The sequence below is a fragment of the Microtus oregoni genome, unplaced genomic scaffold (assembly GCF_018167655.1).
Source record: "Microtus oregoni isolate MIOR12 unplaced genomic scaffold, Mior012 000213F_ref0000198, whole genome shotgun sequence".
NCBI lineage: Eukaryota > Metazoa > Chordata > Mammalia > Rodentia > Cricetidae > Microtus > Microtus oregoni.
The window spans coordinates 28,013-172,191 of NW_024544881.1; the positions used below are offsets into that span (position 1 = coordinate 28,013).

A 144,179-nucleotide genomic window follows, 5' to 3' on the forward strand; every position below is an offset into this window, starting at 1 on the left:
GCTCCTCACCCTTGTCTAGACTGCTGATTTCCTAGCAACACTCAGCAGTAAAGATTTGATGCAAGGGCAGCCTTCCTGCTGTCCGTGGATACTGGCAGAAGACACGGCTTTGCAGGCAGGCTAGCTCCATGTTCAAAGTGTCCATGCTCACTGTGAATGGGGCATCTATCCCAGGAAGACAGATGAGGAGGACTGATGAAGATGTGGACTGTCTCAGAGTCCCTGCAGCAGGGCTTTCCACTGTCCCCATTCCAGCCTGTGCTCACTGCAGAAAGGAACGCCCAGTGGCCAGATCTCAGCAATGGAGTCATCCCTCACCCAAGAATCTGGTGAGCAAGGCGATGCACAACCAGCCACTGCTGGGAAAAGCTTGGTGACAGAGTGGCTCTTTGGACCCTAGCCCATGAATGCTACCTTTTACCTTAGAACACCATTCTCCTTTCCAGATCCCAAAAGAACTGTTCCCAGTCTATCCTCACTACCATTCTGTGCAGCAGAAAGGGCCGCATTAAAAGACCCCACTTCACAGGAAAACCCAGAAGAAGCTAAGCACCTGCTCTGTTGCTTGGCCATGCTGGTCCCGGCTACCAAAGATGGCATGGAAGGGAGAGATGCCCACCCCATCTGAGCAGCTCCTCTGTAGGCTGATTGATACTGTGCTCACTCATCCCACTAACTGGTTGCCTAGTGGCTGACAAGGTGCCCCAACGCCCATGCAATCTTAGAATGCAGCCTAAAAATGCAGACTTCAGGGACCCTCTCCCGCGTTTCTCTCCAGAGTCAGGCTACAGCAGCATAGGGTGGCCTACAGTGTCTGGGATCTCTGGAATGCTTCTGGAAGCAGAGCTTTAAGGGCAGCTGGAAGCCATGTTTGGAGACTTGGGGAAGGTGTGGATATACAGCTAGGGGGGCTTTAAAGGTGTGATGGTGGTGGAGATTGGGAGGGCCACGCCTGTATGTTACCAACATGTGTTTACTTCTGTCTAAGGTACTTTTCATTACAAAGCATTGTATTTTGTTTTGTTTCTGTAGATGTTTTTGGGACAGGACCTCATGTAGCCTAGGACTTGTCTCAAAGTCCCTATGTGATGGAGGAAGGTCATTGGTTAAAAAATAAAGAAACTGCTTGGCCCTCATAGGTTAAAACATAGGTGGGAGGAGTAAACAGAACAGAATGCTGGGAGGAAGAGGAAGTGAGCTCAGAGGCCATGCTCCCCTTTCCCGGGCAGACGCAATGAAGCAAGCCGCCAGGTCAAACATGCTGAATCTTTCCCGGTAAGACTGGTGCTACACAGATTACTAAAAATGGGTTAGGCAAAATATGAGAATTAGCCCATAAGAGGGTAGAGCTAGTGGGCCAAGCAGTGTTTAAATGAATACAGATTGTGTGTTGTTATTTCAGGTTTAAAGCTAGCCAGGCGACTAGGAGCTGGGGCGGCAGGAACACAGCCCACAGCTCCAACAACACCTATGTTGCTGTGGCTGGTTTTGAACTCCTGATCCCCATCTCCAATGTTGGGATTACATGTGTGTACCACCACTCTTGGGTACATTTGTTGTTGGTCGTTTGGATTGTTTTTATTTTTGTTAGCCGAGAAATGAGTTTCACTTTAACCATCTCTCTCTCTCTCTCTCTCTCTCTCTCTCTCTCTCTCTCTCTCTCTCTCATGCATGCACACAAACACACAACACACACACATTTAAACTATGTTCTTATTTGCTTCCCCAGGACCCTCTTCCACGTTTCTCTCCCTCTGGATGATTCCCTTCCTCCCTCCAATCGTTTCTTTGCTGCCTTCATGGCATGCATTCTGTTACCTGGCACCCTCTTTTCTTCCTTCTTTCCTCCCCATCATAATCTCCTTTTGACTTTCCTGGAAGGATCCCTTTCAGGCTGTTTTACTAAGCAGACCCCTAGGGCTGGGGATGTGGCTCAGTTAGTGGAATACTTGCCTAGCATGCACAAAGCCCTGGGTTCGATCTTCAGCAGCACATTACCTGGGTCTGGTGGCACATGCCTAGCACTCAGGAGGTAGAGGCAGGAGGATCAACTGTTTCCTGAACAGGGGATTCGAGGCCAGCCTGGGTTCTATGAGGCCCTGTCTTCAAAAAGTAAGTGTAAAAGTGAAATCAAAGAATTCCCTTTGGGCCGGGCGATGGTGGCACACGCCTTTAATCCCAGCACTCGGGAGGCAGAGGCAGGCGGATCTCTGTGAGTTTGAGACCAGCCTGGTCTACAGAGCTAGTTCCAGGACAGGCTCCAAAGCCACAGAGAAACCCTGTCTCGAAAAACCAAAAAACAAACAAACAAACAAACAAAGAATTACCTTTGGGTTGAATTAAACCAAGACTGTCTAGGGGAGACTAGAAAACTCAGGGTTTAAAGGGAACCGAACCCTCTTAGACAACAAAGCACTGTGCTCTACACATTGTTGAGCCATGGAACAATTGCAAATGACCCATGCCAAATACTGCTACCTACCACCATGCCATGTCCTGCTCAGGAACTTACAAATGAACCCATCCACTTGAATTCTAAATGTCCTTGCCTGGCTTTCTGCAGGCACCCCTCTGAGCATCCTTCACCAGTCCTATATCCCATCCCCTCTGATGCTTGCTTACTCTGGTGCTGGTGACGAACTTGTACAAGGTGGGAAAAAGCTTTCCTACTGAGTCACATATCAATCACAAGCTCTGCTTTTTTTCTCTTGTTGATTTCATGTGTACGAGTGTTTTATCTGCATGCGTATCTGTGTATGATGTACATGCCTGGTGCCTACACAGGCCAGAAGAGGGCTTTGAGTCTCCTGGAACTGGAGTCGTAGATGCTTGTAACTTGCCATGTGGCTGCTAAGAATTGAACCCAGGTCCGTTGGAAGAGTAGCCAGTGCCATTACCCTCTGATGCGTCTCTCCATCCCCTCTGCTGCATTTTTTTAAAGGCCGACTCTTTTCTGCCTTCCTTACTATCAGCGCAGCTGCCTGCCCAGCATTTCTGATCCACAGTCAACATGCGGCCTCCCCTCTCTGCCCTTCCCCCTACAACTGCACAGCCACCGCTGCTGTGTCCCAGAGTCCAGGCACCTGGTAGCACTCACACAAAGGGAAGACTCCATCAGGAGTCCTTCCCACAGGAGCTCTGACACTAATTCCCTCTTCTGCTTGTTTATTGAATCTCTACCCTCCCATCGAGGCCAGCTTCATCCCTTCTTCCTCCATCGGCGGGCGTGCACAGCTGTCCGGGGCCCTGCAGGCCAGCTGAGAGCTATGTACTCACTGACATGGTTCCTGGCCAGCTTTGTCTCTGCAGTGGGACTGTGGGCTTCCTTCGGGCAGGGACCTCACTTCACATTTTCCCTCTTGCCCTCCAACGTCGAGACCAGGGAAGAATATGTCATAAATTATAGTCTTGCCTCAAGTTCTGTGTGGTTTTGAAGGCCCACACACCCAGAGCCGGATTGCTGCTATCCAATGACTGGCCATTCTGTGGGCACCTCATCTCTCTGGTGTGTTTCTCAGTACAGGATTTTCATGGACAGAAGTTTAAGTCTCCCCAAAAGAAACTAGGAAACACTATGCAATGGGGGCCATAAGTGGGTCTACCCAGGAGGCCTGATTTACGTGTAGGCTGATGACCTAAGGGACAGGGCGAAGCAAAATAACGAATACGGAATACTTAACTCTGACAGCCACCTCAAACGGCACGTCCTCGGTCATTCTAGCAGAACTTTCCTTTGGAACCCAAGGATTGTTTCCTATTGACTGGTCACCGCCAGCCAACAACGTCCTGAGCTCAGTGAGTATGGATGATCTCCTCTTTGTTCACAACGACTCATTCGAAAGCAGCAGCTGCTCTTCAGCTCTGAGTTCAAAAAGGTCCCGGGTTCCACAGATCCGGTGTGCACTGTGTCATGCAGTGCAGACATGTCATGCACTGCCTGCTCAATACTTGGAGGTGTGGCCCAACTTCCCCGCCATCTCTGGGTCTCTGTGCCCTGTAGGCAAGTGAAAGGTAGAGTCCAGAGTTCACCCAGATCAGGATCTCCCCCATTCTGCTCACTGCCAAATGGGCACACTGGGACACATGTTCATAGCGAAAGCTTTGTGTTCCTTCCCTAGGTGGAAAATGGCAAGTCAAAAATTTAAGTAGGGGTGTGGTGATGCACCTATAACCCCAGAACTTGGGAGGACACAGAAAGAGCTGGAGTTCGAGGCCAGCTTCAGCTGCATCAAAGTTTGCCTCGACTGCATAGCAACTTGAAGGCCAGTCTGGACTGGAGATCGTGTCTTAAGCAGAAAAACTTCCTAAAGCACGAATTTTGTGTTTGAATTGTTTTTTTTTTTCTTTAGTATGCTCTAACCCCAGGAGGAGAAACCTCTTAACAACACTGCATTTTGGGACTGGCTCAGTGAGCTAACTACCTGACATACAAGCATGACCTCAGTTCAGATCCTCAACACCTATATACATAAAACTGGGCACAGAAGTCCATTCCTGTAACTCCAGGACAGGGTTTGGCTGGCTGAGTGATCCTGAGGGTTGAAACACTGAGCTCCAAGTTCAGTGAGAGACCTTATTCCAAAACACAAGGCGGAAAGCAATAAAGGAAGCCATCTGATGTCAACTTCTGGCTTCCTCATGAATACACTCTGGGGACATACACACACACACACACACACACACACACAATCTAGAACAGTGTCTGTTGGCCTTTATTCCTTGTGTCCAATCTCTGATCAGGTGTCATTTTTAAGATGGACTATTAAGAAGCCCCAATTCTGCCCACTGGGTCTCATTTATCTGAAGGTGTTTTTATCTGCTGAGAGCCTCAGCTGATAAAGCAGGTATGAATTTGCCCTACAGAAATCTTGCTATTTTTTTTCTCATGAGATTGTGCCAGTGTTCAGCCAGTTGAACTCTTCCCAGTACTGCAGGTGCCAGGGCACCCCCAGGGCATTTTCACACAGGGTCATTAGAAGCTGCCCTGGAAAAGGTGTACAGGATCCTTTAATATTGGTCCTTTAAGAACAGACCTATTGATGTTACGTAGGCACCATGCAAGATCGCTGGCGCTCTTTCAGCTTTGAAGTCCATGGAGGAAAGAATCACTGTGTGAGATCATAAATTATCTCCAAGTGGCTTTGGACTTTCTATACCAACAGTTGGGGCAGTCAAGTCACCCAGTGTCCTCCACAGCCTTCACCTGATCCTTTCTCGGGACTAGGAGAGTTCTAAATGTGACCAGCTTCACAAGCTGCGTTCCTTCTGAAAGATCCAGATGTCATGGAGTAAGAAAAGAGGCCACAGAAGGATAAGCAGCATTTGAAACAGACAAGCTCTGGTGGGAGACCCGGCTGTGTCCCCAATCTGTCCCTTGCCCTTATTTGCATGTCACCATTGGACAAGTCACCTAACTTCTTCCAGACCTTTACCCCTCTGGATGCTGGTGTCAACTCTAATCCATGCGACCAGCTCCCAGTGTCCAGCGCATTGTTCTTCCACCTATGGTGGTTTGAAGAATGTCTCCCAAAGGCTCCTAGATTTGTATGCTTTTTCACCAGGGAGTGACACTATTTGAGAAGGCTTAGGAGATGTGACCTTGTTGGAGGAAGTGTATCACTGGGCAGGAAGGGTGTGGACTTTGAGGTTTCCAAAAGTTAAACCAGGCCCAATGTCTCTCTCTTCTTGATCCAAATATAGAACTAGCAGCTACTTTTTCAGCAACATGCCTGCCTGCCTGAGTGCACACCATGGTGAAAACGGACTAGATCTCTGAACTGTAAGCCAGCCCCAATTAAATGTTTTCCTTCATTAGAACTGTTGGAACTGGGCGGTGGTGGTGTGTGCCTTGAATCCCAGCACTCTGGAGGCAGAGACAGGTGGATCTCTGTGAGTTTGAGGCCAGCCTGATGTACAGAGCAAGTTCCAGGAAAAAAAAAAACAAAAAGAAACTTGCCGTCAGCTAAATGACTGGTCTTTGGTGGGGAATGACTTGTGATAAAACAGCAGAGTGAAAAAAATTTCATTCTATTTGAAAGGAGGGTTTAGAAAAAGGGTATGACTTTTAAAAGATACATTTCATTGAAAGAGAGTTGAAATCTACATACATATTCCTAAAATTACCCACTGGCTGTGATTGTGGCCAATCACATACCAAAATGCCCTGTACACTGAGTCTCCAGGAACAGCAGCTAATAGTCCACTTTTGGGTATTTGTGGTTAAAAAAAAATCCCAAGCAGTGGTAAATCTAATAAACTCTATTTGGGCATGGGAATGCATTTATATGTAATTCTTTCTTGGTAGGAGACTTACCTTTCTAATCATGCTCCCTTTAGGCTATTATTAAAATCAGTCTGCATTTCCCAAGCAGATGCCACTGACAGCCAGAGGATGGCAGTCTGCAGTGACAGGGTAAGGTCAACCTGGAATTAAGTGCTAGCAAATAGATTGACAATCAGTCGCGGAGTATGTGTATGGAGCTGTGTGCTCACAAATGTGAACACGCAAAAGTGCTCCGCTAGCAACAGCACACAAGAAACAAGGATTAAGGATAACAGCAAAGGGCAAAGTTCCCACAAGTGGGTTTTTCAGAGATCTGAGGACAAAATAATGTAATCCTTCGTGGGTCACAATGTATATACCCCCTTTGGGGTCATCTATTCTCAGCTGTTATCTGCAAGGACTGATATATGGAGATCTTATTTGTTCTATTGCTCTTGTGGATTTTTTCTTTAAAATTCTTTCTTTAATTAAGAAATACCAGCCGGGCAGTCGTGGCGCATGCCTTTAACAGCAGCACTAGGCAGGCAGAGGCAGACGAATCTCTGTGAGTTCGAGGCCAACCTGGTCTACAAGAGCTAGTTCCAGGACAGGCACCAAAGCTACAGAGAAACCCTGTCTCAAAACACACACACACACACACACACACACACACACACACACGTATGTGTATATATATATATGCATATATATGTATATATACACATGAATACACACACACACACACACCCCAAAAACCAGGGCTAGGTATGTAGTTCAGTTGCAGAACACTAGCTTAACATACACAAAGTTCTTGACTCCCTTCCCATCACTAGAAGACAGGACTGAGAGAGAGGGTGCAGGAGAGACACTAGTAATCAGAAATAGTGCTATGTATGCAGCTGGACTCTCATCTACTTGTGAGGCTGAGGCAGGAGGATCACGTGACCCCAGGTGCTGAGGGTCATCCTGAACAAAACAGCAAGGTCCAATTTTAAGAAGAGGAAATGTCAAAAGTGCATTGCACTGTGTATTTTAATTCTGCACATGGACATTCCTGCTGAAAAAAAAACGATTTCTGTAGGTTTTACTGATAAATGGTGAACTCTGAAATCTCTTCAAACACTGCTCCATAAACATTTAATTTTACACAAAAGCTGAGTTGGTGTATAACAATTCTTTAGCCATGAATAGGTTAGCTTCATGCCACAACCAGAATTTATTTATATATTTCCCCTAGTACTTTCAATCCTGTCTTGTGTGTTGGCTGTCAATGCTAAAGGCATGAGAAGCTTGAGAAAGCAGTAAAAATAAAAAGAGTACTTTATATTAGGAAATCACAAGTCCATTCCAGACCAAAACAGCTCCTTTGGCTCATCACCAAGCATTCCCAATAGCTTTGCTCAGTGTTGTCTCAAAGGGTAATAGCAAGACTGAATCTTAACACAAGTGGAACACACTTGAGTCCTAGCCCCAGAATCCCATGTGGCTCATTTTCCTAGTCAACCTTGGCTTCTTGAAAACCAACTGAGATGATTCTGAGCCATGCACATTAAAAATCCCAGTATGGGGCTGGAGAGATGGCTCAGAGGTTAAGAGCACTGGCTGCTCTTCCAGAGGTCCTGAGTTCAATTCCCAGCAATCACATGGTGGCTCACAACCATCTGTACTAAGATCTGGCGCCCTCCTCTGGCGTGCGGGCATACATGGAGGCAGAATGTTGTAGACATAAGAAATAAATAATTCTTAAAAAAAAAATCCCAGTATGGGCATCAGTGAGAAGTCATGTCCCTAGTGTAGAGTCCTAAACTTATAGACTCGTTCTCATGAGAATCCTCCACTATCAATATATTTAAAATAAGTAGGAGAATAACAGGTGACATTCTGATGTTGTGCTCCCAGCAAATGCTCAACCGTATTCGGTTTCCGGCCTGCTAGAGATGGACCCCACTGCTGCCTCACATATGCGAGGCAAACATCTCATCAGCTGAGACATGTCCTCAGACTCCTTCAACTAGTTTCCTAAGCACAAAGGGGGTTTTAGAAAAACTAAGTTAAAAATAGAGAAACTCAATTTATGAGGTTATCAACACAATGCAGTTACATTTTTTCTGCTAAGTTTTGAGTCATATTTTTTTGAGTATTTTTCTCGTTTCCAAGAGTAAGATGTATTTTTGTATTTGCCAAACAATGATCTCTCTCTCTCTCTGTCATTCCTCTAGTAGATATTGTTATTAACTTATTAAACCATTTCACTATGTAAATAAATACTTAACACCAAATCAGAAGTGGAATTGTGTGCGGCACCATCTAAACTTATTTTATTATTGGTTCTATTATCACAACTGACAGTTTATATTTCATGTAAACTTTTAGATTTCTAAATATCTAATTCAAGTTTAAAGGTGCAGATCAATTCTTTGCAGTTTTTACTTTTATCCAAATACTAGGCACTCACTCTTTTACAAGATAGCATACAATCAAAGTTATAAAACTTTTGTCCTTTTTTGCCTTGCAATCCCTTTCTGACATTCTCTACCATGTTTTTTTTTTCTTAAATGCAGTCAGTGAAGTGCTTGAAAGAAAATAACTCTATAAATAACTTGGTAACCCTCAACCCTTTCACATGCTGCTAACTTTGGAGAAGTCAGGTCCTCTCCTAAAGGCTTTTATTCTGCCTCATACTCCAAACTTGAAAGGTTTTCAAATACTCAACTTGCCTTTCTTCTCATTTTTTGCGGGGGTGATGGTGGTGAGGGTAAGCCTGCCAGCTGGTGAGAAGCCAAAAGTTGTCCAGTCAGACCTGAATGGAAAAATCTATGATTTGTTTATTTCATAGTTCAAGTTCAAAAGCAAGAGACAATTTAAATAATAAAAGGTTAACAGAGGAAAAATGTAAAGAAAGGAACAAATCAGTAAGCGTCCAGAGAAACTTTCACGAATATTTAATTTGGAAAATGTTATTGGTTTGGAGGACTTGACTGAAAGAAAACAGCTGGGCAGAGTTCAAGGTTTTAAATTAAAAACAATGTAACAAGGTCTACAGGGATAAATCTTTGAGCCATATTTCGGAGACCAGATTCACTTCTACCAAGTAAAAGTAATAGCAGTCTAAGCTAAAGAGGAAATTCCTCACAACTGAGGTGCTTACTATCAGCACAGTTTCCAAGTTCTCAGAAGGCAGCCCAGCGATTTACAGTCTACTTTTCCTCATATAAGTGGAGCTAGCTATATTTCCTGTGATTTGCTTTAAAAAAAAAAACACTTATCCACACCAGCCAGAATATGCCTATTTTATTAACATCATGCTTTAATAAATAACTGGCTACTTATACTAAAATTAAGCCTCTGTTTACAACAGCCCCCAATATTTCATTTTGACCATTCTGAAGAATTTGGTGTAAAAAGTTGAATGAAATGTAGACCCTGAGCTATCAAGTAATTATGTTTCAATATAAAAATAGAGCTTTCCTCTTATAACTGAAGACTGAACAATAACACAAAACAACCTGTCTATGGGCTTCTGGCATCTTCATGATTTAGAGAGCAGAAGAACCTCGCACAGTGGTAGTGTTTCTGAAGACTTTTGAGAAGTCATTTTGAAATGATCTGCTACTTTCTCCAGGTTTTCTGACTGGTCATTTGGATACAAGAAAAGGGCTTCCAAGGGGGCAAGGCAGTGGACAAGTCTTTGGCCTGGGACAAGTTAGGGCTTTTGCTAGTGCACCTATGTGGCTAAGGGCCACCTAGGAGATGAGGTCTTCTTAGCTCTATATACTCCCATTCCTCCCACAAAAAGATAGCATATAAAAATCTGGACACCCAGCTCTCCTCTCAGTGGGCTCCTTGGGCAGGATCGATAGCAGATGGCTGCAAATCAGTCTGGGTCCTTCATTGAACTGATCAAAAGTGAGTGGCGAGAAAGAAAAAATAATCCAATTAGATCACCTTACACTCTTTTCAAAACTGGAGTTTACAAAATGCAAACATATACACACAGACAAAAACTCTGCTTGAGTGTTGACAGCTATTCCCTGAGCCCAGGCTGTACCCCAGTTCTGGCTAGCTGCCAGACAGCTCCCTTTTATGGCACTCTTCCCAGAGTGGTCAGTGGGTCAGGAATCTGGATCCCTCCAACACGGGGTGGGGACAAATGAGATTGTTGGTCACCTGCTACTGCCATTGGGATAAAGGACTAGAGTGTCAGCATGGATACAGAAACTGGTACACGGTGGCTCCCTAAGCTGCCTGGTTTTTAATATATACCCCCCAAGTCCAAGAGTGTACATGGGATAAGTGGGGCACCCTGAGTGCCTTTCATCTTTCAAGGGCACCTACATCAATAATCTTTATTTTCCAGGATCGGGTACACTTTGGGTATGGGTGGATTCAAGAATTCAAGATTCCACTCAATCCAAATGGGTCTCTTCTAGCACCCAGTTCTGAGTGGGGTCTAACGGTCTTCTTAGACTGGTGTTTGAATGCAGTTTGACCAGTGGCTCGGAAGCCTGTTTGTGGCTCCACATTCTGTCCTAATTGAATACAAACAGAAAAAAGAAGCCTCCAAGTTGCCTCCACTTCTCCAGACAAGGCAGTTCAAATAAGAGGGATAAATGGAAATTTTATGGCTTGTTGGGCTTTTTCCTTTAATAAGATAACATGATAAATAAACCTGCTTCTGTACAGCTATTTAATATTTCAGAAATACGTACATGTTACATGCCAAGAAAGGAGCCTGGTTTTCTTGGGAGAAACAAGGTGAGATCATAATTCAAAAAGAAAAGCCCCACAAATAAAATGAGCGAAAAAAAAAACAAAACAAAAGAAGAGTGCTAAATCACAAATGCACAACTAACTACAGGTTCTGTACCTACACTGTTAGCCACATTGAACACGATTTCTGAAGGAGCAGAAACTGAATGAGAAAACAAAGTCAACACTGCTCAAACCAGTGGCCACATCGTAAAAACTGTACAGTTGCTGTCTGTCCATTCATTTAAAAAGCAAAGTCACTAGGATGGTAAAAAAAAAAAAAAGTGAGAACTGGTGCCTTTGAACTCTCTGATGATGAACACTTTTACTCAGGGTTTGACAATTATCTCCACTCTCTCTGCACAGCGAAGAACAAGAGGCAGAGGATAGTGAGGAGGTAGGGCTTTGCCTCAGCATGGGCGCCGGCACTGTCGGCCTTCTCATTGGCACTCTTCCCAGAATGGTCAGTGGCATTGTACTCAAACTCGGAAGGACACTGCTGATATTCGCAGCCACTTCCGCTTCCTTCTCCACTACTTTCATCACCTACATTGAAAAGAGAACAGAGATTTCAGGACATGTCATCTCATCAGGTCAGAAAAGAACAAACCCCACACGTCAAAATCACCAACACTTACTGATATCAAAGAAGTCCACGTCATTGCCGTTGTAAGCATTCTTCATCTTATTGGTCATAACCCGAAGGGCCATGATTTGACGAAGGATCAGCATGTCTTGTTTGGTGGTGTCGACCTGGACTTCAGGGTTGTTGCCCTGGTTGGCCAATCCATTTCCGGTCACTGCAAACAGGTACCTGAAAGTACAACATAATTCCATTGAAATGAGCAGTAAGTAAATGTAGGCGAGCAAAGATTTGCTGAATGTTAGCATCTCCACCCAGCATAGTGGAGTAGATGTTCTTCCATTTGCAATCAACTCGAATTGTTCCTTCTCCCTCTAGGGACTGTGTAGTTTCTGTACCTCTTTTGGCGCGATTGTTCTGGCAAAGAAAAACACCCTCTGAATGGGTGCTTATCTTAGTCACAGAGTATGCCAGGGTGGGATACATGGACTCATCAAAGAGAATGTGACCTTTTGAGAAGTGGTGCTTTGAGAAGGCCAGGACCCTGAGCCAAGGGCCACGGGCGCTGAATGTTTTTAACAGTCCTTAGCACCAGGGTAGAACTACTGCCAAGTCCAGTCCTTTGTAAGTATCTGGGTGCCTTTTAGAACACCCAAATGCCAAAGCCCATGCCTAAGGGCACCTAGAAACTTTCTGTAGCATCACTAGCCACAGTGAACTGCTTCACTTAGATCACAGTGAAGAAGCTGCTCTTTCCCTCGGGGGAGGCTGACCTGCTTTTGCCCTTGCCATTCCAGCAGTCATCCTCATTGCCATTCCCTGCCGCCATCCTCTCGTCATTGCAAACAGTGGTTGGGAGAGAGGACCAGAACTTCTTAGCCTGTTTCAGTTTTTCCTTGACATCAGTAACCTAAGGAAGAAAATAAAAAACGGCTCACCTATGTAGAAATGCAAAACTACAATGTATGATCCCAGCACTTGGTAGGCTGCAAATAACACTCATCCTTGCCTCTGTACACGACCCTGAAGTAAACTCATTGGCACTCTCTCTCTCTCTCTCTCTCTCTCTCTCTCTCTCTCTCACACACACACACACACACACACACACACACACACACACACACATATCATATATATATATATATATATATATATATATATATATACACACTTTCTCAACAAACAGTGGGGCTGGAGAGATGGCTCAGTAGTTACGAGCATTTGCTCTTCTTGGAGAGGACAAGGGTTTATTCTTAGTACACACTTGCTAGCTCACAGCTATCTATAACTTCAGTTTCAGACGATCTGATGCCCTTTTATGAACTGTACACTTAACCAGGAATCCAAGTGGTACACACACACACACACACACACACAGATGCAAGCAAAACGTCCATACACATGAAATAAAACAGCAATAAAAAAACGCAAGAAAATAATGTTGACCTAAATCCATCTTAAAATCTAAGCCAACCCCAACCTATTTATGGATGTGCCTTTTGATCATTTCTAGATTATATGCAACTCAGTGTTTCAAGTTCAGACCGAAGGAAAATACCAAGAAATAAACAGTCACTCAGAGGAATTAATAGTTCAAGTGTAAACTCTAAAGGAGATGCCTGGATCCTGGATCTACTGTCTACTTTACTTCCTCCTGTAACTGGCATCCCAGCCTGTAACACAGTCTTTCCACCCCAGGCTTTCCTGGTCTGAATCAAGCATCCAGCAAACAGGAAAACTTCACTGGCTTTATTCTTCTTTTCACATCAGTGTCCTGTCGGGCTTCCTGCTCTAGGTTCCCTCCGACTACAGCACTAGTACTCCCAGACTGCCATAGGGCATTGCCGTGTATCACCTGTTTATAGCCTAAATTTTTCTCCTATCCTACCATCATCAACTTCGACCTTACATAAACCTAGACCATGTCACTCTGCCCTCAACCCACTTCTCTTTAAAATCCTATATACTAAAAGGCACCATGGAAGGTTTTTTTTTAAAAAAAAAAATAAATTAAAACCCAACGAAGACAAACTGAACCAAAGTTGTTTTACTGCATGAAGAAATTTCCTTTGAAAAGGTGATTAGGAAAGAATAGCCAATGGCAAAGACGTCCTTTCTTCCTGAACAAGGACTTTGGCAGATACTTCTTTGCTTCCTTAAATACAAGGTGGATCGTATTTTGGGTATGGTGCTGATAATGTGAAGATGTTTGCAATTGGCATTATTTAGCTTATTGGTCAAAAAAATAAATCCACGCACAGAGTTAACAAGTTAAATGTTATCACATGAAATCAACTCAGGATTTTAGGTTGTTTACTTGTGAGATTACTTTGGCTCTTACTGAAGAGCTTAGACTGGCACTTCGCTCCCTTTGTTGAGGTCTCTGGAATCCGAGGCCCTTTCTTACTGCCCTGAGCTTCCCCTTGTGTATAACCTAGCGGCGGGTATAACAGATGCTCAGTAAATTCACAATGGCACTGGAGAGAAGTCTGGAGATGCAACTTGTCACAACACACTTCCTCAACTATATAGGACCTTTCCGAGACAGAAAACGAGGCACATTTACTGCCGTCCACATACAAGAAGATTAAAAAGTTAAACACCTAAAAGACTCACACATATATGCCTTCCAACTAAAAGTTCATTTTTTGAGCAAATGTTTGGAGTTTGTTACCATTGAACACACCCATTCCAGCTAAAGTACTCACCAGTCGGTCCAAACTAGTGCCAGCGGCTGTGGTTGGACGTTGTTCTGGATGATAAGGCCTGAATCGAGCGCTGAAGGCACTTTCAGAGATGGACCGAGAAATTCGGCCAGCCGGGAGAGACTTCGGAGACCCACAGCCTTGGAAAACCTACAGGGAAAGTGAGTTCGTATTAGGGATGTTAGAGGACAAGGCAGAGGGCGTGTCTCGCTGTCCTGCCCAGCGTCTCGCCTGCAATACTTTCTGAGACACTTGGACGCTGTTATCCTGCATGTTCATGATAGCATCCGAAATCTTCACATCGATAGGATCCATAACCGACTCAATGTTGAAGGGGCCCTCCAGCCTCTCTGCCACCATCAGCATAGCGTCTAGTAAGCGTTGGAGAAAGACAATACAGCATAGACAGAAAAATCATTAGTTCAGATTTGACCATCAGCCCGATCGTTTTATTGCCTTTGCTTTTTTTTCAGAGGGAAGAGGGGAAGGGAGAGGGGGAAGGAGATAATACACAGTTTTTTCCCCAGTTTTTTCTTATTTTCTAGCTATTTCTATAATTTCAAATTGTATCTACACATTACGTCTCAGCAGCTCGCTAAAGTATGAAGGAGCCAGATGAATGCTTTGTTCCGGGGCATGGAAATTCAGTCGGGAATCGCCCATCTTTTGGCTAACTCACTCTTCCGTATGTCAGCCAGCACCCAGCTGACAGTCTGGCTAGGGACAGAGGAACATGCCTGTTCTCCCAGACACTTCCCTGGCATCTTTTCCTTTCAGGTTCCATTGACGAGAGTTGAAATCGTAAATCAGTTACAATCCTGGCATACCGATTCTTTTCTTTCACTTCCTTTAAAGAGACATTGCAGATCCTCGCTTGCACAGCTGCATAATAGAAATGAAAGCGTTCTGGGAATCCGAATGTCTTCAAACGATGAAACTTTGAGGCGTGCCACTTTGGGGTTAGGATAACCCCATTTTCAAACGCGAGGGCCTCAGCTGATTTAGTAGTGATATGCATGTTTGGGGGGATACCAGTGAAATCACGAGACAAAACACAATGCCAAACATTGTCCATTTCACCGATATCTGGAAGTCACTTGTAGACTTTTGAGGACCCTGTCATTTCCTAGCAAGTGCTGGATTCCTTAAAGAAAGCAAGCTGTTATTTGTTTCCCATATATGCTTTTGGGGATTATGATTTGGTATCTTTGCCTGATAACTTGTACAAAATTAGAAGAACTGGGCTGGAGAGATGGCTCAGCGGTTAAGAGCATTGCCTGCTCTTCCAAAGGTCCTGAGTTCAATTCCCAGCAACCACATGGTGGCTCACAACCATCTGTAATGAGGTCTGGTGCCCTCTCCTGGCTTGCAGGGATACACACAGACAGAACATTGTATACATAATAAATAAACAAAGTTAATATTTCTAAAAAAAAAAACAAAATTAGAAGAACTTTTGGAAATGAACCCCCCCCCCAAACGGGGGAAAAGGGGATGGGTTAATTATTGACACATAGTAAACTTTTGAAAAACTATTTTTTTATTGCTGTGTGTATGCGTATGTGCATTTGTGTCTGTCTGTCTGTGGGCATGTGCTAGTGGGAGTGGGTGCCTGTGAAGCCACAGTTGGTTGATAGCCTGGAGTTGGTGTTACAAGTGATCGTGAGGCACCTGCCCTGGGTGATGGGAACCAACTGGAGGCATGATGCCAGCTCATAGCAGCTGGGTTTCAATAGTTAACCTTTAAATGGTGTTTTCTCCTTTACACTCCATAAGTTAGATCCCCACTGTCTACTCCTATAGGTACTTCAATGTCAAGAACGAAAAAAGAGTGTCCCTTTTCAGAAGGCCGGGTGTCTCTTTCAGCTGCTACCCCAGCTGAGCTGCTACCTAAGCTTTCTAGTGGGAAAAGGCTTTAAGCATCATCCTAAAAAGGAAATCAAAGTTGGTTATCAACTTTTCACTTTCAATCTAGAACAAGTACTACACACCACTTTAGAAAGTGTGAAGCTGCCAACCATGAACAGATTCCTGTGCAGTGTGATGCTTTAGAGTAATCGCAGTAAGTAAGCACCAATAAAATGATGTCTCTAACCTTTAAGTAAAGGCTGAAAGCATGAATATGCCATTGTACTAGAGGAGAAAGGGGGGAAAATGCTTTTGATGTGCTAGAGAAAGGCGACTTTTGCAAACAAGCGGAGCACAGTGTAAATGTGTTTGTCACTGTCAAAGCAGAGGGACCACCATATACAGAAGGCACATTCTTTCACAAGCCAAGAAATCGTGAGCACCAAATCAAAATATTATGAATAAATAACAAACTTTCCAACTGCAGAGGTTTCGAAGGGGGGCGGGATGGATTTTCTACCTATTTATTCCCCTAGTGGTGAGGAAAGGCAGGCCAAATCGATCCCTAATGTGTTTGTGAAAGCCTGAAAGGAAACATAAACCCCAATTCTTCTGGCTGTTTGGCGTCTTTGTAAACTCAGGGCCACTGGCCATACACAAGGGCCTGGGAATGGAGAGGGAACCCAGGCCTTTGTTGGGGCCGGTGCCATGGCGTTGCGTGTTGCATAGCTGAAGAATGTGACTGAGGATCTATTCTGCCTGTGGCTCACAGACCAAAGCCAAAGCTGTCTGGAACCCTGCAGGAAGTCAGGATTGGCTAGCCACCGCCCCTTCGACAGCCGCCACTAGTCCCCCAGAGAAATACCAAAGACGGCTGGTTTGGTATTTTATTTTCCTTGTGGTTGACGGAGGCCACAATTCTCATATGCTTGAGATATCATACTTGTTCCTGCCTCCGCCAGGAACTGGCTGGTGTCCCCGTCAGCAATTCCAATACTAAATTCCCATTGGCAGCAACATGTGACATTAACAGGGTTGGCTCTGAGTCAACTGAATGCTAAGAGAGACACAGCACGTGAAGAAGTTATGATTCTCTGAAAATCAGCTTCTTTTGGTGGTAGTGGAAAGGCAGACATTTTTTAAAGGTTGAGTTTCCAAAGGGGTTTCCCATATTTGGACCCAAAGTTAGACCAGTCCTGAGGAAGGCTGACAAGACTTGAGCACTTAGAACTTGTGGTGATAGGCAGATGCCGTTGCGGAAACACGGAGAAGCCAGCAACAAGGCTGATTTGGAAAATGCCTGCTCGTTTTGAGAACAGAGTCTCGAGTCTGGTCCAACCACAGGACCACCTCAACACACTGGTTTTAAGGGGCCCCTCCCAATTCACCCAGAAAAGCATCCCTTTCTTGGGAATCAGCAGGAGTGGGAGGAGACAAGTAAGGGTAATGGCGATGAGTCTGATCAAATATATTATATGCATGTATGAAAATATCATATGAAACCCATTATTATATATAATTAATGTATGCTCATAAAAAACAGTGTTGAAAAAGTATTCCGTTCTCACTAGGGAAAGTGATTACTTTTTCATTGTGTCTCCAATAAATAATCAGAAACCCACATCTTTAGCCTCCCAACCTGACTCAAGAGCTGAAGGCAGTTTCCCAACTTAACCCCAAGATGTGACTTTCAAAGGGATGAAACAAATCTTTGACTACTCAGTAACTGCACAGTCATTTACAAAGCAAAGAAAAATTCCAGAGAGAGAGAGAATATGAATATTTACAGCACAGGCATGTAATTGGGACTGAATTCTACAACCGTGGAGGAGATTAATTAAACCCTTGTGAAAAATCCATGAAAAAGAACAGGAGATTAACATGTCTATTACGTCTGGCCTTTTCTATCAGCTTCATTAGAAATAAAGGGTAGTGTCTCCATTAAAAATGATGCTGACATACAACTGCATATTACGTCACTCCAAGAGCATCATTTAAAATAGCTGCAGAAAAATCAATTCCAAAATCCGATCCATTTTCACTTGGGTTTAATTCCGTTTCTTCACAGATAGCACATGTAATTTTAAAAATACACTATAAGAAGCGCAGCAACAGTTGAAGGCTGAAGATTAATCAGGTCAGCCCGAGTATGGTTTTGATATACTGAGGATCTGGAGGGTCGCAGACAAGATGGGCAGGAATTTGGCCTTTGGTACAAGGCTGTGATTGGACCTTGGCAGTGGCTGCTGCTGGACAGGCTGCAATAACAGAACGTAAGGTGGAATTGTCCCTGCACTGCCCTCAGGGTGCCTGGGTAGAAAAGGAAGTAAAACTCACTGTCACCCAAAGCTTTTCGTATGGTATGCTTGCCTCAGAGAAAAGCCTATTATGTTCAAAAGCTAGGAAGCCCCACTGTCTTTCTTTAAGAACTAAGTTTAGCTACCTGTGAGACAGTACACCTGCAATTTCACCCATTCGGAGGCAGGGGCTAGGAGGGTGAGTTGGAGGCCAGTGTGGGCTACATGGTAAGAAAGAAGAAAAAACATCAACCAACCCAAAACCGCAATTTAAGAAGAAAAAGCAAATGAATCACAAACTCCTCAACTGGATATGGGGAGGGTATAATTGGGGTAGGGGAGGAAGAGGATGACCTTAGTGAGATAGGGCGATACCATAGTCTTTATTTCCATAGGCTATTTTTCATTTCTCCCCTGGTTTCATTCTGGGCACGCCACACCACTTGTGTTTATGTTTCCCCTTTCATGAGATTCTATTTTTCTGTATGTAAAAGATTTGTTTCCCAGGGTTCCCACAGCTTTGAGCTATCTAGGCCACAAGTATGCTTCAGAGTGTAATGTTTACATCTTTTTCTCCCAGTCTCTGTGTTTAAGAATTGGTGGGACCCAATTTATTGATGCACTTTCAACCAGACTTAATATGGCAATTCACTCTCGCTCAGTCTAAAATGTATCTTCTTACTCCAATTTCCTCTACTCCAAAAAAATTTAAACCTTCAACAAACTAAAGCAAAACTGAGCCAGCAAATTACATGCACGCTCCCATGATATGGAAGACTTAGCAAAAGCTTGCTTCCTCTAAAGACATTTCAGTGTGCAATTCTGCAAATGTGACTGGGGGGATGAGAATGAACTGGTACTCTTGAAGCATGTATGTACTGTTCCACCAATGCTGGCCTTTGTGACCTCAATAGCGGCCAGGGAGGTTTCAGGAATGGCGTGCACAATGGGCACTAATGTAGAAGGCTGCAGGCTCTTTAAATCAGGCTAATGTTTTTCCCCGAAATCATAACTGGCCTTCTCAGAACCTAGACGGTTTGCAGTGCTGTCTGGGTTCTAGTAATGGCTTCCTAATTGGCAGAAATCAACAGACTCAACATCCACTCTCATAAGAGGACTCTACCAGGGCTAAGTCCCTACAAAAACAAATCTTGTAATTTTCCACATCAGAGTTCTTCAGATCTGATGGTGAAATGGGCATCTGGTCAGTTTGCCAAAGATTTGGGTGACATGTAAAATATGTAAAAGACTATAGTGTTGGGGGGAGGTTGTGTGTAGGGGCAGGGGTTGTGCCAGAGGCTAACATCAGGATCCCTAAGAATGGTACTGTCACCTTAATTTTTATTTTTTGATAAAGGGTCTCTCACTGGCCTGGAGCACAGAACTTGTGCTAGGCTGATTGTCTCTACCTCCCAAGCCCTAGGATTACCAGTGCTCCACCACACCTAGCTTTTTTTCTGATTGTGGAGATCAAACATAGGCCCTTGTTCTAGCAAAACAAGCACTTTACCAACGGACCACCTGCCCAGCCCAAGAGAGAATCTTCAAAGCTCCTTTCATAGCTCTGTGAAGACTGTACATCAGATTGAACATGAACAGACCTAGGATGAGTGCTAAACCTGAGAATTTCACAGGAAATATCAAAAAGATACCTCCTGCTGCATTCAAAGCGGTGCATCTAACTGTCTTCTGCAATGCCACCAGTAGTTCAAGAGGACACTGACTGGCAGTGCTGATTTTACTACCTCCAAGTACTGAGCGCAGCACAGCCAGAACTCTGCCAAACATTTCCCATTAAAACGAAAGGAAAAATCTCAGAGCTGGCAATTACAACAGTCCTTGTGGCAAGAAGTAGAGTCATGGCTAGTAAAACAAATACATCAATGGCTCGCTCACCTATGAAATTGTTCCACTCAAAATTGAGGTCTCCTTGGTTGGCCAAACAGCCTCTCATGATGTTAGAGCAGTAGTTGTAACAGGGCTTCACAGACACCAGGCCCTGGCAGTGGGAACAGTAGATCATCTTCAGCAGCGCTTCCGTGCACTGGGCTGTGGGGTTCACCTAATGTGTGACAAGACACACAAAAAAAAAAGAAAGAAAGAAAGCCACAGTTGGGTTAAAGGAGACACAACTGACATTGGAGGATCATCCGGGAACTTCGGGATGAATTAAGAGTGTTCTCAATTAGGAGGCTGGACTCCCATGGAAGTGGATTAGAATAAGAATTGGACAAGTGGAAGACAGGTGCCAGAAAGCTGAGTTAGGGGTGGGGTGAGTGAGGTCAATGTAAGTTCTAGTCTTTCTTCGTTTAGCGCTGCTGATGGTAGACCTCAAGACCTTGCTGCAATCCCTGCTTTTCAGTACCAGACTGAGACATAGGTACAACTTGTATTCAAATACTGAGTCCAAGACTGCCCTTTGCACGTTAACCTCCAAGTATCTTTCCCAAGGATACTTCATATATACTTTGTTCAACATCGAAAAGCCATTCAGAAGGTGAAGATCATGCATTCTATAGGGCAAGATGAGTAACTTTAAACACTGCAGGGTTTCAAGTATGGAGTGCTCTTGTGACATATAATCAAAGTGATGAGGCTTCTGCTAAGTTATGAGAAAGTTATTAGATTTCAGTGGAGAAGTAAATGAAGATCATCTCAGGGACGTCAATGGAATGGTGCGCCTGTATTTTCTTAGGAGAAGGTGGAGGAATCTAGGACAGTAATGTGGCATAGGAGTGTGTGGATGTGGTCAGAATTTAGAAGGGCTGGACATTGAGCAGAAACCGGGAGACCCTATAGGAGTCAAACAGCAAAGATAAAATCACTACTCAAATCAGACTAGGCTAGCCACCCTCTAAGATAAACAGCATTTACTGTCATCTTTCTTGTTGGGTCGGATGAAACTGTTTAGGACCATGAAAGAGCCAATTCCATCCCATTCTTCATTTCCATCAATGGTAAGAAAGGATCCCAGCTAGGTGTCATATGCTGGCGGCTAACTCCAAGTTCCTGGCTTACTCTCTCTGCCCTCTTCTCTTTTGGAGCCTTTATCAGAGGATTGGTGCATTCTTCACTCTCATCAGCAACTAGTTCCTCAAGCATAGGCTTTTAGAAGCAGATACTACAGCAGGGAGCAAATACTGGGATGCAGGGTGGCTGGCAATGGATGTCACCTGCTCTGGTGTGTTGCTTTGGATATCACTTATCAACAGAGCCCTTAGGAACAGGAACAGGATGGTGCTGTCTATCTGGTGCATGTGGACACACACACACACACACACACACACACATACACACACACCCTTCTCTGGCTTATTCCCAACAGAATGCCAGCGTAAAAGGGGAAAAGCGTGCAACAACAAGATGGTAATTGTATACACTAAAGTCAACATTCTCTACAAAGAGTTAGGACTTTTCCACAGTTTTAACCATTCCCAAATGTTTTCCTAAGCATTAAATTAGTCTCTTTAACTGTGTATTAATGTACAGTAAGTTCTGGCTAACCAATATCCTTAAGGAATGGCCTCTCTGGATAACTAGATTTTCTGGATAGCTAAAATTTCATTCCTTTGGAGTCACATTGTTGGGACTTTGATACTCATTCACCTCTCGTTTTACAGATGAACAAGCAGCCTCAAAGAGGAAGGGAGCCCAAGTCACAGGACCAAAGAAGTCAGCACTGGAAGGAGCCTAGCCCAACACCAGCGGTGCTGCTCTCACATTGGAGAGATAAGCAAACTATAGGCAGAGATTAAACAACCTGCTGACAGCCACCTTGCTGCATTTGATTCCAGTACTGCACCTTATCAGACACCGTGTCCCTAGGATTTCCCAGATGTGTCACCGCTTCCTGTCATCCTAAACAGAAGATAGGCAATTCTATTCTTAGGCCATGCTGATTTTCTTCTTTGTTTTTAGTTCCAGTCCACATTAGAGAGGCCGCTAAATGGCCGGATCTTAGGAGATACACAGGTTATGTAAATGACTTATAAAAAACCCCACAATACAGCTAGATGTGTTAGAGCACGCCTCAAATCACAGACGTAGGACACGGAGGCAGAAGGACAGCAAGTAAGTCAGCCCGGAAAAAAGGGTGAGGTCCTGCTAATGAGAGAGGAGGAATGAAAGAAGGCGGAGAGGAGAGAGAGGCAGGTGGAGGGGAAGGAAAGGAGAATTCCAGAAGAGTACTTGGTATGTTGAACATTATTCTTCAGAGCTAGCGGTGTCCTGGTGGAGTAAGTGTAGAAAGCTAAACTGTCAATGTGGATACTCAGCATTTAACATGTGTCTGGGATCATGACGTTAGTTTGCTGTATTAGAATATGAAACCTGCTCTACAGAAAACAAAGGAAAATCCCAAGGTAGAACAGACCTTTGGGAAGTAAACAAAATATTCAGGTAAAGATACAGTGCATAAAGTCATATTTTGTATTAGGATTAAAGCTGTGTGCCACCACAGCCAGCCCTGGGACCTTTTTGAAAAGATAAAATCCAATCCACTTACATTGTATTCTCTGGTGACCATCGGAGTCAACTGCTGCCTTCAATCTCTCTACAACTTACATACTGAAGTAGATTTACTTTAGAAGTTCCAAAACATGTAGCAGCTCATGCCACATGGGGAATAATTAAAAGAGCAATATACTCCAAGGTCTTTAATCTCCAGTTATGTATTTATCCTCTATGGTACAGCATACCACTTAAAATGTTCAATCCAATGGTCATTTTGGTGCATATGTCTTGACTAAGAGCTGTTGTCTTTCTTTTATTCAGTTGGGTCTGCTGAATCCAGATGTTAATCACTCCCAGAATACTTAGTGCTGAGATAAGAATGGGGCGGAGCTTTATGATTGTATTTCAAAAAAGGTCACAAGTGCCGGGTGGTCGTGGCGCCTTTAATCCCAGCACTCGGGAGGCAGAGGCAGATGGATCTCTGTGAGTTCGAGACCAGCCTGGTCTATAAGAGCTAGTTCCAGGACAGGCTCCCAAACCACAGAGAAACCCTGTCTCGAAAAACCAAAAAAAAAAAAAGTCACAAGTTTTAGACTTATCTTAGGAATATAGTTATTTCTCAAAAGTTTATGAAGACTGAAGAGGAAAACTATATGTACCCTCCCTTTCCACCCCACCTTTGAACAAAAAGAATGATTTAAAGCACTCAGAGAGAACACACTTATTTAGCTTTTGCAGTTTTGCGTGTGTGTGTAAAATAGAGTGAGTGCTTGTCCGGGTCTGAACAATGAGTTTGACTAGTGGAAAATGGTTGAAGAGGCATTGAAGGAAGAGTTTGTGTGAGAGAGAAAGAGAATGAGAACGAATGTAGTATGTGTGCACATGCAATCACACATGTGGAAGCCAGAAATCAACCTTGACTTCTTCAGGAACTACCCACCTCATTTATTGATGTTATTGTATTGTTAAGATACCAGGCTCCCACCGGCCTGCAGTTCACTAACTGGCTAGGCTGGCAGGCCATCAATCTCCAGGAATGCATATGTCTCCCTATCCCCAGAGCTGGGGTTCTAAGCCTATATTGCCACATCTTGTTATATATATATAAATAATAAGTTATTTATTTATTTATTTATTTATTTTGGTTTGGTTTTTCGAGACAGGGTTTCTCTGTATTTTTGGACCCTGTCTTGAACTAGCTCTTGTAGATCAGGCTGGTCTCGAACTCACAGAGATCCGCCTGTCTCTGCCTCCCAAGTGCTGGGATTAAAGGCGTGCGCCACCATCTCCCGGCTATACCTTGCATTTTTAATTTGGGTTTATCAAACTCAGATCATCAGGCTTATAAGACTAGGATAAGCACATATTAAGTGATTTATCTCTCTAGCTAAAGAGGGTCTTGAAATCTAGATTGAAGAAAAAAATATTTTGTTTCATGACCAATTTAACCACACATGACTTTTGCTGGGTTTTATTGATTCATAGGATTCATTTATGGAATACTTAAGGTATGCCAGGTTCTTATTTAAGGGCCTTACGACATGTAGTAACTCATTTAACCCTCAAAACAATTGTGTGAGGCAAGCACTAATAGCTGATCTCAGAGGTGAAGTAGAAGGGGGCCAAGAAATATTCAGGGATTCACGCAAGGTCTTCAGGTCAGAGCTGAAAGCTGAGCTTTGGACCCAGGTAGTCTGGTTTTAGAGCACACGTAGGTAACTTCGTTGATGTCTAATGTTCTTTTCAGTGATGAAGATCAAATCTAGGTCTCACACGTGCCAGGAAAGTGCTATGCCCCAGGTGCTTTAGTGAATATCTATCTACATGGCTTCTTTGGAATCATAGCCTATAGGAAACTAGAGGGCAACACAGGGGCTCCTAGACCTCACACACTATCTGCACACTCAGTAAACACACTGCAGGGCTCGATACTTTCTAACTATAAGGTGCAGTATTTCATGTTTACTGGCGAAATGAATCAGGTTTTACATAGGAGGGCAATTTAGGACACGACTACATGGAGCAATGCATACTAGATACTTGGAGGAGAGGACATATTGTTTAATGAAATAATAATGCCTTACTGAGTGCCAGCACCATGCCTTAAAACTGTTCAGTTGCTAGAGGGAGGAGAAAGGAGATATAATTACAGGGTATTACTCACCAGCCCTGCTCACAAAGAGTTCAAAGGCTCAAGAAAACACCAATGGACATGGTCAAGAGGACTTCCCTTGACTGGGAGGTGCAGCTGAGTGATAGAACACTTGCCTAGCACGCACAGGCTCTGGGTTTCATCCCTAGTACCACAGAAGCCCCTCCTTTAACCAAACAAATTGGGCAAACAACTCACATTTCACCCAAGTTCTGAAATTTTCAAAGAACTGCAGCTAAATGCAGCAGAGATAATGAATTCCTAGAGAAATGAACAGACAGGCCTTAGAGAAGGTAGAAGGGGCTGACATTATTTATGGAGGGGTGAGAACATGTGTCCACTTTCGCTTCTGGACTGAATATTTCTGTATTAACTCAAACACCAAAATCAATTTGAACAATTGACCCATAATCCCAATACACGAATATCCAATTTCTAAGACTCTTAAAATCCTTCACAACTGACCAATGATTTTCTTCAGTATTAGGCAACTGTAGAAAACACCTCAGAATTTACCATAGTAAGGGTCACTGGGGAAGACATTGAATTACTTTTTAACTTCTTTTCAAAGTACCCATTGTGGAGAGCAGACCCTGCCCTTCACCTGGGCAGCAGGAAAGAGACAACCCTGTCGGCGGAGGTGTGGGCGAGTTAGCCCTGACGTGAGCATGGAAGAGCTGTCCCCATTACTCATCCATCAGTGGCGGCATAGACAAGAGATGCCCCCTCCACTCCACGCACCAATACCAGAGGCAGTTGGGAGAACTGGCCCTGAGGTCCCAAAGAGCAGGAGAGCTGTCCCTGCTCCTCAGCTGCTGCTGCTGCTGCTGCAGTTAGGAGAGCGGCCCCTACACCTTACTGACCCTGAAGATGTAGGTGTGATGGCCCACCCGAACATTCACCCCATCTGTGATGAGCTCCAAAGTGGGGTAGCTGGCCCTGTAGATTCTGGGCTGTAGGAGGTCCATGACACAGGGTAGTAACAGAGTCTCAGTGAGGGCCCAACAACGTCAATGGTGTACCAGAGACCAGTGAGTCTTTGCAATGAACGCCTACATGTAAAAATGAATGACTCACTCTGTCATGCTGCAGCTTTTGTGAGATTTTCCCTTTCTCCCTTCCCCCCTTTTTTCTCTTAAATTTTATTTTGTTTTATTCTGGGCGGGGGTAGGGAGTTAGGTGGGATCAGGAGGCATGATGTGAGGAAAAAAGTATCCATTCTAAAGTGGGTGTGTAGCTTGGGGGTAGTGACGTCCTGGGTTCCATCTTTAGAGCTGAAAAGGAAGGGGAAGAGATGGAAGAAGAGGAAAAGGAGGAGGAAGGGGAGGGAGGAAACAGCAGTAATCCCCCTCCTCTCAGCCTTCCCGAGTATATACATGCATTATGACATCTGTATGCCATATCTGCTATAAAAAGCCTTTATAGAAAAGTCCCCTTGGAAAGCCTATTTTTTAAAGCCTTTCTACCAAATAACCCGCATTTTCCAAGCACCACATTAAAACCTCCAGTGAGCAGTCTGCAAAAAGAAAAATGCTAGAATGGAGCTCTTCCCACGGCCTGGATTTCATTTCAGAAATCCAGAGCGGGCCTTCAGCCACATTACACAGCAATGGCAGTCAGCGGGCTGCCCTCAAGTTAGAAACACATTGCCTTGTAGCTTATTCCAGCTCTGAGCATGCATTTGTTGCTGCGCTTCGCTTCCCAACTTGCCTGCTTTTTTTTCTTCTTCACACAGCCACACACCAAACAAACAGAAAAGGTCTAGCTTTTCATCTGTTGCCTGGTAACATAAGCACCCGATAAAAACAACAGGAAATATTTCACCAAATTCTGGTAAGAGAAGGAGCTAGGGAGCCCACACTTGCCGTGGAATGTGATGAGTTTGGTCAGCAGTTTCCTAAGTCCTTCTCAATTCAGTACACATACCAAGAAGGTGCGACTTTCTCTCACTACTGATCGGATAAGGAGATTTTGAAAGCATAATGTATAATCAACTCAAATTCACTCAAGAATATTTGTGGGCACATTGTAGATAACATAGAGGCTATACAAATATGTGAAGTTGTGCCTTATTCTTGAAATCACTGGACTACTATGCTTCATATATGAAAATATGATTATTTTAACTCCCTTAAAGACTCTACATTTTTTGTTCTTTTTCTACTTTGCTCTATTTCCTTTTAGGCATTTTGTGTGGTACTATCACCTAATGCTAATTTTCATACAAGCACATCGAGCAGACATCCCACTAGTCTCTCCTTTATCCCTCCTTTCCCTCCCAGTCTCCTTCTGTCCCTCTAGATGCTTTTCTCTTCTACTTTTATATTGCAGTTTTATGTCAGAGTATCTATATAAACTCTAGAAATCACAAAGCAAATATACAGCATTTGTCCTTCAGAAGCTGGCTTGATGAAGGGTGTTTGTGATCTCCACTCATTCACCCTCCGGGCATACACCTTTATCCCGACCCCACCATATCTTCAGTCTCACCAAGCCCTTTGCAATTTTATCCTTTATGTCTAAGTAAAAAGATACTACGAGGGTAGAATGAAAGTTTATACTCGGTTTCTTAAAAGCTTATTTACACTTATAATGATGTAGGGAAAACAAGGAAATGTCTAATACCCAGAATCGTTAAGAGGCTAGAAGTAAAGAGGGATCCACAGAAATGGCTTAAAAGGCAGGAGTGTCCTTCAGAGACCTCGATGGTAAGACACTATTGTCTAATTATAGCCCCTGTAGTTTGGGGTGCGGGTGTAGACACAGTCCTATTATGCCAGTGTTAATTGAAACCATGAGAATGTATCTCTTTGGCAGAAGAGCTATTAATTTTCATGGTGCATGTAACCACTTGTGCATTTCTTAAGCACCACAATAGACTCCACCCTTCTAGGCAAAACTACTGCTACAAGCAGGTAACTAACAAAAATGCATCATGAGCCATGTAGCGGCAGGCTATTCGTGAACCGTCTGTTTCTAATGAAGAGGGAGGGTATCTCTGCAGTTGGGATCTTAAGGCTCCAAGGAGTATGCTGAGACTGCTGGGTCCAGCGAATATGAAATGAAGCAAGGAACAAGGAACGAGTCCTTCACTCAAGCAGCGCTCTTCTCTGGGAGGAATGAAAGCTTGCTGATACTGACGGCCCTCTCAATGGCTTTGTGGTAATCAAATCACTGTTCATCTTGGAGGTGCAAAAGAGAGCTGGAAAAACAAGGTATCTACCCACGAGAAAGTGAGACTACCTCTGAGTTAAGCAAGAATTCAGGGAGCAGCCCCAAGGGCCAGGATGCTTCTGCAGCTTGCCTTTAAAGATTTCTTTGTAGCCAGTGGTTTGGATCACCTCAGTTGGCAAAGAGCTTCCCTACTCTGAAAGGCTTTTTCTCAGGTTAGAGGACATTGATTTTATGAAGTACCATAAAACTACATGTTAAATTGTTCTCCTTCCAAGGAGAACAATATATAAACTGGTAGAGAACCAAATTATGAGTTAATCATATCAATTTTCTGCTTACTCGGTTTAAAATATACATTTTTTAACAGTTAGGTCATTTACTACATTCCCCATAGAGCAAACGTTTAAATTCCACTTAACTGGAAGCTACACTTCAAACATTAATCCAGTAAATATTTTCCCAAGTCTGCAACAATACCTGGCATACTGCTACACAGAGACATCCCATGAGATAGATCTGATACAATTCTAATTTTGCCTTCTTTTGATTGAATACATATGTGTTTTACTATTGTTATTCAAATACTACAAACCAACTTAGTTGAAGGTTGTGGTTTTAAAATCAGTCCTTAAGTCGGGAAATTATTCAATAATGAAGCCAAAATAATCCATTTATGTATTTGTTTATTTTCCAGTTACAAGCATAACATTTAATGTAGCTTGATGATATTTTTTAAATAATATTTATTTATTTATTTATTATGTACACAATATTCTGTCTGTGTGTATATCTGCAGGCCAGAAGAGGGCACCAGACCTCATTACAGATGGTTATGAGCCACCATGTGGTTGCTGGGAATTGAACTCAGGACCTTTGGAAGAGCAGGCAATGCTCTTAACCACTTGAGCCATCTCTCCAGCCCCCTTGATGATATTTTTTAACCAACTGGCAAATAATTTTGCCTTGTGTAAATTACAGGATATATCTTGTATTCACTATATACGCATTAAACTATAAACGTTTAGGAAGTCATAAGTAAAAAAATGAATAAAGAAGAGAGCTCAATTCTGAAACAACAACAAAAAACCTTAAGAAGTTACGTTAAAAAGTAGCTTTTCTTCTTGCCCAACTAACAGTAGTACCCATATTTGGTTAATGTAAAGAAAGTTTTTTTTTCAAACAATTGCTTAGGGCGGTATGTACACTCTTATTTTTCTCTGGACAATGTACACATAGCACACAGGTCCACATGTATATACAGGCATTTACAGCACGCATTAACTCCTTCCTGCCCATTCATCTCAGGATGAACATGAAGAATTGCTAAAAGTGGGCAAATGTTGTCAGGTGAACTTTTATGCCAATGGCATGGGCCTCGAAGACTTGTGAACGGTGGACTACTTCCAGACTGAGACCTAAGTATTTCCAAGATTAAAAATGATTTCTGCAGTTGACAGAAGTACAGCATTGAGATTAGTTTTCTAACTACCTTAGATCCATATGCCCCACCAAATATTTGCCACAGACAATGAAGGAATCAGAAGAAGAAGGAGATGGTGGGCAAAAGTATACTGCAAAGAAATTCCTAACAATTTACAGCCTTGACAGGAGAGAATCAGTTAATTGAATACAATACATATTATTTCCTAAGTCCCAAAAATCAGCATCTATTTTCTGTAACATCCTATTTTTAGATTCATGTGCTTCCCTCTGGTAAACACTGGCTTCCTCTCAACTAAGGTGGCAGGTACATTCTGTGCACTTGGTTGCTCATTAACAGTTAGTGGTCCCTGTTGCCTGGTTATGTTTATTAATACGCATCTGTTGGTTTAGACAGTAAGTGCCTTGGTTTGGATAATAAATGACCTGGTCATCCTAACTCTAAGATGAACTCTGTGATCGTTGATCTGCTGGCTGTTTTCATGTTGACCTTTTGTCTAATCATGAAAACAACTAAATGACAAAAGCAAAAGCCACTATCTGTGCACACAGACAGTGTGTACAGTGTTAACAGTGGCTCACAAATTGGCCACCCACTTGGGAGCCAAAGGAAAAGAGCAGTCTGACCAAGATAACTTTGCTCCAGTATAGATGCTTCTTCCCTGGTATTAAGTCATAAAAGATGTCTGAAGTTAGCTTTCTATTGCTGTAATAGACATGACTAAAAGCAACCTAGGAAAAGTTTGCCTTACATACCCTGGGTCACAGTCCACACTGGGGAAGCCATGGAAGAGTATTACGTACTGGCTTGCTCTCCTGTCCACAGCTTGCTCAGTCTGCTTTCTTACACCATCAGGACCACCTGCCCAAGAGTAGCAGGATCATCCACAGTGAGCTGGGTCCTCGCACATCAGTCATAAAGCTCAGAACACTCAATACCTTCTGCAGTCCCAAATTCCAAAATGCTTCAAGTAAGCCTAGTGGTACAAGATCCTTCACAAGTGTTCTGGAGCTTAAGGTCCACAGCTCAGCAGAAGGAAGAGCACTGGCTACACATCTGCATGGCCCTGGGCTTCTGTTCCCGGAGCTACAGAAACTAAAAACTTGCAAATCTCACTGAAGAGTGAACCATTCCCAATTTAAAATCTTGCTCTGAATTCTACTGCAGGAAATCTAGGAGAGCAAAGCTTCTCTATGGCAGCTAAAGCACATAACTCAGTCTTAAACCAATATAAAAGTCCCCTTTGCTTCGCCTCACGGAGGCTCATGAAGACCCTTCTAAGGTGTCTCCATGGAATACAATCTGAAAAATCCTGGTCTATGTCAACTCATTTAATTTACGAGAGGTTCATTTTTACCAGGTATTAGAACAGTATTGTCTGTACTGGTAATTCTCGAACCAAAGTCATGATCATCATGACCTGAATAGTGCACAGCAATTGTCATGAAAGCTCTGAGCACACTTTATAATAAGGACAAATGCCCATGGATACTAATGATTTCCTAATTGCAACTAGTGGGCTCAAACATGCTCATCCAAAATAACTAGGTGTGGAGCCTGAGGTGGGGAGGATTCTTTTGCACAAAGAGAAAGAACTAAAAACAGATGGGGAATGAGTTGTTAAAATTATTTTTAAAATTAAGACTTTGGAGTCAATGTGCATCCCACTTAAGAATGGCTACCAAGGAAACTAGAAAATAACAATGATATATAAAGATATTCATCCTAGCCTGGTGGTGGTGGTGCATGCCTTTAATCCGAGCACTTGGGAGAAAGAGGTAGGTGGAACTCTGTGAGTTCAAGGTCAGCCCAGTCTACAAAGTGAGTTCCAGGATAGCCAAGGTTACACAGAGAAACCCTGTCTCAAGAAACAAAAAATAAATAACAAACAAAAAGAAATCTAGCCCTAGCACTGGTGAGTTAAGTCTAAAGAGTGTGGACAAAATGTGGGAGGTGAGAAACCAAGAAAAGATTGTTAGTAAGCCAACCGAACCCCAATGACTTGTTTTTTAATCTTTCTGCAACCTCCTTTTGACACCAAACAAACCAAAAAAAAATCAAAACCCAAAATACACACAGAGAACTTACCACAGAGACTTTGCTCACTACATCCCTTGCAACTGCTAAGCCTTGAGCAAAAGTCCGGGCTGCAACAAAGGCGCGTGTAACCTGGAGCTTCAGTTTCCGAGGGACATCTCCAAAGGGTTTCAGCTGCTCTGTGTATTTGCTCACGCATTCCAGGTACTCATCTGTAAAATGGTACTGAGAGTTCACCAGGCGAAACATGCGCTCCAGAAGGCGAGCCCAGAAGTCATTGAGCATGTCTCCCAGGTTCACGTTTCCCGCCACATAGTAGCGCTTCAACTCTACGAAGAGATCTTTAAATAGTTCTGAATTTTGCATGTATAAGTGGCCATATGTCTTCACAAACATATCATTCAGGGATTTCTCTGCATTTTCAAGTAGTTCTTTGAAGAATTCTAAAAAGAAAAGCCAAAAAAGGGAGGGAGAAAACATTTAGAAAGGCTGTTTTCTAGTAATTAAATAGCTGAGTGAGGTGAATTTGAAAACTGGAAAATAACTGTGACATTCAGCTGGAAAGCATGTCTGTAGGAAAGTGCACCGCTTCTGAGGGGTCTGCATCTCAAATCTTTGTCATGAAAGGAAGCCTATATCACAACATCATTCTTTCTCATAGAGAACGAGAAGGAAAATTTAAAACAGCAGTTTCTCAGTAATCAGTATAACATTCTGAAATCCCTCAACAAAAACGGCAGGCTGGATATGACAACGGCGTGTAATGCCAGCACTTGGGAGGCAGGAGGATCAGGAGTTCAAGGCCAATCTCAGCTACCCAGTGAAGTTGAGGCTAGACACAAGACTGTCTTAACAAACAAATGAGCAAGGAAGTAAGCCAGAAAAGAGTAGCAGCAGCAATATACATTCAGGTATGGGGTCACAGCCATCATTTGCAGCAACTTTCTTGAGAGCTGCAATTCTTGTCTCCATCCGGGCCCCACCCATCCATGACATTATTCTTGTTCCTCAGGATCGTGGTCAGATCCTAACTGCTGAAGAAGACCTGCCTAGGCCAAGACACATAGCAATCATCCTCCATAATCGTTAATGAAACCAATTATAATATAAGAGTTGGCTAAGGGAAGCAGCCAAGGGTGGTGTAAACCAGAGTTCCCACTGATCAGAGGCTGAGTTAATTGGAACTTAGAGCGCCTATCCAGCAACTGCTTGTAGAGTCTGCTTTCCGGGAAGCTCCTGCTGTCTGAACGTCAGAGAGGAGGCGGTAACCGAGCATTTGTGAACAGGTTTATTTCTGTAATTCCCCATTTGGAAGCTTCAGTGTACATGCGGTGAGGCTCAAGCAGCCGAAACTCCCTGAGTTCACAATTGGCCACAGCTCAGGAGTAGAACTCAGCACTATAATATGCTACGAGCCTCAAGCAGTGTGAACGGTGGGGAAAGCCTAAGACTCCTACTTTGAGGTTTACATGCCATGGTTGAGAAAATAAAAGCCTCCGACGTCCCGTTTACAAAACAGGCCATTCTCTTGCACCCCACATGGCCAATGCTGGCACAAAGTCATGCTCAATATACACAGGCGCTACTAATAATACACGGAGTGACGCTATCGTCGCTCCTAGAATTGATGCCAGCAACCATTTAGAACATCTTTTAACAGACTGGCTTATGTCTTGCCTAATGATGTCGAACATAATCCATCTGGGGGGAACAGAAATGAAGGTCAAGCTGTTGGGAGGTCCGCTGAGAAGGCCTATAGCCTTATAAAACTTGGAGCTGTTTATCCAAAGGGAAATGCTTAACAGCTCTACCTCCCAAGGTTGTGAAACGTCCCAGACATCCACGAGACTGGAAGCAACTACTGGGTGGAAACTAAGGGATGAAACACCATCAGCCATGGGAAGAGAGTTTACACTACCTGGAAGGCGGAATGCTGGAAGCATCGCACACAGCTGAAACTTAGGAATTGGGGCCTCTTCCCTCCTTCCTCCCAAGCACTTTAGCTGCAGACTATTCAATTTCCCAGAGGCCTGGTGGGTGTAAGAACTGAGCTTGGGGACTATAAACACTTCTCAGCTCTAAAATTCAATTATTCCAGTGTAGAAAGTACTGGCTTAACATGGGAAAAACCTGAGTGGAAAGCCAAAGTTGTCCTATCAAAGTATTATTCTATGTAAATATCCTGCCTTTTAAAAGAGGACATCATGTGCTTCTGGAATTTCTATCGCCAGTCACTTGTCTTCCATCAAATAAACATCCAAAGTTCTTGAAAAGGGTCAAAGGAACTCTGGTTGTGCTATTAAATACCATTAGTTCCTTCTATATAAACAATCAACTGGCTATTGATGAATGAGCTAGAATGGATTCTAGAAGGAACCCACGACCTTGAGAGAGTAGAAGCTCTTTCTATTCAATCCATTTGTTCGGTGCCATAAATCAGCCCCGCGCGTTTACATTATGAGGAAGCTGTCTTTTATACATAAGCACTAATTCCTCCTTCACTATAAACGCTGCATCTCACAGCCTTAGTGTGACATGCCAACACTAAGTTATCACAGCAACTAAATTCCTCAGAAGCCTCTTTTTAAAGTGCTACAGCCCAACCTCTTCTAACTGTTAGGCAAACTGAAGGAGTCATCCATCCGGTCTCTCGCTGCGAGCAAGTATGTAATGAAGAACAGCTAAGTCGGGCGTCTACAAATGGAGGGAAAAGGAGAAACAAAAAAATTCTTCCTGACGATGGGACCTGTTGGCTTGGGACTGTCTACTCCAGCCTCTTCAGTAGTCTGAAAGCCACAGCAGACACTTTCCTCTGCCATGGCATGTCACTCCTGGAGAGCACCTGAAAGAGCATGGGGGCACTAAAAGGTCACATACTCAACTCCTGTTTCGCGGCGGATAGTAAATTACTAAGCTGCCCCTAAGTTAGCAAGCCAGTTGCCAGCTGCAGTCCTCCTTTGGGGCTGTTAGCATATCAAAGAGTGCTAGGGGGCACTGCCAAAGGATCAGTCTTCCCTTTCCAAGGTTAATTTTATTAATGACCTCTCCTAGGGAGAAAATAGAGTGTTTATTCTCTCACGGACCATGAGTTTAGCTAAGTTGCCAGGGACTCAAACTCAGTACCATATACTTAGTACTTCTGCTGGCATCATCCACTGTCCCGCAGCTAGCCAGCTGAACTGAGCACTCTCAGATTACTTTGCATCCAATGGGCCCCCAGAGACGGCTCTGGGCCCACATAAACAAGTAAGCTAGGAAGCTAGAGCAGCCACAACAATCATCTCCATGCTATATTTTGCGTGCAACACTTAACAGGATATTATGTGATATTCATGATCTCATATCAAGAAAAATCATGGCACCAAACCATTTAATTAGTGGTTCTAATTGCATGCATGTTTGTGTGTTCTGTGTTGACACACAAAAAAAGGATGAAGTAAACACAGTGGTGATGGAGGAATATTGATGATCAAAGATGACTGTTTTCAATGTTTCAATTTTTGCTCCCTCAAAATTTTCAATGACGTAAAATTTTTGACTGACACATAACATTTCCACACATTCTTGAGGTAAGATTAATATTTTGATTCACAAATCCATTAGACAATGATCAACTTGGGAGATTAACATATCTGTCACGTTAAACTCCTGTCAATCCTTTTTGCAAGTGTATTCAAATTACTCTCTTCTATTTTGAGATACATACTATGGTCAACCTACTTGGCAATAGCACAGCAGAGCTTTCTCCTCCTAAGCAACTATAATATTTAACCAAGGATTAACCTCTTCCCATTTCTCCTCCCTAATACCCCTCACCAGTCCCTGAATCTACTCTCAACTTCGGTGGGTTTTTTTTTCTTTCTTTTTTTTTTTTAAAGCCTCATGTAGTACTTCCACAATGTCACAAATGCTAGGATTTCATTCTTATGGTGGAATAGCATTCTGTGTGTGAACATCAAATTGTCTTCTTCCATTAGTCAGTTGATAGACAAGTGGGGTTCTGAGTCCTGGTCACTGTCAGCAGTGTGGGCAGTTGTGACTTTGCCAGACTGATCTCATTTCTTTTGCTTCTATGTGCAGCAGTAGAACATGGTAGATGATCTCCACTTCACAGTCAGCAGGCTACTCTTAGAATTCATAGTTCCACTCCATTCCATAGTCGCTATGCTGACCCTACAACAGTGTACAGGGCTTCTTCCTCCGTTGTCCTCAGGAGTATTTTATAATCAGAAAAAAATGGTATTCCTTCCCATGTACAGAAGAGTCTTACTTCTTTCACTCGGTTTCATCCGGAGGCCTCAATGCCCTACCTCTTTTTTTATCCCCCCAAATTGTCTAAGGTGAACAGTGTCAAAGAAAAACATCATTTAACAAAATCAGCATTCATTTTTTTTTCATCAAGATAAGTACTTCTTTTGCTGAACAGAATCTTTCTCGCCAGAGCAATTTGAAAATTAGGACAAGTATGTAGAAGACTCCAATTATCTGTAACTCCACAACTTGGAAGTACCAAAAGCTTATTGGATTCTTTGTCTTTTTTCACATGGCCACATGATTGACAGCCCAGTGCTTCCATACTACTGTCGTGTAACACTACGTACTTAACATTTCCTCTAGAATTAAAGCTTCTCCAGGAGGATCATTTTTAATAAGGTGGATATTTTATTTAATTTTTCTAAGATAAAAGATAGTATAATTACATCATTTTCCCTTTCCTTTTCCTCACTCCAAGCCCTCCCATATGTCCCTCCTTGCTCTCTTTCAAACTCATGGTCTCTTTTCTCATTAATTGTTGTTACATGCGTGCATGTGTGTGTATGTATGTGCACACACATGTACAGACATATCCCTAAATATAATATGCTTACTCTGTATAATGTTATTGTATGTGTATTTTCAAGGTAAATCATTTGGTATTGGATAAGCAATTGCTGTGCTCTTCCTTGGAGAAAACTTATTTCTCTCACATGAAACATTTTGGCTTACTTCCAAATTTCAGTAGTCTAATTAATACTGTAACACTGTAAATGTGCACATGTAAATAATACTATAATGTGCATATTAACATTCTACATTAATCTTGATACATATCTACCCTTCCTTAGGATACACACTTAGCAGTCAAAGGATGTGAACATATTTAAATCTTTTAACACGCTGCCAAATCAATCACCTGAAAGGTGTGCCAATGGAATATACTTGATATTTGAGACCTATTTATTTCTAAATTCACAGGGCTCCATCAATTCTCCCAAGGGAGGGGGGGTGACGAAGATGGGCTAGAGTAATGAGCAAGAATGGGCTAGAGCATGACAGCCTGGGAATTCTCTCTGTCAAGCAGATGGAGCCTTACCTGAACAGGTAGCCACCTCAAGGAGGGCTGCAAGGAGGAGCAGCCTTTCAAGTGCCCAGGTTCAGTACACAACAAAATAGTGAAGCCAAAGGTTTGTACTGGCCTCCAACTGCATCAGCAACTTCTGCCCACCAACTATAAAGTCTCAAACTAAGACTGCTCTGGATTCAGCGGAGACGCATACACACTTTAAATCCAATGAGATAATGAAAACCTCAGCAAACGCTTACGTTTCAGAGACTAATTCAAAGCGCTGAAGAAAAAAAAAAGCTGCTAATAATCATTCTCAGCAAGTTTCACAGGTAAATTTTTAAAGAAAAGTTAGGGCCTAGAGAGATGGCTCAACAGTTAAGAACACTTGTAGATCTTGCAGAGGAACAGCGTTCATTTCCCAGTGTCCACATGGTGGCTCACAGTTGTCTGTAACCTCAGGTCCAGAGACTCTAGTGACCTCTTTTTACCTTCATGGGCACCAGGCGTGCACACGATGCACATAATATGCAGTCAGACAAACATACGAACACATAAAATGAAAATAAACAAGCATATCCTTTTAATAAGGGGTTTCTAAAACTACACAGATTTTTAGTTTGTCACATGGATGTGAAAGAACACAGGATAAAATAGCAGTGCTTGCCAACAAAACTCAAAGGCAGTTAGTGTGATCTAGAACAATGCATTTTGAAATAGGCCAGAAGGCTTCATGTCTTTCTTTGTATTTGGTGGCCACTCTGCCTGTGAATTGGTGCCCACTACACTGTAGTGAAGGTTCAAACAGCCACAACTGTTTTAAAGTCTTAATGACTGAAATCTAAAGTGAAGACTTAAAAAAAAAATCTAGGGACTTGGAGAAATGGCTCAGCTATTCAAGGATACACTGCTCTCGCAGAGGATCCCAGTTCAGGTGCCAGCACCCACAGCAAGTGGCTCACAACAGCCTGTAACTCTACCTCCAGGGTATCTGAGGCCTTCATCTGGCCTCCCCAAGCACCTGCAGTCCTGCACATATAATCATGCATGAACACAGGCGGGTACGCTTAAATAAAAATAATAAAAACAAATTCTAAAACAGGCAGTGGTCATGTACCCCGTTAGTCATTCTGTGACTTCAAGACCATCCTGACCCACATAATGTGACCTTGTTTCCAAAAACAGAAGACAGTCTCAGTTTATATTACTATATACATTTCCGTAACATTCAAAATGTTTTAGGGTTTGTTCTAATCTAAAAATGAGCTCTTTATTAACATGGGCCAGCAACAAACTCCCCGCTCCAATAACAAATCCACGAAGTTCAAAAAAAAGAATAGTTAAGACCAGGGGGCTAAAAAAAAAATTCTCAAAATTTCAACTTAAGCCATGAAATTTCAATGGCAATGAAGCTGAGGTATTTTTGTCACCGAAGGCGAGTGGACAGTTTACTCTCACTGAGGCTCGTACTTTCATAGGCCTCTGAATTCAAATGCCTTCAACCACTGAAGGCTCCACATTGGTCTTCCTACCGGCCTAATGAAGTACTAGCTGTTATCAACTACAGAGATTAAAACACAGATTCAGCGAAGTCTGAAGAGTACTTCATATCATGCCTGTGTGCTATGGTAACGGGGGAGTGGGGGGGGGGGAGAGGGGGGAGGGGGCTTGTGATGTTAGCCACTCTAGCCTGCCCAGCCCAGGTGGATAGATAGAACAGACAATTATGTCTTTTATGTGCCTTTTAAGCTAATTCAGAAAATTTCAACTATTATTCAAGTTAACAAGCTGCAGGCTCAAGGGAGTGTTTTCAAAGACCTGGGGAAAGTAGCTGGGGGTTAAGAAACAACAGGGGGAAAGAGGGTCCCATACAGATGGGCTAATTAGCAACTTGTAAGACCTTCCACGAAAGCAGCTGGTCCAGGCACATGCTTAAAAGATTCGCAGAATTTTTAGAATTGAAAGGGTTTTGAGGGAGCATCTAGCTCAACCACTCATTTTATGGAGGGAAAAACTGAGACCCAGTTAATTGCTCCAGGTCACAGAGGGTCCTGTTGCAGAATCGGGCTAACAATTCTTTGTGCTCTGTCTCCCAACCGAAGTGTCTTAATTTCCGCCTAAAATGACAAAGTAAGAGAGTTTTCCCAAGAAATTCGTATCGGGTGTCATCTCTGGTTTTCTATAAGATTTCTCTGAGTGTGCAAAATCTCTAGCACACAGTGTGACTCAGGTAATTGTTGGGCCATCGTGTTTCTTCACAGGGATTGCGTCATTTTCATGCATGCAATTTTCATGATGCAATCCAGCAATGTATTTAACCCAGCAGCTTTGATCACTTTAATAGCCTATGTTTCTCTTAAAAACAATGGGCCTCACGAAGTGGCAGACATTTGGGGGACGAGTCTTTATGTTGTAGTTCCCCCAAACACGGATTATGCTCCCTTCTACTATTTCTATTCCCTTTGCCAAGCAATTCTTCCCAACAGCCACTGAACTATTTAGCATAGTCATGAGACTGCTTCACCTAATGAACAGTTTCGCTACTAAAAAATTCCCAAGACTGGCCAAGAGGGGGAGCAGCTAACCATGTCACTCCAGAGTTTTGGCTCTGGGACCATTTTAAGACAGAGTTGACAAAAAAAAAATCTTGCAGAAGATCTTGTCTTTGTTGGGTTGGGGGAGGAGAGAGGCGGGGAGGGGAGCAGAGAAAAAAATGTAAAAGACAAGATCTCCTGAGTAAATTGGGAGCATGGAGACCATGGGGGAGGGCTGAGGGGGTGGGGGGAAGAAGGGACAGGAACAGAAAAAAATGGAGAGCTCAATAAAATTCAAGTATAGAAAAAAAAGCTTGCAGAACAGAAAAAGTACAAAAGCCAGTCCTCATTTCCAGAGACACACATTTAAAGAACAGGCAGCCTGGCAACATTGCTCAGGGGGTATAAACTGAGTCTGATCCCCAAAACCCACAGTGGAAACAAAACTAAGTCCTGAAAGTTGTTGCCTGACTTTGACACACACCCTGTGGCATGAACATACCAGCTGTACACACGCATGATGATGATGATAAGAAGTAGCGATAGTAGTAATATAATTTTAATATTTTAAAAATAAACCCAGGAAACTGGTTGAAGTGCTATATGGAGATACTGTCAAATGAGGTCTTTCTTGTATTTATGCAGGTCTGAAAACATACACACACAACTTAGAATGTACAAATCAACTTATAAACTATGAGTCACTTGAGATATACGAACAACAGAAAATGAGAGGTGCAGAAGCAAAACAACCCCCCAATTAAAATATTCTTAGAGACAAGGAAACAGGAAAAAAGATTTGTTCTTCACATTTGATAAGTCTAAAAATGGCAAATCAGGTAATGAACCACACTCTCTTGCAACGGAGGCACAGTAACCAAAACCTGGGTCAGTGAAGCCATTTCATGCATCTACATAACACTTTGCTAAGACAGGAAGTTGCCAAGGCTCAAAATCATCTCTTGTGAGTATGCATTCTGAACTTGGACCTGGCCAGACCACCTCTTATTTCCCTCTCTCCTTCTGCTATTTCCTCACTATGTATCTCCAGGGGTTTGTGTGTAACTCTGCTATCTTCTTCGTTCCCTAGCCACCAATCTTGTTTCTTTGCCGAATTTCCTCTCTTCCCTTTCCATCAAAGACACAGGTTTGTCCTCTTTATCACAGTTCGGGCAGTTCTTTGATCAAAACAACCTTACCCTTGGACTTCTGAGAATTGAAATAACCCTAAAGCACTTTACTCAACACCCCTGGAACTATCAATCAAACATCCGATGCAGCGCCTACTAAAAGGATCGCTGGGCACCAGACAACTGATGTTTTGCTATGAAAAATGATTTCAGAAAACGTCAATAAAATGTGCAAAGTATTCCAGCTCTGGTCTGATCTCCAGACCAAACGGATTTCAGCGGTTCACAACAAATTTTAATTGGTACTCATTAACTTTATTGTCTTTGCCATATTTTAAATTAGAGTCAGAAAAAAATAAACGGAAGTTCTATAATCATGTTTAGTAGGTTTGGGAACTTATAAAGGTAAATTTTAATGTATTTATTGAATGTGAAGAAGAGCAATTGTTTATATGTTTTTTAAAAAAATCCAAGCATATGTTAACACTTACTCATAGCGGTTCTCTATATAACTTTCTTCAAAAGAAAGCCTGAACATTGTAATCATACTATGTAATATACTGCTATAAAACCATGGGGAAAGAGAAGGGGGAGAACATTAAACCAGCAGGCCCATAGGCAATGACTGTGGGCTCTATTCCTGAGAAAGATATGTATAACCAGAAATAGGACAATTCTCTTTGGAGAAGTCTGTACCAAGAGTTGGATATTTGTTATAGTCAACAACTTTCTCTGTAAGAAACCCAGACCTATGCTTTTGGGTGTGTCTTACATTTTTTTCTGAGCATCTCTCTCAACCTCAAGCTTAAGCATTTATTAAATGCCTTATTTCTTATCTTGGCCTCCAAGTGTACTGCATCTAAAAAAGAAAAAAAAAGGAATGAGGTAGTTTAGGGAAGGTGGGCTTGGGGATGGGGAATCTCCACTGCATCTTGCTCTCAACGGAAGCAGGACTTGTTTCCTTTGTAATTCTGCTATGAAAGTCCCATGTGGTGATTTGTAGAGCCATTCACATCTATGCCAGAGTCGAGAGATTGTCACTGTTTCTGGGCACGTAGTGCACACCTGTAGCCCTAGCACTAGGGAGGGAAAGCAAGATCACAAACCACAGGACTCTCAAAAAATTAGATAGACTTGGAGGGGATGGATAATGAGAATAGGAATGAGTCGCTGCTTTCAAAACAAAAGCAGTGATCCAGAGACAAGGAAGAGTCTAACACTGTACTTGCCAATAATATCTATTTTCACAAAGTATTAGCATGTGTCCTTTAACAGAAAAAGCTAGATATACCAGGGCTGGGTTAATCAGGAGGATATAAAGATACATATATTTATTCTCTCCCATCCAGAGAAATGAAATAGAATTAAAACCAAACGGTTTGGAGGTATAGGCCAGTGGTTGAGTACATGTATAGCGTGTGTGATGTGCTGGCTTCCTTCCCCAGCCACAGCATGCAAAAACAAGACCAAATACATCTTGCACACAGTGTACTTGAAACAGTGAATAGGATCAATGGTATACACTAAAAAAAAAAAAGAATCCAGACAGTATTTAAGTACAACTACATTACAAATAAAATGTGTCACAGTCTAGCCTGGACAGCTTACTAATACTTATTAAATTGGTCACAAAAAAAAAGTTTCAAATAATGACTCTCAAATGCCTGAAATACAACCTGTTCTATAGTTGAGAACTGTCTTATCAGCTCTATCAAATCTAATTTCGTCTAACTTTTCACCATGGTAACAAGCCCTTTGCAGGAATATTCAAAGACGTTTCACATCTAGAAAATTTGCCTTGTACTCCTTCACCACGCATAATGTCAAAAAAAAAGCTTGCTTCAAAGGTACCATGTAATTAGAATGGCCTTTAAAACGGGCACAAAGAAAGTTGTTTTGATTAAATCACGTCTACTTCACAACAATCCTGAGTGAGCAACATCACAGAAAGGAATCCTAGGGAGGCTGGGACCCCATATTCTAGTTTTGCATCTGTTATCTGTGGTGTGGCTTCAGGTAGGGCTTGAAATGCCTCTCATCTGCCTCCTTCCTTTCTATTAAAGTAACCACATTAGAGGGTTTAGAGTCCTGTGGTTTTTCCATTCAAAGACTATACCAGACCTCAGCTCTTAAGGAGCCTGGAGAAGCAGCCAAGCTTAGTAAAGAGCATAGAGCAGTGGCTACTTCCAGGTTATTGGCTGCATGGATGCTCAAGAGCTGAGCACCAATCCTGTCTATGTGCTATGGGGATTCGAAGAACTGTAGTTGGTAGTCCATTGGGAAATTTAATATGAAGTCCAACATCTGTAGAACCTCTCTACTGGATTCGGGGGTGGGGGGGGACAGTTCTGAGATGCCTGCTTTTTATTAGGAAGTCGTTTGTTCAGTGACTTGCGTCAACAACACTATGCAGTGTTCACCCAAAGAAAGGAAAGGAAAGGATTTAAATGAACCTCATCTGCAGGGAGCCGGACGGATTGCCATTACAAGATGGCGCCGGCATCCTGTCTTGTTGAAAATAAACAACTCCATATTTGGCTATGCCTTTGAGAGCTGCATGTCTCCCTGTCTCCCCGTCTCCCCCCCCCCTTCCCGCATGCATGGATGAGGATCCTTGAGCCTATCCCTATGCGGTCTGGTGTCAGCTGTTGATGGCAGCCAATCACAGGGCAACCCGTGTGCCAATTCCCTATTTAAGCAGCTGCCTCAGTGCCCTTCGTCCCTTCGCTTCATGCTGTCTCTCCCCTAAGCTCCCTGTCCCTTCGCTTCATGCTGTCTCTCCCCTTAGCTCCCTGCCCCTTCGCTTCCTACCCTTCCCTTCCTGCCCCTCGTTTCCTACCCCCTTTGTTTCCTGCTCTCCCCATCAATCAAGGACACTCCAGTAAAGCGTGTTCTGAGTAGAATCCTGGTGTGGTGGTTGTTCTTTCTCGCCGGTCGAGAAGTCTGCCACACTCATCTATTTTTAACTCCCATTGACCATATTTCCATCATGCCTAGTATACAGATGCCAGTGCAAGCTGCTTAGCTAACTTGCCCCTGGAAGCCTGCTTAAACCACACGGCCACCATCACATCTTAGGAGGAAACTGAAGCACCGAGAGAGAACAGAAGCCATCTGAGAAGCGCTCACACCCAACAGCTGTCACCTCTTACATGCAATTCAGAACACATACCATCAAACTTCTTGTAGCGGGACGCGAAGATGGCCTGCAAATGGTTGCACTGTTCACTGAGCACGCTCTGGAAATCATCTTTACTTTGCAGGCCGTACTTCTCTTCCATCTCTTGAGAACAGCAGGTGTAGCCATGGGGACAGATCTTCAAATGGTCGCCTGGAAGGCAGAAAGACAATCTGTGTCAGCACTAGCCAGCAGGTCCAAGAGAGAAAGGCTCGCTTTTGGTGTGCAATCCTCTTCACAGTCGCCAGGGAAGCCCTTTGTGAAAGCTCAACCATTGCACAGATCTAAAAGGACTCGTGGACATGAAAACTCTTTATTCTTGTATCCCAGTTTTGTTGTGGTTGTTTTGAAATAGAACTTTATTTTTTTTTTTTAAAAAAGCTCTCAGCCAGGTGTGGTGGTGTGCACCTTTTATCCCAGCACTCTGAGTTTGAAGCCAGCCTGCTCTACAAAGTGAGTTCCAGGACAGCCAGAACTACACAGAAATCCTGTCTCAAAAAACAAAAAAAATGCAAATAAATAAAACATCACACACCAAAATTAACCAGGCCTAACCACTTCACAACTTAATGAACTTATATAGAGTTAGAATTGGAATTTAAAATGGAAGTTGTGATGAGTCATAAAGCTACCATCACCCTCAAAACAAAAAAACAGAACTTTGTAAAACTTTGTAATTAAGATGGCTTAACCACAGAAGTCACTGTGGGGCCGTAAGAACAGCATCGATTGATAGTAACACAAAGCTCTTTCATAAATTCCTTATGATTCTGTGTGAAATACTTCATAATTCTTGTAAATAAGAGATTCTTTTAAAAGAATTTGGGAGTTTATATTTCAAGAGAAAGAGAGAATGGTTTATAAAGTGTGATAAGAACCCAATAGGTAAGTCCACATTGTAGTATAGGAAAGTAACATATAAATTTATAAAAGCATGAATTCTACTGAGGAAAAGCAGAGACCCATACACATTTCACAGGGTTGGTCATACAAAGAAAAACTATGGAGGTTCATATTGGATAATCTCTATGCTAAATCCTTTCTTTATAAGGGATCGCAGATAATACTCTATGTTGAGATTTTATATTGCCACCTGCTAGGTAGGTTATCAGACTATATCTACCTTCTGTGTGATGTAGTTACTTATTCCTCATCTTCCCACAGACCGGTGGTTTCCAATAAGTGTGATCTTTATGTGGTGATGTAGCCCAGAGTTAAAAGTGTCAGATGGCTCATGTATAGCGACCTAGGCCACAAAGTGTCTATGCTCTTAGAACTACAATCTGTCCACAGTTCAGAGGTAAGGTTTGGATGGGTTCTCCTATGACTCCTCCTCTTGGATCTTGGTCAGTCACAGAATGAAAATTCTGCTTTGAAGGAACCAATGCATCACCTCAAAATGACCAAGGAGGTTCAGAAAAAGCCCAAAAGTAAACCAGACCAGGTACTATGACTTGAGTCTCTCCAATATTTACTGGGTTGATAAAACTGTATACAAATTCACAAGATTTGATTTCACTGCTCTGCTATTGCTGTCCACATACGTAAGACAAAGCAGAATCTGAAAAGAATCAAAATCTCAGGGATCTGGGCCTAGTATACCTATTGTCCCAGCTACTGGAGGGGTAACATGGTGAGACTTCATCTCAAAATGCAATCTCAAGAATAAATCCGCTAGAGACATGGGAGCTTGACACTAGTGTGTTAAACAGACAGAGGGCCATGGGATGACAAATACATCTTCTACTGCTTGGCTTTTGTATACTTTCATAAAACAAGCCTTCCCCTAACACAGACACCAAAGGAGCATTAGGGCTAGGTGGGAGTGTTGAACATAAAATAGAGTTTGTATGTGAATTGCTTATCACTAGATTATTACTGCCTAGATACAAATAATTACATACATATATATATGTATATATATATATATATATATATATATATATATATATGAGAGAGAGAGAGAGTAATTATTTTTATCATGCACTCAGTATATATGCTGTTGGTTGTTTTTTACTCTTGGGGGGGGAGCTCACCACGAAGCTCCCAAATAAAAACATGGAGGCTTTTTATTTCTTATAAATGTCTGGCCTTTGCTTGGCTAGCCAGCCTATCTTATCTTAAATGAATCTATCTATCCTTTTGCCTCTGAGCGTTTCCCTTTCTCTTACTTCTGTAAACCTTACTTTCAGTTTTACTCCACAACTGGCTGGATGGCTGGACCCTCCCCTTGTTCTCTTGCTCTTCCTTTCTTCCCAGATTGCCCCTCCTATTGTACTCCCTGCCTCCCAGCCCCACCTATCCTTTCTCCTACCTCACTATCGGCCATTCAGCTCTTTTATTAGACCACCAGATGTTTTAGACAGGAGAAAAAAAAATCACAGCTTCACTGAATTAAACAAATACAGCATAAACAAAAGTAATGCACCTTAAAATAATTTCCTACAACATATAATCATTATTTGCAATTAAAAGGTACAGAGACTGTTACTAATGAAACTAAAATGTGTGAGGCATGAAAGGGCAATCTTCAAATAAACAATCATTTCTCCACCCACAAACTATTGTTTCCTTGGTGATTTCTGAAAGCCATGGACAATAGATAATTTTTTACTAACAGGGAAAAAAGATTTGAAGAAGATTAAAAAATAGTTTACAGCTGAAGTTATAAAAATAACTCAGCTCTCAGTGAAAGAAAAGCAGTTACAAAGGTTGCTAAGGTTCAGATTGACGAAACCCCTTTTGCCTGGGAAGAACAGTAGAGCTGGCTCTGGCGATGTGAGTGAGGGGAAGCTGGATCGCAGGACCTGAGAGCGGGAGAACTGGCCCTGCTCCTTGCTGCATTGGGTAAACCAACCAATGCAGTGCTGGAGAGTTTATTCTGGAGCTGAGGATGAGGGAAAGCTAGCGAGCTCACCAACCGGTTACCACCCAGGCCCAGAAACAGACCTACAAGTTGACCCATCCCAACATCCACCCAATCTATGAACTATTGGAGCATGTGAAGGGGACAAACCTGCAGATCCAAAACTGCAGATTCTCCATGACACAGGGCAACAAACAGGATATCCAAGAGGATTATCACTGAGAGCCCATTATCATTACTGGCGTTATAGCATAAATCAAAGGCCTCGAACCAGACCAATGACTTGTAGCAATGAACACGTCCAAGATGAATGGACTAAAGGGTAAACTGTGTGCTTCAATGGGCCACACTGTAGCTTCCATGACAAGATTCTTTTTGTTGCTGTTGTTGTTGCTTTGTTTTGGTTTTGTTTTGTTTCTTTGTTTTTCTTTTAAGCACAGTTTTGATGTATGTGTGCATGGTAGGAGGAGACAGGGAGATAAGTGGGATCGGAATGCATGATGTGAAATCCATAAAGAACCAATAAAAAATTTAAAAAAAAAACTTAAAAAGTCCCTCTTTTGGGGTTGTTGGTACCAGAACACATAATCAACAATGATAGGCAGTTTGTCTGCTGCTTTCAAGCTTTAGGGGTCCTCTAATAGTCTAAACACATAAAAGAGTACAAAGGCCCCAACTATATCATCTTACGGCACAGTACTCAGAAGGCAGACTCAGGCAGATCTCTAAGAGTTCAAAGTTAGCCTGGCATACATAGCATTCTCACCCCTTTACAAAGACTCCATTGGGCATGTATGAAATTCATATATTCAAGGCACACACACACACACACACACACACACAAAAATCTCAGGAGTTTGGAAAATCTATTCCACCTATTTTTTAAGACACGGGCACTGTGTGGCTCTGGATGATCTGGAAGCCATCTTATATAGAAAATACCTCAAACTCACAGAAATCCACCTATCTCTGCCTCCCAAGTATTGGGATTAAAGGTGCTTACATGCCTAGTTGTTAAACCTTAGGAAGCTCACACAGGGAAAATGGATTATCTGTTGATTTACTGAATACTGTCAAAATAGACCAAAATAAAAGACCCCTTTCTTCAACAGTATATATGTGTCTGAGGGTTTGTGCGTGTGCACGTGAACACAAACACACACATACACACCCCAGACACTCTATCCATCTCATGTCCACCAAACCTCCAAGAGGACCTTACTATGGTGTGCTTATACTTGATTATAGAGAGTACATTTATCTGAGACAATTTATAAAGACAATTAGTACACCTTCATATTGGATCTTTCCAGAAAGATGTGACCCGCTGGTGAGAAAACCTAGCCTGTGTTGTGTAAAGGATACCAACAGGCTAGAAACATGGCTAATGTGTTGATGACCAAAGCCGTCTTCCTCTGAGAGTCCTCACTCTCTACTCCTCTGAGCTATATAAAAGGTGCTCCTTGAAAATTTAATTTCACGTCTTGGACAAAAGAAATGTGTACTCTAACACACGCTTGTAAATTAAACTCCAAAGCACACTGAAGCTGCTGGGGATTAAGGGACATGAGCAGTTAATGCTGCTGAGAAGTAGAAGGAAGAAAAAGGCAACAACAGTCTTGGGCATTTGAATTATAACTGTGTTGCAGTAAGAATCTCTGAGCACCTAAGCAACAAGAATTTTTACCTTTCTTTATTTTGTGTCTTGGGGTGAGGGAGGCTTGGTAGCACCTTTACTCGCTGAGCCATCTTACAGGCCCTTATGTGTCTTATGAAATTGACTATTTCTTCTTTGTTAAACTTTTTAATGTATCGGAGTGGCTTGCCTGCACATATGCCTGTGTACCATGCATGTGACAGGTGCCTGCAGAGGACAAAACAAGGCATTAGATCCCACAGTACTGGAGTCGCACACAGTTGTGTGCTACCACGTAGGTGTTAGGCACAGAATGCCAGGTCGTCTGGAAGAGCATCATCACTGGTGACAATGAGTAAGAAGCCACCTTGGGCTGTCTCAGGCCCTCCTTTCCACCCTCTCCCCCCAGATAGCAACACAATAGAGTATCTTCATTTCCTTTGTGAGGAACTCTCTTCATAACTGAAGCAGTCAGTTTTTTTGAGAGCAGCCAGTGTAAACTCATTGCCTAACATTGACAGTTAAAATGAATCCACTTTATTCTTCAAATGCGCCACTCACTGCATCCCTTCCCCTTATTTTTTGAGCACCTAAATCTGAGTACATGCTCAGGGATTTGGCTCAGTGGTCGAGTGCTTACCTGGTATGTGTAAGGCTTTGAACCAAAATTAAAAAAGACAAAAAAAAAAGAAGAAAAAAGAAAGAGAAAACCTCTGGCTAATTACACTTTAATCAGCAAGGTAACTCATCTTGAAGGCAGATCATGTAGGGTGTTTGAATTAAGGTCTGATTGCATGTTTGCTGTATCTATTGAGATGCTTTTTTTTTAAGAACTCCTTTTTTAAACCCGGCCATCCTATACAGTTCTCATTTCAGAAAGGTATCACATTCCTTTAGGCTACCAGAGCTGAACACAGGGACAACAGAGCTGATTTGGGACAGGCAGCAGTCCCTGTGAGACAGAGCAGGAAACAAGCAATATAGATAAGGATCTCCAACTGTCCTTTGTCCTCCAGGATACCGCTTCATTTCTCCACCTCAATCTCCTGCCTCCCCAATTCTGGAGATATATACATATGTTTATATTCCTTTACTATATTCTGTCTGCTTTCCAGCCTGCCCTCACACTGCCAACTGTTTTTTTTTAACCACACCCCACTTATTTAAATGCATGTTTTATAAAACAGGGGCTGATATTGTATTTGTAGGGCTTATTCAGAGGTCCTTGTTCGTCATTTAAAAGACAGGCGAACCGAACACTTTACGATTTTCTCAGGAAGCACCTAATTTAAGCTGCTTTTTGTACAAGGTTCGACTGATGGAGGAAGGTCATTGGTTAAATAAAAAGAAACTGCTTGGCCCTCATTGGTTAGAAGATAGATGGGAGGAGTAAACAGAACAGAACTCTGGGAAGAGGAAGTGAGCTCAGACTCCACAGCTCTCCTCTCGGGAGCAGACGCCTCAGAGAGACGCCATGCTCCCAGCTCCCAGGAAGATGCACGTGATGAAGCTCCGACCCAGGATGGACATAGGCTAGAATCTTCCTGGTAAGCGCACCTAGGGGCGCTACACAGATGATTAGAAATGGGCTAAATTAATATGTAAGAATTAGCCTAGAAGAGGCTAGATAGAAATGGGCCAAGCAGTGATTAAATGAATACAGTTTGTGTGTTGTTATTTCGGGCATAAGCTAGCCAGGCAGCCGGGGTGCTGGGGACGCAGCCCCGCCGCCCTTATTACTACGAATGGCAGGGGTGCTGGGGACGCAGCCCCGCCGCCCTTATTACTACGAATGGCACCCGATGTGATGGACTAAACCCACGTAAAAAACCTGAGAAGGGGGGGCTGGAGAGATGGCTCAGTGGTTAAGAGCATCGCCTGCTTTTCCAAAGGTCCTGAGTTCAATTCCCAGCAACCACATGGTGGCTCACAACCATCTGTAATGAGGTCTAGTGCCCTCTTCTGGCCTGGAAACATACACGCAAACAGAATATTGTATACATAATAAATAAATATTTTAAAAAAAACTGAGAAGGCTTAAAAATAAGGGAGAGAGAGTATAACACAGATTTTTGCTGTTTGTTGGTGGTGTGCTGTAGAGAGATTTCCTGATTCGGCAACAGCAGCAGAAAAAACGCTGTGTCATTTTAAAGCGCAGCTTCATGGGGCTGTGCTGCCAGCGTGAACTCTGGCTTTAAAGCATTTGTGGCACTCTGCTTGCTAGAGGCAAGCAAGCGCTCTCATCTAAGAGAAGCTTCCTGACTCAGCTTTAGCTGCAAAACCCTGCAGTTCATTAAGAGGTCCTGCCACGAAACACTTAAATGGTGTTGACGAAAAGCTGAATGCAATGCTTTTCGGTTTTCAGCCATAACAGGAAAAAAGCTGCGCCGTTTAAAAATGCCAGCTTTCTGGGCTGTCCTGCCAGGGCAAGGTCTGACTCTTTTACGCAGGCGGTTCGTGCGGTTTGCAAGCACAGGCTGCTGAAGGTCGCTTGCTGGTAGGGACCTTGAAACGCCATAGAGTTGTGGCTATAAACATGGCTGCAGCCTGTATATCCGCCATGAGGCTGGAAAGCTAAGGAATGGGCTGGATCCAGCCGTCAAAGCCACGGCTTTAGTCCTACTGAGATTGCTTGGAAATTAAAGACTCATGTGGTCAGAAAAAGAGAGAGAGATACAGTAAAGAGAGTGTCAAAGACAAAGATAATTTTTAAATGATTTACAGCGTGTTAAAAATATATGCAGACTAAAAGTTGAAGTTCTTAAAGTAAAAAACAAAAAAAAGGAAGAGAGTTGTTGTGTGTGGTAGTACACACCTTTAATCCCAACACTTGGAAGGCAGAGGGAGATTGACCTCTGTGACTTCAAGGTGTGGTAGCACACGCCTTTAATCCCAGTGCCTAGAAGGCAGAGACAAACAGATCTCTGTGAGTTCAAGGTGTAGTAGTGTACACCTTTAATTCCGAATGCCTGGGAGGCAGAGACAGGCGGATCTCTGAGAGTTCAAAGACAGCCTGGTCTACAGAGTTACTTCAAGTCAAAGATACAGAGAACCTGTCTCAAAAAGCAAAGAGTTAAAAGTAAAAATAAACAAAATAGAGGTTAAAACAAAGCTGCACAAAGATGAAAAATACACAGAGAATTTTGATACTGTATGCAATTATGCTCTCTTTAAATTATTTAAATGCTGAGGAAGGAGCAACAGATGCTAAAAGATATTTATTTATAAATGCTGATGAACTAATCCAACATAGATATTTTGATGCCTTGACTTTGAAATTTGGATCTAAGGACATGATGCTTTGGAAAGGAGTTTCTTATTTTGTTTTCACAAAGGATGAGACCTTGTTCATTTCTTCTATTCCGATTTGGTATGATGGACCACGCCCTCCTGAAGGGTTGGGGTGAACACCTTCAGAAAATTGCTTCGCTCAACTGCCAACTGAGATGAAACTAGCACACAGGTTATACCATGAAAGACCTAATTAACGATGCCCCCATTCAGCAGGAAGTAGTTTGGATAGAAATAACTGCGCCCATATTCCCAAAAAATGTTTATAAATGTTCTTTTACATTTAAAGGGGGATATGATATAGGTATGAATAATTTGCATTAGTATAGATTTTGCTTTATTGATGGAGATTTACGGTCAATTTTGTTATATGTATATGTATTTCTTTTTTTAATTATTTATTTATTTATTATGTATACAATATTCTGTCTGTATATCTGAAGGCCAGAAGAGGGCGCCAGACCTCTTTACAGATGGTTGTGAGCCACCATGTGGTTGCTGGGAATTGACTCAGGACCTTTGGAAGAGCAGGCAATGCTCTTAACCACTGAGCCATCTCTCCAGCCCTGTATATGTATTTCTGATATTGATTAAGGTATTGTGATTGTGTAGTTCATTATTAAAATGTAATGTATAATTAGGAAATATAGGTTGTTGATGGATAATCATAAATAATAGTCAAGTTTGTAGTCATGTTAGTTAATATTTTCTAGATGTGCGTAGATATATTTTAGATAGGCATTCTTCATATTTTTCAAAGATTATAGAATATGGCATTTTAAATGTTTTAATAACTTAGGACTTTTCAGGACAATGAGACACTCTGCTCCTGGCAGCACCAATCTACTTCAAGAGGAAGATGGGCATCGAAGAGACACCTTATGGAGTTTGATAGCCATTTGGGCAAGAAACTGCTCTTGCCTGGACTATTGCATAAACTGGACACAGAGAACCTGCAGAGAGAGGACTACTGAACTTGCCTAATGTGAGATGATCTTTCGGGGTTCCTGATTCATTTTGAAAGAGTCTGCGAGACATTCTGCAGGACACAACAGATAGTGACTGAACTGACTTTGAATTTTCCTGCTTTATGGAAATGTCTGCTGGATACCATGGGCCTGAAGGCTGAAGATGGATGCCCCAACGGTACAGAGGAACTTTGGGTGACTGTCCAGGCAGCGAGATGTCTCTGTCATTTCTCGAGTTTTAAAAGTTGCTTTTTTCTTGTTTGTTTAGGTAGTATTGTATCTTTCTGGAGTCTTTGATGGAGTTAAGAATAGTTAGTTATAGTTTTCCTTAGTTATGATAAAGATTATTGTAACTTTTACTTGATAACTGTTTCGTTATATGTAATTTTGCTATGTTAAAGTTAAAGCCTTTTTTTTTTGTTTAAACCGAAAAAGGGGAAATGATGGAGGAAGGTCATTGGTTAAATAAAAAGAAACTGCTTGGCCCTCATTGGTTAGAAGATAGGTGGGAGGAGTAAACAGAACAGAACGCTGGGAGGAAGAGGAAGTGATCTCAGACTCCACAGCTCTCCTCTCCGGAGCAGATGCCTCAGAGAGAGGCCATGCTCCCAGCTCCCAGGCAGACACACGCGATGAAGCTCCGACCCAGGATGGACATAGGCTAGAATCTTCCCGGTAAGACCAGTGCTACAGTTTATTAGAAATGGGTTGATAGGGATATCAGAATTAGCCAGTAAGGGCTAGAGCTAAAGGGCCAAGCAGTGCTTAAAAGAATAGTTTCCGTGTAATTATTTTGGGTAAAGCTAGCCGTGGGGTCGGCCGGGTGCTGGGGACGCAGCCCTGCCGCTCCTATTACTACATTCGACTACTTTTTTTTTCTTTTGTGGACCAGTGGCACTCAATAGTGGGGGGAAACTCCCCCAACCCTGTCCTAGGAGGAGGCTTGAATGAGACTCAGTGAAGCGTGTTTTTAAAGTTTAAGTCTACGGCATTGAAAAAAAAAAATCTCTCAACAGCACCAAACTTTTCGAATGATAACCGCTCTATGTATTTCTCTTTGGTCTTAATATCAACGCAGTAGATTCCAAAGACAATCACAGTACGTTACTATGAAATCTTGCCGTGTGTTTTTTGGTCCTTTTTTTTTTTCAGTTGAAATTGATGGTTTAAAAAGAAGACACTGAACATTGGCAATCTCTTCGGCCTTGTAACAGCACTCTGCAGCGAACAGTTCAGAGAAATAGGTTTTTGTGCTTATCTGTCACCTACTCTCTTTACCAAAGACTGGCTCTGATGCACAAATGGGTGCAGCTAATGGTCACTTATTCTCAGATGCTCCTAACTCAGCTTCTCATGGAACTTGCTGTAAATGGTGGTTGGCTTCTCAAATGGAGGAGAAGCCATACTGGCCCACACCATGTGATTGGGAAGGCACAACATTCTCTCCACCTTGGCAAAGTGCCTGCCCAAACACACTCAGGAAAGAAGAGTCACTCATTGCATACTCCAGGGAAGGAACGCATGAGGGGTACAGGAAGAACGAAGTAGATAATGCGAAGTGTAAATGCTAAGTAAGAGGCAAGGAGCTTGCACCGGTTTCTCAAACATTTGCTGTTTCACATGGGATATGAAGAGGGGTCTTCACAAAGGAAATGAAAGCTATCTGTTTTGTTGCTGCTGGGGTGGGGAGCTGAAAGGGATCTTTCTTATATAGCCCAAGCGGGCCTCCACCTCACTGAGACACCAAGGATGACCTCGTTTAGGATGACCGTGAACTTCTAGGATGACCTTGAACTTCTAGTCCTTACGTTTCCATCTCTCACTGACTAAGATTACAGACAGGTACCCTCAAAACCAAATCAGCTGAAGCTCTAGCCATTGTTGTATTTGTGACAACTTGTACTAGGTGAAAAAGGAGGAATTTTTGACAGGAGGGTACACGTGGAGGAAAAAATTCATACCCAGTAGTTGACTAGTGTGTATATTTGACTGTGAAGATGGCAAGCAAATACAATCACTTAAGAGCCATCAAAAGAAAATCCAAGACAGGGAATTAGGCTATGTGGCCGTCCATAGATAAATAGATAAAGAAATAATGGGATAGAGATACTATGGAGCAAAATTACATGATTTATGGAGGGAAAAAAACAGACATGGAGATCATCACGTTAAATGAACTACAAACCAGAGCCAATCCCTTACACAGATACCTGGGTTCTGCAATAAGGACTATCAGGGGCAAAAGGGACTAACGAGAGGGGAGTTAAGAAAACTTGGTGGTAACCAATGCAAGCAAAGTACATGGTCTGTATATGTGAAGACATCATGATGAAATTCAATGATTTTTACGGCAATGTAAAAGGGTTTTAAGTTTTTTATTTTTAAGCAATAAAGCAAAGTCTTGGGCTGGATGTATAGCCCAGTATAGAACACCCATGAGCAAAAAAAAAAAATTCTTAAGGAAATATGATACACAACAATGTAAGATCCTGGATGGGATTCTGGACTGAGATTAGGAAAAAAATCTAAGAAAAAATAATCACAAATTGTATGTGGATATTCAAAGCAGCACCACTGGTAATTTCCAAATTTCCATCAACAGCGGAATGGGGTCAACAAAATATGGTATATCTGCATAAAAGAGTAATACCCAATCATAAGAATAAGTAAAATTCGGATATATTTTACAACCTGACTGAGGCTTAAAACACTGCTAAGTAAAAGAAGCCTGTGAAAAAGTCTTTGCTGTGTGATTCCACATGTAAGAAGTGTTTCCCATCAGCAAATCTGGAGACAGAAAGTGCACTAACAGCTACTTCAGAAGGAGCTGGGCTGAGCGGGAAGGAGACTCGATGGGTAAAGGGTGAGCAGTTTCTTCCTAGAGTGATTACAACTGCTTCTGGTGAAAGGGCTACACCTCTCAATATCTGAAAAGGCACTGGGCGCCCCACATATGTGAATGAAGTACAGGTTTGAACCGAGAGAAATGTATCAGTGGTGACTCTGAGTTGGGACAAGAGTACCACACCAAGCACAGGTATTAATAATAAGCTGTGTAAATATGGCATCTAAAAATCTTAAAAATAAGATAGCTAAAAAAATTTTAGATAAAAAATATCTAATAACAATTTAGCTATTCTGCTAAAATGAAAAGTTAAATTTTAAAAAAGTAAATGCTGGTTTTAAACGAGTAAAGGATACATGCATATGGCAGAGGGGGAACAAGAGGTACCATGATGACTTTCAACATGCTTTTAAACAAGACCAATACCTGGTGTAATTCTAATATTAGGAAGCTACATTAAGCTATTATTTGCTGGGGTAATTCCCCTAATCTCTCAATTGCTACCTTACCCCTTTTCTAATTTTTATTTGTTGTGAACATAAAACAATTCCTTGCTGTTGGTCTAAGGCATTGCCAAAACAGCTTCAGTTAACTTCCTAGATGGGAACTCACGTAGCTACAGAAGCAGGCTAAAATACAGGCTGCTATACAACTTCCGCCCTTCCAGGCCACCTAAGAGCCCCAGGAGGAACACACAATGGCCTGCTTCATGGAAACAAAGAAAGCAAATCTCAGAGGTTTTTAATAATCCCAGGGGGTAGGGGAGTGTATACATTAATCCATCCTCCGTGCTTCCAAAAAGGAGTGAAATTACTGCATATAATGTGCTACATGCTTCGAAAGCCTGAAGTCATTTGACCTAAACCTCAATAATAAAGCACATAAATTACAGTCATTATGCAGATGTATGATTTGCCATCACCTACCAATCAGTAGGAGAAACACAGCTAGTTAGCATTTTGCTAAAACCTTGCCAAAATACAGCTCTGGAAGGCTTAAGACTGCCAATTATTTTTAGGTCTACTAATCCTGCAAGGTACAGGAGAGAAGGCCAATGAGAAACACACACATTTCTACAATCAGCTTTATTATATTTCTCTAAGAATAACTTTTCTGTGTGCAGAGTTGGGAGAAATAGCGCTGTTTCTTTACAAGTCCGCCCTTCATTTTGGCGAGTTAACAACAGCTTTAAATTTTATTCCAGATAGAAACCAAACAATCTGTGTATTACTTCTTAAATGACAAGTTCATTAGGAACTTCAGATAGTATCTGAGGATCTTCAATCCCCATCTGAACTGCACCAAAGATTTACACAAAGTGACCTATGCCAAACCGGACTGAATGGCTTGCAATACACACGCACTGACCTACACTGGGTATTTTGCTGGCATTGTGTTACCTGAGCATCTAGACCACCCTTGTGCAGTTTTGTGTGTGTGTGTGTGTGTGTGTGTGTGTGTGCTTGCCTGTGCGCTCATGTATTATGTTTATTGTTCACTGGAATTCTTTTATGTCCACTTCGTATCTTGCCTCAGAAGCTCTGGAATCACAGACATGTGTTTATGCACCCAGCGTCAGTTGCTTGTACACCAAATGCTTTGCCCAGCTGAGTCAACCTCATCCATTTTGCATACTTACAACCACTACCTCTAGGATCCAATGGTAGGAACACGAACAGGAAAGAGTAACACTAGAGTTTCACCAAGGCTCCTCAACAATTCTCAGATTCCAAGAGATATATCATCAACAGTGTTACTAAAAGGATCAAGAAAGCGTGCTGGGATTCCTGAGGGATAACTAGGGACAGGTAAAGAAAAACCTTTCCTGACATTGATTCTCTGAGGCAGGTACACATACCTTGATGACTAAGAAGCTCACTCAAATCCTAATTTATGACTTGTACTGGACTCATTGAACAGACCGTCTGGAGAAATCCAATCCCAAATTCATCTATGATTTCAATACCATACAATGACCTGAAAGAGCCACATGTGATCTTGAAATACTGGGAGAAGCACACATGTAAAGGCTCTAAGGGTATTTGTTACAAGTGCCTATTAAAAAAAAAAATCAAGCTTCTCAACTTTTTCCACAGCTGTTCTTATGATTTTTTTCTTCTTGCCCTCCATCCCAATCGCCAAGGTTTTCTTCCGCAGAGGATGGGTGAAAGACAACACAAAAATGACATTTTGAAGACTCCTCACATTCCAAGGCCCAACCACAAACAGAAAGCCGCCTAAAGAGGAAACCCCCTTGGCTAGGACATTTTTCTTTGTTGCTCAATAGTGTATCTCAACTGTCATCTCTAAGCTATGAATCATGGCTACAGAAACACCAGAGACACGGGCTTAGCAATCATACCAGACCAAGGCCTTGGTAGGTCCATTTCTGACAGGTGATAGGACTAGTCGGAAAATGTCAAGGAGATTCCTGACATCAGGGAAGTCTGGTTATTAGCAACTTGGTCTTTCTTAGCAACCATATGGATCTCCTGTGCAATTACAGATGACCTCAGGGGAAAAAAAACATACCCTCATAAAAACGTGACAAATAAGCCTTTCCTCCCCACAGAAGGCTGACTATCACCCAATTCCTCTGAGGAAGACAGGATACCGTGTTCTAGGTTACTCCGTGTTGTCCAGAGCAACAGCTTTCAGGCTATGCCTAGCCTTGAGTTACTCCATTTTGTAAAGCAACAGCCGGGAACCCTGTTGCTCCACTTTAAGTATAATGGCCAAGGTAAGATGGCTCTACATCTTACTGATGTAAGTTAAGAACCACCACTTTGTCAGTGTACCATGTTAAGTAATTTACTAACGCAATGAACAAATCTGTGACTATTATCTAATTTTATCAGAAACACCAGAGACATGGGCTTGTCAACCACACCAGATATATAATGTACTAGTCCAATGACCTGAGACTATACGCATAGGAGCACTCCAAGACTATGATGTGGGCTACTAAGACTTGGGCACGGTGACCTGGCCATTTGTCCTGAACCTCCTCTAGGAAACTTGGCACAGAAGCACCTCCATTTCTGTCCTCAGGACACATGTAACTCCAGTACAGTTTCTTTCCCCATAATATGCAGCGCATTTAGAACTGAAGCTTGAAAGCCAGATGTGGTAGTACATACCTATATATAATACCAGTGTCCAGAAGACAGTTGACCAAGAATTTAAGCCAGTTTCAAGTACATGAAGTTAGATTCTAGATGGGGCTACATAGGATCCTGTTTCAGACAATTAACTATAACCAAATCAAAACAAAGCAAACTGTCATTGGAAACTGCCTGGTGCTTAGGTTTGCACCTGCTAGCTCTGTACACTCCAGAGACCTTACTTTGCATGCGTATCAGTTCTTGCCTCTACCTTCAATACAGCAACCGTTCTCACTTTCCCCTTTTCTGTAATACATATTTACAAAGGATATACTTTTATACCTAATTGTGTGATATACAATATGTGATTTGATTTATTCAGAGTGCCTATATCCATGAGTAGCAAGTTAAATTTGGAAATTAAGACTATTGAGTGGGGTAAAGTCAATGAATTGATAGTGGCTGTGTGCTTATTAGTCAATCAATGTTGACACTGTAGGCTATGCTATGTCCACCTTTTATTTGTAATGTAACTTGCCTACAATGCCCTCTCTGCTATAGAGTAATAATCCTTGGTTTTTGTTTTTGTTTTGTCCTGAGATCTTTAACACCTCAGTAAAAGGATACTTTAAGACAAATCCAAGGTATGTACCATTCAATTTATGTGCAAGGAGGTAATGGCAGGCACCAACCATCTTTCTCGGTTTTCTAAGTCCCAAGCAAACATGGTGCATTCCCTTAATCCCAGCGCTTGAGAGGCAGAGCAGGCCTAGTTCAGCTTGTTCTGCATAGTGTGTTCCAGGTCAGCCAGGGCTACACAGTGAGACCCCGTCTCAAGAAAATGAAAAGGAATAGATATAAAAGCAGATCTTGAATGCTAAACCAAGGTCTTAATGTGTTTACTTATTCATGACACGGAAAACTGAATTCACATCGGCTAGGAATGTAGTTTAGTGCCTTGAGTTCCACATCTAACATCATCATCATCATCATAATAATAATAATAAATTTTCTAACAAAACAGAAATTATAGAGAACAAAGACAAACATTCATTTACTATACATTCAAGTTCCTACAGATCCGTTCAGTTTCTGGCAATCTTCAGATACTCACATAACCAGCTCGAGGCCGCTCAGTCACTACAGCACCACAGAGCCAGTGCAGGCATATAGACAGTGCACTGGAAGTGGCCTAGCTCTCTTCACCACAGAACCATCAGAAAATAATGAAGGACTACGTGTTACCACTTCCACTTTGGGCAGGGATGGAGGGAGAAAGACTGGAACTGGAGTTGCTATAGAATGGTGGTGTCTGACACAGGGTCCAGAGGAGACAAAGGCGCTTGCGAACCCTGACCAACAGACACACTTGAAACCCACTGCTCACGAACTCAGACTATCAGTCCATTTTTTTTTACTTGAAACAACTGGCTCAATGTGTGCTGGTCGCAGTACTCTGAACTACCAACTTGGCTGTCATAAATTTTGTGGGTCATGTGCCAACTATTAATCCATATAAAGCAATTACGGTGATCATCATTTGGGCCCAAAAAACATTCCTACCACTACCCAGAATGTGGCTGGCCTTTTGTCAATTTAGGATGGGCCATGATCATGGAGGATGGGTGATTCCGTACTATAGCAAGTAAGAGATAAAAGGGAGAAAGAGAAATGGTTGAAATGCGCCAGGAAAGAGAAAAAGAAAAGGAAAGTACACAACCCAGTACTGCGCAATAACGGGTAAGTCACCTCCAACTGATGCAAATGGGGACCTGGCACCAAAGCCTTGGGTTCCATGGTAACTCCCACCAAGCACAGAGGTCTGTTTTTCCCCCTAGTTTCCATTACACAGAGCCTGCAGATGGCACACAGCATAACTACTGCAATTATTGAATATAATTATCATGAAGAGTCTTTGATGTGATATTAAAAATTATTAAAATGACCCTTCATAGAGAAGAAGGTCAATAAATACAGCCTCATTCGGAAAATTCAAGGACCGACTTTTGTACCCGGACCTTCTCCCAGAAAGAGTAAGGCATTTAATATACTTATTTTTGCTTGCTCTCCTTGAATATGCTTTGTCCTATGTTCAGATGAATAATGGTATGTCATTCAAGATGTATTTTGAGAGTATACTTAAAAGTACTTCAAAGGAAAATAAAAAATAAAGTGACCTCCTCTATGTAGTTCCTCTGATCCCATGGTAACCAAGAAGGAATAATTTTTAGAATCTGCCTGCAAGGATGAGAATAAATAACCAAACTAAACACTGGCCTTGTCTTAAAGCTAATACTTGTCAATGCTGTAATTATCTACTTGAATGTGCAAACACTGCAGTACAGTTTTACAAGAAGCACTAACCAGAAGTATAAAAGAACAGGAAAAACTATCCCATGTCACATTTTGAATCCATCTGACCCTGTGCTCAAATACTGAGTCCAAACAGCACAATCCTACAGTGTAAGCAGGGCTGCAGCAGCATGTAATTTACTATACCCAGTTTTCTCAGTCTCAGTGCCGGACAGTAAGGACCCTTTCAAAAGCTAAGGCCAACCTATCTATGCCCAGCAGTGTATTGATTTTTGCAACTTGATTGCTCAAAACAGAACGAGTTCAACTAGGCTATATAGAAAACATGTTTATGCTTTTGGTTTTAAATATACGACAATGAACATAACCCACCATAAATACCAATTGGCTGTTATGGTCTGAATATAGTTTTTGGTTGTCTCCCAGGGCGCATATGTTAGAGACATGCTTGCTACTGTGGCACGGTTGAGGTGAAACTTTAACAGGAGGCGCCTAGGAGAAGGTCACTTGGTAGACTCTAGGAAGATTATGAAAATCCAGCCTCTGACTTCCAGTGTGAGAAACTTCCTCCTCCACAGGCTACTCACTCTGAGGCACCATCTGCAAAAGGTCTTAGACAGAGCTGAGATCAGCACCATGCCTTGAATCTCCAGAACTCTAGAATTAATATAACTAGTTTCCTTTAGAAAGCCTGCCTGCCTCAGAGATTTCATCATAGCAATGAAAACCTGGTGAGCTGGTGGACTTTGACAACTACTCTACTGGGTTAATAGTACAGTCATGTAAACAGATGAACTTGGAAATGAACTTGGGGACAGCTCAGTATAAACTGCTTGCTGCACAGGTATATCCCCAAGGATATGTGTATTTAAAACCCTGGGGCTAGAAAGGTGGGGACAGTAAGATGCCTGAGGCTTTCTGGTCAGCTAGCTTTGCTCAATTATTGAGGTCTAGGTTCAATGAGAGCCTCTCAGTCCAGAGAAAATTATAAAGCAGAACATAATAGAGGAAGATACCTGACATTGATCTCTGGCCTCCACACATGTGTAAACACAAACAGGAGCACACACACACACACACACACACACACAGAGAGAGAGAGAGAGAGAGAGAGAGAGAGAGAGAGAGAGAGAGAGAGAGCTGTATACACATACAGAGGCTGGGCAGCACAAAATCTGAGCTTCCACTTAGCCGAATGATGGGTTTGTCAAATAAGACAAAGGGCAGAGTCCTATTATAAAATTTCATTGTTTCATTATTATGTTATAAATCTTAGTGATTCTATAATTTTTGGCTACAAATATAATAAATTATCTCAGGGTCTATGATGCCTGATTTTGGTTGTCAACTTGACTGACTTTATAATCTCCATGGAAACACTCGTGGGCTTGTCCATGAGGGTCTCCAGAAAGGTGAAAAGAGAAAAGAATGGTCCTGAATGCAGGTGGCACCATCCCAGGGGCTAAGGTGCCAGACTGAATAAAAACGAGAAAGCAGACTGAGGACCAGCACTTGCCTGGCTTTCTTTCTCAGCTTCTTAACTGTGGATGCAGTGTGGCCAGCATCCTTCATGCTCCTGCCGCTGCAATGCCTTCTCCTACATGATGGCTACTGCCAAACTGTTGGCCAAAATAATCTTTTCCTTAAGAGGCTTGTCAAGTATTCTTGCCACAACGATGAGAAATGTAACAACAACATCAAAAGCTCAGTGGTGGCGCACACCTTTGATCCCAGCACTTGGAAGGCAGAGGCAGGCGGATCTTTGAGTTCGAGGCCAGCATGGTCTACATAGAGATCTAGGACATCCAAGGCTATATAGAGACACTACCTACAGTTAGGGCTGTTATACAAAGAAACCCTGTCTTGAAAAGCAAGTCAACTCACATATCAGCTATTTCACAGTCTGACCTAATATATTAGAGAATAAACGTTGTGTCAATATCCAAGTATTTCTACATACTTTTCATGAATCCTAGCATATTCTTACTTGTAAATAAAACTAAAGAGAATAAAAAGATACTTCTGTTATCTTAAATATGCACATGATCTTTTAAAATTTGCCTGCAAAAAAAAAATGTATCTACTGCACTGCCCTGACAAATGATCAATTTCTTTCTAATAGCAATCATTTTGTTGAAAGAATACTTCATTCTATGAAGTAAAAAAGCAGGTCATTCAGAAATTCAGACTGTCTACTAAAGATAAATACGTCAAATAAAAACTAAAAATATAAATAAATAAAACACCCTGAGATGAAGGGCGCTTGTTCCTTATCACATCAAAGGAAAGGAGAACAAAGATGGAAATGACAGCTCTCCACACAATTGGGAAGCATATAAGCACCTTTTTTTTTTGATGATGATGCTGATGAGAGTTTACGTACCTCAGAGCATCTGTCAGCTTATTGCCTGATCACTTCCTTATACTCTTCTTTTTGCCTTGTCTGTCCAGGAGGTGTTCTTCTACTTATTACTACTGATTTTCCTTCCATTACCCTCTCCTGTTTGTGCCTAAGATTCATAGGCATATGCAAGGGCAGGTGGCCTCAGAAATACCATGGCCTTGATCCCAAGTTGTAGACAGAGACTGCCTTGTTTCCCAGCTGGCCAGACCCGAATAATCACACAGAAACTATATTAACTATAACACTGTTTGGTCAATGGCTTAGGTGTATTCCTAGCTAGCTCTTACACCTTAAATTAAACCATTTCTATTACTGTATGTATCATCATGAAGGTGTGGCCTACTGGTAAGGTTCCGGCATTTGTCTCCTTTGGCAGCTACATGGCATTTTCCTGACTCAGCCTACTCTCTCTAACTCTGTTCAGATTTCCCACCTGGCTTTACTCTGGCTTTACTCTGTTAAGCCATTGGCTGAAACAGCTTTATTCATTAACCAATAAAAACAACACATATACAGAAGGACATCCTACATCACCAAGTATTATATAGGGCTTGGGGCACCAAGTAACTGGATAAACAATCATGTGATTATGACAACAGCATTGCTAAACTCAACAATATAACAGGAGAAAAGTATAGTGCCCCGGGGACTCTACACCTGCTTCAGGATTCCCATGTGCACATAACCCACTCTACATACATTAACACATAATTAAAAATAAAAATATTCAAAAAAGAATCATGGAGTGGGGGTGCATATACAGGGCCTTGGATTTAAGGGTTCCCAAGTATATAGGTTTTGAGGGTGTACGCTGGAGAGAAAAAAAGGACTTTCAATGTATTCAAAAAGCAGAAGACAGGCCAAAGAGATGGTTCAGTAGCTAGAGGTATTTGCTGCCAAACCTGACTACTTGAGTTAGCTCTGAGACCCACATGGTAGAAAGAGAACATATGTCAACAAACTGTCCTTTGACCTCCACATGCGTACTCACATGCACATAGATACACACATGCATACACACAATAAATACATGTTAAAATTCTTTAAGAAAATGCAGGAATCAGTTATGATATTTTTAAATAAAAGCCATTTAAGATTAGGAATAAAAAAAACAACCCAGAAGGCCTAGCAGGTCAAACATAAAATCAACACTAGACAGGGGCAACTTCTATAGAGATTCCAAAGTTAACCTGAGTGTATGCATCTGTTTCTGTCTGTCTGTCTGTCTGTCTGTATCTATCTATCTATCTATCTATCTATCTATCTATCTATCTGCCACCCATCCCTCATCAAAGGGAAGAAGCCACTTAAAGGAAAGGAGATGGTCAAGAGACTGAATGACATCTTTGTCTGGTAAGGAGATTCAAATTCTCCAACCAGAACCCTGGTACTGGATCAAACAGTGGTAAACACGATGCTCCGCATGGCGTCACCCACCCAGGAGTTGATAAATCACTGGGACCAGATGGCATCCACCAGCCAGTTTTGAGGTAACTCAAGGGTGAAATTGTTTTGGCCAACAAATATAGACTGTCTTTACAAACAGCTACTGTGCCCGAAGAGACTGGTGCTTGTCAGTGTGATTCCTATTCATAAGAAGGGTTCCAGAAGGGACCCTGGGAAGTAGAAACCAGTGGGACTCATTTCCATATCAAGCAGGCTGGTGAACTTTACAAGAAAGTTGAAATCGCTGCACACTTGCAAAATGAAAGCTTAGTGGGGAAGCGGGAACCAGTATTTTAGCAGGGGGGACAACTCGTGCTCACTTAATAACCCTGAGCTATTGGAATGGGTGGAGCATGGAGAGTATACGGATTCAGGGCAGTTTGTGAAGAGCACTAAAAACACAATAGAAGGTGCTGGCACAGGCTGCTGATATTTCTCACTGAAGCTTCTTTAAAAAATACAGTTAAAAACAAGAGAAGGAAAATTTGGAGAAATTCAAGGAAACGACCAGTCTTTAAAGAAGCTAGAAAAGGCACACAGTAAGAAACTAAGACTCAATACAGGAAAATATTAAGATGAACCACTAAGTAATGTGCTCTTTGCATCCTTTCCTGCAATGTTTAAAGATACTCAAAAACAACCCAGGATTATAGCATCAATTCAGACTTGGGGACGAACCAACACACAAAGCAAGCCTTGGTCTCACCCCTCAAACACCCCTCCCCAGAGGAAATGGGGCAAAAGAAACAGTCAGCCTGTGAAATGTACGGTAGAGGACTGAAGCCACCCTCTGGGGCACAGCCTTTTCTTCTGCACACAAATACCCCAGTTGCATATTTAACCAACTCTGCCATCTGATTTCTAGACATTCAGTCCGGCCCTGGGTTTAAAAGGGACAAAGAGTGGACCCAAATCAATGACAGCAGAAGTGACAGCTGAAAAGGAAGGCAAAAGCAACAGCAGCAGAACAGTCTGGGGCCACTTAGCTTAGGGGCACATAGTTGCTCATACTTCAAAGAGCCCTAAGGCCATTACTGCATTATAACAGCATTTGTTAGCCGATTTTCATAATGATGACCTCAAGTCCTTTTTAACAGATTGTGTTTCTATCTTTTTAATAGGGTGGGAGAACAAATACTTTAGAAACATTTTAATGGAAAATGTTTAAGACATTTTGAAAGACAATTTGCTACATAAAAGGGTAATTTTCTGAAACAAAAAAAAACTTATGCAAAGCTTTTTTTTTCAGAGAGAGAAAAATAGCTTACTGGAGATAAACTCAGGGCCTGACACAAGCTACCTAGGTGCTATAGCACTGAGCCTATACCCTTAGCAAAAGTACAAAAGGTGGTTCTGGTTTGGGGGCTTGGGGGGTTGGTTTTGGCTTTTTTTTATTTTGATCTTTCGAGACAGGGTTTCTCTGTGTAACAGTCCTAGCTGTCCTGAAACTAGCTCTGTAGACCAAGTTGACCTCAAACTCATAGAGATCCAACTGCCTCTGCCTCCCGAGTGCTGGGATTAAAGGCTCGCACCACCACCGCCTGGCTTGATTTTAAAAAGAGGCTGAGACAGGGTCCCACCTGATCCTGACCCTCCTGGACCCACTTCTCCATGCTGCTAGGACACCACTTTTTTCAATGTCTTTGTTTCTTTTGAGTATGTGCATGCTCATGCTCACATGTTTGCATGTTCCAATATACACGTACACACAAGTCAGAGAACTCGCTGGCATTGGTTCTTCTTTCTTTCCAACACATGAGGTCTTAGGATTGAACTCAGGTAGGTTAGGCTTGGCAGCAAGTGCCCTTATTGTCTGAGCCATTTCATCACCCCTGTAAGGTAATGTTTTATTTATGTATTGCAATTATATGTTTATATTTGACTGTGCATGCACATATGCATGTGTGTGGGCACAAATGTCCTTGGATGTCAGAGGAAAAGTGGGAGGGGCTGGTTCTCTGCTTCTACCCTGTGGATCCTAGGAATCCAATTTGGGTCATAAGGCTTGGCGGCAAAGGCCTTTAACCACTGAACCATCCTGCCAAGACAATTTTAAAGCCACAAGTGTAAGATCAACACATGATAAAGTCCTAGACATGTTTGGAGAAAATGGTATGGGAGGAATTTGTAAGGAAAACTGGTTTGCTTGGTGTACATTCGTAATCTCTGAACAACTGTTTCAAGGGGAACATTCATGATCCTTCTTCCTGAGTGTAGTATCCTTGCCAGAGACACAACATTGAAGACAGTCTGGTAAAATAAGATTGTTACTCCTTCCTAGGTGCATCAAATGGTTTTACTGGTTCATATTGACAAAAGAGATATTAATCCCCAAAGATTTAGAAGAGGGCTAAGTGAATATGAAATTAAGGTTTCTCTCGACGGGTTCAAACTATTTCTTAAAACACACAATTTCCCATGTGGGTAGAGAAAAGTCTGCTGAACACATGTTACATCTGCTAAATGCACTTCTCTTGAGGCAACTTGGGCATGGGGAAATCGAGCAGAACCTACACACGCAGGAACACTGCGAGAAAACAGTGCTTCAGAGGACTGAGCCAGCCCCCAAACTACATGCCCACAGTCGCTGTGGAATGGACCAAGTGCTCCAGGGAACAAAATGGTAACCAGGTGACATTAAGGACTAAAGAGTAGTTTCTCAAAAAAAAAAAAACAAACAAAAAAAAAACTGCAGACATTATATTGGTCACATTCCTGTACACAGAAAAGCCCCCACAAAGTCAAGGAGAAAGTGATGCTGACACTGAATTTGGAGAAAGGGGACTCTAAATTCCACATGATGGAGGCAAGGACCTTCAACTTCAAGAATGTGGACAAGAAAAGGGGCAGGAAAGAAAACAGCGAGCCACTCTTTTACGTTCGGCAAATGTCACTATACGAACTGTCACATGCCCTGCCTGGAACCTCCATAAAACACAGACACGATACAAATGTTCTATAAGGGAATGAGTGAGTTACGACTAGTTTTATAGTTTTAAATTGCCTTGACATAAGCCCGAACTTGGGCATAACCCATCACTATTCCCAATCTCAGAAGGCATTTCATAAATGGATGGATGTGTGGTCATGCATTAGCGCTGATATTTGGAGACTGCTTCTGGAGAACAATGTCCTCTTAACATTCCCTACTTCTTAGCAGGATCAGACACTAAAAGCTCCAGAGTAATGCCTCGCTACAGGAGGGATGAAAAGCTTACAGCCCTGCCAGCCTTTCTGGAAGGAACAAACATCCTCTGTGAGCGCTGTCCTGAAAACAGCCTTCTGGGATGGCACACAGTCTTTATTTCACGAGAAGCCGCACAATGCTGACTTTTCAGTGAAAGCTTGTCAACTCCTTGTTCCCTCCGCCAGGGAAGAATGAGCACTGCTGTGGTCCTCGGCGCTTCCTGCCTCCTCCTCTCAAACTCCCACCACTCCACAGCTGCTCCTACCAGGGAAAATAGGTGAGTCAGATATGAGAGCCAGGCTAGCGGCAGAGGAGGGGGCAAACGGTGGTGGCAGCTGGAAACGCCTGCCTGTTTGAACTACACTACACTGAGGGGTAGGTTTTATTTTTTGCTTTGAAAGGCGTGTCTCCATTCTGTCTCTCCCTCCCCTAAATAGTCGACTTTTGTCAAATGAAAATGGGTGACTTTCCCTTTTCCTTCACTTACCTCTCAATATCGCCCTTCATGTCTTCTGTGAATGACTGCTCTCTGGGTTTCGAACCACTGAGACACAGATGGAGTCTAACACCTGAAGATGAACTTCCTTAAGAAGTTATAGAGGCAAGTGGAAGTAAACTTATCCAAAGTTGACAATGTAAGCATCTTCAGTCAGGATGAGCACACCTTGGTCCCGTGTCCTCCAACTTGGGAGCCACAACAGAGGGGATGGGATTCCTCTGGAACTGGAATTCCGGACAGTTGTGGTCTGCCACATGGGTATAGGAATCTAACCCACGTCCTCTGGAAGGGGAATCCAGTGATCTTAACCACTGAGGCAGCTCACCTGTCCAGCCTGCGTAACTTTTGATTAGCCCACATTAGCTAATACTAGACATTAGACTACTGCCGATCAAAAAGGGGAAGAGGAATGCGCTTTGGGTATGTTGCTTGCTTGCCACATCTGACATGGTTTCGAATTAAAATGTAACTCGCCATGTATCCATAGTCGATGTATAGTTCTTTGACTTTTAAGTTTGCTCACAAGGCTATCTATCACCAGGCTCAAAGCATTTCCATCGCCAACAATAGAAGCGCCAGCCTGCTAGCAATCATCTTCCCTCCATGCACCTGCCTTAGACACGTACTTGCCAATTTTCTGCCGCTGTGGGTCTGCTTAGCCTTTTTCTACATAGATCATTAAAAGGAACCATGCACACTGCAGTCACCCTGAAAGGACCTTCCCCCTCAAAGCATCGTGCTTGAAAAGTTCGTCCAAGCCACACCATGGATCAGCACTTTATTCCTTTTCGTAGCTACCTAATGTTCTGTTGCGAGGGTATATCATTTTGTTAAGACATTTATTGGGTGATATCTAAGTAGCCCATATTTACATTGGCCTAAGGCTGCTATGAACACATGTCTCTTCACAAAAGCCTTTCCTTTATTTCAAACATGTTTATGCTAACATGTTTATGCTATATATTATTTTCCTTTAGTCTGATGTAGGACAAAATGGTAGGAACTTCTTTGGAAGCCTGAAACCTTAAATTAAGAGTCTCCAAAGTCACAACAAGCACCTCACTACTGTGATAAGGCTACAATCTTCTCAGGCATCTTTCTGGGAGTGGGTTGCTGAAGGTACAAACCATCAATCTCTCTCTGTGAAAAACTGCTCTCCACAGACATCGTGGGCAAATGCCAGAAACTTGTCACCAACTGCTCTCCACAAGCTGACATTCCTACTACTCAAGGGACCATAGACAACAACATCATTTAAATCGGGAGCAAGGGCCAAAACACAAACCACTCCAAAACAAGGGTTTTAATCCCTCAAGTAAGAAAACATCCTTAATTTTAGTCACGACTTCCTGTTTTCAACACACACACACATCATTGTAAAAAGCAGAATGAACCGGTAAGAAGCAGGACCCCCCCACACACACGCCCTTGGCAACTTCCAGGTGAATTACATCTTTCAAAAACGGTAAAGGGAACACATAATCAGCTCTCGGGATCAGAACACAACAAATTATCCCCAAGCAATCTAGCCATGAATGCAGCTGAAAATCTAAGAATATCCAGGTTCCGAACACAGCTCAAAAATGGGCTTCCTGGTCACTAAGCAATTCAAGATAGTCTACGGCTATATCAAGACACTCTCAGGACACAGGGAGTGCAAACGTGATCAATCTATTTTAGGAGACTGGCATGGGAGGATTGAATGTCCTTCTCCAAAGATGGTGGGAGGCAGTAACTGGCCTTTCTGAGGAAAGCCATAGAACTTGCTGGTTTCTTTTCACCCTGAAAATCTTTTTATTCATTAATTCAGTTGCTGGGCAGAGCATTTCCCCTGATTACAGTGGTGGAATTTTAGCCCTATAGCCAAGGAAGGTTTTTTTTTTTCTTTTAACTTCCAAAATTTCTCTTTTACTTAGTCTTTTCATTTCTTTCAGCTGCCGTCTTGGTGGCTATGCCATGGTTTCCACCTAATTGTTCAAACTTTCAACTTTCAACAGCTTCGCCCTCTTACACCTTCATGCTTGCTCTCCTGCCTCTCCATGTGTTGTCCTCTCTCGGTCTCTAGAGCATCAACAAGAGTTTATTGTTCTACTAAAAAATGCCCAAGAGAAAACTGAGCATGCTTGAGGAGTTGAGTCTAGTACGTCTCTTTGTGCCAACCCATCCCTGGCTACCTCCATTTCCAACCCTTTCTTGCCAATCTTACCAAGCTGAAGCTGGAATTTAGATGATCTGCCCAAGCAGCAGCTAGATTTGAGATCTGGCTATCTTGACTGTCCCTGCCCAGAGCAGATCTTCTAACATCTCCAACATACTCAAAAATTTTAGATTTTCTTCAGATGCTGGATACACGCAAAAATACGGAAGAGTCTCGGGAACACTAATGTCTCAGGAATCTCCACCTCCCTTACACAAGCCAAACCTACAATCACTTTATTTCCCCTCCGCCCCCAAAAAGACTTTCAAAACCTCCGGACTGATGAGGGAAGGAGGAGAAAACACACAAGGAAACGGGCCTGTTAAAACTTGCGACTATGTATTGTTTCCATAATACTCGACTTTCCTAAACAGCTGCAGCTGTCTCACACTTCTCTGCAGAAAGGTGGAGCGACAGCCCATAGTAGTTGACAGGTTAGAGGGCAATGGGTTCAGAGCTGACAGACAGGGAAGATAATAAGCAAGCCCTCAGGAGCGGAACAGAAAGGGCGTTCCAGCAGCTGGAGAGTCATCTGCCTCCAAGCATGGACATGCTATCACAATGGCCATCTCAAGTCCTTATCACCTGGCCTCGTAGGTTTCAGAGGTCAAGAGGGCACCATGACGGCATAAATAAGGTATGTACTGGGATGATGGCTGAAAGTAAAAAACCATTCTAGATCACAGTGTCAAGGTTCAAGGCCAAATTCCAAGTGTTATTTTACGAAAGCATAAACGTATGTTTTTAATGGTTCAGGTCCATGGTTCTTAGCCTATGAATGGTAGAGATAGTTTCAAAATAATAATCAAAAGATGCTTAAGAAGTGGGTCCCCAGGATCAACTCCATAAAATTATATATATATATATATATATATATATATATATATATATATAATTCTTACCTGTTAAGATGAGGGCTGTTTTCCCATCAAAACAGATGTCCTATGGACTCTTTTTTTTTTTTTTTTTTTTTTTTTTTTTTTTTTTTTTGCTGTTTTTTTTTTTTTTTTTTTTTTATTTTAATTTATTTATTTATTAAGAATTTCTGCCTCGTCCCCACAACCGCTTCCCATTTCCCTCCCCCTCCCCCGATCAAGTCCCCCCCCCCCATCTGCTCGAAGAGCAATCAGGGTTCCCTGACCTGTGGGAAGCCCAAGGACTGCCCACCTCTATCCAGGTCTCCTAAGGTGAGCATTCAAACTGCCTAGGCTCCCACAAAGCCAGTACGTGCAGTAGGATCAAAAACCCTCTGCAATTGTTCTTGAGTTCTCAGTATTCCTCATTGTCCGCTATGTTCAGCTAGTCTGGATTTATCCCATGCTTTTTCAGACCTAGGCCAGCTGGCCTTGGTGAGATCCCAATAGAACATCCCCATTGTCTTAGTGTGTGGGTGCACCCCTCGTGGTCCTGAGTTCCTTGCTCGTGCTCCGTCTCCTTCTGCTCCTGATTTGGACCTTGAGATTTCTGTCCGGTGCTCCCGTGTGGGTCTCTGTCTCTGTCTCCTTTCATCGCCTGATGAAGGTTAATATTCCTGAGGATGCCTATGTGTTTGTCTTTGGATTCACCTTATTTAGCTTCTCTAGGAACATGAATTATAGGCTCAATGTCCTTTATTTATGGCTAGAAACCAAATATGAGTGAGTACATCCCATGTTCTTCTTTTTGGGTCTGGCTTACCTCACTCAGGATAGTGTTTTCTATTTCCATCCATTTGTATGCAAAATTCAAGAAGTCCTTGTTTTTTACTGCTGAGTAATACTCTAATATGTATATATTCCATACTTTCTTCATCCATTCTTCCGTTGAAGGGCATCTAGGTTGTTTCCAGGTTCTGGCTATTACAAACAATGCTGCCATGAACATAGTTGAGCATATACTTTTGTTGTATGATAGGGCCTCTCTTGGGTATATTCCCAAGAGTGGTATTGCTGGATCCAGGGGTAGGTTGATCCCGAATTTCCTGAGAAACCGAAACACTGCTTTCCAGAGTGGTTGCACAAGTTTGCATTCCCACCAGCAATGGGTGAGTGTACCCCTTTCTCCACAACCTCTCCAGCAAAGGCTCTCATTGGTGTTTTTGATTTTAGCCATTCTGACAGGTGTAAGGTGGTATCTTAAAGTTGTCTTGATTTGCATTTCCCTGATCGCTAAGGAAGTTGAGCATGACCTTAAGTGTCTTTTGGCCATTTGAAGTTCTTCTGTTGAGAATTCTCTGTTCAGATCAGTGCCCCATTTTATAATTGGGTTGATTAGCCTTTTACGGTCTAGTTTCTTGAGTTCTTTATATATTTTGGAGATCAAACCTTTGTCAGTTGCAGGGTTGGTGAAGATCTTCTCCCAGTCAGTGGGTTGTCTTTTTGTCTTAGTGACAGTGTCCTTTGCTTTACAGAAGCTTCTCAGCCTCAGGAAGTCCCATTTATTCAATGATGCCCTTAGTGTCTGTGCTTCTGGGGTTATACATAGGAAGTGGTCTCCTGTGCCCATGTGCTGTAGAGTACTTCCCACTTTATCTTCTATCAGGTTCAGTGTGTTCGGACTGATATTGAGGTCTTTAATCCATTTGGATTTGAGTTTTGTGCATGGTGATAGATATGGATCTATTTTCATTCTTCTACAGATTGACATCCAGTTTTGCCAGCACCATTTGTTGAAGATGCTCTCTTTTTTCCATTGTATACTTTTAGCTCCTTTATCGAAGATCAGGTGTTCATAGGTTTGTGGGTTAATGTCAGGGTCTTCTATTCGATTCCATTGGTCGACTTCTCTGTTTTTATGCCAATACCAAGCTGTTTTCAATACTGTAGCTCTGTAATAGAGTTTGAAGTCAGGGATGGTAATGCCTCCAGACAATCCTTTATTGTATAAGATTGTTTTGGCTATCCTGGGTTTTTTGTTTTTCCATATAAAGTTGATTATTGTCTTCTCCAGATCTGTGAAGAATTTTGATGGGATTTTGATGGGGATTGCATTGAATCTATAGATTGCTTTTGGTAGAATTGCCATTTTTACTATGTTGGTCCTCCCAATCCAAGAGCAGGGGAGGTCTTTCCATTTTCTGGTGTCTTCTTCAATTTCTTTCTTCAAAGACTTATAGTTCTTGTCAAGTAGATCTTTCACTTCCTTGGTCAGGGTTACCCCAAGGTATTTTATGCTATTTGTGGCTATCGTGAAAGGTGATGCTTCTCTGATTTCCCTCTCTGCTTCCTTATCCTTGGTGTATAGGAAGGCAACTGATTTTTTGGAGTTGATCTTGTATCCTGCCACGTTACTAAAGCTGTTTATCAGCTGTAGGAGTTCTTTGGTAGAATTTTTGGGGTCGCTTATGTACACTATCATATCATCTGCAAATAACGAAAGCTTAACTTCTTCCTTTCCAATACGAATCCCCTTGATCTCCTTATGTTGTCTTATTGCTATTGCTAGAATTTCAAGCACTATATTGAAGAGGTATGGCGAGAGTGGACATCCTTGTCGTGTTCCTGATTTTAGTGGGATGGCTTTGAGTTTTTCTCCGTTCAATTTAATGTTAGCTGTTGGCTTGCTGTAAATAGCTTTTATTATATTTAGGTAGGACCCTTGTATCCCTATTCTCTCCAAGACCTTTATCATAAAGGGGTGTTGAATTTTGTCGAATGCTTTTTCCGCATCTAGTGAAATGATCATATGGTTTTTTTCTTTCAGTTTATTTATATGGTGGATTACATTGATAGATTTGCGTATGTTGAACCAGCCCTGCATCTCTGGGATGAAGCCTACTTGATCATAATGGATAATTTTTCTTATGTGTTCTTGGATTCGGTTTGCCAGTATTTTATTGAAGATTTTTGCGTCGATGTTCATGAGTGAGATCGGTCTGTAATTCTCTTTCTTGGTTGGGTCTTTTTGTGGTTTTGGTATCAGGGTAACTGTAGCTTCATAAAAGGAATTTGGCAATGACTCTTCTGATTCTATATTGTGAAATACCTTAAGGAGTATAGGTATTAATTCTTCTTGGAAGTTGTGGTAGAATTCTGCATTGAAACCATCTGGTCCTGGGCTTTTTTTCGAAGGGAGATTTTTGATAACCATTTCTAATTCTTCGCGAGAAACCGGTCTATTTAGATCATTCACCTGGTCTTGGTTTAGCTTTGGTATATGATACTTATTTAAAAAAATGTCCATTTCTTTTGTATTTTCCAGTTTTGTGGCATACAGGCTTTTGTAGTAAGATCTAATGATTCTCTGAATTTCCTCTGTGTCTGTGGTTATGTCCCCCTTTTCATTTCTGATCTTATTTATTTGCGTGTTCTCTCTCTGTCGTTTAATTAGTTTGGATAGGGGTTTGTCGATCTTGTTGATTTTCTCCAAGAACCAGCTTTTTGTTTCATTGATTCTTTGGACTGTTTTCTGTGTTTCTATTTTGTTGATTTCAGCCCTCAGTTTTATTATTTCCAGTCTTCTACTTCTCCTGGGCACGTCTGCTTCTTTTTTTTCTAGAGCTTTCAGGTGTGTTTTTAAGTCCCCAATGTATGCATTCTCCGTTTTCTTTAAGTGGGCACTTAGTGCTATGAACTTTCCTCTTAGCACTGCTTTCATTGTGTCCCATAGGTTTGAGTATGTTGTCCCTTTATTTTCATTAAATTCAAGGAAGACTTTAATTTCTTTCTTGATTTCTTCCTTGACCCAGGCGTGGTTCAGTAGTTGACTGTTCAGTTTCCATGAGTTTGTCGGTTTTTTGGGGGCAGCGTGGTTGTTGCCTTCTAACTTTAATCCGTGATGATCTGATAAGACACAGGTGGACACTGAGATTTTTTTGTATCTGTGGAGGTTTCCTTTGTTTCCGAGTATGTGGTCAATTTTTGAGAAGGTTCCATGAGCAGCAGAGAAGAAGGTATATTCTTTCCTATTTGGGTGGAATGTTCTATAGATGTCTGTTAAGTCCATTTGCTTCATTACCTCCAATAATTCTCTTAATTCTCTATTAGGTTTCTGTCTGATTGACCTGTCCCTTGGAGAGAGAGGTGTGTTGAAGTCTCCTACTACTAGTGTGTGTGGTTTGATGTCTGTCTTGAGTTCTAGTAATATTTCTTTTACATAAGTAGGTGCTTTTATATTGGGGGCGTATATATTCAGGATTGAGACGTCCTCCTGAAGAATTGTTCCTGTTATGAGTATAAAGTGACCGTCTCGGTCTCTTCTGATTGATTTTAGTTTGAAGTCAGTTTTGTTAGAAATTAGTATGGCCACACCTGCTTTTTTCTTAGGACCATTTGCTTGAAACACCTTTTCCCAACCCTTTACTCTGAGTAGGTGCCTGTCTTTGTGGTTGAGATGTGTTTCTTGCAAACAGCAGAATGTTGGATCCTGTTTTCGTATCCAATCTTTTAGCCTGTGCCTTTTTATAGGTGAATTGAGCCCATTAATATTAAGTGATATTAATGACCAGTGGTTGTTTACTCCGGTTATTCTTATTGCTTTTGGTAGTAGAGATTGTGTGTCTCCTTTCTTTGAGATGTGCTCGTGAAGGGCCATTAGATGCCTGGGTTATTGTAGGCAGTGTTGGCAGTGGTGGATTCCTTGGGTTGCGATTTTCCTTCTATTACTTTCTGTAGGGCTGGATTTGTGGCTACGTATTGTTTAAATTTGTTCTTATCCTGGAATGTCTTGTTTTCTCCGTTGATAGTGAACGATAGCTTGGCTGGGTATAGTAGTTTGGGTTTGCATCCATGGTCTCTTAGCTTCTGCAGAACCTCTATCCAGGACCTTCTGGCTTTCATAGTTTCCATCGAGAAGTCAGGTGTAAGTCTGATCGGTTTACCTTTATAAGTTACTTGCCCTTTTTCTTTTGCAGCTCTTAATATTCTTTCTTTAACCTGTATATTTTGTGTTTTGATTATTATATGGCGAGGAGATGTTTTTCTTTGATCCAGTCTGTTTGGTGTTCTGTATGCTTCTTGAATATTTAAATGAATATCTTTCTTTAAGTTGGGAAAGTTTTCTTCCATAATTTTGTTGAAAATATTTTCTGAGCCTTTGAGCTGTGACTCTTCTCCTTCTTCTATTCCTATTATTCTTAGGTTTGGTTTTTTTATTGTGTCCCATAGTTCCTGAATGTTTTGTGTTGAGAATTTGTTGGCTTTGCTGTTTTCTTTGATCTGTTCGTTTATTTTCTCTATGGTGTCCTCAGCATCTGAGAGTCTTTCTTCTAGCTCTTGGATTCTATTGATTATGCTTGTTTCTGTAGACTCAGCTCGTTGGCCTAGATTTTCCATATCCAGCTGGTCCTCAGTTTGTATTTTCTTCTTTGCCTTCATTTCAGTTTTCAATTCTTGAACTGTTTCCATTACCTGTTTGATGGTTTTTTCTTGGTTTCCCAGGGTATCATGTACGTATTTACTCATTTCTTCAAACTTTTTGTTGTACTTCTCATCCATTTCTATAAGGGCATTTTTTACATGTTGTTTAAGGGACTCTATTATCTTCATAAAGTCGATTTTTTCCACTTCTTCTGTGTTAGGTTGTTCAAATACTTCTGTTGTAAGATCATTGGGTTCTGATGTTTTCATGTTGTTTTTCGGATTATTGGGTGAGTTCTTGCCTTGGCGCCTGCCCATCTCCTCCTATTGATCCTATCCAATGGATCCTTTAGAAACCGGATCAGGTTTCCCTGCTGGCCAAGGGCTCCGCTTACAAAATGCCCTCACTCTCTTTTGTGGTTCCTGCTGCAGGCCAAGAACCCTCTCACCCCTCCGAAGGATCTTCAGGACAGGACCAGGCTCCCCTTGTGCCAGTGACCTGGCCAACCAAAGGCCTACCTCTTTGATTCAATTGTAGTAGGGCGATCTGCTCTCCTTATTGCAGCCTGTCCCAGCTGCTTGGGTCTGGCCACCGCTCAGCCGCGTCTGGCGCCACCGCCGTGCTGCCGCCGCCGCTGCGCCGCGTCTGGCGCCGCCGCCGCTGCGCCGCGTCTGGCGCCGCCGCCGCTGCGCCGCGTCTGGCGCCGCCGCCGCTGCGCCGCGTCTGGCGCCGCCGCCGCTGCGCCGCGTCTGGCGCCGCCGCCGCTGCGCCGCGTCTGGCGCCGCCGCCGCTGCGCCGCGTCTGGCGCCGCCGCCGCTGCGCCGCGTCTGGCGCCGCCGCCGCTGCGCCTCTGTGCGTCTGGCGCCGCCGCCGCTGCGCCTCTGTGCGTCTGGCGCCGCCGCCGCTGCGCCTCTGTGCGTCTGGCGCCGCCGCCGCTGCGCCTCTGTGCGTCTGGCGCCGCCGCCGCTGCGCCTCTGTGCGTCTGGCGCCGCCGCCGCTGCGCCTCTGTGCGTCTGGCGCCGCCGCCGCTGCGCCTCTGTGCGTCTGGCGCCGCCGCCGCTGCGCCTCTGTGCGTCTGGCGCCGCCGCCGCTGCGCCTCTGTGCGTCTGGCGCCGCCGCCGCTGCGCCTCTGTGCGTCTGGCGCCGCCGCCGCTGCGCCTCTGTGCGTCTGGCGCCGCCGCCGCTGCGCCTCTGTGCGTCTGGCGCCGCCGCCGCTGCGCCTCTCTCCTATGGACTCTTTTAACCTCTACTATACTTTTATAAAGTCATGGATCTCACTATGTTGTTCAGGCTAACATATTTCCAGTCTGAAGGGAATTCTCCTGCCTCAGAATTTCCTGAGCAACTAGAACTACAGCCACCTTTCCTGATTTCCATCTAAAAGGTACCCTAGGTAATTTTTCTTTTAAAAGATTCTGATTCTCAGGAAACTAATTGCAATCGATGAAGGAAATGCAACTAACTCTAGTGAGTGCTCAGCCTACCACTGCCAGGGAAGTCGGGAAGATTAACAGAACCTGTTCACATTGCTATCCAGATATACACTTGGGGCTCCACATCCTCAAATACCAGGACATTCTTCAAGGACCAAGAAAATTCCAGCTCCCCAATCTGGACTTTAGAAGTGAAGGTATTTTCTAACTGAAATCTATGATCGTCAGTTCCTCTCTGTCAATGTCCCCGAAAACAGACTGTTCAAAGTGTAGTTACAAACTGCTACCCGCTAATCCAGCTAGCTAACTTGACAAGTCTGTCCTCCTGGTAAGTAAGCAAACATTCCTAGCTGCTGGTGCCCAAATATCTAAGTTTCCCTAGACTCAACCAGGGCTGGCCCGAGACTTCATCCTGCCCTGACTTAAAGCTTGCCCAGAGGGCCCTGCCACTCAAAGTTCCAGTTAATTATGCTGCCCTGGAAAAGAAGCTGACCCACCCTAGTGCCCTGGAACTAAAAATAACCCTTGCAGGCCTGCAGGCTAGCCAGGTTCAGGCAGCAAAAACATGCCTGGACCTTCTTAACCCTAAGTAGTCTTAGGCTGCACACTCTTGCCAAAGAACTCATTCTCCATCCTGAGTCTCTCATGCTCCGGGCAAAGGGTGGAACTTAAGGCTCTTTAAAGTCCTCGTGACCTCTCCTGCTTTATCTAGTAAAACACAAAAGAAGGCAAGTGATTTCTCTCCAGAAAGGAAACAACTGACTTTCCCAACCCAACCCTCCGTCTCCTTAGGTCTCAGAAAGTTGAAAAAGGACCTTGGGACACACTAGAATTAAATGACTGATTCAAGGTTATCCAGCACGGTCCAGGAATCAGACTTACAGCCCCCAGTCCACTGAGCCACATACTGTGATGGTAAACACATAAATCTGATTCCCGAATACCTATTCTGTACAACTGGGGTATTGTGGTGATCCCTAGGTAATCTTTGATCACTGCACTCAAAACCATAATTCACACTTTAGCCTATACTACTTCATTCGGTTTAAAAAACGAAGCACCAATGAAATAGAGTGCTTCTTTACTGCTTTGGGGCTCCCTAGGAAGAAACTCACAAAGAAAATATTCACTTTATCGTTTATAGGGATGTTCATGTTGGTAACATATCATGAGAACCCAACACCATTTTATTCTGGTTAATCTATCTACCATCTATTTACCTACCTACCCACCCATCCACCCACCTATCTACCCACCTACTTATCATCTAACATCTATTCATCTATCCATCCTTCCATCCACCCATCCCTCTGGTTATGCAGCACAAGCTGAGTATGTCTACCTGGACCAGCAGTAATTCAGATTGCAGAGCTTTCCAGATTTTGCAATATTTGTATACATGTCAGACATCTTGAGGATGAAACCCAAGTCTACACACAAACCCATTTATTTCATTTACGCCTGACAATACACATGCCTGGAAGCAATTTTATACAGTATTTTCGGTGAGCTTGCATTTTGACTGTGACCTAGCTGTCATGAGACCAGGTGTGGTGTCTTCCACTTGCGGCATCACGACAGAGCTCAAAAGGTTTCACACTTTAGAAGCTTTGAAAATTTCAGCGTAGGGAGACTCAATGTATATGACTTCTTTGCCCCTGATCTCTTAAGATGTATGCACCTGCTGAGTCAGGGAATCAACCAAAGTGATATCACCTTCTTCAAATAGGCTACGCTAAGTAATATAATGTTCTTGTAAGCTTTTCCCCCTAAGCACTTACGAAAAATATTTTTAAATATTTCATACCCTTAATGTGACCATAAATTATAGTTCAAGCCAGGACACACTACAAGAAGGGACTAGTAAGAGTGACATTGGCAGCCATGGCTATAGCTCAATAGGCATACCTACCATGCATGACATCCGGGGATCCATCCTCAGCACTAAAGTGTTGATGGAGGAAGGTCATTGGCCAATAAAGAAACTGCTTGGCCCTGTGGGTGGAGTAAACAGAACAAAATGCTGGGAGGAAGAGGAAGTGAGGTCAGAGTCTCAACATCTCTCCTCTCAGGAGCAGAAGCCTGAGAGAGACGCCATGCCCCGCTCCCGGGCAGACACACGGCATGAAGCTCCAACCCAGGATGGACTAGGCTAGAATCTTCCCGGTAAGACCGGTTCTCACAGATTATTAGAGATGGGTTGATCGGGATGTGAGAATTAGCCTGTAAGTGCTAGAGCTAAAGGGCCAAGCAGTGCTTAAAAGAATACAGTGTCTGTGTAATTATTTTGGGGCATAAGCTAGCCGAGCAGGCGGCCGGGGTGCTGGGAACGCAGCCCTGCCGCCCTTATTACTACAAAGTGTAGCACAGCTTACACTTGTAACATCAGAGAATTAGAAAAGTTCAAGGTCATCTTTAGCTACATAGTGAGTCTGAGGCCAGCCTGGAATACATGAGATTCTATGGAACAAAAGGGTAAAGCCCATTAAATTCCACACTATCTTCTCTTCAAACGAATCATCTAGAAGGGTGTTGAGAACTGGTTTGATTTCTTTTTCCTGGCAGCACATAGAAGTAATTGAATTTTGATTATTTGAATAGCACCATCAAGGCCCTTGGCAAAGGGTAACAAGGCTCCCTGACGAAGAAACTCTAAAGGCAGTGTGGAGCTCCACAGAGTGGCTCTCACTGTCCCACGTCTCCACACTCTGTATGGAAGTCGTTCTTTTCCTCTGCACTCAGATCTAAAGCCATGCATTCAACTTGTGAAATCCTTGTTGGGAGGCAATGCGGCACCATTGTAGAACATGTGCCAATCATGAACCGGGTCCTGGCTCAATCTCCAGCACTATTTCAAGAGAAGTCAATCAAACTGGTCTCGTCTCTACAGCTAAAAGCTTGATGGGTCAGTTTCACTTGGAGGAAAATACAAACAAAATTATTTCAATAGATGAGGGGGGCGCCTGACATTATTCTAATTTACTGTCATAGCCTCTTAACCTTGTTCCCATGTCTAAGTGTAGACACTACCTTAAAAAACAGAGTAATCCCAGCAGGTACCACAAATCAGAATCCTCACCATTCTATAAAACTCAGAAGTTAATTTCATCTTACATAAAATTAATAATGTTGTGTAAAGCCATTCCTTTCATCTCCTCACAGTGAGGCACACAAATTAATCCCTGTAAGTGCTGTGTGTTTGCTTGAAATCCTGTTGCTGCGTTCCTTCACAAAATCAAACGCCCTTTAAAAAATGAATATATCAGTTACATTTGCCTTCTCTGAGAAAGGTTATGACCTTTTTATACCCTGTGGGGCTTTTGACCCCAGTTCCTGTTTTCCTTATATTTTTGTTAAATTACAGTTCTCACAGAACCACTGTCACTTCAATGAGATAACTAGAACCTGTCTTAAATGATACTGAATTCATATTAGACAATGGGAGCTAAGCAGAGAAGTCGAACATAGCATTATGATGCATTTGAGAAAGAATGACATGAAAAGGATGTCAAAATATTTCTAAAATACGTCTCTGCACAGTGAATTATAATGCAACCATTCAACTCGTGGCACCATTCTCTTCCAAATGAACTGGAACTGCATTAAGAGCTGCAGAATTTGCACAGCCTGCTTTGCTGAATGAATCCTTATTCCTGCATAAAATACAATTGTTTAGGTGGTGATTCTTGAACAGCATGTCACCAGTTAAGGGTGCAGTACTAAGGATTTCACTATCCTAAGGGATTGGGGGGACACAAGAGTTTGAGAATTAGAATTGAAATAAATAATTTTACTCTGTAGAATGTTTCGTGACGTATAAGAGACTGAACTGAGGAATCTGGAGTCGAGCACCCCCAGAGCAGCTGTGACTAATATTACTATTCTGGAGCCACCATTCAAGAGGCAGATCAAAATAATTAACACTCAACCTGATAAAAAAGAGAGAGAGAGAAGGCTAAATTACTCCCATATGATTGCTTTTAAAATGAGAAAGTTATGTCAACTAGTTGATTACTTAGTTAAAAATGGAAGTTGACAAGGTAGACTGAATGGAGGCAGGAGGTCAGCTCTCTCAATTTGGTACATAGGGAAATAAAATTTCAAAGTCAAGCGTCTTCTTACCAAATGTTTTAAAACAAAAACAAGAGCTCCTTAAAGCCCACCCACAGTGCTCCAAAAATAAGGGGTTTGTTTTTTTGGATTTTTTGGGGGTCCTGAGAATAGAAGATATTCAATCTGAGGTTTTGTCCAACGTCAGAAGCAACAGTGGCAAAATCTGTCCCCCAAATTTCTGGTATAGTCAACAATCTGTTTTGTCTTTCGCTGTTCCAAACCCTGGCCAGAGGGAAAGGAGGTGGGTGCTCTTTTGCAAGAAGCCATTTATGGTTATTTTGAGAGAGGGTATCTTTTTTTTTTTTTTTTGGTTTTTCGAGACAGGGTTTCTCTGTGGCTTTGGAGAGAGGGTATCTTATCCGACAGGGGGAATCAAGTTTCTCGAGAAACAAGCCCCACAACAGAAGCAAGAGCACGGAACACAAGTTCCATTTCAGCTCATGGGCAGCGCAGCGAGGGACCCTGACAGCTCCTCCAGCCATGCTCTCCCAGTGGGACAGTTCCATCATCTGGACTTTTCAACCTGAATCACATTTCCGGGTTGCTACAGCAGCGCCTGAAATGGTCCAGTTGTAATGAGCCTTTTCTCTTTTTCTTTCTCCTTAGATGTTCTTCAGTCTCCAGAAACCACTTGCGGATTTAGCCGACTCCCCTTGCAAGGCTTTCATGACCACTAGCTGAATAACTATTTTTGAACTAATTCTATATTTGGGGGCACAAAAAAAAAATCCACAGACATGCTAACCAAAAGAGATGTTCTTTTAAGAACATAGCTCTTGGGACGGAGGTGTTTGAGCGCCAAGCAAAAAGGAAGTTTCAATTACTTTGTGAAGTGAAGCCGAATAATTATGAAAGATCCAAGCAAACTTTATTAGCTATGACAAGCAATACTTGATGCTTTTGTTTCGAGAGTGCTCTGGAACCTTTGCTAAAATATTTGAAAAATGCATTCGACTGTGGCTTCCCCCATTTGTTTGTTCAGTGGCTCTGCACATGTGCGGGCATCCGCACAAGTCAAATTTGTCTCTGAACAAATTCCCCTTCAGTAGGCTAGCTGAGCACAATTACAAAATAAAGCAAAGTCCTTCTTGTTCAAATATAAACATAATCAGAAACGAGACCAAAGTTTCAATCTGTTGCCTAATTAATTCTGACTTCTATGTTTAGGATCACTTCTCTCAGTTCTCTCAGGGTTTATCATGAGCAGCAGAATAAACACAATGGGGGAGGGGCAGCTACCTATTACAAAGAAGCAATTTGTTCTCATCTACTCCCCCACAAAACATCCTCTGCCACACGCATGCCACAGCACACACATACACACACTAAATAAATGTTGCTAAAAACAAATTGGTAAATATAATAAAACCTTAACCTTGGGTCATTATACCAGTTTCTGTATTTCTCATAAGGAAAAGCAATGAACTCACTCAACAAAAAAGTGGCACCCCAAGAGAGGCAATTTACTTTCTAAGATATTCTAATGGCACACTATAGGCCATCCCAGAGCTGAAGGTGATGGCATAGAAATGAGGGCTGGTGTATCTTTAAGAGCGCCTCCATTCCTTCAACACCTAACCTAAATACCATGCTATTCCACTCTGGTCCTGAGTTAGCAGCCTCGGGAGGCAGAAGCAGGAGGATCTTGTGAATGGGAGACCAGCTTGATCTACACAGTGAGTTCCAGGACTGTCAGAGCTAGACAGTGAAAGCCTGTATTATAAGAGGGAGGGAGGGAGGGAGGAGACAAAGAAGACAGAGACAGGAAAGGAGGAAAGAAAGAGAAGGAGAAAGTAAACAGAAACAAATGAGACTAAGTACGGTGTTCATCTGAAATCACAACACTCATGAGGAAAAGTCAGGAGAAGCAACAGTTCAAAGCAAGCCTTGGCCACCAACTTGGAGGCCAGTATGAGCTAAAAGAAACATGTTTGAAAATAACCATACACACACAATCTTTTTTTTCTTTTGTAAAGAGTCCCCAAGGATATAAACAACTTGTAACCATAACATGCTGGTAGATGTCTTCTAGAAAATTCACTCTTCTGACCAAACCTTTAAGTTCACAACTGGGCACTCGCTCTAGACTCATTTACATCCACTTATAACCAACAGCCCCCGAGCCAACCAACTTCAAGTTTACTCCCGTAGCCACAACTGCAGATTCAGTGAGGTCTTACTGGCTCTTACAGGCTCTTACATCTTCTGAAAACAATCATGGATGAACTGAGACCAAGGCATTAAGAAGAGTGTTCTCTCTCCCCTCCCCACCACCCCATCAGACAGGTTTGTTTTATTCAAAATACCAAAGCACAGTCCAAGACATTTTTTACTCCCTTACCATGTTTTGGAGAAAACAGCTATGTCCTCCTGATGGAGAAAGCACCATGATTTCTTAACCTTTCCTGAGGAAGCTTGCATGGTTTACTACACTAGTTGGAGACACTGTTTCCAAAGGCACATGCTTCATATGTCTCTGTAACATTCTACTTAAAAGGCTCTCTTTGAGAAACACAGATTCTATTTTCATGAAAATGGATTTTTATTAAAAGTTCTCAGACATTCAAGTACGTGTTACTTTTATTCCTAACAATCAGTTTGCCTTTTGCATCATGAAAAGTCACTAGTAAGGAGGCTTGCTGACATTGTATGTTTAGCATATGCATGGCTGGCGGGTTTATCCTTAGAATGTACACACACACACATGATTCAGTTAGTAATGTACTTGCCACACAAGTATGAGGACCTGAGTTCAGATCCCTAAAGCCCACATAAAAATCCAGGTGCAACTAAGCCTATAGCTTCAGAGCTAGAGAGGTGGAGACAGAAAAAACCCTGTGGCTTGCTGGCCAGCCAGCCTAGCTTACTCAGTGACCTCCAGATTCAGGGAGAGACCCTGTCTCGAAAGTTAAAGTGAAAAGCAATTGTCTCTGGATGCATGCAGATAAACACACACATACAGCAACACACAACCCACATGCACGTACGTACACAAATGTATGCACACTCTCACCGACAAATAAAATTTAATAAAGTAAATAAACACTAACAGATCAAATTTTCCTCTTTTTTTTCTTTTTCAAAAAGAAAAACTTGCCTCACAGGCTCTAAATGGAGCAGTTCACAGATGGAGCTAATGTGTTCAACTGCACGTGAGTGCACACATCTACAGAACACAGGTGGAGCAGTGCTCTTGGTGGGGGCAGTCAGCAAACTCCAAATAGAGGCACCTGTTCAAACTCCATCCCTCTTCCGATCACCTACCATCTGCTCATAAAAGGCTTCACCTGCTTTGATGGCTGACAGTCACACGAGATGACAAGTCTCCACTACCCACCCTGGGACCCAGAGGTTAAGCTAAACCGACGCTCAGAATTGCCAAACTGGAAGTTTAGAAAAAGCCCTTTGATAAGGTCTCTGGTACAAATTAGGAGCATTTTCGGCGCTTGCTTTAAAAGCAAGCAACATGGCTTATGAACCTCTGCCCTTCCTGCTAATCACGTCTTGAAAGTCCCTGGGATATTCTAGAGAGCAAGCTTTGAAAGTTCAAAGCAATTTTCAAAATTCTCTTCCTTAGTGTGTGGCTTTCAATAATGAATTGTTGGAAGACATTAAAGCTGAATCACCCTACAGATTGCACTTTTGAATTCTGGCTGATACCAGAATGATGTGAACATGTGCTGGACATCAAAATGCCCTGAAGTCCTTGAGTAGCTCCCTTAACACTTACTGACACTCACAACACTTCTCCAACAGGTACAAGTTAGGGCGGCCAGGGCCATCAGAGGGATTTGCACGGATTTCCTACCTAAGTAAGAGGTGTACAAAGCACTCGAGTAAAAGATTTCCTTATCAAAGGTTCGTCCTCAGATAAAGAACTTCTGAACCCAGACTGAAGGTGTGGCCCAGTGGTAAAGGACGTGCTTAGCATGCACACCACACAAAGAAGAAAATTAAAGAGCTGGAAAAAATATAAACATCCTCTCTGAGTTCTCTTCCCCGTAAGCCCTTTTTGTAAGACAGATAGCCAGGTAGTTCTCAAACGCACTACCAAAGAGAGAATGATTTTGACCTCATGCTACTTCCAGTGCTGGAGTTAGAGGCACATGCTGGGCATAAGCTGCTGGGCTTGGCTCCGAGTACTGTTTTCTACGGCATGAGCAGGGAATAGGAAACATGTTCCCGTGATAGAGATGGCTCAGTGGTTAGGAACACTGGCTGCTCTTCCAAAGGACCTGGGTTTGAGTCCCAGCACCCACTTGGTGGCTCACAATGATCCACACCTCCAGTTTCAAGGGACCTAACGCTCTCTCCTGACTCAGGGACCGTACATGCATGTGATACATATACGTAGATGTAAGCCAAACAAGCGAACACATAAAGTAGAGACCTACAGAGGATTTTTAAAAGAAAATAATAATGTTCCTTGAGCATTCTACTCCCTGCCACAGGCACTCTTAAAACTCAAAACATCACGTTGCTTTCTTCTACACAAGACATGCACGTTATAATTCTTCTGACCAGAAATAAACGGCAGGCAATAAAAGCCCCCATCTTGGTTAAGAATACAAAATGGGGTACGTCAGAAATTCACTCTGATGTTCTCTGTACTTTCTACTTTCTTTGCAAGGGTGGGGGTGAAGTGAGCAGAGTCCTCCTATGTAACCCTGGCTGGACTGCAAGTCACATGTTGACTCAAACTGTCTCCCTCCTCACATCTCTCCCAAGTGTTCAGAATACAGGCAGCAGCACCACACCTGAAGATTACCTATTTTCAAACAACCCCACAGCTCAATTCTTTTCTCTCTCATTCTCTCTCTCTCTCTCTCTCTCTCTCTCTCTCTCTCTCTCTCTCTCACACACACACACACACACACACACACTACACACATGCACACGCAGACTAAACTACCTCGCTAGTTCAGTTCCTAGTGATTGGTATGTACAAAGGGAGACTAATAGAACTTTTGCTAATCAGTGCATAAGTTCGCTTAGTCAATGATTATTACAGGTCTATAGGACAGGTGAGCATGGCACTCAGTGTTGGGGTGAACTCCAAAAGCATGTCCCTGAAGCAGTGAATAGGCTACACTTTTGTACCTAGGGAGCCTACAGGCAAAGGGTAGGCAAGCACCTGACCAAAAAAAAAAAAAAAAAGTGGGGATGGAAAAAAGAATAAGAGACTTCAGAAGAAAGGAAGGCATTCACTTCTAGGCTGTCCACAGTACCATTCTGGGGTCTCTAGAACAGAAATGAGTGTGCAGAGTTAACCCATCCCCGACCTCAGGCCTCTAGCTGGAGGAGCTATGAAGGGAATCGGCTAAATGGAGCTTATGGAGGGGATAGGCTCAACTGAAGGCAAGCTGAGGAGGGGAACAGGTGAAGAGGTCATGACGACTCACTCATACTGATGGGAAGCAACTGCGGAATAGGCTCTGGCACATCAGTGTGCCAAGGAAAAGCAGATGGGCGTGCCATGCCAGGTGGCTCACACGGCTAACACTAGTACTCAGGAGGCTGGGTACACTGTTGCGAACTTGAGGCCTGGAGAGTTCCAGAACAGCCTAGGCTATATTGAGCACTGTCTCAAATGATCAAAATCAGGATGAGAGGGAGAAAAAGGAGGAACTGCTCAAGAACATGGGTTTATTGGGGTGGAAAGACAAAAATATTCAAAATAGGTTGGAGGGATAGTTGTGCAATTCTGAATATACACAAAACCATTTACTTAAGTAAGAGGGAGTCCCGGTACGTGAGTTGTAGCTCGACCAAGCTGGAGAGTAGATCCCATTCTGTGGAACTTCCACACTTCAGCTTCAACTATTCAGCATCATGGGAAGGAATTTGAGAACCAAGATAAAACTCTCCTGGCAGCCGAAGGAATAAAGCAAGTCCTAGTCTTTATGTAAATGAACAATTTGTACACATAGGTACACATCCCACGGTGAAACTCAAGGGCTCCATGAAGGAAAGTTCTAGAGAAGGGCAACGAAAATAAAAGGAAGAGATCCCAGTAGACTAAAGATGGAAAGTAGGAGGTGGGGAAAGAAAAGAATACTGTGTTAAGTTATGAAAGAGTTGAACCAGGGTGAACCGAGAACTTATTTTGTCGTGGAAATCTTTAAAAGCTTCGAAGTGTTCAGCTGGGAGCAGGGCAGAGCCTCCAATTACAGAGTTGGAAGGAAAAAAGACCTAGGGAGCCAAACCCACTCTATGACCTTGGAAAAAGTTCAGTGACCCTGCTTGGGCTTCTACTTCCCAGTCACCAAACACAGTATGCTTCTACAGTATACTTCTCCATTATGCTCGAATCCTCTTCGATTAATCAAGTATGTAACCTTTCAAGAAACAGAAGCCCCTCGAAGAAGACTCATCAAATTCTACCTTGATTCCCAATACAAAAATCTATGGGGAAAAAAAAGGCATTGTGCTTTTTTATGTGACTGATCAGGTAACTGGCTAGTTCCTTCACACACAACTTACAAACTTTCCAAATATCCACAGGGGTCAAAGGTTTTGATGACCATTCTGGTGTACACTGACATTGGTGCAGCGTATTGTGAGGTTAGGTAGCTTTTGCTTCCTGCTTGGTCAGTGGGGATGAAAACAAACAGCATAAATACTTCCATGTGTGCACAAAGCATTCTCGAAGCTTCTGATCATTTCAGTCCTCAATTTGCAAATGTCATCTATCACACACGACAGAGGATCTCACAGGACTTGTACAATCACTGGAATTCAGCCAGCATTTGTGTATTAAGGGATTGCAGGAATTGACCGAGCGCCCCTGGTATGTGCATAGTAGTAGTCTAGGCTTTGTGATTTGTTAATATGTCCTCAGGGAAACAATTCTAATGGAAGCAATGCACAATCTAATTTCTCCAAGTAGCAAGAGGAACCCAGTAACAAGATGGAGAAAGGTATTTTTGTAAATTTACACAAAAGAATGCAATTTATGGAAAATGTAAAACTTTATTGTGATGGAAACAGGTTTTCAAAAGCAATCTATTCATGAGCATGGAATGAATACTTAAAAGGAAACCCTACTTACAGAGACAGAACTCTTTTAGGCCTCCCACTAAGCAACACCACTCAAAGGTGCCTCACATACACTCCCTTCCCCCAAAAAGAAAACTTACGACTCATTTCAATTGTGGCAATTTCCACTTGTTAATAATGTCAAACTGGAAAGACTTCAATCACAAAAAAGAAAAAAAAAGAAAAGAAAAGAGAAAAAAACAGCATAGTACACATAGGAATACCATGGCCTTTGGCCATTTAGTGAACCAGTTCTCAGGGTCTGTTCCTCTCAGAAGAACCAAGCCTCCCTCTTTCCAGTCACTGCAGAGCAGACCTGTTTTCTGTTCTTTCTTTCTTGCCTTGTTTGAAGAGTGAGAAACACTATCCCAGAGAAGCCAAGTAGTGACTGCGACTGTTGATGGTCACTAAGAACAAGCATTAGAGATTCAGTCTTCTTTCGCAACATCTGTGTCAATGGCCTTTAGAATATTTTATTAGTCCAGATAACTTGTATGATTCCCCAAGGTAGCTGTGGAATTACAAGGGCATACTAGATTATGCTGCAGGGCCTGCAGCAATACAAACGCAGTTAAGAAGGGAGGAAGATGGTAACTTGAAATCAGTCTGAGAGAAGCAGGCCCTGGCCCTCTCCAAACTGCCCAGCTCAGATTTGTGAGCTGTCCGATAGCCAAGTCTCCCCGGGTTTCTCCTAATCCTCAGTGGCCACTGAAGAGAGCCAAGATGAAACTTTCTTCTGAACAAAGAAAATTGAAAAGGGCCGAGTCTCAAAGTCACGGGCTCCTAGTTTGCCGCTGGCTCAAAGCCAAGAAGAGTCCGAATACTCAGACCAGAGGTCCTACGCAGTCGAAGGACAGTGAGTTGAGAAGCAGGCGGGGGGGGGGGGCACATGTGAAGATAAGCATAAGCCCCTCTTCTGAGCTACAGGATGATTCTCTCCTAGCCCATGGCATTTTACACCCCCAGACGGTTTCCAATTTATCTCTGTGACATGGCTGTCTGGGCATGTGTGTGCTCGTGTGTGCACACGTGTGACTTTAGCTGACATACACATTCCTACCTTCATGATGGAATCTGACACAAACACCCTTGCAGAAGCAGACATTCGTGTAGAAAGAAGATGCTCTTGGTGGTAAATGGCATTATGCGGGAAGCTCAGGGTTCTCCCAGCTGTAAAACACAACTGGGCTGTGCACTATGCTGGGTTACTGAAAGGCATTATGGGGGTGGCAGGAAAGCACTCTGAAAACAGACAACAAATCAGAGTGCCTGGATGCTTTACACAAACAGTTTACTGCCCCATCCAGTTGTGCCTGCACGCTTGCGCTATAGGAGCATCCGTTAGCCCCTTCCAGGGTTTCCTGTAAGTCCCATCTTCTCAAGAACCTTAGGGGAAGAAGGCTGGATATCCCTGTTTTGCTCTCTCCACCCCATGGAAGACTGGGAGGCAGCAGGCAGTTATTCGCAGCCAGGAGCCTGTAAATAAAGGCACAGATAACCCTGGGGCTGCTTTCCTTGGAGGCCCCCTATCTGAGTACATGGGGGGGCCCACTGTGGCTTTTGTTATTCCTTCATACTCACTCTCTCTAAGCGGCCCCTCCCATCCTAGTTTCTCTTGCTGTTTTCTATATTATTGTAAATAGCTACCTACCTCTATAGCCACTGGAGACGGGAGGCAACACAGAAAGAAGATGACACACTAACGGAACTAATCTGTGCCAGGGTCTCATCATCTGTGGGATAACCTCTGGAAGAACCAGAGAGAATTTCAAGGAGGTCAGAGGCCCTTGAGTTCAGAGCCTAGGCCTTCCCAATATCTGCTGTAAAGGCTAAGCAACCTTTTAAATACAATTTCATCTCCTGCCTCAGCACCAATATTCTTTGCCCAGCCCTTACGTGTACCCAACACCTCTTCCCATATGATTTCATCTCCTGTTACCATCCGAATTATGGTCTCATTACCATGCACTGTATTGCTCATTTCCCCTTGGCAGCATGGTTGGATGAAGAAGTTCAATTTTAAGAATAATTCTAGCTATTTCCTGTCTTCATTGCCCTATCATAAATACCATCTATCAATTGGAACTTCAAAAATATGTTATGATGCTAATGTTAATATTTAGTAACCAGCAATGAGAGTTTGTCATGGGCCCAGCATGCCGCCAAGCGCTATGTTTTCTATCTTCGCTCCTTTTAGTGTCACAGCACTGTGAGGTAGGCAGAACTATTTTCCCCTCCCCCACCACTACTGCACATGTGAATGCTGGAGTGGAGTCACCTGGAAACAGGTCCATAATCAGAGGGCGCGGTTAGGGGGCTATTCACTAATCATACACATTCGTCCACCAGTGCACTACCAGATGGCTTCCAGTCTACCCAGAGATGCTCAGCTACCACCATAAGCAATATGATACCATTTCCATTATCCCAGCCAGAATTCTATGCCTTCACTATCACTCCTAGACAGCTCTGGGATTTGCATTTCTACCTCTATGGTTTTGCTCACTGTGGATGTTTCATGGAATTGGAACTGGAGTCATACAAAATGTGGTTCTTGAACTTCCTCTCTGAACCCGTCACAGGGGAAGAGGAGCTCGTCCAAGATTGACACATCTCTAACACCTGTTCTTTCCCCAAGCCAAGAATCCTGTTACCAACAACTTCCCCTTGCAGTGTGAGATACATGTGGGACATGATTTCTTTCTTTCTTTCTTTCTTCCTTTTTTTTTGTTGTTGGCTGAAGGTGAGGCTTGGCAGGGTGTTGCTGGAGCCTTTGGGGAGTTCTTAGGATATGGTCTGGCCTGAGAAAGTCAGCAGTCTCTGGAGTCACAAAGACCTGGTTTCACCTCACCAGGAACGCAAAATGGTACAGTCACCATGGGAAAAAAAAAACTTTGGCACCAGTTTCCTCAAAAGGCTAAGCATCAAACTGCTATGTGCTCATTTATTCTTCTCCTAGAATATAACCTAGACACTGAAAATAAAGCAAAAACATGTAAACAAATACTAGAAGCATTAATCACAGCTGAGAAAAGGTAAAGACAATTGAAATGCCCATCAAATGGTAGATGTATCCAATCAAATTGTATTATGTCCATACAAATATAAATATATTTATATTTATATTTGTATAAATATAAATCAGCCATGAAAAGGAGAAAGACTAAAAGACGAAATGATGAGAATGAGTCTTCAAACGCAACAGTCATACATGAAACAATCAAAAGAGGAAAACTCAAAGCCATAAAAGCTGATCAGGGCCAGGACCTGAAGGGACTGAGGCGTGGTATGCAATGAGTCCCTGCCCTGACGGGGTTGTGAAATTTCACAACTCCATGAATACACCGAATCCACTATGGTTACCACCTGCCTCTGTAAGCTGGATACCAAGCTAATTTCAACTGGAAAAGAAATAGTTTAAAGTCCTGGATTCGAATCACATATTGATTCATCTTGTGAAAGTGATGGAGGAAAGTCTCTACTCCCATATGGGGAGAATAAAGTGGGAGGGGAAGAGGGGTAGACTGTGAGTGGTTTTACGAGGATTTGTGAGTTAGGTGAGGACCCATAAAAGTGTTAGCTCATAAGAAGTGGACAAGAAAGATCAAAAAGGGGGCTGGAGAGATGGCTCAGCGGTTAAGAGCATTGACTGTTCTTCCAGGGGACCTGGGTTCAATTCCCAGCACCCACATGGCAGCTCATAACTTTCTGTAACTCCAAGATCAGTCAAACATGCAGGCAAAACACCAATGCACCATAAAATAAAAATAAGTAAATTTGTTTTAAAAAGAGAGAGATTACAAAAAAAAAGATCAAAGGGGGGGGAGGGAATCACTTAACCAAGAATGATAACCAATACCCTTGGAATATAAACAGAATAATCAGCTACCTTAATTGTTTTTAAATTTCATTTTTTATGTATGGACGTTTTGCTTGTATGTTATCTGTGTACCATATGTACAACTAACTAACACCATGGAATCCGGAAGAGGACATCTGATTCCCAGTGACTGGCATTATGACAGTTGTGAACCACCATGTTGGTGGTAGGAATCAAACCTTAGACCTCTAAAAGAGGTAGCCAGTGCTCTTACCTGCTAAGCCATCTGTCTAAGGCCTCAAAAGGACTCTGACAGCCACTCCACACAGTAATGTTTCCACGAACATCAGTGGTACTAAGTGACTCCATAACCAAAAAATCTAGGCATCCGTGAAACCTAGACTGCTTGGAAGTAGAATTTAGGAGAATATTAAATTTTATTTTGAGCTCCTCCCCCTCTGTGTGAATGTGTGTCTTATGAATGAGGATATCTACATGTCTTGCATGTGTGTGCACATGGAGGCCTGGGGTGATGTTGAGAAACATCTTCTGTCACCCACATTACTGTAGAGACAGTCAAGCAAATACAGAGCTCACCCATCATGAAGTCATAGACCTTTTATTTTTCTTTTATTTATTTATTTATTTGGTTTGTCGTGACAAGGTTTCTCTGTAGCTTTGGAGCCTGCCCTGGAACTAGCTCTGTAGACCAGACTGGCCTCGAACTCACAGAGATCTGCCTGCCTCTGCCTCTGGAGTGCTGCTGGGATTGAAGGTATATGCCACCACTGTCTGACATAATGCCACAGACTTTTAATCCCAGCATTTGGGAGACAGAGGCAAGTGAATTTCTAAGTTCCAAGCCAACCTGATCCACATTGTGAGTTCCAGACCAGTCAGCTATATAGTGAGACCCAGTCTTAAAAAACAAAACAAAGTCAGGGCTTTCTAACATGGCTAATTCCACTAGCTAGCTTGCTCTAGGAATGCTGCCTCTCTTTTCCAAGGCTGGGATTACAGGCAGGCTGCCACACCCGCTCTGTATTTCTTTATGTTCTGGAGATCTGAACCTGGTTCTCACACCTGCATACCAAGAGCTTTAATCATCCAGCTACCTCTCCAGTCCCCTAACTGTTCTAGAAGTTCTTCAGAGGAACAGATTTGGAGTCCAAGATTCCACCAGAATCCTCTCAGTGCCATGAATCTCATCCCACTTCTCCACGGCAGGACACGGGAAGGTCTGATGTGGCTATGAATGAAATCAATACCCCTCCCACAGTAAGAGTTTAGGGCAGAATTTAAATAGGTGGAGTAGACCTAACAGAATGCTGGGAAGAAGGAAAATGAGGCAGATGCTATAGCTCTCCTCTCCAAGATGGGCACAGGTTAAAATCCTTCCCGGTAAACCACCACCTCGTCGTGGTGCTCCACACATTATTAGAAATGGGTTAATCAAGATATGAGAGTTAGCCAGTAAGAGGGTAGAGCTAATGGGCCAAGCAGTGTTTAAAAGAATACAGTTTCTGTGTAATTATTTCAGGTAAACCTAGCCGGGTGGCGGGACACAGCCTGCCGTTCCATCTACATGCTTCCTCCCTGCTTCCTAGCTACCATAAGGGAAATGGGTTTGTTCTTCTATGTGGCCTCAATACAAGCCCACAGGGATGGGCTCAATGACTTAGCTTGAAGCCAAAATATGAGCCGAAATATTTTTGTTTTCTTTCTTTAAGTTGATTTTCTCAGATATTCTGTCACTGCAACAGAAAGCTAACACATAAGACTAAGGCTGTATATCCCACTGAATCTTAAGAGGGAACAAAACCTTTCAAAGAATAGGAGACCCACTCTGGATACAGGCATCTTTGGTGAGGGGGGGTATACAGATACACACACATATCAGAGTATAGATGTGAAGAAAAAAACACTTCAAACAGAAAATAATCATGTAAAAACTTAAAACTGAAAATAAAAGGCTGGGGAGCTAGCTCAGCTGGTTAAGTGCTTAAGGACCTAAATCCAATCCCTCAAACCCACATGAACAAGTTGGGTGCTGGGTGCTTATAATCCCGGCATTTAAAAGACATAGGCAGGCAGATCCCTGGGGCTCTGTGGCCAGGGCTTCTGGCCTACATGTTGTGCTACAGGCTCTATGAGAAACCCTGTCTCTAAAAATAAAAGTCAATGGCTCCTGAGGTGGACCTCTGGTCTCCACATGCACACACACACACACACACACACACACACACACACACACGCATGCACACACACATACATACAAGGAGGTAGTGAGGGAGAGGGGAAGGAGAGAGAAACTGACACAGAGACAGAGAGAACATTATTTAGTTCCCTGCTTTCAGTTGCTGTTGGAGGACTTGTCTATACTATTTATACATGATGTGAATTTCGCATCTATTTTTGAAAATCAGTTATTCTCCAAGGTAGTGTTTTCCCTTGGAAAGTGGAAACACAAAGAAAGGGATAGAGACAACCGGATCCAGCCCTGCTAGCACTGGCCCATTCCAGCGCCCAGAAAGAAGACCTGCTTCCAATATGTTCCTCATTACTCAAGGAAGACAGTCCATTTGAGGGTTCAACTATGGAGCCAGCCCTAGTTAGACAGGCTCGGCGGTAGCCAATGCTCTGTCCACACCAGCAATTTTGAGGAAGCAATAGCTTTTAACAAGCCAACACTCCTTCCTCAATATAAAACAAGACATGCTCTCCCAGCTCACATGCTAACTGCCCTTTCGAGCAGCAGAAGAGAGGGCTAGGGAGTGGCAAGCAATTGGCTGTTGAGGAAAGAATCCCTGGCTAGCGTGCCCTAAATACCAGCACTTGGGAGTAGAACTCACAAATGAGGTTATACTAACAGCTCCTATCAGGAGAAAACGAACATATGGGATCTTAATTAAAGTTCATTATGCTATAACATTTATTTTGAAAATGTGAATTTGTTTCAAGGCAGTTGATATATTAGGGCATCATTTGAGTATAATGTGGATTTCACATTTACTTATGCACACAAGTTTGTCGACAAGAAACAGAGATGAATGGAGAAAAATGCAGCCAGCTGTCCAGAGTCACATCAGAAGACACCAACTGTACACAGCACACGTCCACTGGCCCTTGTGTTTGTTGGGTAGCATGAGCCACCTCCACGTGCAGTCCGTGATATTTTTCATCTAAGTTCAGACAACCCTCCTTCTACCACCTGACATTAACTCTGCCATGGCAACCCTTCCCCCACACTCCAAGCAAACCCTAGGCGGTTCTAGGGTCAAGGGCCAGTTATTACAGCAGCTATGTTCCTCTTCACCACTCGGCATGGAGAAACGTGGTTTCTGTCAGTCTCTTTATGAATGTCAGTAGCACTGCCTTTTAATGTTGCATTCTAACTCCAATTTTATAGAAATGCAAATTTAAAACACCATTCTGTACCTATTCAAATGACCAAAATCTAAGGCCATCACTGATGAGGTTACAAAGCAACAGGAATGCTCATCATGTGCATGAATGAAAAATGGCCCAGCCACCTGGGAACATGCTCTCTGGCTTTTGCTTGAAAAACTAAACATACTCTTCCCATCTAACCCAGGGATCATGCCCCTGGGCATTTATCCAAAGGAGATGAAAATCCACGGCCATGCAAAAACTCACATGAATGCTAACAGCAGTTTCAATCATAATTAAAGCATTTGGAAGCTACAAAAATGTCACTCAGGTGTTAGAAGGAAAAATATACGCTGTGGTACATCCAGAAAACAGAGGAGTACTCGGCACAAAATAGAAAAGAGCTATTGAACCATAGCAAGGCATTAAGGAACCATGAATGCGTATTTCAAAGAGAAAAGAAACCCATCTCAAAGGGCTGCAGACTACATATCATGTTACTCCATGATAGCAGACTACCATATGATAAGGTAACATACCATAATGGTCTGTGCATGTCAAATATTTGCCCCAAACCACAAAATGTATGCCGCCAAAAGGAAACTCTTATGTATGCCATGGGCTCTGACAATAATGCCGCATCAATTCAACTCCAGTGAATTACTGTACCAATCTGGGCAAGATGGTGATGAGGAAGGAGGCTGTGTACATACAGGAAGGAAGGCATAGGAGAACTCACTGTGCTTTCTATTCAAGTTTGCTTAGATCCTGTAACAGCTCTAAAAATATATTATTTTAAAATATTACTAGTGAGGTTAGTTAGATTGCTCAATGAGGCTGGCTGCTCTTGCAGAGGACCAGGGTTCGGAGTCCCAGCACCGACACGGTGACTCCCTCCCATCTGTAACTCCAGTTACAGGGGTTCTGACACCCCTCTTCTGACCTCCACAGGTAGTACAGATGCACATGGTGCAAGACATACATGCAGACAAAACACCCATACACACAATTAAAATCTAAGTGTGTGTGTGTGTGTGTGTGTGTCTGTGTGTGCAGTACTATAAGAAGGTTAGCAATCTTAAAGTCCAAAGGCCTTTAAAAATAAATAATTCATGCGTATCAATGTAACATGAAAATTCTCATCAGAGGCCTGATAATGAAGAGATAATGCACTTTAATGTTTTGATGAGCAAGACAATCAGCCATGCACAGGGTAAAAATGGAAAAGGCCTATCTAATTCTGACAATTTTGAGTCCTTTGTAAATAAGAGTTGTATGCTCCTTGTCTTGTCTTCGGGAAAGAATGGTGCTACTGTGTCTTCAGAAGTTAGTGAGTCTCAAGGATCTCAATCAAACAAGGCCATATACTTCAGCGGCACACAGGGGAGAGGCCATATACCCTGTTGTTAAAACCTGCAGTAAATTAGTCATTTCTTTTTTTTTAAGTGTTTTCTCCCCCCCCCCCCGCCCCCGAGGATCTCAAAGTTCAAACTTTAAAAGAGGAAAGAGACAGATGAGAGAAACTTTAGAGTTGCTATAAATGTCTCCATCTATGTTTGAAAGGTTACGCAAGGATGCACAATTACCTGAGTAGGAGTGAAAGTCCCGGCCAAAAGCAGACTCTAAGCATTGACAGTGGCTCATGGAAGGCTTCAAGGCCATGGGCACTACAACTGCAGGTACAACCAAGGAATCAGGAAAGGTCATGTACCCCTTATAAGGACTGCCACCAAAGACCCAAGAGTAAACAGACACTCTAAAGAGCTGCAAACAAACCAATTCTGGATCTAAAGCATTATTCGTCCCTACATGCTCCCAACAACTATCTTACTAGCCAGGAGGGAGCCCCCTCTCTGACAATAACCAAGAATAATATCTGTATTAACTGTCATGTTGGACTCGGCTGCAGACGGAGGCCCTCTTGGCATAGTGTCTAACTCTACCTAAAGCACTGCTTGGAAGGGGCCGCACTCTCCACCAGCGCAGTGGTAGAGTGTCTTGCATGTGGAGATCCATCCTATCTTCTTTCCTCACAGAAAGAAGTGAGGGACTGCGAGGCAAAGAGGCAAGGAAGGAAGACAGGTAGGAAGGCAGGCAGGCAGGCAGGCAGGCAGGCAGACGCTCTCCACGCTGCTTTACGAAACCGTTATAAGAGAGCTGATTAAAATCAAGAGTTTAAGGCCAGTGAAACAGTTCAATGGGTTACGTCACTTGCCGCCATGGCCAACAACCTACTTTTAATCCCAGGTATTGCAGTGTGAAAAAAAAAAACCAGACAGTTGGAAGCTGTCTTCCAGCTGAGTGTGCATGCACAAATACACAAAGTAAATAAGTGTTTAAAATGTAATTTTAAAAAAAAATCATAACCTTGAAATTCCGAGGCCTGATCTTCACCGATGGCAGGCATCCAGATACTTCTGATACAAGTTCAAAATAGCGGGACGCGTTCCACGACTAGCACACTGCTTAGAACACAGCTCACCACATGACCATACCAAATGTGTATATACTATTAGGCTAATGCTAAAATGAAAGGGCTTTTCCAAAATAGTGCTTTGACGGGGAACAGGGCTGTGATTGGGTCCAGCCATCAACTTCCTTGTGTAGTAGCTGTCCAATGTGAAGGCTCTGCTATGAGGGCCTTGGTCCACAGCAGCCACATCACTCCAGCCCACTTCCCTCTTTTTACTTCCAAACTCTAAGCTGTCTTTTAAGATGTTTCTACCAGGGACACAAACGAAGGAGGAAAATGCTTAAACAAAGAACATGGACTGGCTCGTGTGAATTAAAAGGAGGCTGGGTCCATTCTCGGTTAACTTTATCTGGAAAGTTAAGTGGGCACAGCCCATAGTCTCTTAATTTCAACACATAATGTCTTCGGGAGAATGAAAGGGATGGTGATTGTATTCCTTTTCAAAGAATAGCAAGAAAGCCCCTGATGAGCCTGCATAGCATGTGCTATGCGGTCCCTAATGAGATTAATGGAAACGAGGGGCAGGTGCATACTCTCAGAGACTAAAGAACAACCTGAGAGGTGGCTATTAAGTCAGAGATCTGTCTATTCAAAGGCTGGGTGCCTCCCTTGTTTTAAGGGCCTGCTCGATCACTAGCACTGCTCCTCAGGCACTAATAATAGTCCTAATTTGCTCGGATACACTTGAAGTAAAAGTACCTATTCTCCCCGGACAAAGGAGTTCCACTCCACCCCCAGTTTCTAGTCTGTTAAGTTTATGCTTTTCAAGGCAACGGCCAATTTTATACAGAATTAGATTGTAGGGAGGGGGGAAAAAGCCCACATGTTAATCCACCTGGTGTTTTTGGACTTCAAGCTAATTCTCACAGCCATTAGAGACCAGATTCTGTCTGTCTCCTCTAGTTGAGAGAGGCTGTAGCCAAGCACCTACCCCCCCCCAGGGTTAGATCCGGGAATCCCCTGCCATCTGACACACGGGGGCGGGCAGAAGTTGGAATCTCTGCTAGAGGAGGAACGGCTGCACTAGTCACGAGCAGGTGCTTAAGTAGGCCCTGACTTATGGTCTGCTGGGTGCTCACAGGATCCTGCTCTCACATATGGCCACTAACTCTTCCTTGGCCATCGTACATTAGCCTTGGTTCATAAGCGCAAAGTGATTGTAGGAATCGGGCTGGCTATGGATGAGATCTGGCACTTATCCTTGGGGTAGGCTCTGAGGCTTTCCCTACAGCGATGTTGGATGGAAACAGAAGTGATTTTCAGTACTGACAGTCCTCATAATGACATTAACTTCTTTTTTTATCCCCCTCCTCCCCTTTGAGATAGACTTCCACGTAGCCTAGGCTAGACTGTAACTCCTTATGCAGATGAAGATGACCATGAACATATGGCTCCACCTCCTGAGGATGGAAATTCAGGCACTGGGCCAGCGCAACTGCCTTATGAGGCGCTAGGAATAAAACACAGGGCTTTGTGCTATGCTGCATCTCCAGCCCTATTCATTCCTTCTCATTTCCAATTGTCCGTCAGGACAGCAATGGTACAGAAGTAGAAGTAGTTCTAGCAGGCAAATGTTCATTTTTTTAAAAAGATGTCTTTATATTTAATTATGGGCAGGGGTTGTACACAAGGGTACAGGTGCTCTCAGAAGCCAGAAGAGGGTGTCAGATCCCCTGGAGCTGGAGCTATATATGGTTGTGAGATGCCCAATTTAGATGCTGGAAATGAACTCCTGTCCCATGTAAGAGTAACAAACACTTTTAACCCGAGCCACCTCTCCAGTCATGGTGTGCACCTATAACCCTAGCACTGGGAAGGCTTACACAGAAGGACCAGGAATTCAAGGTCATCGTCAGCTACATAGTGAGTTCCAGGCCAGTTTGGAATACATGAAAAACCCATCTCAAAAAAAAAATGGCAGAGACGCGGTGAGAACTTTAAATGAGATTTTCTACCTTGTTAGTGAATTATATCTTTGAGGATTAAAATATTAAATATTAAGTATTATTGCCTGAAAGGTTTAGGAATAATTATATAGCACTTAACAGAGAGGCATTGCCAGATAAACCTGATATGTCTAGAATTTGTACCCGAAGCAGGATTTTCTGTAAACAAGAGCAGGGTTTAATTTTATAATCAGACTCCTACATGTTTGCTGATTATTAATCACATAGAACACCTCACCTATAAAGCGAGGATCCTAATCCTCGCTCAGCACTGACATGAAAAAGGATCCAAAGACTTGAACCAAGCTCTGTGGTAACCTCGCCAAGCTGTCACTTGGGGCATCCTCTGTCTCCTCCTAGCTAAACTGACTTCATGCTAGATGCAAACTTTAAAACCAGATATCAGTAGTCATTTCCCTCGACATCTAATGTGTGCTCTCAACAGCTTGATCCTTCTTGAGACATGTCTTTTGCTGGGCTCCTCTGTGTGAGCAACAACACTGAACGTTCCCAGTTAACATGCAAGTTTACTGCAAAAGTAGTGCTGGCCATAAGAAGGTAGGTGAAGAGCTACAATGTGCACTTAACCAGGGAACACAAATGGCCCCAGAAGGCCCTACTTCTGAGACTTCACAGGGAAAAGACCTTTTCTCTACCCACCAGTGATAGGTCTTTGGCCTCTGTGGTTTTAGTCCATTTGATGTGGAGGGAAAGACACGTTTCAAAGCCTAATGGCCCTGTTGTTCTAAACGATCAAAGCACCGAAGTCAAGATGATGCTTTGGACACACAGACGTACTCCTTTTATATATTTTTTCTAATGGCAAGGAAAATGAGTTCTCAGGATGGGGGGGCACAAAAAAAAGACAATGAGTTTTCATATCAAGTTAATGAAGATTTACTTAATCCCTGGTTTTATAGACAAGGCATGATAGGGGATTGTAAAACTGAGTAAGCCATGATGCCTGACTTCAAGGAGCTCCTACAGAAGCAATTAAAAAAAATAACAATCTATGCACACACCTTTTTGAACCAAGGATCTCTTGTAGCCCAGGTTAGCTTAGAACTGACTTTGTAGTGACGGATCGCCTTGAACTCCTGACCTTCTGATTCATCTTCCTCAGTGCTGGGAACATGGGTTTGAGCCACCACGCCTGACACAACAGCCAATTTTAAAATATGAAAATATTTATTGCCTTGAGGACAAGGACTGCATCTACCGTACTCATCTTTAAATCCTAGTAATTGGCACTTAGTAGGCTGCGTCTATAGAAGATGTTTAATGCAGGCTTATTTGAGATGGGATGAACAATTCACTAATCAAATCATTTATTCTCCCATAGCAAAATGAAACAGGGCAGAAGAGTTTCTTGAACCATGAGTAGTAACCCAGCAGACATAGGCAAAGGTTCATGAGGTGAGTAGAACTTTTGACTAACAGAAGCAGGAAGGACAGCGCTAGAGACAGAACCCAGCAGCACCGAACTCACCTAGCAAGTACACTGCCCTGACTTCTAGCCTGAGGGCTACAAAAGAAAGAAGTGGGAGGGAAGGGAGAGACAAACTTAAGCAGAAGCTGGAACAAGTGTGGAAAGGCCCAAGGAAAAGGAGGGCAGGCAGGCAGTCCCCATTGTTCCTGATTGGTAAGAGAAGGTATATGGCAGGAAGATAGCCCATGCTGTCTACACGAACTCATTGTTATGGCGACAGAAGACACGTGTGGCCAGGTGCACAGGTTGGGACTACATACACCTATTGGCTTGTTGACCTAAAAAACTGTTCTGGATAGAAAGACTATGACTGACATTCGATTTTGTATAGAAGAGCCTATATGGTTGTTAATGCCTTAACATTCAACTGTCTTAAAGAATCGACAACTTCAAATTCACCCTGAGATGAGGCACTGAATAAAAAAAGAGCAGGATCCCCCAATGGCCACTCCGAAGCTCCTATCCAAAATCTCAGGGCAGAGCCAGAGAAGCACACTGGCTGAGGGCTACTCTGAGCAGCGAGGCCCAACCCAGCCTATCTGCTGGACAGAATGGACTCCAGCTGTCTCCAAAAGCTTTGAGTCCAGTTCTTCATACTCCCGTTTTGATCTTTCATGAAACGAGGCCTCTTCTGACATATGTATATTACTCGTCATCCCCCTACCCAGCCTAAGTGCTGCCTCTCACCCGCACTTGTCTTTATGAATTCCTCGATTCTATTAATTTGAATTACTGTATTAACGGTACTAACATCTAACCTATAACACACTACCTATCTGAAACCCAAGAATGAACCCCCAAAGGCTCTGATCAGTCAAAATCTCTGAGCTGGAGAAACAGGAGCAGCCCTGACCTCACAATGTATGTGCGCATACACACCACACAGAGTTTTGTAAGCTTAATGTTATGGTTTCAAAGACCACAAAGGATGCAGCCAAGGAGTAGGAGGGACAGGAACTGCTAAGAGTCAGCACGGAATGACAGCTGACAGCAGGGAAGGAGACAAAACCCATTCAGAAAGCTCAGTTACCCAGAACTGCTCATTTCAAGGTTTGATTGTATTCAAGAATACATTATGCAATGAGGAAGGGGCTCTCCTCATCGTCCCCTTCTTTTTCCAGATCATCTCATCAGCTCTCAACACACTTGGCGGTGAGGCAAACAATGCTCTAAATGGACAGCATCTTCATAATAATTGAGCCCAAGGCCCTCATTTTACGAATGCCAAGAACAAGGTCTGGTAAGAAGACATGCTGCATGCCCTCCCTCCAGCTGGTTAGTGGCCGGGGAGCAAGCACTTCAGCTTCAATTCCCAGGCCATGGCTCCGCCTTCTGTATTACAGTGATATCTTGATGTGTTTCTGTTACAGTGTGTGTACTGGGTGAGAAGAGGCAGGAAAACACTCAGACTATGGAGGAGCGGACAGGGAGTATACATTATGTCAGAAGACGCCTTATTTCACAAAAAAATTAAAAAAAAAACATCCTCGTTAGTATAGTGGTAAAAAAAAAAAAAAAAAAAAAAAAAAAAAAAAAAAAAAAACAAGCGGTAAGAAGTTGGGTTCTCCAAGCACAGAAGGGACAGGTGATACAGTTCAGCAGGTAAAGATGCTTGCCAACAAGCCTGAAGACTTGAAATTCAATCCCCCAGACACATATGGTGGGCAAAGAGAACTGATTCCTTGAAAGTTGTCCTCTGATCTCCACACATGCGCTGTGGGACATGTGTATCTATCTATCTATCTATCTATCTATCTATCTATCTATCTACACACACACACACACACACACACACGCGAAAAACACTCCCTCATACAAAATAAAACACAATTTTAAAAAAATGTCCTAGTTGAGTCTGGAGAGATGGCTCAGCTCTTTCTGCTCTTCCAGAGGACCCAGGTCTGACTTCCAACACCCACACAGTGGCTCAAAACTATGTTAATTCCAGATCTAATGCCCTCTTCTGACCTCTGTGGGCACTGCACTCATGTGCGGGCCAAACACTCATTCACACACATGCAAGAAAAACTTCCAAATTTCTCAGAAACAAGGATTAAATGTTGTATACACTGTCAAGTTTCTAGAAACCCATCTCTAATTGGATTGATTCTTCTATTGTTGTTGACACCTGTTTTCACTTTGGCCGGTAAAACACCTTTCCTAAAAAGTGCTAATATACATCACAGTGACTTCTGCAACGGACACAAAACACCTTCCTTTGCAACACAGTGCTGCTCTCTGCCTCAGCACACAGCTGTCATTGCTGTCTTTGTTACAACAATTTCCCTACAAAAAAAGGCCATGTGGACTGCTCTTAGCTCCCTGCAACCACTTCCTTTCCTCCCAAGGTCAGGACTAGGATCAAAGAAGAAAAGAACTGCCCAGACCCTTCATCCTTTAGTTACGTATTGTTATGGCTTCTTTGGTTTCTGCTGGTTAATTCTTTAAAGTGAGTTGAACCTTACATATTTTTCTTAATTATTAACAGGCTGTAATCCATTAAATATAGTATAGTCAACAATACAGAAAAATGCTTCCTCCACAGAGAGAGGAGGCATGAGAATAGAAAAGCAAAGTCTAGGTACCGGGCGGTGGTGGCACACACCTTTAATCCTAGCACTTGGAAGGCAGAGGCAGGTGGATCTCTGTAAGTTTGAGGCCAGCCTGGTCTACAGAGTGAGTGCCAGGACAGCCAGTGGCTACATAATGAGACCCTGTTTCAAAAAACCAAAAAGGGGGGAAAAAGGAAGGAATGAAGGAAGGAAGGAAGGAAGGAAGGAAGGAAGGGAAATTCTCTCAACTTTTCCACAAGCCCTGGAATAGCACTGCATAATGCAAGGCTATAAGACAGAAAGTGAACTGAAGGTGCAGCAGAAGCTACAGAGACTTGAAGGACAAAACTGCCTAGCCACGGAGGAGAGCATGGTACAGAAGAGCCTAGCCACGGAGGAGAGCATGGTACAGAAGAGCCTAGCCACGGAGGAGAGCATGGTACAGAAGAGCCTAGCCACGGAGGAGAGCATGGTACAGAAGAGCCTAGCCACGGAGGAGAGCATGGTACAGAAGAGCCTAGCCACGGAGGAGAGCATGGTACAGAAGAGCCTAGCCACGGAGGAGAGCATGGTACAGAAGAGCCTAGCCACGGAGGAGAGCATGGTACAGAAGAGCCTAGCCACGGAGGAGAGCATGGTACAGAAGAGCCTAGCCACGGAGGAGAGCATGGTCCAGAGGATAACATGTACAGGAATATATGCATGGTTCTAATTCTCACCAAAGCCCCCCTAGCCCTACAAGTGGTAATCTAGGTAATCTAGCAACTACCAAAGGTTCAAAGAGATGGCACTTAGATTCAGCTGCAGTGAGGTGCATCACTGATCCGCCAGCAGCCAAGAGTCCTCCTACCTGTGCAGCAGTTGTATGGATGCAAGCAAGCAAGACTGAGGCAAATCATGCGCTGGGGAGGTGGTTTCTAAACATCAGGGTTGAGCCTACCTGAGAGCTGGCACCAGCTCTGTAGCTTCTCCGCTCCCACTGCGTATACACACTTACCTTTTGAAGGACCCATCATCCCTGTTCCTCGCGGACACTAATCTACACAGGTGTATCTTGTATGTCCTAAATCAGTTTCCATTCGCCATGCCCCAGCCTACAGGGGGAAGGCCCAGGTATGCTTGCACAATGGCCACATGTGGTCCTTTTTCTGAGGAAAGGCAGAGTATAAAACTTGTTCCCCCCGTGTCAGACAGCCCCTAACGAAGGGGCCGCTGACCTTCACTCGCCTTCCACTTTTCTGCCCCACCCTTTTAAGCACCTCTTTCACCGGCCACCTGTCAAAATAAAACAAGCCTCCTCGGATCTTTCAAAAACTGATGCTGCCAAGAGACTGGGAGATGAATTCTCTCCAGGACCTGTTGAAAGATAAAAGATGAAGCAGATGATTTAAAAGGCGAGACTGTACCCTCCTGATCACAAAGCTCGAAGCAGACAAACCATGGAAGCCAATGACACAGGGAATGCCCTTTGACCAGACACAGACACTGGGCTAGGCAGACTTATTTTCAATAAAGAATACAAAGCTGAATTAATCCATTTCCCAACTAATAGTCATAGAATCATTTTATTCTGGTGAAGTAGGAGGGAGGGAGGAGAGGAGGTTAGGACGAGCCCCTCTTTTAGGAAACAATAGCGGTCAGTATTTTCTAGAAGTTCTGTTCAGACAGCCAAGGTAAGCAGAAAGGATTTTGTTTGCTTATACACTCTCTTTGTTTTTAAGTGACTGCCTCACTTAAAAACCTTCCTCCGATCAAAGGAGAAAATAACCAAGAGAAAAGGAGCAACCCCTTCAACTGGGATACCCACCTGCGGGTATAACCCGCCTTTCCAGCACTAAATGCCTTGGCTGTTTCCGGGAATATTGCTAAACCTGGTTTTTAGAAACCAAAGGAGATGCAGGTTCCTGGCAAGAGCTAGACAGAAGGTCAATCTGGGAAATGCTGGGGGGAGGAGCAAGTGAACTTAAGAAACTAATTCCCTGGGTGAACATTGAAATTTCCTTCTCTTTGCTTTCCCTGCACTCTGAAGAGCTTAGAGGATGCTGTTGTGCTTAGACTAGGCTTTATGCCCAGGGTAAGTTTTCTTCTTTGACATCTTTGGAAAGTAAGGAACTTGACCATAACACCTAGGTTAGGAATAAAGGCGATCATTGCTGTGTCCCAGCACTAAATCAAAGAGCTCAATGGAGCTGAGGTTGGGTGCTTGCCTATATGTGTAAGGCTCTGGGGTTTTACCTCCAGAACCCTCACAATGCACATGCATTATCATTATTATTATTATTATTCAGCCACCTGAAAGTTTTGCCTGTATGTAGCCATAGAAACATGTTTAGAATTTCCCTTCGGAAATAGCAGAAGTGACCTGAAACTACAGCGGGTAGGTACAGCACTCGGTTAACATGAGGCCCTAAGGTTCAAATGCTAGCATAAGGGGAAACAAAACCAAACACAGATTACCAGATGGTTATGTGCTGCAGTCCAAACCATGTAGAAACACACACATGTGAACAGAGCCGGACTGTGATAGGAAAAAGACACAGACACAAAAGGGACTCCTTGCTATTGCTGCTCTCGCCTATCTTCAACTGCAAACATCTTGACTTGTGACTTGCCATAAACCATAAACTGAAGGCCAATTGGCACTGTGACAACACTTGCAGCCAGGTACAAAGTCCCAAGAGCATAATTATTAATCAGGACTGGCAGGAAAACAAAGATCTGAAGACCAGAAGGTGCTATCTGGCTCCCCCACCTTCATTTCACTTTCTAGATCTCCCGGGGCACAGGCTGGGGCTAGAGCTCGGTGGCAGAGCACCTGCCTTGCATACATGAAGCCCTGGGTTCCATTTGCAGTGTTTCTAGGGGCTGGAGAGATGACTCAGCACTTTAGAGGACTAACTACCCCTCCAGAGGACCAGGGTGCCATTTCGAGCATCTACATGGTGGTACAAATCTGCCAGCATCTGGCACTCAAGTGCTGCACAGACATGCAAGCAGATGAAACACCTATGCACATAAAAGAAAAGACATCTTTTTTTTAATGAGTTAACCTTAAAAGGGATTTTTTGTGTGTGTAAATCAGAAAAAAAGAGGGGCTGACATGATGGCTCAGCAGGTGAAGTCACACGACACCAAGCCTGAAAAGCTGAGTTTGATCCCTGGAACCCACACGGTAGAAGAACCAACTCCTGACTTCCACACCTGCATCGCTGCACACACACGAAACAAATAAATAACTATATCTAATTTAAAAACTTTTTTAGCTGAGTGGTGGTGGCACATGACACTCCAGAGAAAGAGGCAGGCGAATCTCTGTAAGTTCGAGGCCAACCTTGTCTATAAAGTGAGTTTCAGGACAGCCAAGGCTGTTACACCAAGAAACTATGCCTAAAAAAAAAAAAAACCAAAATTTTAAAGAAAGCAATAAATGAATGGCACACAGCTCCTGAATGTTCATGCTGAAAATTTGGCAGAGGACAAGTCTTTTCAGGCTTCTGGGAACTGCACAGGGCTGCCGTTACTGTTCTCGTGGTGTCGGGAGCTACTCAGAAGTCTGGCTCCTAGATAGGAAGAGTCTGACTGTTTAGTCTAAAGATCCATGACAACAGCACAGGCTGGACAGCCTGGCTGAGTTTGATTGCTGTTTCTTTGGGTTTTATGGGAGATCAGTGAAAGAAATGGCCACGTGAAATCATGTTGACAACACTGATTATTACCCTGTCTAATGTCTCTACAAAAGAACCTACCACAACAAATTCTGTCTAGGTCTAGCAACACTAAGAAAATATCTTGTGTAAAGAACTGTGTTTCCTTTTATCAGATAAGGGGAAAAAGTATAAGTAGTTGGGTATCCTGTTTTGCCTCATCTACCTGGGAACCCAGAGTTCATTTGCTGTAACAGCTCTAGTTTTAAATTCTTTATTCCACCTGAAATTCCCTCCTCCATGCTCCCTCTCTGTATTTTCTATTGCATTAAATGGATTAATCCACATAATGTATTCAAATTAGATCTAAAATGAATACTCATTGAATGTTATCTATTGTTACTCAAAATAATGGTTGTAAACAACAATTTTCATTATGGTTGTAGGAATCCTATTGAATATGACTAAAATAATTTTAAGCAGGTGGGGTTTTCATTAATTATGGAAAAGATGGATTTTTTTTAAAGTTTCATGTCCTGCCAGATTTTTTTTTAATTACGCACATATGGTTCAAGGATCAGTACCCCGCTCCTTTTAAAACCACACCCGTGATGTCTGAAGGGCTAACAGATTTCCATTAGCATGGCAATTAGATTGGGGGGGAAATCATTTTAGTCTCATCTTGTTTTTCTTTAAATGGAAGAAAAATTCAATATTGACTGATTAAAAGAAAACAAATATTGGAAGAAAGGTGTACGAGATGAGTAGCTCTGGGTCGGGGCGGCAAAAGGTGGGAAAGCAACCTGTGCACCAAGTCACCGTCTGGGGCCTGAATCGAGGGCAAGTGAATTCGTGGCATGAGAAAATCTCAAACATTTATTAAAATTTAAACATCCTACTACTGTCTTCATTACATTAATGACATGCCCGGCATGATGCTTCATATTGCAATCCCAACACTAAAGAGAAATTATGTATGGAAAGGCTAATTGGAAGTTGCAGGCCAGCCTGGGCTATGTATCAAGTTCCAGGCAAGACTGTACTAAAGAGAAACGCTGCCTCAAAAATAAATAAATAAATAAATAAAAGTAAATAAATAAATAAATAAAAATAATGTTAAAGTGTGCTTTATCTCATGAAATGACTATCATAATTGAAATATAAAAATCATGACAAACTAATGACCCCTTGGGCACCTCTCCTGGAGTTCAGGCAATTCTTTCTTCAACATGACTAAGTATATAACTATAAAAACACAAGCTCTGACATACCTTAATGACCATACTGCTAACAACTGCTGAAAATCATAAAAATTCCTCCATGATCAATTAAGAAAACTACTCCAAAACTTGAGGCAATTCATACTTGGCAAAATGTAGGATCTAAATCGCCATTTCTTAAATGTCACCCTAGGAAACCACCGAGCATTGGCATAATATACAAGCATATAGCATACATTCAAAAACATTTCTATAATTAATAACTTTGCCAAAAGCAATCATTTCCTTCTATCCTGAGTAATCAACTACATTCCCCTCATATTAAAAACACATCTCAATTTTTCCCGTCGCTTTCCTCTGTGCACAACATGAGGGTCCAACAGCTGCTGGCACTAGGAGAAAGAAAACAAATCTTCTGCCCTAACAGCAGAACCACCATATTAATATCGTCAATTACAGAAATGCCTTCCATAAATTTGAGTAACTGGAATGACTATGGGGTGAACGATACAGTATTTTAGGGAAATGAAGATTTCCAACTTTCCACCACACAGTGATTCCACAAAGTATGGCGACTAAACTTCAAGATCTATCTACCTTTACAAAGCTATGGAGGTTGGGGAGAGGGCCGGGTGGGCAAATGTGCTTGTTCTGCAATCATAAGGACCTGAGTTTGAATCCTAAGTGTAAGAGGGAAACAAAGCCAGCATGGCTATGCTGTAACCCCAGCACTGAGGGGAGGGGCAGAAACAAGCAGTTCACTAGCAAGGCAACAAAGCCGAAACTGGAAAGCTTCAGGATAGGGGCGACCCTGCTTCAAGGGAATAAGACAAAGTGATGAAACAACGCTTTCACCATCATCCTGTGGCCGCCACACGTGCGTCTCACACGCACACACGTACCACAAAATGAAGAAAAATAAACAGAGACCTTGTTGAAATGAATACAATGGCTCTGGTTTCAATGGTTCCTGAAGTGTTTGGTAACAAGTCTCCTCCGTTATGGACGTTAAACACCTTCTAAGATCATATTTACACTATACATTAACAAACAATCCTCTTGTTACATATGCAACAGGGATAATAAATATGTTCTTCCCCTGAAACCCACTGTATTTCATTCAACTCTGAAGCTCAGAAGCAACCAAGAAAATGATCAGGGCTCCACGATAGACTACGAGCTCACAGGTGAAAGTGGTAATGCTTGTGTGCTTTAAAAATAAAGGTTTTCACTGGGCGGTGGTGGTGCACGCCTTTGATCCCAGCTCTCAGGAGGCAGAGGCAGGCAGATCTCTGTGAGTTCGAGGCCAGCCTGGTCTACAAAGTGAGTTCCAGGACAGTCAGAGCTTGAACACAAAGAAACCATCTCACCAAAAAAACAAAAAAAAAAACAGGTTTTCGCTGGGCGGTGGTGGCATGCACCTTTAATCCAAGCACTTGGGAGGCAGAGGCAGGTGGATCTCTGTGAGTTCGAGACCAGCCTGGTCTACAGAGTGAGCTCCAAGACAGCCAGGGCTACACAGAGAAACCCTGTCTCAAAAAACCAAAAAATAAAAAATAAATAAATGCTTTATTTTTTTTCAAAACAAACACATAAACATCCAAAAAATAAAATAAAAGAGGCCCGATGTGGTGGCACACACCTTTTAATGACCATGCTTGGGATCAGGGCAGGTGAACTCAGAGTTTGAGGTCAGCCAAGTACATATGAATTCCAGGCCAGTCTTGCTATATAGTGAGACCCTGTCTCAAAACCAAAATAAAAGAAGCATAATGAATCCCTTCCCCGAAGCTCAACTTAGATAAGGTTGTTTGCTCTATCATGATTACCCTACTTCCTGAGTCCTTCATAACCCCAGGACCATCTTAAAGACTCGATCATAAGAAGCAAAACATTTCTGTTTTCATTTAGACAAATTATCTTCAAAATAATATCAATATTTTAAATAGGGTACAGATCAGAACTATTCAAGTTTGTATTGAAATCTGGGTACGCCCTAATTGTCACCGCGAAGCCAAGACCTGTCCTTCTGAATACAAACTGGTATATCCAACTTATTACTAGGCAGGCAGGGTTCTGCATCAGTTGGAGAGCTTGGACCTTCATCCTTTGTCATTTCCCTGTGGTCAGCTCGTGGGAACAGGAGAGTTGGGAAAGAGCAGATAGCCCAAAACATTTGCTTGTAACCAGGAAATGCAAGTGCTCCCAAGGCTGCTCACGTGACTCTAAACTGCCTACAAGCTGGCATACTAAACACATGGTACCAGCTCCTTGGGACTTTGAATTTCGGAAGAAACCAGCAGCTAAGGGTGAATTTGTATGTACAATATTCATGTGAAATTTCTGAAAAAAAAATGTAGCCGGGATTGCAGCTCTGTGGTAGACCACGCATTCTGCATATTTGAGGCCCTTTAATCTTAAGCACAGAAAAAGAAATAGAAAGGAGAAATGAAGTAAAACAAGATAAAATCCAAAACTAAAACCTCTAGAAATGGAGAGAAAGGCCAGTCTGAGCGGGGCCACAAAGCTACCCATTGTGTCCTGGCTAGTGTGCCCCTTATCACTTGGGCTGCATTTGTTTGCACCCTAATCTCTGGGACCAGCCCCAGACCTTGCTCTCTGGTCTAGGGGCCAGGGTCCTCCTGTCCTCCTGGAGGCGACCCGCACAGCAGATGACCACTAATAAAGGCTTACAGAGGAAAGTAACCAAATGACAGGAAGACTCCATCCCTAGTCTGCTGAGCCAGAGCTGGACTCTGACAGTCATTACAGGGCTGGTCTAAAGGACATCATTCTGAGCCTCTCATCACCATCAGCTGAAAGGACACTGCCTTTTCACAAGGCCTTGAAGGATTTGGTGGTGATGCCCTGCTTCCTCTGCAGAGCACAATGGAAAAGGGACCCAAGAGTTGACCTTTTATTTTCTAGTGCCCATGCAAGTCCAACAAGTGTCTATAAAGAGATCTACATTGTATCGCGGGGGGGGGGGGAATGTTCCTTCTAGGTCTTGATAACAAGTCCGTAACCTCTGCACTGCTCTGATAAGCCTACCACAACTGGCCTAGGGCCTCACTGCTATGTACACGGTATGAGGTGGCAGGAGCTTATGACGACGGAAAAGCACAACTCCTCAAAAAGAGGAGACTCATGGCTCTGAAATATTCACGGCACGTGTTCTGCTCTGATCCTTGTTCGCCCATGCGCTACAAGGGTGTGAGGTCTCACGCTAAAGTCTCTCTTTCACTATTTGAAATCTCAGTGCCTGCCAGTGAACAGGTAATTCAAGAGTGATGGAATCCTCAGTCTGGATAACCCTTTCTAGGAAAAAAAAAAAGTTAAGATGTGTATATGGTCTCATACCCACCACAAGCGTTCTCCTGGGCACCCCATTTGCAAAGAATGCCCATTTATGCCGCCATTCAACAAACACTAAGTGCCAGGCAATGTATTAAAGACAATGCGCACTAGGCAGTGAACAAAGAGGCCAAGTTCCCTACCCCAAGGCTGGACGGTGAGGGTGCTGAGAAGAGAGTAGAGAAGGAGCGTGACAAAATGTGTGCTTGTGCCGTGTGGGAGGAGAGGGGGTGTTTGCCTATTTTATATACAAATCAAGAAAAGCTTCTCCAGTGAAGCAATACGAGATCAAAGCCCTGAAACTTGTGAGGGGGTGAGCTATATTCTGGCTACAGGCTATTCTAGGAACCGAGAATAAGAAGTACAAAGTCTGGGGTTGGAAGCCTATGGTACATTACTTACCTAGCATGTGGCCGGGGGGGGGGGGGGGGGGGGGCTAGGATGAGACATGCAAAGGTCCAACTATGCCTGAATGCTTGAGGAAGAGAAGACAGTGGGACCAGAGTGGACAGCCAAGGGCATCACAGAAGAAAGGGAGACTTGGAAGTGGAAATGGAAAAGGTCGGATGGGCAGATCATGAAGCTGTGATGTTTCCTATGGGTAGCATGGGGAACCATGAGAGTCTTTATTTTGACTTGACTTGATTTGTGTATGCACTTAACGGTGGCGTGCATGCCATGGTGTACAAGGGAAGTCAGGGGACTATATTCAAGAACTGGTACTCTCCTTCCACCATGTCGTCCCAGGGATGGGACTCAAGGCATCAGGCTTGGTAAAAAAAAAAAAAAAGATAGATAGATAGATAGATAGATAGATAGATAGATAGATAGATGATAGATAGATAGATAGATAGATAAGAGTGCTTTTATCTGCAAGCCACTGTGTCCCACTTGAGCCTTTGAGCAGAAGTAATGTGACTTGGATTACGTGTGATAAACAGGATGGTATTGGCTGCTGTGATGAAGGCTAGGACACTGGGGATAAGCCACTAATGAATCCAAGCAAAAGGTGATAGACACCAGGATCAGCATGGCATTTTTTGAGATCACAATATGGCAGGTTTTCTAGATGACATCCAGAAAACAGGGCCCAATGGTAAACACCATTGAAGTTCTGTTTAAAATTAACTCGTTTCAATCCCTCCCTCTCCCCCAATGCAAACAAAAAAAAAAGAGAAGTCTTTCCATGAGCCCACTGACTTCCCTGGAGAAGGGGCAGCTGTGAGTTTACCTATTTGTAAACACACTGGTGAGAAGTGGTCAAGCTTTGCTTTTCTGAAAGTCTTAGCACAGGGAAATATTCTATAATGAAAGCAATTTGACCATAGGAAGATAGTAGTCCCACTATAAATTGTAAAGAATGTAATGACTGCCTATTCCGGCACACACCAAAAAATTAATAAATTAATTAAAAAAAAAGATTTCTGTGAAATGACTGCCAAGCAAAAAGACATTCCTGCTCAGAGTGAACCACTGCAAGTGGTAGCTAGCAAGCGAGTGCATGCTTCACGCTGCTGAGTGCATGCTTCACGCTGCTGTCTACGAGGACAGGGAGTTTCCTTTCTACCTCTGTGCTGAAAACCAGACTCAGCACTCAATGGAGACAAATGTGTGAGAGAATAGAAACAATAAGTACAGGAGGAAAAAAAACTATGGTGGGGTTTCATGCCTGCTGGGATGCTGACATCAAGGGCTTGGGGGAATGAAGGGAAGCTCTATAGTGCAAAAGCAACCACTTCCAGCCACTCCTGGAGACACAAGCTGGGCGGTTGAGAACGAAAGAAAGCAGGCTTGCAGGAAAGACAGAAGGGGTCATGCGTAGGGCTGGGATTAAAAAGAATGGCTGGGATGAAGGAGAGATGACGGCTGGGGAAGGAGAGAAATGAGCATCTGGTGGGCAGGAGTAAAGACGGGAGCTTCAAAAAGCACATCTGCAAGCCCAGTGAGTTGCTGCTCGCTCTGGAACCGACAACCTGAGAGATTCCCAGGATTAAAGCAAACCACTTGCAATGTTGCGCTGTCTTACCACAGAACAAACCAGAGAACAGGACCACATTTGAGACGGGGAGCAACAGAAAAGACACTTGGCTTTGCCCTGCTTCTTTTAGATGCCAAGGTCTAGGTGGCTGATCACAAAGTAGATGGGGGCCTTATACACAGCAAAAAACGAATTTCGCGCCACCAGAAGGCTAAGAAGTCCAAGGTGAAGGTGCTGGCATGTTCGGTGTCTGGTGAGGACCTACTTCCTAGTCCACACGCGGCAGGTTTCTCACTATTAATTCCGTGTAACACATGCCAAAGGGATCTCTCTGAGGCCTCTTTTAAAAAGGACACTAACCCCATTGAAAAACCCCACCTCCTGATACCATGAGCATGCGGAGTGTTAGGATAGCAGCATATGAAGTTGGGGGAAGAGAAAAACACCCAGACAAATGGGACAGGTTGACTAGAAATGTCAGTTCCTAGAATGAGGGCTGAGCTGAGCCATAGGCCTCGTAATTACGCACATGGCCTTTGGGTATCACCCTCAGATACCAAAACATCTATTCCTAAAATAAATATAAAATTTTAACAATTCCTAAACCACAAAACATGTCAAGGACCTACGACTGAGCCACCAGGTATAAAAAAATTTGAGTCTATGGGTCTGGTCTCTCAGCTCAGGCCTAACAGGGCAAAGGGGGCTTTCTGTTTTAAAGGGTTAAGAAAGTAGTATCCTTAACTTGCAACATTTCTTATCATTATACATTTACCTAAGTTTGGTAAATGTTTAAAAGAGAAACCAATATTCAAATATTTTATCCCTAACTGGGAGCCAGTTTTCTTGCCTCTCGTGACTTTAGGTCAGAATGTGAGTTTTCCAAACTGGGCACAGCAGGCATTTCATCTAGCGTGGATGTCCTAGAGGGCTTAGAAGAGAACTCAAAGAGGAACAAAATAAGCCAAACGCTCTCAAGTGAATAAGCCACTAAATTAATAATATACAGTCTTTAACTTATTTTAGGGGTGGGGTGCTGGAGATGAAACCCAGGGCCTTGCCTATGCTGGCCAAGCAGTCTGCCGCTGAGCTGTGTCCCCTGCTCTTTAACCTATTTCCTTTCTAACAGACAAACACAAAATGAGCCAGGCAAGGTGGTGTGCACACCTGGAATTGCAGCACTGGGGGTGAGAGGGGAGGCTGGGACAGGAGGGTGGCAAGTTCAGGCCATCCTGAACTACAACAGAGACACCTGCTTGAGAGGGAAAGGAGGGGGGAGGTGGGAGAGAAAAAGTAGAGAATGAGGGAGGAAGACAAAGAAGCACTGTTGGGACACTGGGTATTCTTAGTATTTTGTTTTGAGACAGGGTTTCTGTTTCCTTGGCTGTCCTAGAACTTGTTCTGTAGACCAGGCTGGCCTCAAAAGGTGTGCGACCACCACTGCCCGGCTGACGCTGCGTATTCTAAACAGGCAAAAGTCTAAATCTGAACTCCCCCTCCCAGGCCACTGCCTTGAGAGTGGTCCTTCACTTTCCCAGTATTTCCAGAGGAACTCTCTCAAATGTACTTTCTGAACTTTCATCTCAGAACGTAACAAGACACAATAGTGCATGTCTTGACATCCACTAGCTCCCTCAAGGGTAAGAAGGGAGTTGGGGGGGGGGGCTGGAAAGATGGCTTAGCAGTTAAGCTGAGCCATTCAGAGGGTACACTACTCTTGCAGGACAGGAGCTTGCTTCCCAACATCCAGGTCGGGTGGCTCCTAGCTACCTGTGACTCCAGTTCCAGGAGGGAACTGGCACTTCTGGCCTCTGCAAGCACCTACCCAATGTTCACAGACTCACACAGACACATAATTTCAAATAATAAAAGTAAACCTTCAAAACAAAGGTGCCTCCAGTCTAGGCGTTCGCCCCATCCTAAACAGCATCAAAAGGCCCAGAGCAGTTGTGTATACAGCATTCAGCTTTGGGCCGCTCACCCCATTTTATACTTCAGGCAGATGTCAAGTTTCAGGTTTCTCAGAAATCCCTTTCTGTGACACCCTCTACCTCCCAGCCAGCACACTTGCAACAACTCTTCAGCTACAGGCTAGGAAAGCAGATAACCCAGTCCCTTATCTTCTCCTCGGGAAACGCTATCTTCCTAATCTAATTCAGATGGAACCCAAAAAAAGCCTGATTCCCCTTTTCCACCTCCTGGAATCCCCAGAGCCTAGCATACTGCTCTTCTCAATGATTACTAATGGGAAAAGTTCTGAAGGCCTTTTCTCCAGGCAGAATACATAGGCTTTTTGACAGCTGTCGCCATCACTTAGCTTTTCCACCACTTCCCACATTCCCAGCTGTGTTCTGGATGGCTGTGCCGGGGAGAAGCCCAGGGATTTGCTGTACTTCTATTTCTTGATAAGCTACATGAACAGAATAAACACATGGCAAAGAAAACATTAAAGTTGGGAATAAAGAGATTTGGGCTTCTTTTATCAATAAAGAGAAAGGGGAGAAATATCACCAAGCACACTGACATTTAATCAATATATAACAAGAAGGCTGGATTCACCCTGATTCTCTCCAAAGTACTTTCAATGTCCCTACATCTCTACTTGCAAAGAGTCGATGGTTGTGGTTTTGCTTGTACCTTAAATTACAAATATCTGCCGGGCGGTGGTGGCACACGCCTTTAATCCCAGCACTCGGGAGGCAGAGGCAGGCGGATCTCTGTGAGTTCGAGACCAGCCTGGTCTACAAGAGCTAGTTCCAGGACAGGCTCCAAAACCACAGAGAAACCCTGTCTCGAAACGCCCCCCCCAAAAAAAAATTACAAATATCTTTCCCCAAGTTTAACAGGCATTCCCCTAACCCCAGATTTGTCCAAATTAAAGCAGCCATTCATAGCATTGCAATGAAATCTTTACCTGAGCCAATTTTATTGTGAATCTCAGAATCACAGAAATTCAGAGACGGAATGGACCTCAGACATCAATGGCAATGGTTTTCAACTGCAGATAACCATTTAGAAAATGTTAGTCTGACAGTGGCCCACGCCTTTAATCCCAGCACATGGGAAACAGGCAGACCTCTCTAAGTTCGAAGCCAACCTGGTCTACAGAGCAAGTTCCAGCGCAGCCAGGGCTACACAGAGAGACCCTGTCTCACCCCACTCCCTGCCAAAAAGCAAAAAGAAATAAAGAAAATGTACATTTATATATACATACATATTCTCTCTCTCCCTCCCTCCCTCTCTTATCACCTAGGCCTCTTGACACAGACCTGAAATTCCAGCTGCTGCTGCTAGTTCAAGGCCTGCTTCAGCTGTGGAGAGTTCAAGACCAGCCAGGGCAAATAAGTGAGACTGCCTCAAAAGAAAACAATAAAAAGAAGGCCGAGGATATCAGTCAGGAGTAGAGCACTCAACCTAGCACATCGGAGAGAGACAGAGAAGGCATAACTGCACAAGCCAGCCATGGCCGGCTGCACTCCCGGAAAGATCTTGTTGAGTAGTACCCAGTCAGGCATCAGGATGCTTTAAAATTTCCCAAGGGATGCTGCTACAGTACAAAGAGAGCTGACAACCGCTAATCTAACTCTGCATTCAAATTTCACATTCTAATACCACTACACCCCACTCCTTTTCAAAGAAAAATCTCATCAAAAGTATCAGACAACAAATCTGTCACAGAATTACACCAGAACTTCTTGTTCTAAGAAAGCAGGTCCTCTTCATGTACTTTTTTTCTCCTAGGGCACTAGACTTGCTTTTTCTCCCTCAATTTTCCATCTTTAATAAGCCACCATCCCTATCTACCCCAAAGTAAACAGACTTTGTAAGTATTCTTGACCCCACTATCCCATTGCGTAGCTTTTGGGAGCCTAAATTATGTGCGTCTGTTTCCCTGTGTCCACATGCGTTTACTGACTGGTGGATTAACCGCCTGACTGGCTAATAGCGAGGATGGAACCCAGAGCCCCGTGCACGCTGAGCACATCTTCTGTCACTGAACTACACATCCACGCCTCACACGATTTCTTTCCTGGCAAGGAGCTCTGGGTGATAAATGAGACATGATATCCCTTTGAAGAAACCACACTGCCTTTCCTCTGGAAAGTGAGACTCCACCTTCCCTCTTCACCATCATGGTAACATGGAGGAATTTTTCAATTTACCTCACAAGATTTGCCTTCAATTACCTTCTGCCCCACTTAACTTCTAGTTTATACCTGCCTCACCATACCTGTGGGCTTCTGACCTAGACTATTTCTTTTTTTCTTTTTTCTTTTCTTTTCTTTTTTTTTTTTGGTTTTTCGAGACAGGGTTTCTCTATGGCTTTGGAGCCTGTCCTGGAACTAGCTCTGTAGACCAGGCTGGTCTCGAACTCAAAGAGATCCGCCTGCCTCTGCCTCCCGAGTGCGCCACCATCGCCCGGCTCTGACCTAGACTATTTCATGAGAGATGTTTTTCTCTGAAGCAGCTTCTTTTCACTCTGCCAGTTAGTCATGCCAGGTGCATGTTTTTGTTTTTTGTCTTTTAAAATGATTATGCTAGTGCTAATAAGACATAGCTGAAAACAATGCCAAGATCGTCTTACAGAAGTTAAATATGATTATTTTATTAAATAATATTCTCTAAAAAAAGAATGTTCTCTCTTAAGCATGTATTTGTTATATAACACGAGGAGTTTTTGACATTAATTCTCTTTCCCTACTGTAACCCGTCTTAGTATTTTGTAGACAGTACTGATAGCTATCGTATTTATGTTTATTCATTTACTAAGCAAAATATTTACTGACGTTTAGTCAGTTATAGCATAAACTACGAACCAAACCAAAAGATAAAGCAGTAAAATATTGCTCAGACAAGTTATAGGATAAATAATACAAACAATCGTAGTACAAGGAAAAATATATTAATTAAGTAAAAGCCAATTCATGTGGTATCTAAGAGTTTGTGTGTTTTCTGCCACTTCAACTTCTCATAGTCCTCCCTTACCTTTTGTAGTATGTAAGTGGGGAGATTGGGTCTGTTTGTGCATATGTGGAAGCCATACACAAGGTCAATTTTCACTGCTGCTTCTCGGGAGCCATCTATCTTGTACTGTGTTTTAAATTTTCTGCTATTTTATGTATTTTGCCTACATATATGTCTGTCCTTCATATGTGTGCCTAGTACCAAAGGTGGCAAGAAGGTGTTGAGTTCCCCTGGAACCAGAATTGTGCATGGTTTTGAGATACTATATAGGTGCAATGATTCAAACCCAGGCAACCCAGAAGAGCTCACTGGGTTAGAGGGCTTACTACCCTAGGCTGGCTGACCCATGAGCTCTGGGGATCCTTCTGTCTCCATCTTTCTAGTTGTAGGATTGTAAATGCACACTCTCCTTCTGGGTCCTAGTGATCAGCGATTGAGACCCAACCTTGACTAGATTTCCTTCCTACCTGGAAATCTTTAACAGTTCTCATTGTCTTTACTTTTCTTTTAAAAACTCTACTCTAGTCTTAGTTCATTTAAACAATGGCCTGTGTTTTTCCCTGCCTTAGATTCACAAAACATCCCCATTTTGTAGGACCTTCCCTTCACTTGGACACCACTGGTGCTGCTATTTCCCATAACCCAAGCACAAGCTATACAGGGATTCAAGAACAACAAATTGGTTTTCAAAGTATGCCAAGTGGCAATGCATGCATGTAATCCCAACACTTGGGAAATGGAGGCAAAAGGATAAAAAAAATAAGCTAAATAGAGCATTCAAAACCAGTCTGGGTTACATGAAATCCCATATCAAAAAAAAAGGAAAATGAAAAAATGAATCTATGTCCCAAGTGGAAGAAAACCAGGTAACAATCCCATACACAAATTATGTCAAAGGAAGTACCAGTAAAATGTGGCTATATAAGAGAGATACCCTTTAGAACCATTATAGGAGAACAGGAAATTACAACAGTACTCAGCTTACCAGAGGATGGTCTGGATGCTGGTCCCAAGTGAAACAATTTCTCAACTCAGCAATGCTTGTCAAGCGAGAACAACCTATTAGGGCAGAGGACTTTTGTTGAGTTTAAAAAGTCAAACACACACAGGCTAGACAAAAAACGGTATTGCTCATTTTCCTTAGTTTTGCAGCTAACAGCCAGCCTTTGGAGCTGTTGCTTTCTTTTCTGTCTTAGCCATCTAGCCTAGCATGAGAAATCAATTTGATTTTTGTGGGCTTTTCATCTCATTTCATTTCTCTCCCTTATCTCTGCCACATGAGATATTCTAATCTCACAGACATTTTGGACAAATACCCAGTTATAGCTCAACACAGAGACAATCGGAAGATATAGAAAGAAACCGCAGCAGTAAGGGAAGCAGTTCTGCCCCAAAGTAGAGGAGAATCACACTGAATCAGTAAGCATCAAATGACTTTAGACTCAAAATATCAGCACAAATGTTTATCCAGAAAACAATTTGCCACATTCTTGGCAACCAGAACTTAAGGCACAGTACTAACCATCGCCAACACACAGGGTAGCAGCACTTCTCATTGTTGGGGATCCTTATCTCTAATTACCAAGGGACTAGATACAAAATGAGCAGGTAGGCCTGAGACCAAGTTTAACCACAAGGCAACATGAAACTCCAAAAGAACACTGTCCAATCTAGAGTTGGAGGGAATAAAAGATGGCCTTCATTTTCATTCTTTCAGAGATACGGAGTTTGGAAAGGAACTCAAGGCTGTTAATCAGCCTTGTGGACAGTTAGCTTGGTGTCAATAAACCTTAAACAGTAAGGGTGTGATGTGGGCAAGAATGAAAGAAGTCAAGCTGCAGAGGCATTGGAAATAAGATGAGGAACCTGAATTAAAACTGAATTGGAAAAGCTTTAGCACTATCTTAAGTGGGATTCACTGGTTCTGATATTCAGTGAGGTGGAACAAAAGGTAGAACTACACCAAGTTTGCAGTTGACCAATCAAATTTGAACTGCCACTTCAAGATTCCTGGGGCTCCCATAACTCCTACGCTGTAATTATCTAATTACAACTTTCTTCCCAGAGTGACCCTGAACCATATTTGTATATGATGTCCCGTGGTGATGCTCTTTGCTAAGCACAACTATCAGTCCTAGTCCTACAATCCCTGCGTCCTCTAGTCCTAAGTTCCTGATAACTCCTGTTTGCCCCCTTGGTTAATACATACCCATATCATCTGATTAGAGAGTGTTGCCACCCAACATAAATATTGTTAGGGGCTATCCCATAGCAACAGCTCCAAAGCTCATGCAGACCAAGGTTCCTGGTTCACAAAGCACAGTTCTTCTAAATGAGGCAAATCCCATGGGTAAAATGCATATACAAAGTAATAGTACAGATACTGACTTTGGACTGATGTACCAAAATTCGAGCATCTCCTCTTTTTTCCAAGATAAATTATATGATTTTGCATACACATACACTATGCCCATAAAAAGGTAGGATGCTGGAAAGGCTGAGTAAGGAAAACTAATAAGAAGCAGACAGCCTGTCATAATAAGAGTTACATCCATCTGTTATTCCAGTAATCTCCCTTGAATCAAGGTCATTCTGGGAACATCTATGACTACTAGAAAAAAAATTGAAAAGAAGAAATTTTTAATCCAATTGAATAGAGAGCAAGTTCCAGTTTTCAACAAGTAGAATACAACAGAAATCTTACTTGAAAGTTTAGACTGATCTTACCAAGATTCCCTAGTACTTGGCTTTACAGAACCCCCCCCCCACACACACACATATACATACACAAACCCTTAAGGAGATAGTACTCCAGATATTAGTGGAGTAGATTCAGCTTTGGTGTTCAATCAGGAGTGGTTTAGACTTCACTCAACACAAGGGGGCACTGCAGCATTTTTCTTGCCAAGGCAAAGAGGACAGGCAAGTCAATGTATCTTTATCTGACTTAATAAACACATTCCAGGCCTAAGACTTTGTGAGAGAATTTTACATAGCCACTGTTTGGAAAATGGGCCAGAAAATGTACTAAGTGGCATGTGGGATGGAAAAAAGTCCATCAGAATGTCTTCAAAATGTCAATATATTTTAAATGAACAAAGTTGACTTTGTTCATTGCATTTTAATGCATCTTGAAATATACTTAATAGTAAATGTCCCAAACCTAAATCATGCTTAAAATCTCTAAAAAGTGCTTCTCATTCCTCTTAAGGTACCACATTCTGCACATCATAATATTTTCCTTTTGTTGCGGGGGCGGGGGAGAGAAAGAGAGAGACACTGTCCTTGAGAACAAAAGAGTTAAGATGGAGAAGATGGAAAGATATCAGGAGTAGAAGAAAAGAGAATACACTACTATTTAAAATCTGTAAATTTATACTGATTGAGGCCTAGCACAAACGTTATTTTCTTCATTAAAGCATCTAGCACTCTCCCAACATAATAGCATGCCTACTACTTGATTTCTGCCTATTACTTTTGAAAACTGAAATGTGTAAGAGCCCAAAGAAAAGCAGTTCATATGAATTACCCCAGGTACATCTATATTAAGAACTAAAACCATCCAGCCTGGACAGTGTAGTGTTTTCATTAACATGAGCTTACCATCCCACTATTTTCATCAATATGATTATACTAAAAGACTTCTGTAGTAAGGTGAAAGGTAAAAATAGTTTTGTTTATTCCAGAAATGCTTCAATATAAAGTATGATGTGGCTGAGGGTGCAGCTCAGTTAGCAGCATGCTCATTTAGCATGCATGAAACCATCTGATCATGGTGCTCTATGAACTGAGGATGGTTGTACTCCCAATATTTGGAAGGTGGGAGCACTAGAGCCAGCAGCTCAATGCCCCTTGAATTCTTTCACTATCAGTATACACACTGTCAAAACATCCATCCTCAGGACACAGGCCTGACTTCAGATCTCACTGATCACGTCTACATCTGTCTTTGGGACACGTGAAAACAAATAAAGCAGGTCTCTGAGAAGATCCAAGATATTGCCAATGTATATATGCTTATGCTGGATGGCTACTAGTTTCCTTGTTGAAGGGATTAAGTAGTATACGGAGAAGCTAGATGAACACCAGGGGAATAATTTATTGCTAAGGTTCAATTTTTTAAGTGTGAAAAAAAGGGACATAAATGCTCAGTGTAGAAGGAGACCGCTTGTTCGTTTCCAGGCCACCAAGACTCCCGTAATAATCACACAGAAACCATATTATTTAAATCACTGCTTGGCCCATTAGCTCTAGCTTCTAATTTGCTAATTCTTACATCTTAATTTAATCCATCTCCATTAATCTGTGCATCACCACAAGGTCACCAGCAAAGTTTCAGCATGCCTATCTCTGGCAGTGGCTCCATGCCTTCTTTGTGACTCCACCTTCTTTCTCTAAGCATTCAGTTTAGTTTTCCCTGTCAGGCCAAGTCAGTTTCTTTATTCAGTAATGGTATTCACAGCATACAGAGGGGACTTCCACATCAACTCAGGATACTGGACATGTTCTATTGCTGAAGTGGGCTGTTGTCAAGCATATAGTTTTCAGTATTAAGGTGATTTCATTATATGTTAGCAATGAAATCTAGGGGAGAGTGATGTTTACTCCTTAAAGATACTTCCACCTCTAGCTACAGTCACAGGTAATGATTAATGGTTTCTGAGGAAGCACCAAAGTAACTTAGAAACTAAGAGGAACATCAGCTACTTGTATAATAATGCATGCAAATAATAAAACAAATGATGTAATATTTCCTGTTATTTGTAAAATAGCCCAAATACCTGATAACCAAAAAGAAGAAATTTTAACTCATTCACTTTTTATTGAAATATCTGTAAATAGTTACCATACTGGACAAATGAATCTATAAAAATCTTGGTAGACATAGTTTAATACACTGGCAGTGTACTTCCAAGTGACTGGAGATTAGTTGACCTAACTCCTATCACATTTCCCTTTTTAATCCCTCTTTCAGGAGACAGAAGACAAATACAAATACAGCAGCCAACAGACAACACTAATCTACTGAGTTTATCAGACAAGGAACAGACATAACTGGAAGGACCCATTTTGCTATTTGCCACTCTTCCTTTTTCACTGGCTGAGTATACATATGAAAACTGGAATAGGCAAAGGAAATACGAGATAGTTAACCATGTAGAGAATAGCTAGAATAAGGAAGCTATTCAAGGCTCATGAAATGTGAACAAAGATGAAATGCAATCAGTGAAAAGATGTCACTAAGTCAATTATATTAATAACTATTAATAATTAATTAATAACTGCCATACTTATGTAAGCATTCATTACTAGAAGTTGACCATTGACTATGGTAGTATCATGATGTTTGAGTCCAAAGAGTGAGAGAGAAAAAGTTATTTTAATGCTGGACAGTGTGGTGGCACATGCCTTGAATTCCAGAACTTGGAAGGCAGAGGTAAGCAGATCTCTAAGAGTTCAAGGCCAGCCTGGTCTACAAGAGCTAATTCCAGTATAGCTAGGACTGTTACACAGAAAAACCCTGTCTCAAAAAAAAAACAGAAAACAAGAACAAAACAGAAACAAAAGCCATTTTACATTAGCTGAACTGAAAAGCTAACACATTTAGAATGGCAGGATAAAATGAATGATCACAAGGACAGCCTTTCGCAATAATTGAGCTCCTTTGTAAGGAACAAATTTACTACTAACATATTTTCTGTGGTGTGACAACTAGCAGAACTCGTGTGTGTGTGTGTGTGTGTGTGTGTGTGTGTGTGTGTGTGTGTGACCCTGTACTGCAGCTGGAAATCTAAGAAGTAAATGTTTTATTTACATGAAATCAAACATGTCTAAATGATACTTTCAACCATCAGTCCCAGACTCAGGCTGGGAAGAAGCCTTAAACAGTAAGTTTGACAGCTCAAGACAGAATTGTTATATTAAACATAAAAAATTATTAAGATCCTACTTGTTTAAGCTTCTAGAGTTACAAGTAGTGATCTGGTCTCCTTACTGATCCTCTATTTAATTCTCTTTTTCATATCTTTTCTTGCATTAGTATGTAACAGATGGGATTTCACAGTCAATGATAAGAGTGGCAAGGAATAGAGCTGAAGTTAGAGAATAGTGCTCTACATTGTTAGGAACAAGGCAGTAGGAAAGCTTAAAACACTTTGCAATATCAGGTAACATCCCTTTCAGTATAGAGTTTGGTGGGATGAATTACTAGCCTCTGGAATTTAGTGGGTCCCAGATATGGAGAAGTATTTGACAATAGCGTTTGAGTTCAAGAAAGGTTTGGAAAAACACATACACACACACAGGGGGGTACATTCAGTGAGAAGGAAAATTTGTCACTTAGATGTCTTAAGTGTGACCCATTATCACAATGGATTTCCATGTTTAAAGGGTTTCAGAATCACTTGGAATTTCAGGAAAAAGAGTAAATACATTTGAGTCTACCAAAAAAAAGTGATTTGGGGTAGAAAAAATATTTTTATTTCTGTTAAAATATTTGCCATATTTCACAATTCAGACAGGAAACGCCACTATAGGTATTACTAGACACTTCAATGGGATTGTTTTTTTGGTTATTTTCAGGAGGAGAGAGAATAAGAAAGTATGTTTGTGATTTCAGGATGAGGTCTAAAGTGGTTTGCACAAAGATTCCCAGGAAAATGAGAAATTCAAGAACATTTATTTACAGTATGAGAGTTCTAAGCTATTTGATACAGTGAACTGCTATTCATTTTGCTAGTCTACAGGCAAGAGTACTGCCTTACCACTGTGGTAACACCAATCTACCAAGATTAGTGGAAAAATAGAGCACCTGAGCCATGCTAGGACAACCAGAACTCCCGAGTCGAAGGGTGTTTTCTAAAGGAGACAAGAAAATACTCTATGTATTACTAAGTGCCACCTGAGGGTTTCTAAGCTGCATGCCATAAATTCCCTCTACTTTCCTATATCTAATTTTAATTGTTTATTTTCCTTCACACACTTTCTGTTGAGAGTGACCCACGCTGCCAGTCTTGGTGGCTCCGTTCTGTAATGTCAGCTAATTAGGAGGCTGAAGCAAGAGACTTGCACATTTGAGTGAATTCAAGAGGGCCCGAGGAACTTAGTGACAAAACGTTTAAAGGCAAAGGATGTAGCTCATGATAGGTCATTTAGCTAGCATTTGCTATGCCATAGCTCAATCCCTAATATAATACAAAGCAAAAAGGGAAAAGAGTGATAATGAGAAGGGAAAGAGCAAGAGTGAGAATGAGGAAGTGACACAGAGAGAAAGACAGACAGACAGAATGAATACAAGCTGATAAAATGGGCCAGCAAGATGACTCAGCTCAGCAGAAAGGTGCCTACTGCCACCCAACAGAGTATGATTGATTCCCTAGAACCCTCATGTTAGGACAGAGACTACTCTCCTAAGTTGTTCTCTGACCCTGCATGTATATGGCGACATGTGTATGCATGTATGTGCACGCTTGTGCACATGCATGTATAACCACACACATGAATGTAAAAGTATATTTAAAGCAGTCAATGATAGTCACAGTATTAAATAAAAGGAAGATATTAGCCATGAATAATAAGAAGAGCACATTTTCTGAAAACATAGAAAGAGCTAATATCCTACTACAGATATGAGACAGATTCATACCGGAGACAAATGTAGAATACAGACATTATATGTGAAAATTCAGGAGTCTGCTCAGTGCTCTTCCATATATGTAAGTAAATACACCTCCCTCCACAATTGGGCAACACGGCAGGGAACTCTTGGAGGACTTAGAAAATCTTGATATTGATAGGCAATGAAAATCTTTAGCCTCACTGCCAAGTTTGCCTGATAGGGACATTGAGGTCAGAGAGAGTTTAAGGATTTGGCTAAGACTGGAACTCTACCCCAATACCCCAGCTCCCGAGACTGGAACTCCAGCATCCTACTGAAGTTAGTCTCTTTTTTTTTCCAGTCTACCTTTAGAGCTTTTATTCTATTCAAGCGAAGGGCCAGAAGGTAGGCATCCAGCAACAGGAATCAGCACAAAGTCAGCAAGTACAAGGGACTGTACTAGCCTGGAGAAGAGTCTGGGCAAAGAGGATATTTGTTATTTCAGTAACTAAACTCTCACAGATAAAAATCCAAGGATGCCCGCCTGATCTTGATTTCTAGTTTCCAATGCACAGAATTAGACTAAGTTGCAGGGACTGTGCTTCGTACAAGCAGGCGAAAGATTAACAACCTTCCAGAGATTCTCAAGATGTGACTCACTCCCCATCCTCTAGACAGCTTTCAATTTTTCAAGTATAGATATGGTTGACTGGGTGGGAGTGGCTCAAGTCTCACAGCTCCAATTAATTTTTTTTACCCTTTTCTTTCCCACTCCCTTTACCTTCCCTCTCCTGAGTTTTAATGACACAAATAGCACCGAGGAACCAACACCTTTCATACCCCAAACTGAAATAGATGCACATAATAGTTTCACAGCACTGAGCATTCAAGTCAAAATTGCTGTCTGCTTTGCCTTGCTCTGCCTTAATGGCCAACAGGAAACACGCTCCGAGACCTTTATAAGGAAAGTGGGGAACTTCTTAACATAATAATAGTGTCTTAACAATTTGTAGAATGCATTAGGGGCTTGGTTGGTTTTAAGATGCTATCTTTTTTTCAAGCTTTCCATGTTCCTTTCATTCTGTACATAATGAACCTTTCTCTTAACTTATCAGTCACACAGAATCTGAGTGACTTGAAAATTGAAGACCATCCACTTGAATAAATTATTTGGTGTAATAATGCCTGATGATACATCCTACATAATCACAGCAAACCTTGCCCTTGAAATCACAGTACTGAATTTTATTACCCTATATGTTTACCAATTCAACCTAGCTGGCAGAATTACTGGCTTTTAGATACCATCACTGAACAACAATGTTGACACTAAAATTATGCGTGTTATTTATCAGCTAAAACATCTGTTATAGTCCTAAAAGACAATCACAGAGATTGCTTCTGCTTCCATGCAGATGGTTGAACTCCGTGCAGCTTCAAAGCCTGACCTGCAGAACAGCAGCTAGTTAGGGGAGCTCAGGTACTAATGACATCCTCGAATGAATCCATTTGCAATTTTCAACACAGACATGGTCATGAATACTTGAAATTAAAAGAAAAAAAGCTGCAAGTTTCAATGATTGATTATACACACAGCAAAATCTGCACATTCTGAGAAGAAAGGTATGAGAAAAACACGACTTACACTTGGTTTTCAGAGAATTGATGTGTGGCAGTTGCTGGGGTTCGGGGAAAGGGATGTAATTAATTATGCACAGCACTAGGCTCCCGATTGAATGGGATACCCCAGCTCTCAGAAGGTTGCCAGTGATGGATGGAAGCTGCATAGCCATAGCAATGGCCCTTGCAGTGGAAGTCATTACAGTAGGTGTCAGGTTATGTAAATCACAATCCAAGAATGCAACCTTCCCCTACTCACAAAGATTAGACTCAGCTTCAGAACTGAGTTATTATGTGAAATGCCACCCTATTAAAACCCAAAGAGACAATCCAAATTGCCCTTTAAACAACTGTAAACACGAAACTTCTACACAGGGAATTTCTTTATCTGTGATTTTACATGCAGGCAATACTCTGTTTGTTCATGGTAAGGGAAAGAGTTGGAGGATATGCTCAGATTGCCAGAATCCTGAAGACTAAATGGGTACCTCAGGCAGCAACAAATGTATTTTCTCTTAGTTCTAAGGCTGGGAACTAAAGATCAAGATTCCATAGGATCTATTTTGGTGAGGCTTTTCTTTCTTACTTGTAATCATGACTAACTTGTCCCTTTGTCCTCACATAGCCATTCCTGGTAGGTGTTGGCAGAAAGAAGAGGAGGGGAGGAGAGAAGAGAAAAGGAGATACAGAGGGTGGAGGAAAGAACACCAATCCTACTGGATTATAAACCCAACTTTATGACTTCATTTAACTACAATTAACTCTTAAAATCATCTCTTAGTACTCACATTGTGGGTTAGAAAGTCAATGCAAAAAAGTTCAGATTTGACACTTTAATTCATTGTTGAAGTGATATGTTTTGGGACTGTGTCAAGATGATTTTATTCCAGAAAAACTGGTTCTTTCCACATGAAAATAATCCCTAGGATGTAATAATCAAAATGGGATATAACTGGGATCTTATAGCTATCAATAAACACAAAAAATTGAGAGATAAGAATAAAAATAATCTAATTCACTGTAACCATGAGAGTGATGGATGAAACATGATCATCATGTCAGACTCAAGCAAATATGGCATGCTTTCTCTTGTATGCATAAGTTATATTTACATTTGAATATATAGAGATAGATATGTGACAGGAAAGTAAAAGGAGGGAGGAAGTGACTTAAAAGTTGAAGGGAAATAAGAGAATACGGGGAAAAGAAAAACAAATGTATTTTCCCATATGCACAATATACATGACATGAGAGAAGAAGGGCACTACTTGGGAAGAGAAGGACTGATGGGTAAGATAATGGAGGGTAAATATCAGTAAAGTATAATACATGTATGACAATGCCAAACTTGAAATCTATTAATTTTGTATAAATAGCTAAGAAAAAAAGTTCCAGGCGGTGGTGGCATATGCTTTTAATCCCAGCACTTGGGAGGCAGAGGCAGTTGGATCTCTGTTATGACTCAAGTGGTATTAACAGACATCTACAGAACATTTCACCTAAACGCAAAAGAATATATCCTCTTCTCAGCACCTCATGGAACTTTCTCTAAAATTGACCACATAATTGGTCATAAAGCAAATCTCAACAGATACCAAAAAAAAATGGAATAAACCTCTGTATCTTATTGGATCATCATGGCTTAAAGTTCAAATTCAACCAATACAAATTCTCTTAGAGCTTCAAAAACTCCTTTCTGGAGCCGGGCGGTGGTGGCGCATGCCTTTAATCCCAGCACTCGGGAGGCAGAGGCAGGCGGATCTCTGTGAGTTCGAGACCAGCCTGGTCTACAAGAGCTAGTTCCAGGACAGGCTCCAAAACCACAGAGAAACCCTGTCTCGAAAAAAACCAAAAAAAAAAAAAAAAAACAAAAAAAAAAACTCCTTTCTGCCATAGTAGGAGACAGTCAGATACAAGGAAGACCTAATAATTTTTAAATGACCATTGTTCTGCTCTGTTGAAATGCATCCTGTTCATCACATCAAAGTAAGGTAAGAACACAGAAATCTAACAGATGAGGAATTAAGTCTCTTCTTTTTTTTTCTTGCAATCAGACCAAAAAGAGAGAGAAAAATATTAAACTGTTATTTACCACTGTAAGACTATCAACCTAAATGTTGTTTTTGATGCTAATGATCACAAATGTACTTTTCCCTAAAGAGTAAAACCTCTTACTGTTACTTGGAATACTTAAAAACACTTGTAGATTATGACTGTACTTATAGTTACGGCAAAAATAATGTTTTTTTTTTGTGGTTTTTCGAGACAGGGTTTCTCTGTGGTTTTGGAGCCTGTCCTGGAACTAGCTCTTGTAGACCAGGCTGGTCTCGAACTCACAGAGATCCGCCTGCCTCTGCCTCCCGAGTGCTGGGATTAAAGGCGTGCGCCACCACCGCCCGGCCAAAAATAATGTTTTAAAAGTTAGCTCAAGAGCCAGTAATATAGTTCAATGGGTAAAGGCCTTTACCACCATACTTGGTGACCTCAATTCCATCCCTGAGACCCACATGGTAGGAGAACGACTCCCTCAAATTTTCACCCAACCTTCACATGGACACCATGGCATATAGGCCCTCCCCCACAAATACAGAATTTTTTAAAGTAAACTATACTAGCACAACCTAATAGGAAAGACAGGTCAGGCCTCCATTTGCAAACAGCCCTTGCTAGCCTAACATGTTTGAATCTACTGCAGAAAATAACTCACTACAATGCAAAACTCTAAGAACACTGCAAAACTCACATTGAAGGGTCTCCATTATCCACCTCTTCAAAAAGAAAATGACCAGTTTTTATTTTTTTCCAATGTTTTTTTTCCCCTCTGTACTTGCTTTTAGTCTGTTTTTCCTTGTGGCTATATCTTCATTCCACGGACTCTTTTATATCTTGCCTCCCCTTTTTTCCTTACCTGACTCACCCGCTTTATTACTTACTAATGTTGTCATCTTTCTATAATTTATTTTGCATTTGTTGAGTCAGTGTTTCATGTAGCCCACATTATCCTTGAACACACAACCAAGGACGGCCTTGAACAGAATTCTGCATGCACTACCACGCCTGGTTTTATGTAGTGCTAGAGAACGCTAACAATCAAACCCTAGTTTTCACACATGCTAGGCAAGCATTCTACCAATTACGTTATACCACAGCTCCATTACTTAATACTTTAAACCCTATTAATTTGTAAATTCCTAGTTATCATATGACTATCTTAGCACCTATCTTTTCTATCCTTATTGTAGTTGTTATTTCCAAATGTTTTCTACTATATGTAAATAGTCATTGCTTTTGAGTTGTTTATGCAATCTGCTTTGTCTCCTGAACAGTAGTCAGGGTAGAAGCCCTCAAGAGACTACTGCTTCTCAAAGAAAGACCCAGTATTCATTTGGAAGCGATGTTTGACAACAGACACACAAAAGAAAATGAAAAAGCAGTATGACTCCTCTAAACTTCCCCAAATCTTGAATATCATATTTAAAGATAATGTAATAGTTGAAATAAAAGATGAAAAATTCAAATTTAATAAATGATCAACTTTCTCAAAAAGAAAGTAAGTTCATATGCATAATCAGAAAGTTACTTTAGTCTTTGGAAAATAAACTCTCCAAAGAGATTAAAATTTTGAAATAGAAAATGAAAAATTTAGAAATGTAGAGGTCGTTGCTTTTAGGCCTTTTCACTAAGATCAGGGGTAGAAATGAAGACATCAATAAATCAAGCATTTAAAACTCTTGGAAAGTCACCAACAGATTAGAACAAGCAGAAGAGAGAACATAACAGATACAAATTATAAACTGAAGGAATTGCAGAACTTCAAAGACTTGGTATAAAGCACAGTGCATCTGTATTACCAAGGCAGTACTTTGAGGCTAGAAACAATAAGTAAACAGAATGTCTAATAGTTTTTAAATTTTTGAAAACTCTTATACAATAGCCTGCCTTCCTCTACTTGTTATTTAATATGTTTTAAGTGGTTTATGTAATATGTAACTTTGTGCTATGTTTGCTTATCAGAATTCCAAAGGAAATAGTAGAAAGTCAGTAAGAGAACAAGTTCACGTAAATATATTAAAAGCCCAGGTCTAGCATTATCAAAGGCAACTTTCAAGATGTTTTGATAAACAAAGAAATCTGGATGGAGGGGGAAGACCTTGAATTTCCCACAGGGCAGGGAACCCTGACTGCTCTTTGGACTGGAGAGGGAGGGGGAGGGGATAAGGGGAGGGAAATGGGAGGAGGTGGAATATTTTAAGAAAAAAAAAGAAATCTGGAACTGATGTCTTATTGTGCATAGTAATGTTTCAAGGGAAAGAAATGGTATTTTATTGTGAAAAACTGAAGAAGGCAGAGAAGACTATTTCTTGTCTATTAGAGATAAAATTTCTGAAGATTAGAATCAATGGCTTCTCTGCCCACTACCACCAAAGTTGGTATCATAATGAAATGTGATGGATTTAATAGGAATAATCAAGAATGGAAAAAAAAATTAAAAAAAAAAAGAATGGAACCTCAGGCCAGTAGGGGTGGCACACACTTTTAATCTCAGCACTGGGGAAGCAGGGGCAGACACTCTCTGAGTTCAAGGCCAGCCTGGTCTACAGAGTGAGTTCCTATACAGCCAGGACTATTACACAGAGAAACCCTATCTCAGAAAAAAAATAGAACCTCAAAAAGATGAAATATAGCACAGGTAAGGAACATGGTGCTCAATAAAATGAGCCCCATAATTTTAGGGATATATTCCCTGAATATTAGGCAAAAACTTCAAAAAGACATGTTGAAAGAAACTTAGGTACTATATAGGATAGGTCCAGGAGATACAGTACACAACTACTTACTAAAAAGACTATAAATGACACAAGAAAATGAAAGAAACAGAATATACAGTTTTGAATGTAGAGTTCTGCTTTGGGACAACGGTCTTGTACCCTGTCACTTATATTGTATGGTTTTAATAAAATGCAGATTGGCCAGTAGCCAAGCAGGAAGCATAGGTGTTGTGATGGTGACTAGGCAGGAAGTGGAGGGGAGAACGACCAGAACAGTAGAGTTCTGGGAAGAGGAAAGATGCAATATGCAGTTGTCACCCAGACACAGAGAAAGCAAGATGAAAATGCCTCATTGATAAAAGGTACCAAGCCATCTGGCTAATATAGACAAGAATAATGGGCTAATGTAAAATGTATGAATTAATAAGAAGCTAATAGGCCAATCAGTTTATAATTAATGTAGACCTCTGTGTGTTTCTTTGGGACTGAATGGCTGCGGGACTGGGTGGGACAGAAACCTCTGTCAACAGAGTTCTATGTCAAATATCAGGCCCAAATAAAAAATATATTCAGTCAACAATTCAGAAGCTTAGCCTTACACATGAGTCTAACAATTTACTCCAAAAATGAAATTACTAAAAAATTAAAACTGTACTTATAGTGGTCTTTAAAAATGAAAAATCAAAAGTATATTCTATAGAAGGCAGAACTAGAAGGAACAAGGAAAGGACAGAAGTACTAAACTAATACCCTTGTCATACACAGAGTCTTTTACCTTAGACCAGATAGAGGTTGAAACACAGTTGCTAAGGAAGGTAGTAGAATAATTAAATAACATATTTTGACAGAAGAAATGACATGACATTATTCTGCTATTATCATGGAAAATAATAGATAATCTAAGGAAACGCTAGATAACAGTTAATGAGACAATAGACATACCTGGGGAAGTAATAACAATAACTAAAACCAGGTCAGAAGATGGTTGAGGAAAGAGAGTCACGAGCGAAATAGTTGTTAATCTTCATCACTAATCTATTGCATACTTCAAATCTCTCTTTAATCTACTATGTTAGAAAATTCTAGGTCCATCAATTCGTTAAATATGTCTAAATAGGATTCCTTCTTACTACTAAGGTCTCCAGGAAACCTATTATCCAACAGACCCTCCCCCAGCCTAGTGTTTCTGTATTTTCCTGGGTATCTTTAGGATGTGGTCTTTGCAAGTGCTCTTGCCATGTCAAGTTTTTATAGCTTGTCTAATAAAATTTCTTCCCCTTGAATATCTAATTACTCTAATTTTCCAGTTGATCTGACATGCTCAATGTGAATTATATAAATTTCTCATATGAATGTTAAAATGTTGATGATCTGATTTATCTTTCAGACTTTCTACATCCAGCTCATTTTCCTTCACTGAAAATTGTGTTTGGGTGTTATTTAATTATTATCAACTGACATATGTAAGCTCCAGGGTGACTATAAAGCTATTTTCAGTCTAATAATTTTTGAATGTCTTTATTTCATGCTGACAAAATTCTCCTTGTTAGAAGAAAAGCTCCCAGAATTAATATAATCATTTAGATATTCTGGCATAAACTTGAGGCTTTGGTTATACTAATCTTCACTATAAAATTAAATCACTGTCGATTAAAAACTGAACATACACCTCAACATAGGCAAATGAATATTTGAATGCTTAATAAATGCCTGGGGACAATTTTTCTAAGAGCTTCTGAAATGTTTTCCATGGAGTCTTATAATAACATTTTAAATATGATTTATTTGGAAGAATTTGTGTGCAATCCCACTCTGCCCCCAAAGGACTAACCTGAACATTTTTTCTAGTACCAAATGAAACACAGGGCAATTTGGTGTGGCAGTGACCTCACTGCAATGAACAGACCATCTCCATCACTTTACACGCCTACTAGAAGCTTTTGTTCCCTTTGCAGTCATACTTTCTCCTGTTTCAGATCACGGAGCTACCTTATCATCTGTCTGGCATCGTGCAGTCTCTTCTTCACTGCTTAGAATACGACTTGAGTAACAGAAGGGTCTCTGGGGACTGTGCCACTAGAACACTCAGATTGTAACTGGGTAAACTGGTGGTAAGTGCCCGCAGTTGCAGTACATGAAGGCTGTGGTAGGTGTATTATTTGGATCCAAGAACTGGAGATCAAGCTAGGCTATACACAGTGAGATTCCATCTCAAAAAAGAAATGTAGGAACACTCTCAATTTATGTTATCTGTCTGTTTAGTAAAATACTGGTACTACCTTTCAAATCGGCCTTCTGGATATTCATTTTTATACCTATATATTAGTACAGCTTTGATTTGCAAGGTTTGTTTTTTTTGCAGTGGATAGCAATTACTCCACAGGCTCTTAACTGGTCAAATTGCTGAGAATAAATTATACTTGAATTATCAGCCATAAATTGATTATCTATAACATCACTCCACAGCTCAGGAATCATGAGAGAGAGGTTAGAAAGAATGTAAGGGCTGGGAAGAAGAGGAGGACTATTGTGGAATAACATGTGCAGGGAATGACATGTTCAGTGCCCTCATGAACTCACAGCAGCTGGGATGATCTGCACAAGACAGGGTAAACCAGCATTTTACTATAGGTGGGGGGAGGAGTTTCCAAAGTATCATGCCCCCTTAAAGAGCTACTGGAAGTTAATTTTTGCAGGGCAAGGTAAAGACATTCACATTTCAATGGTGTAGCTTATAATTCCTCATTCATATTCCTGTAAGTAACCTTAATTAGACTCATCAGGTCACAAAAATAAATAAGGCTAACAATTAGCAAATGGGACTTGATAAAACTAGAAAGCTTTTGCACAGCTAAAAGAAAAAAAAATAATCTATTAGGTGAAGAAGGCCACAGAATGGGAGATAATCTTTGCAGCTATACATCTGACATAGGATTAATACCCAGAATATATAAAGAAGTTAACCAACAAAGAGCTAAAAATTTTCCAGAAAATGGGTTTTGGAGCTAAATAGAGTTCTCAAATAAAAATGGACAATACATTAAAAACATTCATTGTCCCTAGTTTAAGAAAATGCAAATCAAAACAACTTTTGAGATTTCATCTCACCCCAATCAGAATGGCAAAGATGAACAAAACAACCAGCAATAAATTCTGGTGAGGGTGAGAATGTGGGGGAAAAGGGAACCCGCATTCACTGTTGGCAGGGTTGCAAACAGATCCAGGCATTCTAAGTATGGAGAATCTCCCATATGACCCGGATATTCCCTGGCATGTGCCCAAAGGACTCAGTGTGCAACTCCACAGATACCAGCTCAGTCATGTTCTTCACTGATACAGCCAATAGGTAGGAATGGAAACAATCTAAATGCTTTTCAACTGAAGAAAGGGTAATGAAAATGTGGCACAAATGCACTATGGAATACTATCCAAATGTAAATAAAAATGAAATCATGAAATTCATGGGTAAATGTATGGAATTTAAAGAGATCATATTGAATGAGGTGACCCAGACCCAGAAAGACAAATGCTGCATGTTCTCTCTTACTGGAGGCTCCTAGCTCAAAATTTTCAAATGTTGACCTGTAGTTACCTGTAGTAACTACAGAAATCATGAAAGTAAAATGGGGCCATTTTCAGGATAGGGGTTTGAGGAGCAATAGAGGGGAATAGTGTTGTATAAGAAATCTGAGTTCCCAAATGGGAAAGGGGGGTTTCCCTAGGGAGTAGGGAGAAAGTAAAACAGAAGGTAGAAGGATAGTAAAGGGGAATGTCAGGATACAGGTAACCTGACTGGGGAAGTGTCCTTCACTGCTAACATAAGGGGTGGGCGGAACAGAATATCCTGTAAGTGTCCTGTAAAAAAAAAACAAAACAAAACAAAAAAAACTTCTGTTTTGAAGTGAGAGGAGGACTGGGCATGCATCTCAGGTGACAGTACATTTGAACAAGTCTCAGGCACTAGTTTCCAATCACAGCACTGCATCAACTGGGTATTATGGCAAATACCTGTGGTCCTAGCACTCAGGAAGCAGAGGCAGCAAAATCAGAAGTTCAAGTTCCTCCTTGACCACCAGTTATATAGCAAGTTTGAGGTCAGTCTGTGATACAAAAGAAGAAGTTATGAAGGAAGAAGAATGAACAAGTGAAGAAGAAAGAGGAGAGAAGGAAGGAAAAGAAAAAAAGAACCCTGAAAAAAAATGAGACTAACACTATTGTTTCATATTGTGCTGCAAATGCACTTGACTTTCAAGTTCGAACCTTGGGTGAGAATTTTGCATCCTATCAGATCTTAAAGATTTTATTAATTTTAAAGCGATCATAAATTTGAAGGAGAGTGGGGAAGGGTATATGGGAAGGTTTGGAGGGAGGAAAAGGACTAAATGTCTAAATTAAAATATAATCTCAAAAATAAAAATAAATTAACTTAAGGAAAAATATTTCAGTTTTTAATTTGTTTGTGTGCATGTGAGTTCAAGTGCATGCAGAGGACAGAAACATAAGGCATTAATGAAACTGGAGTTACAGATGGTTGTGAGGTGTTGCGGGAGCTCCTTCCGCTCCTTCAGCCAATAGCCACTGAGATACCAGCCCATTGGGGCGTGGTCTCTCTCTCTTTAAAAAAGTGGCCACTTCCCTCTGCGGGCATGCTCTCTCTCTCTTGCTTCTGGCGACTAGGCTCCCTTCCTGATTGCACAGAGGGCTATTGTCTGGGACGGTGATCTGTAAGTTTTTCCCCCTTAAATAAATAACCGTCCTATTAATCATAATTCCAAACTGGTGTGGGATTGTTTGTGACTTACGCCTTCGGTGAGCCACTTGGCATGGGTGCTAGGAACCAAACAAACTGTGGCCCTCTGCAAGACTAGAATGTGCTCTTAACTGTGAATGCTTCTCTTCTTTTAAAAAAGTTTTTTTTTAAAGAAACAAGTAACTCTCAATTTTATCAAATCTAAAGGGTTTTTTTTAATGACATTTGTAGAAAGTTTCTGTCCTATGTACCACCACTTTAGTCTTTTCACCAATTTGAATGTGTAAAAGTTGAAGGAATCTTCCCGGCCCATCTGGCTAACCTCCCATCCTCTTGAAAAGACACCTTCTCCCAGCATATTGAATAGCCCATGAATACAAACTGGCCTGAATTGGACAATTAGAACAGACAGCCTACTCAGTTCATAACTATTCACACACTGCTTTACAAAATGGTTTTGAATACAGTCTTTGGAAAAACAACTTTAAACATTATGTTGTTGGTTTTCACAGAATCCTTTCAAAACTAGAATTATTAATTCAAAGGAAAAAACTGTCAAAGAAGCTGCAATTAGCAAGGGTGATATTTTATTGCAAGTAGTACAGCAATCAGTGTATAATAATATTTAAACTAATTACAGCTTTTAGTGAAAATCGGAGATGGGAAACTATTTTAAATAGAAATCTGATAACTTATTCACAAAGTAAACACTGAGTTTCCAATTTATTCTCCTTATTGATTTTAATACAGAAGCGAAATAATGAGTTACTAAAAGCCCACAATCTATTCTATAAATATGATAGGACAAATGCTTATTTGTAAGTTAATGAAGGACTGATGCCAATCCAAAGCTTTTCATGGGATCCTTAGAAATAATGTGCTTCTCCCAAAGACATCAAATAGTCCTGTTTCTTTCCTATCTTGGAGACCAAGTCTCCCAACTTCACAGAAAATATGTTTGAGACCCTTGCTTTCTGTCTATGTCTAATATTAATATTTCAGAGTGTTGATGTAAAAACACTAGGTCCATATCCATCCCTCAAAAGTATTGCTTACTATTCTATACTTTCTAATTTTGTTTATAAAACATGATTATTGGATGCACCCAGAAGTTCCTCAACTGCTAAACTCAAATTAGATTCAACTATGACTCCCCTTTCTATCCATAGACTTCAAGTCTAACCCTAATCCATCTCTGAAAATAGGTACTTAAAACCATACAAATCTTTAAATTCTAGACAGATGCCTAAGTCTTGTTAGCAGTTGAATTTCCCAAGCAGCACATACCTACTACTCTAAGTAATGATAACTTTAGCCACCTAATCCATAACATGTCTTCCCAAATAGTGTCGTAGTTATAGTATGAGGTGTGGGCAGGTTCTTGAGCTAGTGCCCGTCTCTAGTCTTCTGACTATGGATAAATAATTTAAAGTCACTATGATTCTTCCCATTCCTTCATGTGAAACTTGAGTCACTTTTCTGTCCCTGTTAGACTATTCCTGAGTTTCATGTTCTCTGGAGAGAAAATGTGTATGACAAGATGGAACTATCGATAAGTAGCAGGAGGCAAGAACCACAGTCTGCAGCCTTGTTCACCAAATTTCCATTTCTTCATTCACATTAGGCCTCCTCTTAAAGGTATAAGAGTAAGGGCTAATAGGAATTAGGAGAGAGCATTGGGAAACCCTTGAATGTGGCCTTAACTTGTTGTATAAGGTGTTTCATATAAAAGAGAACATAGTCTACAAGATCTACAAGAGTTAGTTCTAGAACAGACTGCAAAGCTGCAGAAAAACCCTGTCTCAAAAATCAATAAATAAATAAAAACAAGAGAACATAATTGTTCATTTCTAAACATTAGTCGTAGAGCTTTTTAACACAAATACACCTTTATCCTTTATGTGTGCCCCCCCCCATTTTCAGAGTATTCCAGAAGAGTATGCTAAGAACTGTGGAAGGATCAAACATAAATATATGCAGGTGCAATGTACATTTTCGAAGATCTGTAATATCTTGCATATCACCATAGAACCTTCATCTGGCGACAGATGGAGATAGAGACCCACATCAGAGCACTGGACTGAGCAGAAGGACGGAGAACATGAGCAAGGAAGTCAGGACTGCGAGGGGTGCGTCCACCCACTGAGATGGTGGGGCTGATCTAATGGGAGCTCACCAAGGCCAGCTGGACTGGGACTGAATGAGCATTTGATCAACCCGGACTCTGAATGTGGCTGACAATGAGGGCAGACTGAGAAGCCAATGATAATGACACTGGATTTTGATTCTACTGTATGTACTGGCTTTTTGGGAGCCTAGTCTGACTGGATGCTCACCTTCCTAGACCTGGATGGAGTGTGGGGGGGTGGGCTTGGACTTCCCACAAGGCAGGGCACCCTGACTTCTCTCAGGACTGGAGAGCAAGGGGGAGGGGGAGGGGGAGGGAAATGGGAGGATGGGAGGAGGTGGAAATTTTAAATAAATAAATAAATTTAAAAAAAAAGAAAAAAACAAGATTTAGTTTGTGTGTGAGCCAATGATAATGGCACTGGGTTTTGATTCTACTGCATGTACTGGCTTTTTGGGAGCCTAGTCTGTTTGGATGCTCACCTTCCTAGACCTGGATGGAAGGGGGAGGGCCTTGGACTTCCCAGAGGGCAGGGCACCCTGACTTCTCTTATGGAGAGGGAGGGGGAGAGAGAGTGAGGGGAGGGGGAGAGAAATTGGAGGGTGGGAGGAGGTGGAAATTTTTAATAAAAAAAGGAAAAGCCTGAGAAGTTTGAATAAAGTAGTTGGCTCATTTACATATTTAGGAAAGTACCTGTTACATGGCACAGCAAATATCTTACAAAATAAAGTTAGCCTTGAGCTATATGGACTAGCAACTCTGATCAAATATTTCTATTATCAGTTCCTCTTGGAAAAAGTAACAAAATTTAATGAAAATGAGTCTTTAACACAAAATATTTTAAGAAAATGCAGATTTGTAACCAAATTCTTTATTCTTTTAGACCCTAATAGTCTAAAAGAAAAAAAAAGAAAGAAAAAAGAACAATTTTCTGGTCATAGTTTCAGTATGTCTACTATATTAGCCGGACAAAAGCAAACAAAGAATATCATTATACTATCAGTTTGCATGGCTATGTATGACATATCTACAATATCTATTCTGTGATGCAGGATATCTTTTTGGCAACTAAGGTCATCTGGGAAGGAGGAACCTCAGTTGAGAAACTGCCTCCATCAGATTAACCTGTTGGCAAGCCTGTGGGGGCAGTTTCTTGAATTGATGATTGATGTGGCAGGGTCCAGACCATTGCGGTCAGTGGTCCTGAGTTGTATTAGAAAGCTCCCTGAGCAAACACTGGAGAACAAGCCAGTAAGCATCATTCTTCCATATTTTCTACTTTAGTTCCTGCCTCAACTTCCCACCTTAACATTCCCTCAAAGACTGGGCTGGAACCTTCGAGATGCTAAGAAAAATGACAATTCTGGCTGCAGCACCAGACTCAGAGGATTACGTCCACTTCTATTTAGGCTCCCCTCATGTTACAGTGGAGGCCCTAAATTAGAAAGGGTGCTGAAAATGTCCCAAATGACAGCCTGGAATCAGCTCAGGCTAGACTCTGACCAGGTAAACAGAAGGATTGCCATTAGGTAAGTAAAAAACAAAACTCAGCCAGTGTTCCTCAGAGATCTCCTGAGTCAGCTTTCTCCAGATGTTTCTCCAGAAACATCTCAGGGAAAGTCTGCCCCCAATGGTCAACTTCCTCAACACAAAGGGCATCTATATCCTGATTAACCCATTCTGGAACAGATCAGAATCCCCGTGCTAAGTCCCATGCTATTCTGGATATTCAACTGTCCTGCCTCTACTTGTCCCCATAAAACTAATAAGACTTCTCATGCTGGCAGCTGTTCTCTGCACCCCAGATACAGTCCAACAGTTTGATTCCCTGAATAAACTTCTATTTCTACCCACAAAATGGTGGGTCTGGGTTAGTGGTTTCACCATGCCCTTGCTTACATCTGGTACTGAATCCAAGGAGGAACACTTGGGCCCTCCAAAGTTCAGTCTCTCCCAACAGAACCAAACTGCCAACTTGGCCCTCCAGGGCACAGATGATTTGCCTCTTGCTGGCTTGTGCCACCCACCATATTTCACTCCAAATTTCGAGTCCATCTCTTCAACCACTTATACTGCTCTACCCACTCATCTTTTCCCTGCCTACTTAAGGTTCTCTCAGAGCTATCAACCTAAGTTTCTGGCTCTCTTGATGAAGCTGCTCTGGTATACCAGATACAACCAACCTCCCTGATGGAGGAAGGTCATTGGTTAATAAAGAACCTGCCTTGGCCCTTTTGATAGGACAGCAGCTTAGATAGGCGGAGTAGACAGAACAGAATGCTGGGAAAAAGAAGCCGAGTCAGGCAGTCACCATGATTCTCCCACCCGACAAAGACGCAGGTTAAGATCTTCCCTGGTAAGCCACCTCATGGTGCTACACACATTATTAGAAATGGGTTAAAGCAAGATGTGAGAGTTAGCCAGTAAGAGGCTGAAACTAATGGGCCAGGCAGTGTTTAAAAAGAATATAGTTTCTGTGTAATTATTCTGGGGCTAAGCTAGCCGGTGGCTGGGAGCTGGGTGGGAAGCAGCCCGCAGCTCATACTACAACAGAGTGGCTGCCCAACATGGTAATGAACTCCACATAAAACCTGAGAGAGCTTAATTTTAAACACAAAAAAACAGAGTTTAACACACCTTTTGCTGTTTGCTAGGGTGTGCTGTAGAGAGATTTCCTGATGCAGCAACAGCAGCAGAAAAAAAGCGCAGCTTCGTGGGGCTGTGCTGCCAGTGCAAACTCTGGCTTTAAAGCATTTCAATGACTTTTATGGGACTGGATGTTTGTGTTCCCACTCGGGATAGGGAGGAAAGTAGCTGAGACCATGCCCTTGGCTTAGCTCTTCCTGCCCAGGCAGATGGCGGAATCAGACTTGGTTAGGCCATACAGAGAGATGTTTTCAGACTGTACTGTGCTCTGCGTGTCAGATTTGGCTGTAACTTGGATGAAAAGAGTTTCTGTGCTGCACGATTAGTCTCAGAATTAAACTGCTGACTGTGGCTTCA

General features: G+C 42.3%; 1 protein-coding gene across 1 annotated transcript; it reads right to left on the reverse strand.

Annotated features, from left to right (window-relative positions):
• Nucleotides 1-11,186: 11,186 nt before the first annotated feature.
• LOC121445580 (glypican-4-like) lies at nucleotides 11,187-98,398 on the reverse strand. Its single transcript, XM_041647719.1, has 9 exons — nucleotides 98,278-98,398; nucleotides 43,860-44,018; nucleotides 31,752-32,143; nucleotides 20,341-20,506; nucleotides 14,540-14,670; nucleotides 14,303-14,449; nucleotides 12,368-12,504; nucleotides 11,650-11,825; nucleotides 11,187-11,557 (listed from the first exon to the last, which is right to left on the reverse strand). The coding sequence occupies exons 1-9, from the start codon at nucleotides 98,396-98,398 to the stop codon at nucleotides 11,355-11,357; spliced, it is 1,632 nt and encodes a 543-aa protein (XP_041503653.1). The 3' UTR covers nucleotides 11,187-11,354.
• Between the last annotated feature and the right edge of the window lie 45,781 nt (nucleotides 98,399-144,179).

Bases quoted from the DNA above. Each gene is read 5' to 3' on its own strand.
- LOC121445580 (XM_041647719.1), bottom strand. From the start codon at position 98,398: ATGACCTTTCCTGATTCCTTGGTTGTACCTGCAGTTGTAGTGCCCATG. The intron at 32,144-43,859 runs GTATGTGTTCTG...TTTTCTTTTTAG, and splicing joins CCGCTACAAGAAGTTTGATG to AATTCTTCAAAGAACTACTT. The intron at 11,558-11,649 runs GTAAGTGTTGGT...TTTTCAATGTAG, and splicing joins CGTGGACTTCTTTGATATCA to GTGATGAAAGTAGTGGAGAA.